This window comes from Apis mellifera, linkage group LG11 (assembly GCF_003254395.2).
Source record: "Apis mellifera strain DH4 linkage group LG11, Amel_HAv3.1, whole genome shotgun sequence".
Lineage (NCBI taxonomy): Eukaryota > Metazoa > Arthropoda > Insecta > Hymenoptera > Apidae > Apis > Apis mellifera.
This window is the reverse complement of record NC_037648.1, coordinates 16230198-16352600: the sequence shown is the minus strand read 5'-3', so window position 1 is coordinate 16352600 and position 122403 is coordinate 16230198. Positions and strand designations below refer to the sequence as shown.

General features: G+C 35.1%; 12 protein-coding genes and 2 long non-coding RNA genes across 46 annotated transcripts in view; 8 read left to right on the top strand and 6 right to left on the bottom strand.

Moving 5' to 3' along the window:
• Window positions 1-5871: 5871 nt before the first annotated feature.
• LOC551454 (voltage-dependent calcium channel subunit alpha-2/delta-3) lies at window positions 5872-12957 on the bottom strand (the record flags this gene model as incomplete). The annotated part of the gene is given in 19 exon segments (NM_001327957.1): window positions 5872-5955; window positions 6097-6204; window positions 7403-7496; window positions 7597-7818; window positions 7908-8049; window positions 8166-8237; window positions 8674-8781; window positions 8852-8866; window positions 8974-9048; window positions 9129-9209; window positions 9299-9379; window positions 9461-9597; window positions 9802-10398; window positions 10478-10609; window positions 10683-10905; window positions 10990-11100; window positions 11549-11630; window positions 12578-12735; window positions 12797-12957. Coding segments are annotated over 18 exon segments (2462 nt in total), but the record flags the coding sequence as incomplete, so codon positions are not given.
• Window positions 12958-14132: 1175 nt separating this feature from the next.
• Window positions 14133-14439, top strand: LOC102655004. Its single transcript, XR_411833.3, has 2 exons — window positions 14133-14226; window positions 14289-14439. It is a non-coding gene; the product is annotated as an uncharacterized LOC102655004 (long non-coding RNA).
• Window positions 14440-15385: 946 nt separating this feature from the next.
• LOC408335 (nuclear pore complex protein Nup98-Nup96) lies at window positions 15386-25636 on the bottom strand. Of its 2 annotated transcripts, XM_016915103.2 has the most exons (27): window positions 25187-25636; window positions 24815-24889; window positions 24520-24729; window positions 23513-23755; window positions 23225-23428; window positions 23060-23143; window positions 22755-22931; window positions 22499-22623; window positions 22205-22406; window positions 22091-22144; window positions 21601-21784; window positions 21399-21510; window positions 20806-20925; window positions 19678-20730; window positions 19456-19599; window positions 19212-19353; window positions 18927-19109; window positions 18669-18845; window positions 18317-18546; window positions 17984-18230; window positions 17651-17788; window positions 17218-17494; window positions 16868-17131; window positions 16470-16790; window positions 16126-16223; window positions 15762-16008; window positions 15386-15679 (listed from the first exon to the last, which is right to left on the bottom strand). In XM_016915103.2, exons 2-27 carry the CDS (start codon window positions 24843-24845, stop codon window positions 15490-15492), a joined length of 5457 nt encoding a protein of 1818 aa, XP_016770592.1. In that variant the 5' UTR covers window positions 24846-24889; window positions 25187-25636; the 3' UTR covers window positions 15386-15489. The 2 variants fall into 2 exon arrangements, with proteins under 2 accessions (XP_016770592.1, XP_026299378.1); XM_026443593.1 differs by having other exon boundaries at window positions 22091-22406.
• Window positions 25637-26429: 793 nt separating this feature from the next.
• LOC551500 (phosphatidylinositol 4,5-bisphosphate 3-kinase catalytic subunit delta isoform) lies at window positions 26430-34706 on the top strand. Of its 2 annotated transcripts, none has more exons than XM_006570469.3 (10): window positions 26430-27097; window positions 27268-27726; window positions 30322-30753; window positions 30861-31291; window positions 31464-31754; window positions 31866-32144; window positions 32386-32592; window positions 32677-32991; window positions 33238-33700; window positions 33795-34706. In XM_006570469.3, the coding sequence occupies exons 1-10, from the start codon at window positions 26954-26956 to the stop codon at window positions 33924-33926; spliced, it is 3153 nt and encodes a 1050-aa protein (XP_006570532.1). In that variant the 5' UTR covers window positions 26430-26953; the 3' UTR covers window positions 33927-34706. The 2 variants fall into 2 exon arrangements, with proteins under 2 accessions (XP_006570532.1, XP_623897.1); XM_623894.5 differs by having other exon boundaries at window positions 26433-27097; window positions 32323-32592.
• Window positions 27728-35161, bottom strand: LOC100576761 (protein Spindly). The gene is made up of 7 exons (XM_006570470.3): window positions 35145-35161; window positions 29682-30176; window positions 29298-29598; window positions 29071-29191; window positions 28701-29007; window positions 28418-28574; window positions 27728-28326 (listed from the first exon to the last, which is right to left on the bottom strand). Exons 2-7 carry the CDS (start codon window positions 29930-29932, stop codon window positions 27853-27855), a joined length of 1611 nt encoding a protein of 536 aa, XP_006570533.1. The 5' UTR covers window positions 29933-30176; window positions 35145-35161; the 3' UTR covers window positions 27728-27852.
• Window positions 35162-35529: 368 nt separating this feature from the next.
• LOC726508 (ABC transporter G family member 3) lies at window positions 35530-44071 on the top strand. Its single transcript, XM_026443715.1, has 24 exons — window positions 35530-35809; window positions 36240-36492; window positions 36645-36955; window positions 37033-37231; window positions 37296-37434; window positions 37586-37916; window positions 38017-38148; window positions 38261-38489; window positions 38577-38682; window positions 38781-38952; window positions 39158-39264; window positions 40890-41059; window positions 41160-41208; window positions 41299-41348; window positions 41436-41575; window positions 41654-41824; window positions 42017-42255; window positions 42323-42509; window positions 42674-42805; window positions 42893-43120; window positions 43220-43355; window positions 43451-43556; window positions 43637-43737; window positions 43867-44071. The coding sequence occupies exons 1-24, from the start codon at window positions 35711-35713 to the stop codon at window positions 44040-44042; spliced, it is 3963 nt and encodes a 1320-aa protein (XP_026299500.1). The 5' UTR covers window positions 35530-35710; the 3' UTR covers window positions 44043-44071.
• Window positions 44072-44848: 777 nt separating this feature from the next.
• On the top strand, window positions 44849-61673 carry LOC408333. Of its 12 annotated transcripts, none has more exons than XM_006570461.3 (24): window positions 44852-45303; window positions 45390-45864; window positions 47473-47534; window positions 48185-48403; window positions 48479-50792; window positions 51039-51125; window positions 51550-51843; window positions 51987-52058; window positions 52147-52261; window positions 52459-52560; window positions 53026-53128; window positions 53241-53324; window positions 53421-53633; window positions 53716-54117; window positions 54224-54388; window positions 54497-54877; window positions 54964-55108; window positions 55184-55308; window positions 55417-56328; window positions 56593-56734; window positions 57061-57121; window positions 58284-58684; window positions 59940-60253; window positions 60363-61673. In XM_006570461.3, the coding sequence occupies exons 3-24, from the start codon at window positions 47484-47486 to the stop codon at window positions 61302-61304; spliced, it is 7644 nt and encodes a 2547-aa protein (XP_006570524.1). In that variant the 5' UTR covers window positions 44852-45303; window positions 45390-45864; window positions 47473-47483; the 3' UTR covers window positions 61305-61673. The 12 variants fall into 12 exon arrangements, with proteins under 12 accessions (XP_016770190.1, XP_006570524.1, XP_006570523.1 ...); XM_006570460.3 differs by having other exon boundaries at window positions 44853-45180; window positions 52144-52261; XM_006570458.3 differs by having other exon boundaries at window positions 44853-45303; window positions 52144-52261.
• Window positions 61595-62943, bottom strand: LOC107965146. Its single transcript, XR_001704701.2, has 2 exons — window positions 62460-62943; window positions 61595-62386 (listed from the first exon to the last, which is right to left on the bottom strand). It is a non-coding gene; the product is annotated as an uncharacterized LOC107965146 (long non-coding RNA).
• A 182-nt stretch (window positions 62944-63125) lies between these two features.
• On the top strand, window positions 63126-68431 carry LOC726455 (mutS protein homolog 4). The gene is made up of 15 exons (XM_026443714.1): window positions 63126-63262; window positions 63350-63432; window positions 63526-63680; window positions 63865-64058; window positions 64175-64296; window positions 64371-64588; window positions 64681-64878; window positions 64978-65164; window positions 65243-65382; window positions 65450-65553; window positions 65630-65849; window positions 65929-66144; window positions 66219-66427; window positions 66513-66693; window positions 66826-68431. Exons 1-15 carry the CDS (start codon window positions 63126-63128, stop codon window positions 67585-67587), a joined length of 3126 nt encoding a protein of 1041 aa, XP_026299499.1. The 3' UTR covers window positions 67588-68431.
• Window positions 68099-76573, top strand: LOC408332 (zinc finger protein 236-like). 3 transcript variants are annotated; one of them, XR_003305623.1, is made up of 24 exons: window positions 68099-68431; window positions 68496-68614; window positions 68689-68970; window positions 69132-69266; window positions 69383-69547; window positions 69777-69908; window positions 69989-70132; window positions 70210-70327; window positions 70460-70602; window positions 70732-70978; window positions 71047-71125; window positions 71219-71354; window positions 71492-71631; window positions 71719-72081; window positions 72225-72459; window positions 72537-72906; window positions 73035-73147; window positions 73225-73488; window positions 73575-73861; window positions 73979-74147; window positions 74264-74376; window positions 74458-74710; window positions 74781-75088; window positions 75230-75337. XR_003305623.1 is itself a non-coding variant. In XM_026443733.1 (24 exons), exons 1-24 carry the CDS (start codon window positions 68317-68319, stop codon window positions 76336-76338), a joined length of 5457 nt encoding a protein of 1818 aa, XP_026299518.1. In that variant the 5' UTR covers window positions 68101-68316; the 3' UTR covers window positions 76339-76573. The 3 variants fall into 3 exon arrangements, 2 of the variants coding, with proteins under 2 accessions (XP_026299518.1, XP_026299517.1); XM_026443733.1 differs by having other exon boundaries at window positions 68101-68431; window positions 68743-68970; window positions 74809-75088; window positions 75230-76573; XM_026443732.1 differs by having other exon boundaries at window positions 68101-68431; window positions 74809-75088; window positions 75230-76573.
• LOC410286 (probable tRNA (uracil-O(2)-)-methyltransferase) lies at window positions 76571-79663 on the bottom strand. 2 transcript variants are annotated; one of them, XM_026443734.1, is made up of 5 exons: window positions 79524-79663; window positions 79141-79291; window positions 78906-78998; window positions 77653-78711; window positions 76571-77521 (listed from the first exon to the last, which is right to left on the bottom strand). In XM_026443734.1, the coding sequence occupies exons 4-5, from the start codon at window positions 78592-78594 to the stop codon at window positions 76631-76633; spliced, it is 1833 nt and encodes a 610-aa protein (XP_026299519.1). In that variant the 5' UTR covers window positions 78595-78711; window positions 78906-78998; window positions 79141-79291; window positions 79524-79663; the 3' UTR covers window positions 76571-76630. The 2 variants fall into 2 exon arrangements, with proteins under 2 accessions (XP_026299519.1, XP_026299520.1); XM_026443735.1 differs by lacking the exons at window positions 78906-78998; window positions 79141-79291; window positions 79524-79663 and having other exon boundaries at window positions 77653-78395; window positions 78521-78661.
• Window positions 79664-79688: 25 nt separating this feature from the next.
• LOC100576660 (FAD synthase) lies at window positions 79689-82763 on the top strand. Of its 2 annotated transcripts, none has more exons than XR_411830.3 (11): window positions 79689-79906; window positions 80020-80114; window positions 80193-80316; window positions 80389-80513; window positions 80586-80729; window positions 80825-80964; window positions 81044-81247; window positions 81347-81541; window positions 81644-81930; window positions 82028-82067; window positions 82519-82763. XR_411830.3 is itself a non-coding variant. In XM_003251498.4 (11 exons), exons 1-9 carry the CDS (start codon window positions 79786-79788, stop codon window positions 81909-81911), a joined length of 1416 nt encoding a protein of 471 aa, XP_003251546.2. In that variant the 5' UTR covers window positions 79689-79785; the 3' UTR covers window positions 81912-81919; window positions 82028-82067; window positions 82519-82763. The 2 variants fall into 2 exon arrangements, 1 of the variants encoding a protein (XP_003251546.2); XM_003251498.4 differs by having other exon boundaries at window positions 81644-81919.
• A 6483-nt stretch (window positions 82764-89246) lies between these two features.
• On the top strand, window positions 89247-106339 carry LOC551624 (TOX high mobility group box family member 3). Of its 5 annotated transcripts, none has more exons than XM_624015.6 (11): window positions 89247-90015; window positions 90100-90197; window positions 101527-101619; window positions 102796-102963; window positions 103055-103173; window positions 103432-103759; window positions 103852-103964; window positions 104155-104290; window positions 104379-104759; window positions 104848-104928; window positions 105084-106339. In XM_624015.6, exons 1-11 carry the CDS (start codon window positions 89973-89975, stop codon window positions 105441-105443), a joined length of 1920 nt encoding a protein of 639 aa, XP_624018.4. In that variant the 5' UTR covers window positions 89247-89972; the 3' UTR covers window positions 105444-106339. The 5 variants fall into 5 exon arrangements, with proteins under 5 accessions (XP_624018.4, XP_006570519.2, XP_016770195.2 ...); XM_006570456.3 differs by having other exon boundaries at window positions 89248-90015; window positions 90104-90197; XM_016914706.2 differs by lacking the exon at window positions 89247-90015 and adding an exon at window positions 99135-99262.
• A 2843-nt stretch (window positions 106340-109182) lies between these two features.
• Window positions 109183-122403, bottom strand: part of LOC408331 (histone deacetylase 5) — a 23756-nt gene continuing 10535 nt past the window's right edge. The window contains exons 1-17 of one of the 12 annotated variants that reach the window (XM_006570449.3): window positions 119767-122403; window positions 118307-118366; window positions 117521-117681; window positions 117314-117418; window positions 117075-117200; window positions 116751-116833; window positions 116445-116557; window positions 115641-115778; window positions 114924-115024; window positions 114653-114793; window positions 114254-114575; window positions 113448-113924; window positions 112978-113256; window positions 112398-112744; window positions 111594-112148; window positions 111288-111427; window positions 109183-111171 (exon numbers count right to left, since the gene is read on the bottom strand). The exon at window positions 119767-122403 is cut by the window's right edge and continues 976 nt beyond it. In XM_006570449.3, the coding sequence (XP_006570512.1) occupies window positions 111108-111171; window positions 111288-111427; window positions 111594-112148; window positions 112398-112744; window positions 112978-113256; window positions 113448-113924; window positions 114254-114575; window positions 114653-114793; window positions 114924-115024; window positions 115641-115778; window positions 116445-116557; window positions 116751-116833; window positions 117075-117200; window positions 117314-117418; window positions 117521-117679 (3150 nt within the window). In that variant the 5' untranslated portion in view covers window positions 117680-117681; window positions 118307-118366; window positions 119767-122403 and the 3' untranslated portion in view covers window positions 109183-111107. Of the gene's footprint in view, window positions 111172-111287; window positions 111428-111593; window positions 112149-112397; window positions 112745-112977; window positions 113257-113447; window positions 113925-114253; window positions 114576-114652; window positions 114794-114923; window positions 115025-115640; window positions 115779-116444; window positions 116558-116750; window positions 116834-117074; window positions 117201-117313; window positions 117419-117520; window positions 117682-118042; window positions 118067-118306 lie in introns of those variants that run through there. The other 11 variants (XM_006570450.3, XM_006570446.3, XM_006570447.3 and 8 more) reach the window with 11 other exon arrangements.

The window sequence follows — 122403 nt, the reverse complement described above, 5'->3', positions numbered from 1 at the left end:
TACGCATCGTGTATAAGTGTACACGTGCCAAAAATATTCTTAGGTACGTGTATATTTATACAAGGGTTGATCGAACAGGATTAAAATTATGTAACTGAAAAATACGGCATAATATTATATAATAAAAGTTAAATGCAAGATAATTTTCTTTCTCGCTTCATTATTCCGTCCATTACCAATCCTTTCTATTCTGCATTTCTTTTTATCAATCTCTTTTTAACTATTTCTTTTTTTTTTCTTTTTACAAGCATCACTAATTAAGCGAGCAAATACACATACAGATCGAATATTTTTCTTTATTTTATTACATCGTTGAGCATCGTTGTATCGAGAAACGCTCAATTCGTCGTTTTATTCATTCGTGTATTTATAATTGTACTTTTATAAATATTATATTATTTCCAATACTTTATTCATCGAATAAATTATTAAATTATAATTATTTATTCACGGCGATAAAATTTTTCGAAGAGCAGAGAGAAACACGTCCGTTTCGTTCCGCGTTCGGAAATCGACTACGAATATATACAATAATGATATATACAATAACCGATGCGTTATTATTTCTCGCGATTCACGTTCGCTATAATATTCGTAATAATATTCCAATAATATTCGTAACGTTATTAATTTTACTATTTTATCAATCGGTGTTATATCATTACGATACGTTTGTTTTATTATTTTCGTTTCTTTAAAATTTAACAATTTAATTTTTTTAATATCGATAATATTTTTGATAGTTAGTCTTTTCTAATTTTCTCTTCATTACTATTAATTTATAAGATTTATAAGTAAAGAAGATTTAAAGATTATTTTTGTTTATTTTTATTTTTCTTAATCTCTTGGTTATTTTCGTTGGAATTATCAGTATCGTTTAAATCGATCTACATTTGATTAAATTTTTTATTTTTTCTTTTCCACATTATAAAGAGCAATGTTTCCCGCTCGCAATCAATCGTAAAAAAAAATCAAAAAATCGTACTATACTACTATATCTTCGGAGATACAGCAGTCGAAAGTTTGCACAAGTTTTAATTCTAAAGATTCTTCTCATATTTAGACGATAGCGTCCAAAGTTCTCGACGTAGAATAACGAATAAAAAATAAATCGAAAGAGGAACATTTTCCGATCGTAACCATATGAGAAAATCGTAGGTATCGCTATTATCTTCGGAGATACAGCGATTCAAAGTTTACAAAATTTTAAAGATTAAAAAATTTCCTCTCCTTGGAACTGGAATTTATTATATAACTTATAAAATTCATTAATAATCTTTACGCTACAATATTTTTATTTTATTTAATAAATTTGTACACTATAATATTTTATTCACAGCGATAAGGTCTTTACTCGGAGAGCAGAGAGAAACACGTCCGTTTCGTTCCACGTTCGAAAACCGACTACAAATATATACAATAATGATACGTACAATAACCGATAGCGTTATTATTTCTGGCGATTCACGTTCTATAATATTCTAATAATATTTTAATAATATTCGTAACGTATTATAAAATTTTCATTTTACTATTTTATCAATCGGTTTTATAGGTTATTCATTACGTTACGTTCATTTTATTACTTTTCGTTTCTTTAAAATTTAACGGTTTAATTTTTTTTAATTTTCCTTTTATCAGAATTAATTTATAAGATGCACAAAAAACGTTTAATGATTTTTTTTGTTTACTTTGTTAATTTTTGATCATTTCTCGTTGGTATTATTATAGTATAATATAAATATAATAGAATAGTTAAAATATAGATACGCTTTTTATTTTTTTTTATTTTTTTCGCAAAAGTATCTTTTAATACATTTTTGACAAATTTATCGTTGTTTCTCTTTCTAATTTTTTTCTACGCTTTAATACTTTTAACATAATGAATAATTTTAATTACTATATCTTTTCTCTCGATCTTTTCGTATTTACGATTTTTGTTTTTTAATTCGGTAATTTTGTTTTAATTTTGAACGGTTGTTTCTTCTTTCGGAATAGAGGAATTTTTACCGGAACACGGACGAAGTAAAAGAAAAAAAAAAAATGCGATGAAAGTTAAATTTTTTAGAAGAGACACTGAAAAATAGATAGAATTGGAAATTCGAAGGAAGTTACGGATGGATAAGTCGTCAGGTCGAACATTGCCAAACGACGCATCAACGATAGACGGTTCGATTCTTTATAATACGGAGTTTAATTTTTTTTTTTAAATAAATATTTTTTGCCAGATCGAAGAGCGAAACGCGATTCGGAAAAAGGAAAGAAAATGGAAATTAACAAAAAAAATTAGCCTATATACAATATACCATATACAGAATACATCGACCTTAAATAGGCAAGGATCGTAAGTTTCGGTCAGAGGGGCTGTGGCTAAGTCGGAACGCTGCTTCTTCCGCACGCGAAAGGACTCGCGTTCGAGACTCGCTTTCTCGACTCGAGTTTTTTTCGCGAGCGACGGACAACTTCTCAACTTGCCACGAGGGAATGACCCTCGGTGTCTTTCTCCCGCTACGGACTTGGGAAGTCACTCTCCGGTCTAGGGGGTTTTTCACCCAGGAGACCACTCTCTCCGGTCCGGGGGGTGTCCCCCGGGCCGGACTCAAATTTTGGAGGAGGCACTGGCGGAGGTTAGACGGGGAGGGCTATATCGCGCGATCTCTCTTGCCGGCTTTTGCTCCCGCGAAACGGGAGCGGACTTCGCGGGTACTCACGAAGCGAGATTATCGGCTTAATGGCGCGGAAAAGTATCGGATGTCTAGCGGTAATACGAGAAAACTGTCGGCAGAAATAACAGAAAATTAAAGAAGCAGAAAGAAGAAAAGAGAAAAGGACTATAAGAAACAAATTAATATATACAAAATTAATAAAAAGATATATCTTTTTTTTCTTACATGAAGGGAAATATAAGAAATATAAATTGGAAACGAAATTATGGTTTAGACGAGATTAACAAAAATTTAAAATTTAATATCGAAGGAAAAAAAGATTAGACTTAAGAAAGCGGAAGAATCGGAATTAAACGAATAAGAATGAAAGGATGAATAATATTTGGAGAGTTTAAAGAAAGAAAAAGATTAAACGTTTATCATTTATCGTTGGATGGATTACTTTAAGTTTAGAAAGAATAGAGAAAAAAGAAGTTTCTTTTTAAAAACTTGGGAGTTTGGATTACATCGACGGTCTAAATCGAGGAAAGGAAATCAATTAGAATATTGAGAATAAAACAAAGAAAAAAAAGAAGAGGAAAAAAATGAAATGGTTATTTTACGAACAGATGCGTACGAACGAAGCGATGAAAAAAATTGTTAAAAACTTACGATCGGAAGCTTAAATTATTTAAAAAGAAAATTGGAAGGATAGTTTATAAAGATTAATTTATAAAAGATGTTTAAAAAAGAAAAAATTGATGATCGAAATACTTAATCAAGAAAAGAAAGAAATAATAGTTTTTTTTTTTTTTTCGTTAGGAAATGGAACACTAGCGCGATCTATCTACACGCAAAGAATTAGCAGGAAGATAGTAAGAAGAGAGATGGCACTGACCGATTCTTCCTTTATAGGAAATTTTACGCTCCATCGATTGGTGCTTTAAAAAATGCATGTTATCGGTAAAAAAAATAAAGTTTGTTCGAAATGCTCTTTATTGGTCAATCTGTTAAAAAAGTGAGAGCGTCAGAATATAGCCCTTTTTAAACCGTTCAACTTTTATTTGAAACATTTTTTAATATTCTGAATAATAAGAGATATATATAAGAAAAAAGATTTCGAAATTCCTTGAGCGATAGAAAAATTTTTGTCCAAAAATTCCACTTTGTATTAGGAGAACATGATGTGACAGGAGGTCGACCTCCTAAAAATTTCTAATTTTTGCTATATCTTTAAAACTAATGGTTTTTCGGTATAAGTGGGTTAATACTTTTTTATAGGAAATTTTACGCTCCATCGATTGGTGCTTTAAAATCATGTTATCGGTAAAAAAAAATAAAGTTGTGCTCGAAATGCTCTTTATTGGTCAATCTGTTAAAAAAGTGGGAGCGTCAGAATATAGCCCTTTTTAAACCGTTCAACTTTTATTTGAAACATTTTTTAATATTCTGAATAATAAACGATATATATAAGAAAAAAGATTTCAAAATTCCTTGAGCGATAGAAAAATTTTTGTCCAAAAATTCCACTTTGTATTAGGAGAACATGATGTGACAGGAGGTCGACCTCCTAAAAATTTCTAATTTTTCTAATATCTTTTAAACTAATGGTTTCGGTATAAGTGGTTAATACTTTTTATAGGAAATTTTACGCATCCATCGATTGGGCTTTAAAAAATGCATGTTATCGGTAAAAAAAATAAAGTTGTGCTCGAAATGCTCTTTATGGTCAATCTGTTAAAAAAGTGAGAGCGTCAGAATATAGCCCTTTTAAACCGTTCAACTTTTATTTGAAACATTTTTTAATATTCTGAATAATAAACGATATATATAAGAATAAAGATTTCAAAATTCCTTGAGCGATAGAAAAATTTTTGTCCAAAAATTCCACTTTGTATTAGGAGAACATGATGTGACAGGAGGTCGACCTCCTAAAAATTTCTAATTTTTGCTATATCTTTTAAACTAATGGTTTTTCGGTATAAGTGGGTTAATACTTTTTTATAGGAAATTTTACGCTCCATCGATTGGTGCTTTAAAAATGCATGTTATCGGTAAAAAAATAAAGTTGTGCTCGAAATGCTCTTTATTGGTCAATCTGTTAAAAAAGTGAGAGCGTCAGAATATAGCCCTTTTTAAACCGTTCAACTTTTATTTGAAACATTTTTTAATATTCTGAATAATAAACGATATATATAAGAATAAAGATTTCAAAATTCCTTGAGCGATAGAAAAATTTTTGTCCAAAAATTCCACTTTGTATTAGGAGAACATGATGTGACAGGAGGTCGACCTCCTAAAAATTTCTAATTTTTGCTATATCTTTAAAACTAATGGTTTTTCGGTATAAGTGGGTTAATACTTTTTTATAGGAAATTTTACGCTCCATCGATTGGTGCTTTGAAAAATGCATGTTATCGGTAAAAAAAATAAAGTTGTGCTCGAATGCTCTTTATGGTCAATCTGTTAAAAAGTGGGAGCGTCAGAATATAGCCCTTTTTAAACCGTTCAACTTTTATTTGAAACATTTTTTAATATTCTGAATAATAAACGAGATATATAAGAAAAAAGATTTCGAAATTCCTTGAGCGATAGAAAAATTTTGTCCAAAAATTCCACTTTGTATTAGGAGAACATGATGTGACAGGAGGTCGACCTCCTAAAAATTTCTAATTTTTGCTATATCTTTAAAACTAATGGTTTTTCGGTATAAGTGGCTTAATACTTTTTTATAGGAAATTTTACGCTCCATCGATTGGTGCTTTAAAAAATGCATGTTATCGGTAAAAAAAATAAAGTTGTGCTCGAAATGCTCTTTATTGGTCAATCTGTTAAAAAAGTGAGAGCGTCAGATATAGCCCTTTTTAAACCGTTCAACTTTTATTTGAAACATTTTTTAATATTCTGAATAATAAACGATATATATAAAAAAAAGATTTCGAAAATTCCTTGAGCGATAGAAAAATTTTTGTCCAAAAATTCCACTTTGTATTAGGAGAACATGATGTGACAGGAGGTCGACCTCCTAAAAATTTCTAATTTTTGCTATATCTTTAAAACTTAATGGTTTTTCGGTATAAGTGGGTAATACTTTTTTATAGGAATTTTACGCTCCATCGATTGGTGCTTTAAAAAATGCATTTTATCGGTAAAAAAAATAAAGTTGTGCTCGAAATGCTCTTTATTGGTCAATCTGTAAAAAAGTGAGGCGTCAGAATATAGCCCTCTATCCGGTTCTATCGAGTGTTGATCCACGGCGCGTTTATACCACGAGGAATCCATAGCTCTTGCATATTTCTCGGCGAATGGTCTAAATAAACGAAATGTTTCTTTTTCAATATTCAAATTTCGGGTCAAATAACGATGTTAAAAAAAACAACGGAGTAAAAACACGGAGTAATTAATATAAATTAATGATAAAAAGATTCAACGACGAGCACTTAATATTTACGATTCATCGGTGTTATCTTCGGTGTTTTGTTGATGCTCGTGCCAACGAAATAAGCCACTTCTAGTTGCGATGAAACTCCGTGTTACGCCAAATGTACTCGTTCCTTGGCTGTAAACATGAAACTAATTGTATGGAATGTAATGAAACAAATAATAAAATATGATACGACGTAAGAAAATTTTATATATATATACACATATTAATTATTTATATATATATATAAAAGAGCACAAGATATTGTTGTTTTCATCTATTGGACGATGAATATGAAGAAATCGCGTAATAACGATATTTTATTTTAATATTTTCATAATTTTTCTCAAAGTTAAAAAGAAAAAAAAGAAAGAAAAAGAAAGAAAAAGAAGAAGAAGAAATGATAGATCGATGTAATATCTTTTTTTACGATAATTGAATTATTCGTCGATTTTATTGCTCGTTTATTAAAAAAGAAAGTTGGAAAGAAAAATACTAAATAATAATAAGAACAAGGATATCGGACGTTTAGGAAAGTTTTCATAGGTGTGTATATGTATTGTAACGATCAACGATTAAAACGACATTTAGGAAAAGATCACCGTGCAATATCGACGAGTGCGCTTATACAAATAATTGTGCATAATGGATTACCTGTGCAGTAGAGCCATCAGTATGGCAATAGGGCTAGCGGTGGAGACACACAATATAAAATGTAATAAAAATATGCGATAAAAGACAGCATTTTAAATGAAAGAGATTGGCCGTTGCGCATAGTACGTGTCGCGTTTAAACGAAAAACATATTTGGAGATTAATATTAATTAGAGAGAGAGAGAGAGAGAGAGAGAGAGAAAGAGAGATGTAACGAAAATTAGAAAATTAGATGTAAAAAAATTTATTTCGTCTCTTCTACTCTCTTCTTCCATTCTTCGTATTATCTTTCCTCGATTCTTTCACTCCTCGTGATCGTGATCGAACCTATTCTCCTTTCTCTTCGTTTCACGGATGACAATCTCACTCGTTCCTTCTCTCTCCTTTCTTTCGCTTCGCAATCTTTCGATTTCGATTCTATCGATTCGAAAGCATCGAATTTCGTTCGCCACACGATTATGCGAATCAACGGCAGGGGGAAAAGTAGAGGCAGCGGTTTTATCATATCCAATAAATATACATATGTTATTCGACAATCAGTGCGTGAAAAAAAAACCGCGTGCTTGCTTGTGCATTGCGGTGCGTTGTCAATATGTATTTCCACTATATATATATATATATATAAGTATCCGCGCATGGAGGACATGCATTCGCGATTTCCACTTACGCAAACCACTTACTTTTGATTTTCTTCTTTGTGCATCGCACCTCTTTTGTTGAAGCCATCGGTGACCAACGCGTCCAACACTAGGGATTGCACTAATTTCTTATCACCTGCGAAATCATCGATGATCCATAACGGATATCGTTATTTTGAATCGTAAATATACGCGATATTGCGCAATCATAGTATTGCTACGTGGCAAGTACATACAGTAATAAGCATCTTTGTCGGGTTTGCTCGCTTGCTTGTGATGCGAGCTTGGACTCCTTGGCCTCAAGGACATCCATTTCCATCCCGGACTTCGCGTTCGCGTCAAGAAATGTAGAACGCGTTCCTCCGGGGATGGAAACCATTTTTCGGAAGCCGAACTATATTCGCAATACACCCAGTCAGGATGTACCTTCCAATTGTTCCCCTTAAAATACTCGGTTACTGAAAATATCAAACAAATCCGTTCAATTAGATTTTCCGTGATCGATGGATACCGGTGATCGTTTTTTAAAAACGATCGTTTGACTTACCATTTATTATCGCATGTTTGATTTCTTGTTCGGCCAACAATTCAAACATACCGTAACCTTCGGGCAACGCTAATCCCAATGAAAACGGCGTTCCTTCTATCGATTTATAAAAATAATTGTGACGTCTAATGGTGACACGTTTCTGCGTCCATGTACCGGAAAGAAAATGTGTCTACGTTAAATAATTGACTCTATCTACGTGTTGATAAACGAATGTAAAAAGAAGCAGATGATAGTAAAAATATTATTCTCACTCACCATGTTATCGTAGTGAATTTTGATCGCAAAATTAGTCTCTCCTTCTTTTTGATCGATCATATCGCGCCTCAACTGTACAATGCGTGCAATAGGAAAAAAAAATAGGACGAATACATAAATGTATACATTATATATGTATATAAGAAAAAAGAACATTGCTCGAACATTGGCTCGAGATAAGGCTATTTCTCGATTCTTTTTTTCAAACTTGCAAAATGAAATTCTGCAAAGAAACGCTATAAATCCTCTATGTTTGTTCGAAATAGTTTAGAGACAAAGCGAGATCACGTATCGTTCTATTCTTTTCTAAAGAACCAATTTACGATTTGTTATCTCGTTTATGTGTCGTTCGTCTTCTTTTCTCTCTTTGTTCTTGAAGATTTGAGAACAAAGATAAATCGAACGGTAATAATAAATAATAAGAATCGTATCGATCCCATGCCAAGCAAATATACGAGCGATATTTACGAAACGATGAGAGAATAAGATGAATTGAGAAGACACTTACGTCGAGAAGAAGAGAATTGTTTAATGGATGTAATGGGCCGTCGTATTCGGCGAGTTCGACTTCCGATAAGTCAACGCTGATATATGTAGGTTTTAACGTTTCCTCGTACTACAACGGAGACAAGTTTTCATATATGCGTTTATAAATAAGCATATATTTTATATATATTTATACTCACGTCTATGTTTCCCGGCTGCGTCGATAGAAAGAAACGAAACGATGAGTCAAATCACGAAAGTCATTTCGAAATGAATTTCTTCTAAAGTGGCGAATCTTTTGTTCAAATTTACTGCTACTCACCAATGGTCGCAAATCCGGATGATATAAAACACGGCCGTTATTGTCGACAATAAAAGAATATCCGTTGACACCTAACTGCACAAATCGATGTTGTGGAAATTAATTGTAAATATATCGTTAATTTGAAAGGAATGATATCGCACGATTTAGCTTACCTTGTAAGGGGGAACCAATTTCTGTATCTCTTCTACGGGTACATCGGTGCCGACGATACCCAATAAATTAGCTGTCTTCACCTACGATATCGTGATTATGAGATATTTGAAATTGAAAATGTAAGAAGATGTACAAAAAAATATAATTGCAAACGATATCCTTTGATTACCGTATAATTTCGTCGATCTAAAATAGGCGCTGTAACCGATGTCATTAACTGTCCGATATTCTCTTTGCCATATCTGCTGCTCTAAAACCGAAGGAAAAGTTACTTTTAAATAATAGGAAATGCACGATTAAAGGGAAAAATGAGAATCTTTGATTTGCACACCTTTCCACCGACGTAAACCGGACTCCAGTGAATAGGGTGTTCGTGTTGATACAACACCATAGGCCGAGCAAGCACCTTTACGTATTCGAAAACTTTGCTTCTAATGTCTTCCAATTCGGTGATCCTTGCATAGAATCCTAATTACGTGTATAAATACCATTCGAATGATACCGAACGAATTTTGAAAGAAAAATTGTACATGTTTGTCGATAGAAGAAGAAGAAAAAGAAGAAGAAAGAGAGAGGAAAGGAAAAGAAAGAAAATAGTTAAGTAATTTTTAATTAAATAATTAGTAGTCTAACTTTAAATAGTTTAAAAAGTCAAAAAAAAAATAGGATTACCTTTGTTGGCGCATGCCGTGTTGCGTAATTCCGGACTTTTGTCACCACCAATTAGATATGTGAAGATACGAACAGGCATATGAGGCCAGTTGTATCGTTTTATCACCTCTGTAGGTAAGCCGGCATTGTCGGCAGTAATTAACATGATCGCCTGGTTGCACTGACTTCCTTGTCCTGTTCTGTTATATCTGTGCAAAATTTCAAAAGCGGTCGCGAGAGCGGCGGATATATTTGTCGGTATTTCTTCGTGTTTCATAGAGCTCATCGCTATTTTCAAATCATGCACGTTTTCCGGCGATGCTTGCACCAAACTATCTTTGAAGCATTGTACGATCTCCTCCGCGGTGTCTCCGTAACGATAAACGTTCACGTAATCGTTCGGGCCTAACGTGTCGAGGATAGTTTTCACCGTGGTTACGGCTAGTCGTTTGTTCCTTTCCGACGCGTAGCACTCGATATCGATCAATATAGCCAAATCCTTGGGACTATTTGCTGCGCCGACGAACCAATCGGAAATTCGAAATTCGTATACATCTCGAATAGCTCGATTTTTATCCGCACCGTAAGCACGATCGTTGACGGGTGGCCAGGAAATTGCTAGGGGAAGAAGAGAAACGGTGACGAAACGACAGAGTTGAAATTAACGAAAGCGAAAGAGAAAAGAAATCTTGGTTACCGGGAAAACGTCTTAAAAATCCTGAAGTTGCGCCGTAATATTGCCAAGAAAGGGAAGAATCGCTTTCGTAATTATTAACGAACAATAAATCCAAATATTCGCTCCATTGAATTCCAGCGGCTACTTCGCGATCTGAAAGAAAGGAGATATTAAACTTGCGTGTCTTTTTCATTAATTATGCAATTGTTTTTTTTTTTTTAATTACCAATTTGTTTCACTCCATCCGGTAACAAAACCGTGGAGAGTGTAACGTTTACGGCCAAATGATCGAAATGTCGATTCGATGAAAGGAAAGTTTCTTGTACGGTTATCGATGCTTTTCCTTCACCCGAAGAAGAGTCGAAACGTTGAGAAGCGTAATATTTCGGTGATACGTTTCCGTCTCTGGGTGCCGATACAGCCGCTTGTTCGGCGCTCTCCACCAATCTCTACAATTGCGCCATGTTAATTAATACCATGATACATGATGGATGTATTTCGTTTCTCGCGATACGATAGTTTCACTTTCTTACCATAACAGCGTTCATTTTAAAATCTAACATGTTTTTCACTTCCGCAGCCATTTCTCGTACTAACAGGACACCATCTTTTTTCACAACTTCGGCCTCCATATCGTGATATTTCTACGATCAAAGTACGATCGAATAAAATAACGTGAGTTTTTCATATACCGTATTATGTTTGTCAATTTTATTTTTCCTTCCAATGTGTATATATATATATAGTTACATAACTATGCTATAGTTACATATATAATATATAGGATACATAACTATATGTATATATAGAATAATTTTTGGAGAATCGATTCTAGAGGTAAAAACAAAAGTTGTAATACGAAAATGTTATAAGCGATTGAAGTTTACGTTGCGACAAAGTTTTGCAACCAACTCGCTAATTTTCTGTCAAAATAATAATTGATAAATATCGAAGAATTTTCAATCAATGGATATACGTAATAAATATCAAAAATCGTTTAATCTACTGTTAATTTCAAATTGATAACGACTATTTAACATAAAATAATACAAAAGATAAATCGTGTTATCTATTCACGAGTAATTTCCTTACCCTTTGTATTTCGCTCATTTTCGTAACTTGTCTGCCAAATTCCCATAAATCCACTCCAAATTTCAATGCCCAGTTTTTCACTCTGCAATATAATAAGAACAATCATTTATCCCGTGATACGATTCTTTTGAAATCCTTAATTTATCTTTTCTTCGATTCTTCGAAAGAATGTCTCGATCAATGGATGATATTTTTCCATCATTTTCTTCGTTTCAAAAAAGATAAAGATAAATATCGATAAACAATTGTAGATATATATATCGTTAAATGCATGAGGGAGAAAGTGAATTGCATGTTATTGTTAATTGGATCGTTAATTGGATTTGAATTTGGCAAGAATATCGCGTAAAGACAATTGATCCGATAGATGGATCCGTTTCAACGAAAATCAACGATTATTCCACCTATCACCTTTTACACGTTATATATCTTAACGCGTAAATTAGTACCATTGATGCAATCCTATGTACGTAGTTACGTGCATGCTCACGTGCGCACGCACGTAGGTCGTACGCATACACGCCGATTCTGATCCTCGTTAATCGACTGTGTACGCATAACTCTAACGCGCGCCTGCGTTCTTTCCAATTCTCGTTTCTTTCTATCCATGATTATTGAAAATGTTGGTATAAATCAAATTAGAAACACGCCAACAAATATATACGATATATTTTCGTATCACACGCTGCGATATCGCATCTCTTCTCAACTTTTTTTCATTCCCTAACCACGTTCCATGCTTTTTAATTTTAATTTTTTTCATTGATAATTGCGTTCGATCCAATCACTATGCTGCTCGGTATGTAAATAAGCGGGATGCTTGATCGACTTTATTATACGAAACGAAGATACTTTTTTCTTAAGATATTCTATTCACCCTTTCGATATTCTCTACTCTTTTTACTCTATTTTACCGGCTTAATCGAATTAATCGTTTTGCACAATTCTATCAGTTTCGATTATCGTAAATTATCGCATAAACCTAAGAATTATGCCTAAGGATATATATGTAAAAAAAATGATTCTTACTCGTTATGAGGTATATCCTCTTCTTGCTGATAACTTGATTTGATCCATAACAGTAACAACACTCCGTAGTGTACAAATTTCTTGACGGATAGAAACATTATTTCGATGCTATCGACCAACACCCGAGTACGAGTAAACGATGAAACGAACGAACCAATCTTTTTAAAAGAAACGTATACGTTAATTTAAAGTAACTTCTCGAAAAAAAATTAGTCTTACCGCTCCCTCGTAGTAGCGATCGATCGGCCGAACACGCGAGTCAGCGTTACGTGCGTAAATTTACCGTTTCGATGGAATCTTGTTTATCCGTTATTTGATACACAACTTTGTAACGCTTGTATACGCTAGTACGTAGAAGTTTGTACATATGCGTCTTCACCTTCTTTCATCTTCTTCTTTTAACATTTTTTTCTTTACACCTGACGATCGAAACTACGTTTAATGGAATGGTTGTTGAACGTCATAAATTCCTTTCATTTCATTGCGCACGTTTTCAACGTTTTCTTCTCATAAATAAACGTCGTTCTTACGCCAAGCATTGTCCAATCGAATTTTAAATCTCTATCTTTCGATTCCAAATCGAATCATTGTTCAAACGTGTCGTCGACAGCGAGGCGACATAACGACGATGACGATGACAACGACGAGGACGACGACGACGACGACGGCGACGACGACGATAATCACGACGATCACAGCGAGAACGATGACGGAAACGATGACAATAATCAAGACTTAAGCAAGAAAAAAAAAATAATCGATTAATTCAAGTTTAATGGCACGTAATAATTCACCTCCAACATGCAGTTCTCTTGATCGTAAACATTTTTACGGAACAGTTTCTCTAATGATTGAATTAATTGAAAAATAAAACAACGTCTTCGACGTACGCGCGTATGAATACCCGATCGACCGATCGCCCGAAGGACCGAACGACTAACCAAGAGATAAAAACGAAAAAAAAACGATCCTACGTCAAACCACCTCCTGGACCGTAAGTCGATGTTCCTCTTTATTATCGTATCCTTCCCGAATCAACGTATATTTCCCTTTTCACGAATAAATTAGACATGGTTCAATGCGATGTCGACACAATTCATTTGTGCGATTCACGATTGCACAACCGATTACCGCCTTGTCGCGCGATCTCTCAAGTATGTTCACACCGTAACGCGCAGAGAACCCGAAAGAATGAAGGACGAGGGTGGGACAAGAGAGTAATTGTAAAGAGAGAGAGAAAGAGAGAGAGAGAGAGAGAGAGAGCACGGAGGGGGTGGATACGATGCAAAGAAGGGGAATACGGAGAGTTGAAAGAAAGAAAAAATGATAGAAAAATCGAGTATTTGCACGCGTTATGATACGTGTTACACGATACGATACACGAAAATATCATACGGTGAAAATATACGTTGTTTACGGATAAAGATTAATTATTACACGCGAGATAACTCCGTTTCGATGGCACTTTCTCATGAAAATCGGGCAAAGATGGTGTACAAGTCGCTTTATGCTCGAACCAAAGGTGGCTGGTTAGTTGTCTAGCGCGCGCGCATTACTCTTACTACGCTACTACGTTGACTCGAACGTTTTGGGAGTAACGCTATTCTGCGAGCGCGTGCTCGCAAACACCCCTGAAAACGGGAATGTAGGTAGGTAGCAGACGAATATCAGCTAATGGTAATGGTAGTAGTATCGTTGGTGACATCGACAGCAACGGAGATGGTGTGCTGGTGGTATGTAGTAGGGATGATGGCGATATAGGGAGGCTGCAACGATAAAAGCGGCGACAACAGAGGCGCAACGACTGTATCAGGGGTAAAACGGAATTAGGGGAAGAGAAGCTTGGATTGACGATATCAAAATGAGGAAGATAGAAAGTGAAAGTTACTAGATATGAAAATGAACGGAGATTATAGAAGAGAACGGAGATGGATCGAACAGTCGGACATCAATCGCGAAGGAACTGTGCGAAAGACTTGAAACGAACGTATCGACAACATCGACGCTGAGAAGAAAATCTGTGTATCAGAGATGATTGAAACCGAGTCGGATGCGCAAACTCGGTATCATTGATTTAACGCGTATTTATATTTTCAACGCGATGCCAACTTTCTAAATCTTGAGCATACCAAAATTTTTCTTTTCTCTCTTTTCTTTTTTTTTCTTTTTTTTTAATTTCAAATATCATTAAAAAATATGATCAACTTTCTCTTATCTTTAAAAATGTACAACGGAAATAAAGATGTAAAAGATGTATACTATGATATATTCGTTTCAAAACAAAAGTATTAAAATATTGTATGAACGTATTTCGCTGTTTACATTTTAAAAATACATATAACATGATAATACGGATTATTTATTTTCAATAAAATATTTTTCGAATAAAACGATCGAATCCTAACGATCATTTATCAAAACTTTTTATCGCATTTTGAACTGTTTATGATAACTGCTTAATCTTACGATACTAATCGCGTATACCTATCTTGTCTATTTTCAATTCCCATTCGTTTATTTAAATATCTATAAATACAGAATATCTTAAGTAACAAATTGTAGAACATAATCATCTTTAATAATAGAAATTTAATAATAAATTTATCCTATTCGATATTGTATTATCCTATTATTATTATTACTATTATTATTATTATTATTATTATTATTATTATTATTATTATTATTATTACTATTATTAACACTATCATTCTCATAATTACATGCTCCACTCATTACGTTTACTGTACGGTCATAATCATCATCATTACCTTTATATAAATCATTATTATAATTATTACTACAAAATCATAGAAAATAAAAATATGTAATTGTTTATTTTGGTTAAAAGAGTAAGAAAATGGTTATTACTTGTTAATACAATCGCCTATAAATTTCTGTAGAAAACAAATTTATGCTGCTTGATATATGATTTCATTTACGCGCATATTAACAATAGGACGAAGTTCTTGTTGTGCATAATCTTCGGGTAATGGTAATTGAGATACCAGTTGAAATATCGATGTAGATCTGTTCTCGTTCGATTGTAACAAACTTCTAGCCAAATGTAATGTTCTCTTTGCAATTTCCGCTTGACAAAGCCTGTCGTAAATAATAATTATCTTAGCATTTAGATATAAAAATGATATAAAAAAATACAAGAAACAGAAAAATAATAATTCACCTGTGTTTGGCAGTTGGACATGGAAATTGATTGATTTTGGATGGAAGGCTTGATAATCGCTGTTTCAACGATTCTAATTTAGAACTTATTCCGCGTGGATCAGCACCGCGTAATAAAGATTCGACATCCATAGTTATTTCCATGTATTCCCAAAGTAATTGTCCTTGATAAGTCCAACCGCTTATAGTGCTACTGTACTCCGAAGGAATCAGCGGGCGTAATAAATCGCGCAAATAATCGTAATTTTCTAAATACAAATAACATATAAATAGAATGAGAAATAAAACGAACAAAGATTTTGAAGATAAAATGAAGAATGAAAATTGCACAAGAATTGTCACAAGTATCTATTTCAAAAACGCACCATTTATAATAATATCCGCTGCTAAATGTTCAATGATAATCTCGTGAGCTCTGTTCCATTGTTCCGCTTGAATAAAATAAAATGCTGCTTTTCCGTACCTGCGAAAAAATAAAAAAGCCTAAATAAAACCTGATAAAAAAAGAAACAAAATTCATTTGTAAAAACAAGATAAGGACCAATAATGATCAACGATCATCGGTACCGGAGCAATTTCTAAAAAATTTTTCATTTATATATATTAATTCATAAATGAAATGCATGAAATAGTGAAAATATAGAATAGAAAACTATTCTTTGTATTTAATAATGTTACCAATAATATATTATATATTAATTTTACCAACCTCTTAGCTACGTAACTTTTCACGGCTTTAGCCTGATGAATCCAAATTGAAGGTATACCTAGTTCTTCTCGTAAAAATTTTTCTCGCTCGATAGGATCGACGGAATCGGCGATTTCGTCTATTTCAACGTGACGTTGCAATAAATTCATTACCGCAGTTTTCCTCTTTCCGGCATCTTTCAAATGCAACATCACAAATATGGCCCAATGCCAGAGACCGTGTGCTTCTAATTGCGTTGCGAAATTAACATGTGTTAAAGTAGCAACATGTTCCGAAAGATGTGAATAACCCAAAGCTAAAAGTACTTGCTGCATCAGCCAACTGCGATCAAATTGAACCATTTTAGATTATTATCCAAAATTGAAAAATTGAAAAAAAAAAAAATCGATCGATTTTACCTGAGTCTGTAATCTAATGGATCGGCAGTATGCGTTGCTGGATTTAATAGTTCTCCTAATGTATGATTGCCAGTGCAAAATAATTTTAATAGATGAAAACATAGATCGTATATTGGTTTTCCACTATTTATTTCAAGTTCGTAATCATCTCCTTTGTATTCAGGTTTCGGTATAGTTGTATAAGCGCAAGAATCACTTGTATCGAAAGACATTTCGTAATGATCTAATATATCTCTTATCGAACCAGTTGGAGATGAAAAATACCTGCAATATATATGCGTAATGTATATTTTGATAATTTAATAAAGCTATAAGATAAATTGCATCATTTTAGAAAACGTGATATTTACGACAAATGAACAGCTAATGCTCTCTTCCAGTCGAAACCTTCGCAGACATTGATAATACCATGTTTACTGGGCACAAGTGGTTCACCCGCTATCAATGCGTAAAGTTTTAATCGATCTAACGAGATTTTTTCATCAACATGGTCACGTCGCCATAATGCAATTTGTTGCTTTATTAATGCCTTTATAGGCATTCCACTGCATAATTGTGCCATTAATAAAGCCAAACAATGATCGCCTACTTCTCGCGCAGTTTTACATGCCTCTTCTAATTCAAAAGCTTCGTTTCCACCGATAAAAAAATAAATAAATAAATAAAAAAAGAAAAATTCGAAAAAGAACATAATTATATTATATGTAACTTCATATTTAACTTAAACGAATTAAAGAATTGTGTGAAACATAACAGGAGATTTTTGTTATAAACGATACGTACCAGATAGTAAAAGCAATATCTTTGTTTCGTTACTAATATTCATATCCTCCCATACAAGCGTTTTTCGTATAACATTTCTTAACCATTCCCCAAAAGCCTCTCGCCGTGCTATTACGACACTATGATCTTTCGGATTTTCTAAAACAATGAAACGAGTAATTTATATTAATTCCATTATATAATTTTCATTTTTATATGTATGTTGGAAACAAAAATAGATGATATAAGCTTAAAAAAAAATCTAAAAATAACAAAAGGAACGGAGACGGAATGATAAATCATAATTCGTAATCATGCGACTAAATTGTAAATTAATGTATCTATAAATCATACCTGAAGCAACATTTATATCAGGTAAAGTCCCCCAAAGAGCTACGCATAGTTTCCAAACATTAGCAACGTACGAAGCAAAACAATCTGTGCTAAACTGTTCCGCGAATTCTTCGGCTAAACTACAATGCGCGTGTAAAGCCATACTTGCTTTATTAACATCTGTATCTACGTCAAAAATTGGGCAATCTCCTTCTTGATTCATTACACGATGGGACAATTGAATTTTTAGATGACCTTCTATGCTTTCCTTAAATAATATTCATAAAAAATAAAAACAAAAATGCAAATATTATTATTTTTAATTCTACGCAACATGCTAAAAGTGAAATTTACCTTGAATATTTTAACGCGATCATCATCGGTTCTGTTACCACCCAAGATTTGAATACGTTGCACTATCGCAACAGATGATGTATCTTCTGGGGAACGACCACATACGTAAGATCCAATTTCTTCGAATGGACTATTTAATGGTACCTCGTCAGCTTGTTTTCTAGTGTTCAATGTAAGTAACGTTAAACCGCGTCCCCAGCTCGGCTTGAACATTCTTCCCATTTGTATGCCTAAATAAATACGTAAAAAAGTGAGCACACGTTTATATTTTGTTTATATTCACGTTATCCACGTGAATTCGTAATTAAAAAAATTCGTAACATACGAAAATATTATAATAAAAATATTTTACCCATATCAGCAACGGAACGAGATTCTAGTTTATGTATAATAGACTTTGATAATGGAACGGCTTCAGAAATCCATTTAAAAATTATAATCACAGGAGAAATCGAAGGATCCGGTAAAACTTTTTCGTATATCGATGATTTTTTAGCAATAATATCCATCGAGCGTTTCATCTTAGAATCTATAATATAAATCGATTTTTTTTTAATTTTCGAAATGCATAAAATATCTATTTTACATGTATTATTAATATTTAAATTACCTAACTTTGAAAGTGTTGGTTCTTCGTAACTAATCGTTGGTGTATGATGAATCGTCAAATTTGATCGTAACATCGAATTGTAATTTGATTCGTACTTTTGATCCTCATCGATTTTTTGAACCGAATTGATGAAACTTCGCAAAGTTTTATGACCAGAAGAAAGAAATAATCTACGATTTGATTCTGAAATAATATTTCAATTTCGAATAAAGATCATTATAAGATTTGTTGTAAAAATCAAAAAATGAATAATATAATTTGTATGTATATATTATAAAATTTTACCTTGATCATAAATCTCTTCGTCACTACCGTCGAAGAAGCTAGCTTTCATTAATTGTAATTTATGACTGTCGGTACCCAAAATACGAGCACTATCACCAGTTGGACTTATTGGTAATCGTTTTTCCTGATTATGATCTACGTCCTACAAAAAATTTATTCGACATTAATGCATATAATAAATAATAAGATTTCTATTTCATTATAATTTCTATAAATAATTAAATGATTTTAATTAAAATCTCACTAAAGCTTTTGACTGCTCCAGTTTAGTCGCGCATTTCTGTTGAGTTGTGGTGCACAGTTTTAATCTTTTTGTATCATTCACTGTAGGGACATTATTATCATCTTCATCCGAATCGCTTAGACCATATTTAGAAAAATGATCTACCTAAACGATAAATAAAAATACTGATTACAATAAAAAAGCAAATATGAGATTATGAAATCATGTAAAATTGATTATTACCTTAAAAACCCAAGAACCAGTTTCGGGGCGATATTCTAAAAATTTGGTATCGTGTTTCGCTGATACTCTTCGTAATTTTTCCTCATAACCCATTGCCAATAGTCGACAGGGATCCGTAATATCTTTGTGTAAAGATTTATCATGTGGCCAGACTTGATCTAAAGTAACTTGCGCTTTACGGTTTAATCCTTGTCCTATAGCTGGTTTTTTCTCGTCGTCTGGATAAATGATAACTTCTTTGCGTCGAAAATGTACGATATCATCTAAATTGAGACCGTATATATCAAATGATTCGGGGAAATATACATTTCCGTAACCTTCGCGACCAACAGTGAAATTTGGTACAATACACTTTTCACCATCAACATATTCGTGTAATTCGTCAAGTGATGGAATTGTGTAATAACCAACACGTGTCAACGTCACTTTTGCTGCATTTGTTTTCCCATTAGAATTTTGTAACGTTGAAAAAGAATTTTCGTCTAATTCTTGACTCGAATCAGAATTTCGAATCACAATATCCGTTTTATCGACGAGAGATGAATTCTTTATAGACGTATCCACAGAGGTATTAATTTCAGAGCATATTTGATTTGATGGGCTGGCATTAGCATAAGGTCGCAATTCGCTAATTGTATTATTTATCATTTCTTCGGATAATACGTTCGGACTAGAGAGCAATGAACGTTGTCCGTCGAATGATTCTTCGTTTAAATTTTTTGCATTCGCATTTCGTGGAAGACTTGTTTTTAACCATGATGAAGATGATCTTCGATCATTTGTTAATTGCCGATTATTATCCTGACTATGATTCTCTTTATCTATATTTTCGATACTTGTATCTTCGATATATGAATTCGTCATGGATGATCTCTCTTCTCCCTTATCAGAAGATTGTATGTTTTTCGTTGCATTATGAGAATTTTCAGTAGGTGACGAAACTATTGAATTCAATATCGATTTTGGACGTAATACTAAACGCTTTGCATTTGGACGAGGTTGGAACGCTTCCGAAAGTGGATCTTCCTCTTCAAGACCTTCGAATATTGATTTCTACAAAAATTCGTTATAAATATTCAATATATCTTAATTATCTAAAAAAAAATTTGCGTGATATAAAGATTTTACCTTAAAGGTCACTTTAATTTTCGGAGATTTATTATCAGCAGTAACTTTATATTGTGGACCGTTTAACAATTTAGAAGGTGCGTTCGCTGGTTTTAATAATTCTTCTGTTTTACCAGAAGCCTAAAATTATATCATATTTATATCATGTTATATTCAACATTCAAACGCGAAACATTTAAAATTTAGAAACATGCAAAAATATCGAATTGAGTTGGGTTTCTAAAATGAAAATACTTCGTGATTCAAGATTGTTGGGATTTCTGAAAATTTTGACATTGTTTTTTTTAATTTTATGAACAAATATAATTCCAAAATGTTATTCTCGAAATTTTTAAGAATCTTGATATTTTCACGAATCCCAAAATTTTCATGAATTATGAAATATTTTTCTAGACTAAAAATTATTTCCGATCCAATCTGATCTGATCTCTTCCAGTATTGTCTCGAGCGAATATTTTTTTTAGGTTCTCTATTTCTCTTAAAAATAAAAGTTATTTCTGACGCTCTCTTATTTCTGCATTTCTCTATTTTAATTATTTTCAAAGTTAAATACAGGAATAGAGAAATAGTGTGAAAATGAGAAAATAATTTACCGGTAAAAGATTTTTTAATAACGGTGAATCACCAAATGGCGCGGATACCAAAGCCAAAATTTGTTGATGCACTGGTACCGTTCCCGAACTCTTTGTTTGATTAATATTACTCCTAAAAATGAAAATATATTTTTTAATCGATTTCGATATATGTATATATATATATGAATAAAAATCAAAAATAAAAAATTTGATATAATACCCAGCACCAAGTAATCCTGTTCCAATACCCGTTCCTATGTTTGTATTAGTTCCAAATGTTGAAGATCCGAATGTCCCCGCGGTATTAAATGTTGCATTGTTACCAGTGTTTCCGAATAAACCACCTGGTTTTTGTTGAGCGAATAAAGTAGAACCACTACCCAACATCAAACTTGTATTTGTACCTAAATTAAATAAATAATATAAAATAAATTCATATAATTGAAAAATAATTTTATTATACTTTATTTGTTATATATGCTTTATTATGTTATATTCTCTCATCAGTTTTAACTTATGACAGACAGAAAAAGAATGAGATCATTTTATGAGATATATTTTATTAAATAAAATGTTAATTAAAAGTTTATAAGAAAAATTTTTAAATAATAAATAAAAAAAGAATTATAATAAAAATATAAACTATTAAAGGCTTAATATAATTGATTTAATTCTAATAATAAAATAAATATACATATATGTAAATTTACCAAGTCCGGATGATGGTGTAGAAGTCGAACCAAAAGAGAATCCAGGTGTTTGTCCTGTAGGTTTAAAAGGTGTATTAAACAATGAAGCACCGGAATTTTGACCTGCAGTGAAACCTGTTGTAGTTCCAAAAGTTGATGGTGTAGTCGAACCGAAAGACGAAGTCGTTCCAAAACCAATTGTTCCAGTTGATTTGGCACCAAATAAACTAGTACCAGTATTGCTCGACGGTGTTTGACCAAAATTAGAGAATGCAGCGCTAGACGAAGTGGAAGGTGCATTGAAAGCTGACTTATTTTGATTAAATAAACCAATACTCTATAAAAAGACAATAAGAATAAATAAAAATATTAATATGCAATCATCGACGAAATAATAGGATTTTTATTAAATATTTCTTGTTTCATTACCTGATTCGATTGCGTTGAACCAAATGTAGGACCGAAAGTAGTGTTTTGTCCCGTATTGATACCGAAACCTGTACCAGCATTTTGATTAGTATTGCTAGCTGCAAAAAGTGGCGTTGGAGCTGCTGCTATAAATAAAAATAAACTGTTATATTTTTACAAAATGGTATAATTTTTACGTATATCAATATATCGAAATAATAATGCTAAGTATATTGAAATCGATGATTTATTAAAGATAAATGAATTTGATACTTACTACCAAAAGGTTTTTGAGTATTACTACCAAATAAATTTGTACTTGGAGTAGAATTGAAAGCAAAATTATTTGTTGTTGTTGTTGCTGGTGTACCGAAACTTGTTATAGGTTTTCCAAATAAGCCACTTGAGCCAGATTGTGTGGTAGCTCCAAAACCTCCGCTCATTCCACCAAAACCTAATTTAAGATACAAAAAAAAAAATATTAGAAGGAAAAAATAAATAAAAATAATTCAATTTTAAAACCATTAAATCTTAAAATACAACATCTAATAGATATACAATAACTAATTTGCATTAGATTACCCGTTGTCGCAGTACTAGTACCTGCCCCTGCATTGCCAAAAGGTGAAGGTTGTGCTGGTGTACCAAAAATTCCTGTACCAGGTCCTAATCATCAAATGAAAAAAAGATAAATTGTACGATACAAAATACGAATCTTTATTGAGAAATTTTGATATATAAGATTACCTTTTCGTCCCACGGAATAATCTTCGAAACGTAACTCCTCGTAAGATTTTGATTCATATTCTTTCATTGATGCGATACACCAATGCCTCGCCGATATAGTATGAGATATACCATTCTTGGACATAGAATCGGTAGTAATCACAGGAGTAAATTTAACAACAGTACCAGTCATACTTGTGGTTGTAGTGTTTGTATTACCAAAACCTATATAGATTGAATAAAGCAGAAATAATAAAAGAATAGATTCTTCTTATCATGAATGATATGATTAAATATTATTAGACATACCAGGTGTTGTACCAAATAAATTAGTATTTCCAGTGGTACTGCTTTGTCCAAAAGGAGTAGTTTGTTGAGTTGACTGTTGAGGTTGTCCAAATAAATTTGTTCCAGATGTAGCGCCGAAACCAAATCCAGCTGGTTTGTTTGATTGACCGAATGCTGAAGTTGCGGTACTTGTACCAAAAAGATTTGTACTTGCATTTTGCTGAGTACCGAATAAGTTGGTATTGGTATTTGTTGTGCCAAATCCTATAAAAAGACAAAAAAAAAAAAAAACAATTATATTTTTATTATTCAATTTATAAGGAATTAATATTAGGAATATAAAAAGAAACTAAAATAATAATTTCATTAATAACATTAAAAATATAATAATCATTTATTCTCATTTTTAAAAATTTAAAAGACTAATTTTAAACAAAACTTTATTTTTTATAGAATTTTTTTATATATTGTATTAAAAATATTTCAGTTTATACATATATAAATAATGATAGAATAATATAATAATATTTTATTAATAATAATAAAATAATATAATATATTTTAAAATTGAAATTAAGTTAAATATTTCTAATAAAATATATACAAATATCTCAAAAAATTAGTTTTGATTAAAAAATAAAGATTGCTCCTTTAATTAATCTAATCTAATATAATCAACTTTTGAAAAACTATGAACAATTTAAAAATTATAAATATAATTAAAACTATATAATATGCAATTGATTGATTTCATAAATCAAATTCTATTAATAAATAGAAAAATAAGCAAAATAAAATTAAAAAATATCAAAATTCAAACTTTTGCTATTCCCGTTGTATTAATCATTCTATTGAAGAACATTATTAATTTTAAAATATTAATTAATAATAAAAATAAAATTAATTAACGAATTTTGTTAAAAAACTTGACAAAAGATTGCATTAATAAATCTAATTTGGATACCTATGTTATTAAGCATTTTATAAAATATTTTATCAAATACACCAAATAATCTATAAATTGTTACCTCCAAAAGATGGTTGAGTAAATGCAGGTGGAGTTGTAGTATTACCAAATAAGCCACCAGTAGTAGAACTCGCAGGTTTTGAACTAAAGAGAGAAGTATTACTACTACCAAAGACTGGTGCAGCACCAGTGCCAAAACTTGTTGTAGTGATTGGTTTACCAAATGCCGATTGTCCAAATGGACTGGATTGTGTAGCTGTATTGAAACCACCTTTAATAATAAATTAATTATAATAATATGTAATTAATTTATATAAAAAAATGGAAGACAAAAAATTATTATTTGTTTTACTTACTGAACGATGTACTTCCAGACTGCCCAAACATACTTAATATAATGATCCTGATTTTCTTTTAACAATTATCGACACCTGCAATAAATTATTAAGTAAAAATATTCCAAATAAATATTTCAAATTTTATAAAATTTATAAAAAAATTACATTTAAATTTATTAAAATTACTTTTACATTTTGTAAATTATTTATTAAAGCAACTTGTTGTATAATATAATATATATATATATATATATATATATATATATATATATATACATATAATATCAATTGTACAGGTATAATATAGGTATATTATATCTCATATGTGTTTTCTGAGATCTATTAAATACGATCGAATCAAAATAATATGTGAAAATGCAAAATACTTACGCGTGATAATATTACGATTAATATTTTTTTTTTTTTTTTTTTTTTTCTTTTAAAACGTTAGGAAAGTTACCGTTATTACAGTAGTAGGCACAAGTTGTCATTCACTGTAATTGTAAATCATTTGTCAGAATTGTTATGAATACATTAAAATCGTTCGTTAAAACTTTATATAAAGTCAATTCTTCGCAAACTTTACATCTTATTATATTTGTTTTGGTACAATAATTATATGAAAAAGAGGTTACACAAATCAAATTTTAAACGTTGATACCTAAAAATTCAACAAACGAAATAATATGAAAAGCGATAATGTATAGCTTCGCGAGATTTGTACCTTCTATTCAACTACTGATTACTGATTATATACATACAATTACTGACAATTCTACCGCATATAAATCACATACGCGTAATATACGTCGTAAAATTGCAAATCTCGAAAATCAATCGATAATACAGTAACAATATTATAATTTTCATACCAATAAATCGGTAACAATCAGGTTAGACAAACTAAAAAATACAAAAGTTCTGCAACTTGTAATTACTTTTCATTGATTGATTTATATTTAGAGATTTTTATCTCAAATTGAATTACAACAAATAATTACATCTAGAATTTTTCTAATTTAATGACAACTAGGGACTTTACTATTATTATTATTATTATTACTATTACTATTGCTATTACTATTATTATTATTATTATTATTTTATTTTTATTTTTATTATTATTATATTATTATATTATATTGTTATTATTTTATTATTATTATTTTTATGATTATTATTGTTCCTGTTGTTATTATTGTCGTTGTTGTTTTTGTTATTATTAATATTGTTATTATTATTATTTTTTATTTTTATTTTTATTATTATTATTATTATTATTACTAATATTATTATTATTACTATTACTATTACTATTACTATTATTATTATTATTATTATAATTATATTTATATTTTTATTTTGCATAATGAAATTAAACGATGATCAATATTTTGGATTACAAATATTACATCATTATTCAAGCTTATTAAATTAAATATATATTAAAAAATAAATTATAAGATATGAGAAGAATTAAAAAATTACTTACATATTTTTTGTAAATATGTACATTAGGTACATATATGCATATGCATATATATATATAATTTTATATATATAAAATTCGATTGAAATAAGATCCAATAGAAAAACAGACTAATTTTGCTTTGATATACACATATGTACATAAATGTACGTGTAAGTAGGTGGGTAGAATGCATTTATAAAAATAATGGCTGACGAGTAGTGTTATCACATATAAAAAGAAGCGATTATATGGATTTCACTTGTGTGATTCAAATCGAACAAAGTAACATTTTTTTATATATTAAAGTACATAATAGATATGATACAAAATGTTACGAATTCAACCGATAATAATTAAATAATCGAGCAAGTTCATCAATTAATCTGAATTTAAAATCTTGCAAAATTCAGATCTGAAAAAAATTTACAATTATATGTATGGATATAAGGATGAAGAAAAAAGTTCATAGAAGAAAGATAATGTGTTGATTGTATGATCGTTTTATTTATCATACAACTTCTTATCAAATGATTCAATGAAGTCATATTGTTTAAAAGAGAAAGGATACTTTCGGTCACGATGCGACCTATACGATACATTTCGTGTGTTTTTCTTCGATTAATTTAAACTATTACCCTTTGTATTTTATTAAATTTTTCTATATATTATCGAAAACATTTAACACAATGGTTCATATACCAAGTGCGTATACTTATAATTTTTGGGCGAAATCACCCACAGAAGTTATTGAACTTACTTGTTTAATGCCAAATGGGGTCGTTATACCCTTGGAAACTAATCGCAATATTACTTTGGCCGAAATTAAAGAGGTAGGTTAAAAAAGTATATAAAGATGTAATTTTTATATGTATATATGTATATATATGTATATATATATATACATAGAAAAAAATATTAAATAAAAATAAATAAAGATAAAAATATATTAATACATAAACATAAAAATATATTAATAATTAAGATATAAATTATTCTAAAGGATCTCTGGGATGAAGCCAGCAAATATCCTCTTCATGGTACATTAAAAGATGCTCCGTCCTATGTATTTTCATGTATTAACTCGAATGCAGAAGCGGAAGAATTACGAGATGAAACTAGACGTTTGTGCGATATTAAACCATTTTGTTCTGTGCTTAAAGTTATAGAGCGTGAAGGTGTTAAAAGTGATAGAAATTTAGATTCTCGAATCGGTGTTCTTATTGGCAAAGGATTACACGAGTTTACAGCGTTAAGAAATTCTGAAGTGAATGACTTTAGGTGGAAAATGAGAGTTTTGGGAGATGAAGTTGCAATGGCAAGACAAAAAAAATCTTGGATGGAAAAAGTACGTTATCAATTTCCTACTCGATTAGCACCAACTGCCACAATACCAAAAAATATCGAATGTCGATTAAAAGATGGAAATATCGTTCTTGTTACTAAATTTGAAAATACAGAGGTAAGAGAAGAATTGTTTTATTATTATTTTTTTTCATTATCATATTATATATAAAAATTAAAAAACATTTGTTTACATGTTGAATTACTACAATATCGTATAGCAAATGTTTATTAATCATTGTATTTAGTTAGATATGTGAACTATAGGATATTTTTCATTGTCGATGTTTGATAAGTTCTTACTTTCCTCAATTGTTATATTCTCCATGGAGTGTAAAAGTTTATTAAAAATTTTATTTGCATTATTATTAGCATTTTGATTATCTTCAAATTTGCATGATTTTTTAGGCTTAAGATTTTTAAATTTTACGCAATTATTTTGATTAGAATTTTCTTTATCAGTTTGTTCATTATGATTTTCATAATCTTCTAAATTTTTAATCGAACAGGAAGTATGTTTAATTTTAACAGAATTATTTAATGGAAATGATTGAGCAGAGTTTTGTAATCCTTGTCTATCAGTGGATTGTTTTTCATTAATCTCTGTATTATCATTATTACATTTTTGCGTGACATCATTTAATTCTTCCAAGATTTTGTGCTCTACATGATTCGCAAGATCCATTTTTAATTCTGCTTGTGCAGCGCATATTTGAGCCTTTTAAAATATAAAAAAAAAAAATTATATATCATTTTTTTTTTAGAAATAAAGGTGAAGAAATAAAATTATCACAAATAGGAATAATTACCTCCAGAGACAAAGCTTTGCAACGCCAATAATTTAATTGTTTGGTAATAGTCAATTTTGTTTCTTCTTGTATCAAAAATTTTGTATGAAAATCTTCTATTTTTGTACGTAGTTCATCTGTCTCTTTTCTTTTGGTATCCAAAAGTGATTGAAAGTAGCTTTAATTTTTGAAGAAAAAAAAAAAGTGTAAGGAAAAATATAAAATAGAGAAACAGATAGAGACAAAAGGATATTATTTAATGCTAGAATTTTATTAATATATATTTATATAATTCATTTTATACCCAAAAGATGTGTCGCTACGATCTAATTGTCTTGAATCATTTTTCTTAATTTCACATTTCAATTTACTTTCGAGATCCGATATTCTATTTTTATATTTTTGAATTAACTCCTCATTCTCTGTTGATATATGATTTGTATCATTTTCCCATTTTCTAAACGTTGCAACACGTTCTGCTTTTAACATTTTAAGTTCTGCAGTTTGCGATTTATATACGCGTTTTAATTCCATATATTTCTCACGTAATACGTTCATTTTACTCATTATGTTCTGCCGACGATCTTCCACTTCAGCAAAGAGTGAATTACCTGTATAAAAAAAAAAAATTTTAAAATCTTAAATGAAAATAATTAAATTTTATTAATACTCGCCTTTACGTGATTCACATGTAGCATCCATTTGTAGCGATGCCATTTCTGCACGTTTTAGAATAAGCTCTGCGCGAACTTCTTCTAAAGTTTGATCTTTTTCGTGCAATTCTTCTTTGATACTCTATTCAATAGAAATAATATTTTATACTTATTTATATTATATTTTTAATATAATTCTATATAAATTAATATTTTTTTAACAATATATCAATATCTTTTATACTCACTTGAGTATAGTATTCATAATTATCGCATCGAGTTTTTAATTCCTCGATCATTTTTTCTGCATGTTCATTTTTTCCTTTCTCTTCTCGCAGTATAGATAAAAGTTCGTCAACATGATTTCTTAAGGAAATATTATCTGTTTCAAGAGAAAGATTTGTAGATTGATCTTTGATGGTATTGCATTCAGTTTTTATACATTGATTAGCGTTTTGTCGTAATTCTTCAATTTGTTGCGTCTGTTGTGCTAATTTTTTTTCTAAATTTGAAATTATATTTTCATAATCTTTTGTAAGGATATGATATCTAAAAGGAAAAAATAAAAAGCAAAATAAAAATAGGAGAAAGGTTAACGAGCAATATTATTTATAGAAATTTCGTAAATTTACTTTTCTTTGTCTTTGAAAATAACTTGCTCTTTTTCCAAGATTCGTCCCTCAAGGGAACGTTCAAGTAATTCATTTGCTTCTTGAGCTTCCCGTAACATAACTTCGTTTAATTCGAGTCTTCGTTTTAAATTATGAATTTCTTGTTTACATTTTTCGTATTCAACTTGTAATAGTTTATAACAACGATCATTACGTATGTCTGTGTATTCTTCGATATATTCTTCCACATTCGTCGAATCTTGTGTAGACATATTTTAAGGTTAACTTTTATTACGTGCGTTCAAGTTTAAAGGCGAATCGTTATGAACTTTGTTTAAAAATCAACAGCATATATCGCGTATACTTATCTTCTACTTGTTTCTTTGAATTTCAGTTACAATACAATGAAAAGTGTAGACATCTATATTTATGGCTTCCCTTTCTATTTTATCTTTTTCCCCTTCTCCCGGTATTTCCACTCGTCGCCATCCCCTCTCCCTTCACGTATTTCCTGTTCTGTTAGCGAATTCCCGCCAAAAAGTAAAAAATCGAAGAAAATCGTTAAAAAATCGAAAAAAATTTTCCAAAAAGAAACAAAAGTTATTACTATCTTCTTAAATAGACATATTCATAATTTGCGCATGATTATAATTTATTTCAGACAGCCTTCACATTTCAAATATCGCATAGTACGACGCCATATCAATTATTGGTATCTATATTAAATAAACGAGCAAACACTTTAATGTCCAAAGGACATCCAAATGACTTTACTCTGAAGGTTTGCGGCCAGGAGGAATATTTAATAGGAGATTATCCTTTAATACAGTTTAGTTATATTCAAGATTGTGTAGCAAAAGATATTACTCCTACATTGGTCACTCTAAGCAGAGATAGCGTCTCTGTTGATCAAGAAAATACTTCAGAAAATATAGAGGCAGATACTTTGCAACGTACAAGACCATCCTTTTCCACGCTAACTTTACGTAAAAAGGGTAAACATGTATCTGCTTGGAAAATAGAGGAACCGTTTGTTTTCACTGTCAATGCGATATCACGATTAAACTGCGATGCGGCTCATCGCACCGTTGAGGTATAAACTTCTCTGTTTTATAAAGCAATCGTTACCTTACTACTTTACCATATCTTTTAATTAAATTGAATTAATCTTGATTTCTCCGTTGAATCTTATATCTACAGATTGGTCTCCAAGCCGGTCTTTTTCATGGTGGGAAATCTTTGTGCGAAAGTCAGAAGACTAAAGAAACTGTCGTCAATTCTGACGGTAGTTGCGAATGGGAAGAAACCTTAAAGTTTGATATAAAAGTACGAGATATACCGCGAATGGCTAGGCTGTGTTTTGTTTTGTATGAAATTAGTAAGACTGCGAAAGGATTGAAGAGTCGTAGATTAGTTAAAGATACTAAACAAGAGTTTTTTATAAATCCGTTGTGTTGGGCTAACACGACTATATATGACTTTAAATCACAATTAAAAACGGGAGCGATGACGTTATATACGTGGACGTATGCCGAGGATATGCAAAATGATGATCTTTTGCATCCTTTGGGAACGGTGGTGTCAAATCCTCATATAGATAGAGCGGCTGCTTTAATGTTAACATTTCCAAAGTAAGTCTAGTTTTTTCTTTTTTTCTCTCTCTCTCTCTCTCCCTTCTTTCTAAAATATTAAAAAATTATTTCCCTTTTATCCTCTTCTCTTCCATTTCATTTTTTTGATATTACAATACGTATATTTTTTTTAGTAATTAATTTCATATCGTTGTTTACACATTCTTGTTAGTTATGGGAAAGAGAAGTCGGTTCTTTATCCTACTCCGGAGAAAATGGTGGAATACGCGAGAAAGTTGCGAGAATCATCTACCGAACGTTCGATTCAAGAAGAACCTAATCAAGAATCTGATGTTGGTAAGCAGCAACTTGAACAACTTCGATTATTAGCGGACAGAGATCCATTACACGAGCTTCACGAACAAGAACGAAAGATAATGTGGACGTTAAGGCATCATTGTCTTCTTGAAATTCCCACGCTCTTGGCCAAGTTGTTGCACTGCGTGGAATGGAATGATCATAGGTGAAAATCTAAATATTCGAAATACCAAACGATAGGAGTTATTTTAACATCGTCCATTTTCATAGAAAAAGAGAACGTTTAAATCTACTTTCCGATTCTCGACGTATACAGGGAAGTAGCTGAAGCTACGGCGCTGGTGCAACAGTGGCCCAAATTATCCGTCGAAAAGGCGCTTGAATTATTGGATTATGCTTATGCTGATCAAAATGTTCGAAGTTTTGCTGTACGTTGTTTAATGGATGTCAGTGACGAGGATTTGAGCCTTTATCTATTGCAATTGGTACAAGCGTTAAAACATGAAAATTATTTATCCTGCGATTTGACGGAGTTTCTACTGAGACGCGCGCTTAACAATCGGAGAATCGGTCATTTTTTATTTTGGCATCTTAGGTTGGTGTAATTTCGTCTATTATTGCATTTCACATATATATTTTTCTTTCCTTTCGTATATCTTTTTATTGAGTTCTGAATGAAAGAAAGAAAAAAAGCTATTTTAAGCCTTTTTCTATTTTCTATATTATCTTTTATGAATGTTCTATTTTTTTTTTTTTTTTTTTTTTTTTGTTAGATCAGAGATGCAAGTGGGTGCTGTATCTGTTCGCTTCGGTTTAATATTAGAAGCGTATTGTAGGGGAAGTCAGCAGCATATGCGGTCACTATTTAAACAAATGGAATGTTTGGGTAAATTGAAAAGTGCTTCCGAACAAATAAAACAGAGAAAAGACCGGAAAGCTGCGTTACAAGGATTTCAAGAATTTATTCAAGAACCCCATTGTCAAGATGCGCTGTCGAACGTTTTAAATCCATTGGATCCGAGTTTCCGATGGAAACGCATTAAGTAAGATTCTAAGATTAAACATATAACACTTGTTATGAGAGATTTTGTGAATTTGTGTCAAAAACGAAAATTAATGATTTACAGAATTGAAAAATGTAGAGTAATGGATAGTAAAATGCGACCACTTTGGCTAGTTTTTGAAAATACCGATCCATTCGGCGACGATATTTACTTGATACTAAAACATGGAGATGATTTGAGACAAGATATGCTTACGCTACAGATGCTACGAATCATGGATAAACTTTGGAAGAGAGAGGGTTTGGATTTACGTATGAATCCTTACGGTTGCATATCAACGGAAAATAGAGTCGGTATGATCGAAGTGGTTTTAAATGCGGAAACAATTGCAAATATTCAAAAGGAAAAGGGAACTTTTTCGGCAACAGCTGCTTTTAGGTATATTCAAATAGAAAATTCCATCTTTGCCACACAATTTGAAAATGTTCTCTACATTATATTATTATTGTTGTTCTTGTTATCATCATCATCATTATCATCGTTATGATCATCATTACTATTACTATTATTATTGTTGTTGTTGTTGTTGTTCTTCTTCTTCTTATTATCATCATCATTATTATTATTATTATCATTATTATTATTATTATTATTATTATCATCATCATCATTATATTTCTATAGACGAGGATCTTTGCTTGCTTGGCTAAAAGATCATAATCATACCGAAGCAGCATTGAATAGAGCTATCGAGGAATTTACTTTGAGTTGCGCGGGTTATTGTGTGGCTACGTATGTTCTTGGAATTGCCGATAGACATTCGGATAATATAATGGTGAAGAAAACCGGGCAATTATTTCATGTTGATTTTGGTCATATACTTGGACATTTTAAAGAGAAATTTGGATTCAGACGTGAACGTGTACCTTTTGTGTTAACCAATGATTTCGTGCATGTAATAAACAAGGGTCAAACAAAGAAAGGTCAAGCAGTTGAATTTCAACGATTTCAGAGTCATTGTGAACAAGCTTTTCTCGTTCTACGGCAACATGGAGGACTAATATTGTCCTTGTTTGCCATGATGATATCAACGGGATTACCTGAATTATCATCGGAAAAAGATCTTAATTATTTGAGAGATACTTTGGTATGATATCATTTTTCCCTTCTTTTGAATGACAAGAAAAAAAAAAAAAGAAATTATTCGATTTAAAAAATTAATTCAATTTTTTTGGAATTAGGTACTCGAGATGTCGGAAAGTGAGGCACAAAAGCATTTTAGGAGTAAATTTGACGAAGCTCTTTGCAATTCGTGGAAAACTTCATTAAATTGGGCCTCTCATAATATGTCCAAAAACAATAAAACAACATGAATAAACGAATAAACAATTGGATAAAATATAAATGGAACGAATAAGTGAATCCGATTGTTCTGCTTATAGACGAACGAGAGTATTATCGCATCAATAATTTACGTTTAAATTACGTGGAAAATTGAAAGCCGATGATAGATATTTTCTTCGAAAAAGAATACGTTCGATATAAAGAAAGATAAAATGATCTAACGTTTTTGATCACCAGTAATTATCTTTCTCGTTGCTGTGCGACAGTAACGCGTGTACGCGTGCGCACCCCCTTATCGTGACTATCGTCCCTCACTCCTTCCTCTCTCTCTCTCTCTCTCTCTCTCTCTCTCTCTCTCTCTCTCTCTCTCTCTCTCTCTCTCTCTCTACCTTGAACATTTTTACCACGCGCACGCGCATATGCAAACATTCGATTCTTTATTGTACATTCATACGCTATATCTTTACTCTCCTCCCTCTTTGCCACATTTTTAATAGGTGGGTGGAAAATAGAAGCAGAATACGTATATAGTACATATCATTGGTTCATATTGCGAGCGCGAAATTCTCATAAACAGAACAGAGACGAGTATTTCTTTGAAAGGAATGTTTCACTCATAAGACATTTCACTCGTCGTATTAGATTATCGCAGTATCGTGGCTGTGCCGTTCTACCAGCACTCTTTATAATCTTTACCAGATTGTAATAAGGAATGTTCGAAGGATTGATGGAACATTCTCGATAATCCTCGAAATTTTCGAATCTTAAAATATTATTATATCGATTGTAATAAACGAAGTTATTCTTCATGTTGCTTTTTCATTATTTGAAAAACCTATATGTAGATATATTACGAAATCCCAATAATACTTTTGTTAAATGTATAATTATTGAAGACAAAAAAAAAAGATAAAAGAAACAAGGAAAGAGGAAAAAAAATAAATGAGAAAAAAATGAAATAAAAAAGACAATAAAATGTGATATAAGTTACAGTAAAAATTCTTTTTTAATTTTTTTTTTTCCTTTTTTTTTAATACTATATAGAGTTTAATTTTTTGAAATATGTTGTTTGTATAACTTGTAACTTAACAGTTCTTATTATTATTTAAATAAATATACAAGAAGAAAAATAGGATGGAAAAGATTTATAAAAGAAAATGAGTATATAACTTATAATAACATCGAACATAATTACGTGTGCAAGACTGTCGTGCCGGATTTTTTTACTTTGTTATTGACTGCGTTACCCGTAAGCTCCTGGATCACTGGAGTCGCATTACATAAGTTGACACGAAGAGACGGAACAACGAATGGAGGTGGAAGACGACTGCAATCCGAGAACGTTGTGCACACTGTGGCTACTTCGAACCTCGAGCTCTATCTGATCATAAACCGGGTTGATCACATCGAACACTTTTTTCGAATTGTATTGTTTTCAATTTTCATCAAGTTGCACGCAATAGCAGGAACGTTTACGTGTGCGCGGTCTATTTGAATAATATTTCTTCTTTCATTTTTTGAAGTTTTTATATCGGATTTATCAACATTCGTATAAATAAATTGCACATCTGTTGAGAGAGCTTGATTTCAAAGGAAAGGATTATATGGAATTATTATCGTATTTTACGATGTGTTAAATAACAATTTTTGTTTATCGTTGTTCGAAAACCGGTTCGGTGCCTCTTAAATAAGATTGATCGCAGTTTTATTTGTATATCTATGTTCGGTGATACTTACTTAGTTTCGCAGAATAATTTGAACGAAAATTATAGATGAAATTGATAAGAAATTAAATCTGGGAAATAAACTAAATATGACTGCAACAGAAGAAACTGAACCTTTGATATCATCGAAAAGTTCAACTACTTGCCGGAATAAATCACAAACGATCTTATATGATGCGATTTCATTGGTAAGCAATTAAACGATTTAATTAAATTCTTATATGAATTTATTTTAAATTTCACAAAATTGTGAATTAGTATTACTTGATAGAAATATTTTGAATGTATATTGTATACATTCTCGAGTGTATTATACTTTTGGCCTCATTCGATGCTTGAACGAAGATTATGATTATATGGCTTCCTCGATGTTTACGGTTTTCCCAAGATTATTTTCATTATTATTTCGAAATGATATTTTTATAAAATGTTGTTTCTGAAAATAAAAACGAAAGCATAAAAATCATAAGATAAAATATATGTCTAATAGAACGAAATAAGTTAATTATTTTTTATAATTTTTTTTCTTCTTTCTACAAAAAGAATTTTATTTTTTTTTTTTTTTTTTTACAATTTACATTTACTTCTCTTATATATTTCTGTTTGATGTTTTTATAGGAAGAAAATGAAAGAATCGCAGTATCGAATTCCAAGATATCGTCGTTCAAATTAAAGCCGATCTTACATTCGAGAATAGGGATAACGTCGAAGGATACATTGGCACAGCATTCCACAGGAAATACCGAAAACGAATCAATTACGTATACATGGAGCGATTTAAACGTATATGTTGCTAAAGTGAACGAAAAACCATGGGAAGTTTTTTTCAAAAAAAGAAAACCTATCGGACGAAGACATTTATTGAAAGATGGTAAGAACGAAGATCGGAATCGGAAAGAATTAAGATTAGGAGAAAATATTTCAATAATGATTTATCGCGTGCAATTAATTGAGAATTGAACAATTAGAAAGAAAACGAGTGTTTAAACTTTATCTCTATGTTGATATAAAATTTTATTACAGTATGCGGGGTTGCGTATCCAGGTGAATTGTTGGTAATTATGGGATCATCAGGGGCTGGTAAAACAACATTATTAAACGCTTTAACATTTCGATCGGGTTGTGGAGTAATTGCATCTGGAGTGATGGCTGCAAATGGGCGAAGAGTATCTTCCACGATACTGACATCGAGAACCGCGTATGTGCAACAAGATGATTTATTCGTTGGCACTTTAACCGTTAAGGAACATCTTTTGTTTCAAGCTATGGTTCGTATGGATCGAAAAATACCCATGGAGCAAAGATTCGATCGAGTGCATCAAGTAATTAACGAGGTATATATCGAATAAATATCTAGATTTATAATTGTATCGTTTATAATTAATTTCAAGAAACGTTGCGTGTTTCGTAGCTTGCATTAACCAAATGTAAAAATACGGTAATTGGTCAACCGGGAAGAATTAAAGGTCTTTCCGGAGGTGAAATGAAAAGGTTGTCATTCGCATCAGAAGTTCTTACCGATCCACCGTTGATGTTTTGCGACGAACCTACGTCAGGCCTCGATTCTTTTATGGCGCATCAAGTAGTTTCAGTATTGAAGACTTTAGCCGGTAAGTAACGATCGAATTTGATCGAGTAAATTGGATGGATGTATACGCAGTCATGATTTTCCAGCACGTGGTAAAACGATCGTTGCTACATTGCATCAACCTTCCTCGGAATTATTCGCTCTATTCGATAGAATTTTATTAATGGCTGAGGGAAGAGTAGCCTTCATGGGTACAACTTCGCAGGCTTGCACTTTTTTCGAAACGTAAGTACTTATCTAGTAACACAATAAATAATACTTCTAGAAATATGTTGTTGACACATGCTTTGTACATATCTTGCTTTCATATTTTTTCCCATACTTTTTCTTCTAGTTATGCAATTTATTAAGTAATAAAAATATTTGATGTTTACAGACTTGGCGCTGCTTGTCCTAGTAATTATAATCCGGCGGATTATTTTGTTCAAATGTTGGCGATTGTACCTGGACAAGAAACGTCTTGTCGTCATGCGATAAACACTGTATGCGACGCCTTTCAAAAAAGTGAACACGGTATTAAAATTGCATTAGAAGCGGAGGCAATAAATAATGAATTCGATGATTCGATACGAGATTCGAAATATTCGAAAAATCGATCGTTGTATAAAGCAAGTTGGTGTGAACAATTTCGTGCAGTTTTATGGCGTTCCTGGTTGTCGGTTATCAAAGAACCTATCCTCATTAAAGTTCGTCTGTTACAGACTATTGTAGGTATTACTGTTTAAAAAAAAAAAAATACGGTAGAAAATATATATTATCTATATAAATTCTAAATATATATGTATATATATTTATCGTTTGTTTTAGATGGTGTCTTTATTGGTGGGAATTGTTTATTTCAATCAACGATTAGATCAAGACGGAGTGATGAATATCAATGGTGCTTTATTTATATTTCTCACCAATATGACTTTCCAGAACGTTTTTGCCGTAATCAATGTAAAATTTATTTGCTTATATAAAAATTATATAAAAATAAAGCGCAAAGTTATGCTATTTTTGTATATGTATGTGTACATATATATGTGTATATTTCATTTATATTGTGTAGGTTTTTTGCGCAGAACTACCGATATTTTTACGAGAACATCGAAACGGCATGTATCGTACAGATGTATATTTTCTGTGTAAAACGCTCGCAGAAGCGCCTATTTTTATAGCAGTACCGCTTCTCTTCACTATTATTGCTTATCCCATGATTGGATTGTATCCGGGAATCGATCATTTCTTCATTACCGCTGGTATTGTTGCTCTCGTTGCTAATGTTTCGACATCTTTTGGTATGTTATTTATAATATATATCATGAACAATACTTCAATCAAATCATACTTATATTTATTCGATAGAAAAATATTTTTTTTTATAGGCTATCTAATATCCTGCATTAGCAACAATTTATCCATGGCGTTATCCATCGGGCCACCAGTGATAATACCGTTTTTGCTTTTTGGTGGATTTTTCTTAAATACGGCGTAAATATAATTACAATTGGAATATATTTAATATTAATTATTTATACAGATGCGGAACATTATTTATATATGTATAATTTATACGTAATAATTTACAGATCCGTTCCATTCTATTTTGAATGGTTCTCCTATTTATCTTGGTTTCGGTATGGAAACGAAGCTCTTCTTATCAATCAATGGTCGGAAGTGGAATCTATAGCATGTACGAGAAGCAATGCAACTTGTCCTAAATCTGGTCGAATGATTTTACAAACGTTCAATTTTAAACAGGTTCGCGATATAATACATGTATATATATTTATGATATTATATCCGTTTCAACGCGGCAAGAGAGATTATATTTCGCTTCGAATACATGTTCGATTTATTTAATTTTTTTTTTTTTTTTTTTTGCGTGCACGCAAGTATATATATTTTTTCTATTTATTTTATATAATTTTTATTTATCCTCTTATTTATCATTTTCGATTTTTAGGAACATTTTTGGATGGATATCGTATGCCTTTTTTCCTTAATTATCGCATTTCGTTTTTTGGCATTTCTGGCTTTACTATTAAAAACTAGGGGCAATTACAAACAAAGGTAGAAAAAGAAAGGTAGATTAAAAATTATATTAAAAATTCAATAACCGCTGTCATTTTTGTCTTATCAAAATCCGCGCACAAATTTTTTGCCGGATAACGTTACTTTTCTCCATAATTTATTGTTATTTTATTTTTATTTTGCTCTTTCATTTTACAACACATGAATAAATATTTTCGTAATTTTTATTATCTTATTAGAATCCACATTGAATTTATTTTACACAATTTTTGAACAACTTATATTGTCCATATACAACATTTTTTATTTCTTCACTCATTTCTCTAAAACAGATATACATTACAAAAGAATTATTAACATTGTATTAACATTTTTTACAATTATTTTATATCATTTAAATGAATAAAAGATTGTAAAGAAAATATATTTGAACTTTTTCGTATATTTATAAATGTATCATAATCATTGATATTATTTGTAATATTTTTATTGGTGATAAGCGGACAACGATAAAGAACAAGTACACCGTTGCTCTGTTGACCACCCTTCTATGCATAGGTTCAAATATCGTTATAAAACCGGTTGTTATTCATACTATGCGAGTATATGTATGTGTGTATGTGTGTGTAAGAAATAGTAACGAAACTTAATAATATGTATAATAACATAGGAATATAATAAAATGTATATATTTGTTCGATAATAAAATTAAAGAACGATATTCTGCATCTTTCTTCAAATATAAATTCAAATTCTCAAGTTTTGAAACACAAACTATTATTATTATTTTGAATTAAATCAATTTGAAATAAAAATTTAAATTAACAGTTTATTTTTTGAAACGTTTCAACTTTTTATCTTTTATTATTAAACAAATATTGCAATAAATTATAGTGCCATAGTGAATAGAACGTAATTCTAATTCTTGCAAAGATTATGAAATCTTTTTAAGTAGTTTTTTAAAAATACATGAAGAAATATAGCATATGTATGCATATAAGGAATTCTTACGTGTACAAAACAGGTATAAGGTTTCCATCTTCGATTACTATAATACTTCAAGTTTTCTTTCATCTCCTATTTATTTAACGGTACAATATTAAACGATATACAATCTAATTTTCATTTATCGTTAGACAAAATTTGAATTTTGAATTATGTTGTTTTATATTTATTTTGCAATGCACATTTATTACATTATATTATTAATATTATATATCAAATTAATAATACCCAATTAAAATATATAAATATATTTATATCTCGATTTTTTAATTGAAATTAAATCTCTTTTGAAATTATTTGCATTGCATATTTTAAATTTATTTAGAATCCTTTTCAGTCGTATTTTTTAAAATAAATTATAATAATAGAATTGTGAAAATTTTAAAAGTATACGTTTATTATCGAATAATTAGATTAATATATTGAAATATATAAATTATACAAATAATATATATATATACATTCCAAGATTTTATTCAACCAAAGAAATAGGGAGAAACGGTATATACTTCCTAGGTATAGATCGAGTGGGAACGTAAGAGGTATCGCGTATCACGGCGGGTTCAGCGACAATCTCATTTGCGGTATAACTTGCTTCAATCGGGTACTCGGTTGTTCGTTTGCGATCGCTTCGGAATAGAAATAGATTAAAACGAAATCTTCTTAATTACGATGTACGTTTTAAAAGAAGGTAAATGGTTTCGTAAAAAACATAATTATCTTGTGGAAGATAATGATACGGAAAGTGTGACGCTTACATGGAAAGATCTTTCTGTATATGCGATGGATCGTGGTCGAAAAAATGTGCGCAAACGATTAATCGATAACGGTGTGCAATATTTCGTTAATTTTCGTTCGATAATCGAACTCGTTCGCTGTAAAGTAGATATTCATTTGATCGAAGCTCGTTAAATTTTGTTCGATTTCAGTACGGGGTGCAGCAGAAGCGGGAAATCTAACAGCAATAATTGGCGCAAGGTAAGATTATTTATCGAAAAGGTATTTTATACAGATAATTGAAATTTTTATTTCTTTCTTTTTTTTTTAACTTCTTTCTCTTTAATTCAGTGGATCTGGTAAAAGTTCGTTGATAGCGGCTCTGGCTTTTCGCACGGGATGTGAGTATTTTCTTATTTTTTTTTTTTCTTCTTTCGATCCAATATTAAGCTAATTTTTTAATAATTATTTTTCGATTTCATACGTAGCCGAACATTTAATTCATGGTGATATACGAGCAAATGGAAGGACGATAGATTCCTCTTATATGATGCAGAACAGTGGTTACATGCATCAAGAAGATATATTTGTCGCGACAATGACAGTGATCGAACATCTTTGGTTTATGGTAAGAGATTGAAATCATTCACATTTACGTTTTTGATGATTTTTATCTCACTTTTTCTACTTCTGCGTTTTAATACAGGCTCGAATGAAACTTGACGGAAATTTACGAGTATTGGATATTGAAAGAAAAATTGACAATTTATTAAAAGATGTTGGCTTGACGAGTAGACGCGATGTACGAATTGGTAACAGCATCGACGACAAAGTATTATCCGGCGGTGAAAAAAAGAGATTGTCTTTTGCCACGGAAGTACGATTTAAATATATTCTTTCTTACAATACTTTATCTTTTTCTTTCTTTTAAACGTATAACAATTTCTTTCTAGTTTATTACTTATCTTTTTCTTATTCTCCTTCTTTCCGTACGGTAAATTCTTCTTCTTATTATCGATATATATATCCATTTTTGACGATATTTTTTTTAATGACAGATTTTTCTCAGTTATTGACAGATCCAAAGATATTATTCTTGGATGAACCGACAACCGGGCAAGATTCTCATTCGGCAAATTGTGTAATCTCCCAATTGAAATCATTCGCAGCAAAAGGACGAACAGTGTTGTGCACCATACATCAACCAAGTTCTGACATATTCAGTTCCTTCGATCGAATAATATTGATTGCCGAAGGTCGAGTTGCATTTTCAGGTCGAATCGATCAAGCGGTAGAATTTTTTGCAAGGTAAGATTCCCGATAAGAGAAATTATTCGTCTTCTTTTTTTCCATCCAACTCTGATTTATTCTCTAGTCAGGGCTACGAATGTCCGCGAAAATATAATCCTGCTGATTTCCTGATAGCGATTGTAGCCACGGGATCGAAAAATAAAGATGGCGAACAAGTGGCTCACAAGATATGCGATATTTTTTCAAACAGTAAAGCTTCGAACGAAATCGATCGTATCTTAGAGAGACAGAGTTCGATATCTTCTTTAACCGTAAGTATCTAATTTATTTTTTTCGGGTTCTAATAAATGAAAAAAAATAAATAAATATTCATCGTTTGCTTTTTCTTTATTATTCCATTCGAACGAATTATTTTTTAATTTTGAATTTATTACCCGAATAATTCGATATTGTTTTAATATATGTGCGTGTGTAGATTAAAACTAGCTCATACAGGAAGAAAAAGAGACGACATTGTTGTTCACGACTCTTCTGGTTGATTTATCGTCATTTCTTACAAGTTTTGAGAGACCCATCGGTACAAATAATTAGAATATTTCAAAAAGTGGTGAGTGAATACGATGATTCATATATGAAAATATTTTTGCGAAAATTAAGCAAGTATAGTATAAAAAAAAAAAAAAAAATGTGGTAGAGTGTCGCAACGATCGGTGGTTTGTGTTTTATGGGTGCTGTAAATTTTGATCAACTCGGGATTCAAGCTGCACAAGGTGTTATTTTTATACTGGTATCTGAAAATGCATTTTTTCCAATGTATGCTACATTAGCCTTGATACCGCAGGAATTACCTCTCCTTCGAAGAGAATATCGAGCTGGAATGTATCCGATTTATCTGTATTACATTGCGCGTATATTTTCTTTGGTAAGTAAAAGAAAATGTTCATAGTTTCGATTATTAAATATATGATTCTCAATTTTTTTTTTATACCAAGAAGTAATTTAAAAAACGAATGTATTACAGATACCTGGCTTGATAATAGAGCCGCTATTGTTTACGGCGATTCTATATTGGTTAGCTGGATTGCGAGACAATATCGAAACTTTTGGATTTACGTTACTTGTTCTTCTGCTTACCATAAATGTATCGACTGCGTGTGGTAAAATTTTATTATTACAATTTTTATACAATTAAAAGATGAGTAGAATAAAAATATAATATAAATAAAATTAATTATTAACGTATATATTTTAGGATGTTTTTTTTCAACAGCATTTGAAAGTGTACCATTGGCAATGGCTTACTTGATACCATTCGATTATATTCTCATGATTACTATGGGTCCATTTCTCAAACTTGGGTAAGATATTTAATTATAAGTTATATAAACGTATCATCGAATAGCTAGAAAAAAAATAAATAATAGTTAATATATTTTAGATCATTACCAGTATACATCCAATGGGTAAAATATATTTCTTGGTTATTACATTCTACCGAAGCGCTTACAATTTTACAATGGAACAATGTGCATAATATATGTAAATATTAATCTATTCATTTGTAATAAAAGTTAAATATTTTCTTCGTATTAAATCGTTAAAATAAATATGTAAAAAATAATAGTAACGAATAATAATAATAATCATTCGATATTTTAATATTTTTAGCTTGTGAAGAGACTGATCCTGAATTACCTTGCATTACCGATGGAATTCAAGTTCTACAGCGCTACGATTTTGATGAAACTAATTTTTGGATCGACATTATATTAATGGTTACTATTTATTTCGTCTTCCATATTTTTGCTTATATATGTCTGTGGAATCGTTGTAGATGGAAATGAGATAAAAATATATCATCGTTTGTCAATGATTTATTATGTATCATATAATTGTAATAATAGAAAGATGTTTCAAAATTGATAGTACAAAATTTAATATATTACAACAAGAATTAAAAGCAATTATTTAACGATATTATATTTGAGTTAATTTTAATAAAAAAAAATTCTATAATATTTATAATATTCTTTATATTATATTATTATAATTTACTCTATATACGTGTATTTTTAAATTTCTTGTTAACGAAATAGATAATTTTACATACAAAATTAATTATTATAGTTAAAAATAATAACTCGATATAATGCTCGCAAATAAACTCGTAATACAAAACAAGTACGAATAATATAATCTAATTTGTATTAAAATAAAACATTTGACCGTTTCGAATTATTTAGGAATAATACTGCATATAGATTGTAACACGCTAGATGGCGTAAAAAATATTTCGATCTTTTTCAAATCGATATTTCAAAAGATAAAATGTTACGTGTATTCTGTTTCTCGTCGTTGTGCTTTTATATGACGGGTTTTCAAAAATTTCGTCATTTTGTTACAAATAATTGTAATCTTATGCTATGCTCAATCGGTAATGTTAAAAATAATAATAATATGAAAGCAAAAGCTCCTTTGATACATAAGACGAAAAAATGCACTGAATGTAGATCTAATATGCGCGTCGTCTGTGCCTATACCTCGTCTCTGACCATATCAACTATTCGACGTGTACCTAGATGTCGCGAATGTATACTTTAGCAAAATAAGACTTGACGAGAATTGCACGATAGAGAAGGGTAGAGTAAAAGAGTGCGAGTGCAGTAATATAGTATGGTGGGGAAGTGAGGATGGCCCGCGGTGGAAAGAAGAGGGAGTACAAAAGAAAGAAAATGTTAAATGTTGAGGAAGACAGTTAAGATTAATGGCGGGCATGAAAATAGTGTTTCGTGATATTTTTTTTCACGAATTCAAAATTTCAAAATTAAATTATCACAAATAGTGTTAAAATATCTCAATAAAAATATTCAATAAAAGTTATATTTTCCCTCAATTTCTAATGACGACTATCTTCATGGACTTTCGACACTGTCGACAGTGTGCTGGGTTCCCTTAGGTCGCCATATTTCTGTGTCGTGCCGTGTAAGTAGTATCATATTGTATTAAGTACGTAACACTCTCGTGTGAAGATTCTTTAAATATGTTAAAAGTGTTGTGGTATATCATTCTATTTGACAAGAGTTAAAAATGAAATTAAGAGATATGGTTTGTACAAAGTTTTTTAATTAACCTATAGTATATTCATGAATCAAAGCGTCGATTCGATTGACATGAGATGCGTTTGTTGAAAGGTTCTGCTGTTTATTTTCATCATGCTAGAGGGAAAAGATCGTCACTGGTGTTTCAAAATGATAGAAAACCGGAGTGCTGATGTCCATTTATAACTATGGCTTTGCTATATAAATGTATCGTTTTTTGTTAATTTACAAGTCATGTGTCCGTTTGGTAATGCATCAGTGTTTATCAAAGTTTAATTAAAAAGACGTTTATCAGAAGAATAATTATGTCTACAAAAACGGAGTTTGTCGGTTGTCGACATATCTTTTATGGCGAGCATCCTAATAAGTATACACTGCCTGGCGTTTCTTTTTTTGATTCGTCTGCATATAATTGGTGTGGAAAAACTTTATAAGAGCGAAGGAAAAAATTAAAAGGACAACAAACGAAATTTCATAGCACAAATTAATTTATTCCCGTATCGGGAAAAACGAGGGAGCAACGACAGGGGCGCTGCGAGCACTGGAAGCGCGACACTTCCTACTTAAGGTGTGTATTTGTAGGTTTAGTAACTACATTTCTCTCTCTTTCTATCTCATTCCTCCGCCTTTCCTTCCTACGCACACATACACAGAGTATATGTTCATCTTTTCTACTTCCCTCCAATTTGATTTTTCAAATACATGTGTACATATGTATAATACAGGCGTGTACTGAATTTCGTGGATTATTATTAAAATATATTCTGTTTATTGAGTTATTGTTTATTGAATTTATCGCAATTGTGTTTTTGTTCACCATTTAAACGAATATTTTAAAACGTTTTATTTTAAAAATACTCGATATAATTATAATTATAAATCATAATTTAAAGAAAAACGTCAAAAAAATTATCATGTCAAAAATTTAGAAAAGAATGAGAATAGATATATGATATATATATATTTATTTATTTATTTATTTCTCTACAAAAAATATTTCTATAACGAAACAACTTATTTGAGAAAAAACAGCAAGCTATATTCTCAATTTCCTATCGTGCGCTTATCATAATAATCGCGCGCTTATCATAATAATCGTCAATGTTTAGTAACGACGATTCAGTTTATCAGTTATGAATTGGTTAATATATTTTTGGAAATGAGTAGAGTGATTTGTATGTTGAATTAATTTTGATCAGAAATGAATTCGAGAATAAAAACAAAAATATGAATTATTGTCCACAAATTGTATATAATTAAATTGTACATAGTTCTATAGTTAATTGTTATATAACCAATGAGAAAACATGAATGAAATAAAAAACATAAGTTAATTTAATAATTGAGAAGTAAAATGAAAAAAAAAAAAAAACAGAAAAAGAATTTCATATATATTTCGATCACGATGTATAGTACGAATAATTTTTTAATATATATTTAAATATTTTAATTATCTAATTTCTTCGATATATAAAATTATCACTTCCAACGATTAAAGAAACTATAAACTATTTATAACATTTTTATAATACGAAAAATACTTATACGTAAGATAGAAGAGAGAAATTCTATCTTCATGAAATGGATATTCTATTCCTTAGAATAGAATAACCAAAAGGCATTGGTTATATTCAATTGTAATTCTAAAATAGGTAATACATATAATACGATTTATTGTTTTACCTTCTATTTAGGTCGAAAAATATTTTATTTATAGAATAATCAAGATCACGAGATAAACAATTTTTTCCCCCGTTTAATATAAATTGCTTATTTTGTAAATTAACGTATATTTTATTCTCGCATTTTAAAAAATGTTAAAACGACAAATTAAAACAAAAGTAGAGTAAATTATATCATGAAAGTATGTCGCGTTACAGAGAAAGTAGAATGGCTCGCTGTTCAACCGTTCGATGTCTATGCATGTATGTATATACATGTACGTATAATAATTTTAGTGTATATTACACGTAAGATTGAGAAACATATTCGATATTAACTTCTTAAATCTTTTAAATATGAAAAGAAATTTTGTAAAATAAAATTTTTCGATACATTTATTCTTCTACACGAAATTAAATGTGAAATATTAAACGAAAAAGATTTAACATTACTCATGGCCGTTATTCTTATATTTCTTAAGATACTCTCGTAATATTAATTTCCAATCTTTCAGGAAACAGCACAATGGCTGAGGACCGAAATAATTCTCAAGGGTTGGTTGGGCAGGCGCACACGGTACGTAAAACCAAACGATCGTGCCAAACTTTGATTCGGTTTATTTTAGTGAACGAATCTGGGAAACGCATTTTCGAGACGTAGAAAGGGAAGAAACTGAAAAGATTGAATCGTTGAGTGCTTTTCGAAAGCTAAATACGAAGATTTTTAATTCCATGCATTTTGCTTACTGATTCATAGCATTTTCAATAATACATATGCATATACGTTCTAACTTTTTTCATTGTTATTTTTGAACGTATTATTTTTTTAAATTTTTATTTTCTATTTTTTTCTCACATCTCTCTCTCTCTCTCTAATTTTTTTTTAATTTTGTTGCAATTGTTATTTTATAAATTCATGTTCTGTTTTTCCCGCTATTTCTTGTTACAAATTATTATAAAAAATTTAACATTAATGATATTATATTCATTTTTTCTTGATATTATATTCCATTCTTTTTTTTTTTCTGATATAAAAAAAAAAACAGAATAATAAGGATTGGAAAAGAATAATTTCACAATTATGAAAAAATTATACATATTATCGTTCAAAATGGAATAAGAAATTTTTTGTGCCATATATTTTTTGTATAAACTAATTATATAAAATTATTATTTGCGCGCATATTTATAAAGTATGTGTTTAAAAATGAAAAAAATTTCTTTTAGATAGAACATGGTTCGTCTCCACCTGCAGTATCGACACTTTCAACAGGACCAAATGTCGGAATCGTCGCCGGTGTCACAACAGCGACAACGAAAGATAACCCATCGATTCAAGATAATTCGCCTCCTCGAAGCCCAAGAACGTTATTGTTGCAGCGTGGAGAAAATGGTTTTGGCTTTACTCTTCGTCATTTTATTGTTTATCCGCCAGAATCTTGTTTCGTAAGTGAAATTGAAATTCCTTTCGAGTTTTAATTTGATATAATTTATTTATAAAAAAAAATTGATCTCCATTAGATGCTACCGGATCATGAACGAACGAAAATAGACGAGCCAATGGATACGATATTTGTGAAACAAGTACGCGAGAATTCTCCAGCGGCCGAAGCAGGCTTACGAACGGGAGATCGGGTCGTTTCTGTTGACGGGAAACCAACACGCGGTGAACAATATGCGAAAGTAGTTCAACGTATTCAACAGGCAGGACCTTGGTTGAGACTTCTCGTCGTTTCCAAGGAGGACGATATTTTGCAACGATATTTCGGCGAGACGGCTCATAATCCTGAAACGAATCAGCGACCGCGGTTACGTTCTCCGGAAAGAAGCGGGCATAGGCAACGCAGATCGGTCAGTATGATTCCTGGTTTATCGCCAAGGACTAGACAATCTTGGGTTTGCTCGGCGCCAAGTTCGATGCCTACGCCGTTGTGTCAGGATCAAGAACTAACTCGACCATTGATCGACGATGGCGTTTCCAGCCGGGATCAAGATTTTTCCGAGGAAGTTCAACAATCGTCGGAAAGTAACGATAAGAGTACGCAATCGGCTAAAAGTACGATTTATCGTAGTAAACCTTCTCAAGAGATAATTAGTCGTTACGAGTCGATGGAAGAAAACAAAGTAAAATTACGTAATCAGCCGCAACAATTAGGAAAAGATACATCGAATTTAATGCAATCGTATGATAGATCTGATACGAAATATAATGACAAATACGATCATTTTGACAGAACGCGTTCCGAATCTATCTATTCGAGAACCAATAGTGATCAGATTTACGATCGGATCAAAGATCCGATATACGAACCTGTTCGATTCGGGGAATCGTTGAGAACGAATATCGATCATCATTCTTCTTCTCATCATCATCATCATCATCATCACTATCATCATCCTCCGCCTCCTCATTATCATCATTATCAACAAGAATCATCACAACAACAACAACAACAACAACAGAAACAACAGCAGTCTCATCAACATTCGAATTTGACGCGAGTTCCTTTATCCCGAGCGGAACCGCAAGTACCTATTTATCGGCCTGCTTCGAAAAGAATCAGTTCACGTCGAGCAAGTGAAGGAAGTACCAGTGGTTCGATGATTAATAATTTTGAAACGGCAAGCTATCTTAGCACAGATGCACTTAGATCCTGCGAGCCGCGTTCTAGATTCGGTATCGATTCCAGAAGGGATTCTTCTTCGATCCATGTCAACGATCCATCTTCGTACGAATCCAGTTCTACTCTAGTCGGGAACGAAGCGAGTGAAGGTAGGAACGAAAATGGAAGAAATGGAAATTTAAGTGGTCACAGAACGAATAGTGGAACGAGTTCAACTAGCGGAATAAATATCGGAAATACAAATATCGACGATTCGATCATTATGACGAGGCTTCGCAAAAGTTTCGAGCAAAAGGAAGAATTTTTACGACGGCCGAGTCAACCGATCGGTTGGTTTCTGCCCGAAGAGAGATCGGAATCTCCTGTTCGAAACAATAACAACGGAACTGTTATTCCAAGAGAATTCTACGCAAGACCGCAGAAATTTCAGAAACAAGTTTGGCCACCGACCGATTCGAAACAAGATCAACAATTGTCAATATTGAAAAGTGCTCAAAATAGTAATAACAGAACTTTTCCTGGAAAACTTGTGCCCGATAAAACCTCGTCTAATCAGAACGTTCAAAGAACGAAGAGCAGTAACGATGGGACAGAAGATATCGATTATTTTACTTCCCGAAACGAACAAATCGAAGAAACTTCTAACGCAACTCATCCTCTCGAGTATATACATCAGCAAATTGTAACACCTAACCTATGTGATCGTTTAAGTACTCCGTCCAGTTGTGACGATAATCGAGATTCGAAAGAATCTGATAAACAACATCAGCAACAACAATTACAACGAAATATAGGCAAATCGAGCAATTTTGTTGGAACATTGTCTAGAATACACGAAAATATAGCGAGCGTGGGTGCTTTACTTTCCGGTGAACGACAATCTATAGATGGGAGAAATGGTGCCTCTTCTTTACCTTCGTCTCCCGGACCTGAGAAAAAGATGAACGATAAATTCCCTATACTTCCGCAAGGACTTCAAATCGTATCGAAACGAGCCAAACAATTCGAATCAGGACGACTTTTGAGCGACGACGACGAACCGACCGGTGATCGTACTAATCTTTATCGAAGTGAACTTTCGAGATTGTCGAACAAACGTAGCGTACCAAATGTTGCTGTTCGGAAAAGAGAATTCGAATCGAAAGCCGAAGCTCAAGAACCAAGGAGATTACCACCTGTGTCAACTAGGGAAACTAAATCTTTGGACAGTGGTGAGTTTTCTTACGTAGTTATTTATTTTTATTTTTTTTCTTTTTTCTTTTTATCGTTATAATGTTTTATCAATTCGTAGTTTTACTTTCAATATAAAAAAAAATTACGATAAATAAATATATAATAAACGAAATGAAAAACAACAAAACACAGAGAAAAATTTTACGCATGGATAATTATATATTTCTCTTATACGCACCTTTCCAATTATTATCCATTCTTAATATGCTACTATGAATATTTAGGTAGCGGATTAAAAGGAAACAGAGTAATTCCCATAGGCAGCAAACAGATCCATTGTGAACCGCCGATCAACTATAATACCTTAGAAGGTAGAAGAGAGAGATGAAATTAGTTAAATGTTGTGTTGCAGTCTCTCTCTTTCGCTCGCTCGCTTTCATTCACTCTCATTCTTGCTCTTTCTTTTTCTCTTCCTTCTTTCCTTTTTCCTTTTTTAACTTAAATTCATTCGCCCACTTTTGTCTCAAATTTTGTTTTTACACTACTTACATTGTATTTATCTTTTATTTTTTTATGTTTTATTTATATATCGCAGAGATTTTAATGTTGTGTCGTTACCTTGCACGAGATTTATTTATTTATTTACTTTTATATAGATCTACGATATAATTCTTTTAAATTCAAAATGTTACAGCGTTGAAACGTACTAACATTACAAATGTCATTTCGATTTCAAAAAAAAAAATATTCTAATATTATAATATTCTAATGTCAATTTTCATGTACCATTTTCAGAAACATCGAATTCAAGAATCATAGATGGGGAACATGTACAGTCAAGAATTCGTAGCAACAGCGCAGAATCATGGGAGTCGACGAGTGCGAATAACATGTTAGAAACTGCTAGGCATCATTGGTCACGAAGACAGGACGACGCTGAACGAAAGCGTAATATAAATGGAAATGACGATGGCATTTATGTGGATACAACTAGAACTAGCGACGAAAATGCGATAATTGTCGAATCGAAAGGATCTAGAAGTCAACAACAACAAGATGATTACACGCAAATCATTAAAACTGAACATGGTTAGTTTTTCTATATTACTATCTACCTAATTAATTCTCTATTTTATTCTTTTTATAATCTCGATTAAAGGATTAAATCATTACATATTTTACATCGTGAATATCCTTAATTAATTGATTAAAAGATTCTTTATATGTCAAAGGTATGCTACCATCGGATAATGATACGCACAATAACCAAGTTGTATTCAGACGACAAAAGAATACGCAAATCGGTAAGTATATATAAAATATCGAAATAATATTCATCGAATGAATTTTTTATTAAAATAATTATTATCTTTATATTTCATTTTGTAGCAGACGAAGATCGTGCCACGAGAAGAGTGTCTTACATAAAAGCAACTTGGGGTGAACGACTTCACGTTGACAGTGATTTGGAAAGCGATTACGAGCCTGTTATTCATACTTCTAGAAGGTAAGTCCTCGAGATCACTGTCGCGATAATACGAAGCTTTTAGGTCTATCCACGGTATATTGCGCATTTTCTGTCACGTATGAATATATAACTTTCCTATGCTGTTTGGAGTGTGGACTACTTGCCTGCCATATAGTATTATCGTAGTAGATCAGTCGCGAGTATACATCAAGTTCTGCCTCCGTCCATATTTTCAGCATTCATAAGAGATGGCGGCTACTTCCAAACGATATAGCATCGCTTCGTCGCATCTTCGAGGAAGTGACTCAATCTGCAAGTTTAAACAAAAATATTAATCGGTGAGGATAGTACATGTTGAGAAAAGCATAAAGATGCTGCATTCTGTTTTCCCAATAATCTTGCCTTTCATCGCGTTTTTATTATATGCTCGTCACATTTCAAAATTGTTGTTTCTGAATTGATCGCAACATATTAATAACCCCATCGCTCGATTTGTCTGCTTTTAATCAGTAATATAAACTAATAACTAATAAACGTTCGTGTTTGTAGAGCCGCGCGTTAATTCTTCCTTATAATTAATTTTTCGTTTAAAGATTTTTGTTTATATAGATAGGTGTATTGTTGCTTCGAAGTAGAACTCGTGATAAAGTGGTAATGAAAAAAAAAAGGAAATTCGTTGATTTGTCGAAACGCGTCGTTGTTCGTTCCTTTCGATTAGATTAGAGAAAGAGTTAGAGATGCGTTTTCATTAAAAATAAGTATCGATAAAGAATTTTTCTAAAAAGTAAATTTGACCTTTTCAGCGGCAACACTCGGGAACCAGCTGTCACGGATATCGTAAAAGATGTTGGTCAAATGGAACGAGAAGGACCTCTGCATGTAAAATTTACCGTACTAGATGGAAAGGTAAATTTATATTTCATATTGCACGATTGTACGTGATAATGACATTTCTCTCAATTATTTACTTTTAAAATTATTATATAATTTATGTATTATTGAATTTATTGAATTTCAGCGATCTTCCGATCGTTCATGGAAACAGTTGTGGGGTATTCTTCGTGGACCTATTCTCTTCTTTTACAAGGATCGTCAAAATCAGGTATTTTAAAATATATTGCATACATTGTTATACCGATCAATTTTACAAAAATGATATACCGTTACGTTTTTACACGTTTGTAATTTCTTTCTTTAGAGTCCTTCGTTGGCCTGCGACGGTGAAAATGTAGCTCAAAGCGTGGATGTAAGATGTTCCCTTGTAGATATCGCAGAGGATTATACGAAACGTAAACACGTGTTACGATTGGCCAATCCAAACGCAGAAGTTTTACTGCAGACGGAGGATGCGGCATCCATGGCACTTTGGTTACGAGCATTGCATGAACATGCTGCCGCTGAAAAACCATCCGTAAGAGTTTAAGCTTTTTAAAAATTAATTTGTGAAAAAAACATCCGTAACATTAACTGTTATAATTTAATTGTATTTGCAGGAAATTGCTCAAAATAGCACTTTGAAGCAACAGGCTGTCCCACAAACACCAGGACCTACGAATAGTTCTTCACCATGTCAAATGAACTCTGTAACAATGGCAGTGTCGACTAGTAGCGGTAGCGGTAGTCAACGATTAAGTCCTCTTCCGGGACACAAAGGTATCAAGAAATTAACTTCCTTTAGGAACAGATCTCCGACCGGACAATCGCCGATAAATAAGACTCGAAAACCGAGTCAAACGATGGATAATTTAGTTTCTCCGAAAACCAAGACATGGAAGGGTAGAGTCGCAAAACAGTTACGAAAAATGCACGGTCAAACGGCATCTCCTTCATCCCCAACCACGCAATTACCACCAGAGGGTGCTACTTTTAAAGTACCACTCGAGCTCTGTCCACCGGTAATTGTATATATATTTATATATACATACTTTTTCAATTTTATTTCAAGACAAACTGTCGTATGTTCTAAACGATTAAAGAATTATTTTTTATTCGTGGTCACAGTCGTCTTTCTCAGAATATGTACCATTGATCGTGGAAATGTGTACCAGTATTGTCGAAGCGAGGGGTCTTGAAGTGGTTGGCATTTATAGAGTACCTGGTAATACCGCTGCTATTTCACATTTAACAGATAGCGTGAACAAAGGTTTCGAAAATATTAATCTCCAGGTAAAATAACGTATTATATGTCATTACGTATGTATGTATTGTGCATTTATCGTTTAATTAATATAATTTATTCGATTATTTATCTTTTTCGTTGCTTTTTTTTTTTAGGATCCTAGATGGAGCGACGTAAACGTAATATCTTCTCTTCTTAAGTCCTTTTTTCGGCAACTTCCGGATTCGTTGCTCACTGCAGAATTATATCCCATGTTTATCGATGCTGACAAAGTCGAAGATCCCCAGAGGAGAATGACAACTATAAGAAAGTTGCTCAGAGATCTTCCAGAACATCATTTCGCAACTCTTAAGTATTTAATGTTTCATCTGAAAAGAATAGTGGAGCATAGCGAGGTTAATAAAATGGAAGCAAAGAATTTAGCCATTGTATTCGGCCCCACTTTGGTTAGAGCAAGTGGTTCTCGGGACAATATGGTTACTATGGTTACCGATATGTCGCACCAATGTCGGATCGTCGAGAGCTTATTAAACAATGTACGTAGATGCAATTTAATCATCTTATTTGCGCAAATAAAAATGATTGTTCGCGAAAACAGAAATGTTGAATTATTTTATTTCAGGTTGACTGGTTCTTTTCGGACGATGATTTGGATGATTTGAGTAGATTGAGCGTTAATCTTAGTCTTCCAGCAGATACTAGCGAGATTGAGACAACTTCCAGTAATAATCATAATCTCTTGTTGAACAATATTCAAAAAGTCGAAGGTATATGCATGTGTTTTTTATTATATTATCCATTATTATCGTTTCAAATTAAAATAATTGATTTAAATAAAACAGGAGTACGCGAAATGGCATCCGCCAAAGACATCGTGTCATCCATCATATCCGCTGCTAATCGAAAAATACAAAGAAGAAGGAAGTGTCAAGATGAGACGGATAATGAAACTCACGAAGTCGATAAGGTAAGAGATATGTGAAATATATTTATTGATATAGATAATTTATATTTTAATTGATCTCGTTTAAACGTTGGCTAAATTGTTACAATTGGTTTCATTTCATATATAAAGCCGAGGATGAAACAGGATACGGAAAATCTACAAAATCGACGAAGCATGGCATTGAACGAGAGGCAATGTTCGGTCAGTGAAATCGTTTTAATGCACGAAAATCAAAATCAATCGAATCGTTCCATCGATCGTTCCATCGATCGATCCGATGATCGTTCACCGACGCTCGATGGTATCGCGCATGCGAGCACCGACGATATAATAGCTGATTGCGCCATTACCACCAACCGTGATATGTTAAATAATCACGATAATGTCGTTCCTTCCGAAAAGTCAAACAAATATTTAAATCGTACAATAGAGTCGGTTCCATCGATGCAATCACCGATTCACCGCTCGACCGTCTCGTCGACTTCGGAGTCGTCCCGACTCTCTAGCGAGACTGGCCTGAGCTGCTTCGACGCAAGCTCGACACTTTCGAGTGCCTCGAATGACACCAAGCAAAGCAACGACGAGATCACGATAAGAACATACGCCGGTTTGAGCGCGACTACTCAAGAACGTATACGAAGATTCGAACAGGAGACAAAGGCAATGTTGCAGAGAGATCAAAATCGACAGAGACGAGAAGCTGAGAGGAGAGAAGAGGAGCGCCGGAGAATCGAGACGGAATGGCAATTGGCTAAAAACGAAATGGAGAACGATGATTTGCTCGATAGCATAGTTGACACTACTGTGATGACACCTACCACTTATCTTTCATCCGCGACGAGACTTTCCAACTTTAACGATAAATCTTACCTCGACATCGGCTCTCGATCGACCGGTCGAGTGCCGCATCTTTCGATAGCCGTACAACAGCAACCCACGTCCGTTAGACGAGTATCGCTACTCTCGAACGAATCTGCCACGATTTTACCTCAAGAGAACATTTCTGATAGTACTATAAAAAAATTGAAAACAGACACCGAAGTAAGTTTACACGTCTTAATCTTATCGTGACTTACTGCAAGCAAAAAAGAAAAAACATGATTCGTAAAGGCGTGCGAGAAGCAAATTGAAATCGTCTCGTGATTGGAGATCAATGCTTTTGAGGTTATGTGATTCGAGATTATTGAAATTCCAAAGAAATTTGTTGCTTTAATTTTATCGAATTCTCGCATACCTGGAATCATTCGTAAATACTTTTTGCTTTCGATTCGTAACCTATTTTCTAATTTTTTAAATATTTTGTAGCAAATATTGGAAGGTTCAACGCTATCGTCTATACGTTACGGTAGTTTAGACTCTCTGCACGAAACGCATGAAATTTCTCAATCGTCACTTTCGCCGACCAATCAGCAACGGAAACCGCTTTCGAGCGATGTCTCGGACGATGGTTAGTATTGGACATACAAGAATTTATTTTTCTTTAATATCTCGGTCGAATCAATATCCTTTTTTTTTTTTCCATTCTTTCGAAACTGATTCGAAACTACACTTGAACCGAAACTTGTTTTTTTTTTTGATATTGGTGAATATATTGTTATGATTATCGAAAAATGTGGAATATATATGCGATACATGCAATTTCAATCAATTCAACGACTCAATGTTTCGACACAGAAATTATCATGAAATTTATAGTCCCATCCTATGTACGTATTTATTCTCTTTATATTTTTCTCTACGTAATGTTGCTTCTGACGCTCTCGGTGAGTGTAGCTGGATCTTGTTTTCTACAATGGACTCAGAAGATTCTGACCATTAACAAAAAGCTTTCTAGGTATTCTTTATTTGTCTTTTACTATTTTTTGGATAATCTTAAAAACAAGCAACTGTCCAATAGACATTGCACGATAGACGCATATGGTTATTTTCTTTAAATTGATCTTATTGGTTTCTCTTCTTTTTATTTCTTTCTCTCTTCCTTCCTTGTTTCTTTGTATCATCATCATCATCATCGTTCTTCTTCCGTTTTGAGATATTTTTCGCGAGAAATCAATCGTCAAAAATCATTTTTGAAGCGTGCAAATAGTATTTGCGCTACATTTTACGTTACACATTTGTATTATAAGCACGTTATTATGAGAGTGATTCTCTTCTGTCTATTTCCGTTTATTTATAATATTTTAAATCATACCATATCCAAAGTTTTCTTCTTATCTTCTTTTTATATTTCGTGCATGCGTTTAATCTTATCTATCCTGATGAATATCGAGCTTTAAATCGAGCTTGAAATTGGTCAATCATATCGTTCAAAACAATTTCAATGTGCATACTTGATGTACGTATTTCCTTTTTTCTCTCTCTCTTTTTTTCTCTTCTTTATTGTCGATATAGGTTCGATTATTTTGAAATAATTTATTCGATAATTATTTTTCGTTAGAAAATTTTCTTTCCTCGCACCTGCATGTTACCATAAAGGCGACGAATATAGTAAAAAAGAAAAACGAAGCTATTCATTGGATAGCCACGAAAATTTTCGTTGCAAGCAGTATATGCTTGCGTGCTTAAAATCGCTCGCTTTTAGTTTTTTGACGTTTTTTGAAACTGCCTCCTGCTCGTTCTTCATACGAATCTCACCTAAAATCTCGGTGTTATTGTTATCCACCATGCGGTATTTGCAACCGAGTACGATCTACATGCGTAAGATATCTATTTTTCCTTTCTACCTTTCTCTCTCTTCGCATTCTTCGAAAGGACGTGTCCCATTTAAACAAAAAAGGATGGGGGGGGAGAAAAAATCGAGAAGAAATAAAGGTGTGGTAGCATCATCGATGAACGAAAGCCGAGAAGGTGTAAAGAATCGAAGATGGGCAGAGGCAGATCAGGCTTGTACTTGTTGGATCGTTTGCTCGTTTGTCACTGCCAGAAGTCACTGTTTAATACATGTTTCTCGATGGGGTGTCGATTAGTGACGATGCGAATGCGTTGACCACTCTTAGGCAAACGGCAAATCCCGGTTTCTGGTGGTACATATCATCTCACCTACACGGTACCGCAAGCCCCCCTGGCCCCGCCTCGAAGACAGCGGGCCCATCGCCAATGCCGATGTCGATGCCGATGTCAATACCACTGTCAATGCCAATATCAATGCCGATGTCGATACCAATGCCAATGTCGATGCCAGGGCGAATGCAAGTACCAGGGTCAGTGTCAGACGCAGACGACATCGACGTCGTGCAACGATCATCGACACCCATCGCATCCTCCCCGAGAGTACCGGCCTCGGAGCCCTCCGAATTCTCGGAGCCTATCGAGCCCGTCGAGCAGTCACCACCGCGAGGGGTGTGTTCGGGCTCAGGGGCCGGATTGTCTTCCAAGACTTTAAACAGATTTCTTCGAGGTAAATTACTTCGTTTGCCAACGAGAATAAAGCCAAAAGTCGCAAATCCGCTCCGACTATGACTTGGCTATACGAATGGCTTTTTGAACCACTCTTCATTTCCGCTCAACGCACTCTCTCTTTTAACAACGACACAACCTTTTCCAACCTTTACATTCTTCTTTTATCCGCTGTTTCTCTCACTTTTATCAATTTTTTTTTTTTCGTTCGACGTTTATTCGACTCGTCATTTAATCGGTCGATTATTAAACGGCAAACGCCTGCCTGCTTAATCATTATATCCATTCACTTGTCCATTTATTTATATATATATCTGTCTACCTATATCTTGCCTGTTTATCTGCTTACTTGCGTGCCTGCTTGTTTGCTATTTGCCTATCTGTCTTACCTGTCCGTTTTATCTTTCTCTCTTTCTTTCTTTCGCTGCTGAATTATTTCATATCGATTAAAATCACTTTTGTCTTATTTTTTTTCACTTGTTTTTTCCTTTTTTTAATATTTTAAATCTCAGATATTTCATTTATTATTATACGCGGTGGAAAAAAAATTGTATCAATTATTATATATATATATTTTTTTTTCAAAGATTTGAAATCTTCTCCTTCTCGTCTCCTCGAATACGTGAAGCAGGAAAAATGGCTGTGAATTAAAATTAATTTTCATATTTCGTATTTGTTTATAATTTTCATATTTTTTTTTTTTACATTTGTCTTCGTTTTTCGTTCGTCGTCCTTTCTTTTTCCCCTGCGTTTTTTCTCTACGTATCTTTTCTTTTTGTGTCTGCTCTTCGCTTCGATCGAGATTTGCCAATCGATTAAAAATTATGTGATTTCGTTGAATTTGAATGTATCATAAAAAATAGGTATGGAAGAGGAATCGATTAAATGAATATAAAAGTAAAAGGTTTAAAAATGAATATGCAACGGCTGTTTGCAAAATAAGCAATTCAACGATACAATAGCAGTGTTTTATATATATATATGGAAATATTATCAGACTTTTGCAGTCACCGTTTGTTTTTTCATCCATCTAACGAAGCCTTTCTAATGAACGATTCAAGCTCGTTACACGATGCTCGTTTTTCCGTTGCGCGTACGCAACCATAACCTTATTTTGTAGTCGAGAACGATCGATCACTATTCGATGCTTTGTGTGTGTTTCTCGTTGAGTCATTCGCTTTCGATTAATACTCAGGCACCATAATAAGTTAAGGATGAACCGTCGTTTCTATTAAAACGAATTGATTTAATTATAGGTAGTGATCTCTTGACCAGTTTGACGACTACGTTCGATCGTAAATGGAGATCCCTGGTAAACTCGTCGAATCAAACGATTCGCGGAACCACGATGGAAAATTTATCCTTGAGCGACGAGGATGCTGTGATAACACAGCGAGATTCACAAAACTTGCGAAATCAACGAGGAGGAGGAGGAGGAGGAGGACTACGAGAAGAGAAGGATCAGGAAAAAACGACCATTCCTCAATCTTCTTTCTCGATTGAAAGTTATCGAGATCCGAGTCTCCATAAAATGTGTATTGAAAAGCATCAATACGATCGGCAAAAAAATGCAAGTATTCGACAAAATCGAAGCGAATTATTGAAATTAGTGAAATACAGCGTAATCCTTTTTTTTTTTTCCATCGATTTAGCTTACTCATCCATATTATTGTTTGCAGGATGCTCCGGAAAAGGATACGGATTCGTCGGTAACGGAGAATAGTAGCGTCGATCGATTGGACGACGATGCCATACCGGACAACGATCGAAGCGCCATCGCGCGAAAAAAGATTGAATCGAGCAAGGAAACGGTTTACGAATCATCTCCGGATACGAATCAAGCGCAGGAATACTGTAGAATCGAAAAAGAAGCATCGGTAAATTTATCACAAAGTGACAAAGTGGCCGATGATGCGAAAGATTTGAATCGACGCGATGCCGATTCGAATTATTCGAACAAGCTTGAAAAATTTGAAAGTCTAACAAAATTTGAAGTCAGATCACGATTAAAAAGATCGGAATCTTTGAATAAGAGATCGGAAAATACTTCGTCCAAATTAAAAAGATCCGAAAGTTTGAACAAACATTCTGTCGAGAGGCTCTCGTCTCCGACCAATGGCAAGTTGAAACGGTCCGAAAGTTTGAACAAACATTCGGAGAGATCCGATTCTCCGAATAGTAAATTGAAACGGTCAGAATCGTTGACGAAAACTGAAAAAACTGAATGTAATATTAGCAAGAGGCGACAATCGGTTAGAAAAGATAGCGCGACGAAATTGAAACGAAAAAATGGTATGCCTGAACGATCGATCAAACGTAGGCATACTGTAGGCGGTACCAAGGATTTTGATAAAGTACATTGGTTGGACAACAAATTACAAGTCGAGGCTGAGAGAGTGGTTAAAAATGAGTATAGACCGAAGAAGAGTCAACTCAGAACAAGTTCACCGGATCTAAGTACCGGTCGTATTGGCCTTACCGATGCTAGTTTTCTTATAGAAGTTAGCTTCCGCGGCCCAAGTAACGTCGTTTTTAACGTGACTAATGCTCGTCCACAATCCTTACCGGATACTAGTTTAGCTTCCAAAGTGTTTAAAGTACCTCTCGAGAGTCACGTGTAATATTATGTAAAGTATTGCATTGAAAAGGAAACGAGAAAGCAAAACTGCGAAGATAGAGAAAGAAGAAAAAGAAAAATATTAATTAATGAATTAAAATTCGTTAAAGCACCAACACGTGTTTCTTTTTCATCAAGCATTTATATCGCAGCGTGTCAATTATTTACGTATCGTACTTGTAAAAACGTGATCGTGTGCAATTTTTTGTATATATAACGTATATAAATTATACAAATTATCGAATGCTCTGCAAATGCGCGGGTGTGCATGGGTGTGCGTGTATGTGTGGTGTGTACATGCGTGTAGCGTATATTTATATACGCACGTACACGCAGGTACACTCTTTATATCGCTACAACAAAAAAAAAAAAAGCGTTATAACCCGTAGATTTTGTATTTCTTAATAACGCAAAAATGTTTTCACGTAGTTTTATATTCAATTAAACATATCGGCTGTGTGATGTGTCGATCAAATTGATTGACATTTATCATTTGTTTATGCATTTTAAACATATTTGTAGAGTAGCAACGATATCCACGATCTACGTTGCTTTTTTCCCCCATTACGAATATTATTCGTTCCTTCAATTATATACACGAATATAAAATAGACTGGATTTATCGATACGTTTAATCGACGAACGAAATATGATGTTTCTTTTACTTGAACAATTGTGATTTCATTCTTGAACACGATTGAAACCATAAGAAATCATGGAATCACGTAAGGCAGCTTACGAGCCTGACAATCTTAGACTTGTAAGATTTTCTTAAACTTGTAAATACATATTAGGTATGTACGCAAATGAATGAAACTTTAAGCCAATGGCAAAGCGATATTTATTTTAAATCCGTAACAATCGTGATACTATTATTTATTGAATATTCGAAAGAGATACCTGAAATTTGAAGAACTAAATATGAATATACATGGTATCGAATTTGTAAATAAATCTTATATATTGCTTATTTAGAAAGCAATCAAACATTTTAATTGAATGTTGTACTGTAAACCCTTTATTTCCTTAAATCCTTTTCTTTTTCATTTAGAGAAATATTTGCCTTAAATGATAAAATATTTACTTCTAAAAAAATATATATATATATATTTTCATTTTATTCTGTCACTAAATAATTTCGAAACGAGTAAAAACTTACGGCTTCTTGGCTTTCAAAGATTTCTCGATTATTTTCTCTGTTTTCAGATCTTTCACTAGAAATGATTTCAAACAAAGAAGTGGAGACTAGCAGTGTCTATTTTGGATCAACTATTGAGAAATGTTACTTATTTTGGAATATTGTATTAAATTGATTAAATTGGCAAAAGAAATTCAAATCCAATCGTTTCTAAGTCTAATGTACGCGTGTAGCATTACATATTGATGCGAGATGAAATTCGAATGAAATTTTTGTTTTTACGAACAGATTGCTGTATACACTTACGGTTATGAGCATCATTCTAGATGGCGCTATGAAACATCCGATAGTATTGTAAAGAAGTATTTGGCTTCCATTTTTAAAAGTGTTCGAGAATTTAACTCTTGAATTAATCAGAAATATAATATGAATGTAATAAGAACGGAAACAAGTTTAAAGCCATTGAGAAAACGATTGTGCCAAGAATCAAATGCTCGGTTAATGAAACTTCGTACGTTAAGTAATCAGTTATAAATTTAACCAATTCTATTTTCTTTGAATTTTTTATTAATAGATTCAACGATAAATCTGTTATTTTCTTAAATTCCTTCCATTTAATTTATATTTTTTATCTTTCTTTCCTTTTCTCTCTTTTATTTTATATTTTGGATAGAGTTTGAATTTGATATGGAAAAAAAGCTGGGGAAAAATTGGAAATCGGCTGTCACTTCGAAAAATAAAAAATTTGAAAATGCAGTACGTAAAAAACGGATCCCTACATCGTCGTCTTTGTTAACCAGTGTATCACGAAATTATTTTTCCAAGTAAGCATGAATGATGAAAAAAATTCGTGATCAAGTAATGCATTTCAATGACAATAATATAAGCATACGATGCTCGGTAATTTCTAGATCGGGAACAAGAACCACTACAGGTGTTAGAACTACTACAGGCTCGAGTTTGTTTGAATCTGTTACCGGTAGCACTGTTCTCGGTAAATTTTTTTTTTATTCTCTTTATTTTTTTCTCTATGCTTGTAAAAAATTTTTAGAAGATATAATACAGACTAATTAATATAATACGAAATGAACAGCGTTAACAACCGGCCGAGGTGATGCGAGATTCGAAGTTGGCATGGCAGCGTTGAATATTCGTTGTTCCCATTTGATTCTTTGTCAAATCAGCGATTCACAGACTTATATTAATACGTTAAGCAAATTGTATTTGTTCGATCCGATAGAAGTAAGTCTGTGAATATAAGACGAACAAATCTGATGAAATCTAATGAATCTAAAATTGGTTGAATGCTTTTTCAACGATATATTTACATCTTTATTTTTATGCGATATATTATATCTCTTCTACATTATTTTTAGTCGATTCTTCGAGGGTAATACACGCTCGTTTCATGTTTTAAATATTTTAGGTTTTGATGCCAGATACGATGTGCGAACGTAACACGAGTAGAAATATCCTGTATAGCTTAATAATAGACAAATTTTCCGAGATAGAAGTAACACCAATATCTCGTGTACACTTCAACGACACAATCGGATTTGAACGAATAAAATCTCTTTGTAATCCCGTATATTCGTCGGTTGAACTATTCATTAAACAAAAGTATATGTTATATCGCTAACAATTTGATCATGCGTGATGTATCATTGATTACAATGATTATGAAATGATTATGAAAATATTAATTATATAACAACATGTTTAAACATGGGTTACAGATATTACGCGTTAGCTGCAGCCGCATCGCTATTAAAATACGTCGAATATGCTCAGCGTATCGTTTACACGCCAAAATCTATGAAAATTGAGTTTCAAGGATCACCGAACGCTACCAATATAGGTAATAATTATGAATGAGAAGAGATTACGATAGAAATATGATAGAAAATATAAATGGCAAATGGAAATTGATAGATTTGGAAAGCGCACGGAGCTTGGAATTGGTACAGTCGCAATGTGGTCAACGAAACATTAGTTTGTTGGGTAGCTTGGATCGTTGTTCAACACCAATGGGTAGAAAACTTTTACGCGCGAACATACTTCAACCTCCGTGCGAAGAACGCGTAATTCTCGAGCGGCAAGCCGCCGTTGGCGAGCTTGTGTCCAATCGTTCATTACGTGCACTTATTCAGGTTAAAATATTGATCTTATCGATTATATATATTTTTTCAAAAATATCTTTTCAATATCTCTTAACGTTTTTAATTTCAAAATATTATTCCAGCCTCTCGTACGACGGCTTTACGGCGCTGATAGACTTTTACTTTTATCGATAACTCCTGTTTTACATGAAAATAATGTGCAAAACGCAGAGCAAAATTTAAATTACGTTTTATTATTGAAAAATTTATTAGATGTTATACCTGAACTAGGAAAGATATTATTAACCGGCGAAAGTGATTTTTTTTGCAAAATTCAAAAGGTTTGTTATAAATTAATTCCATTAAATTTTTTACATATCCATATTTACGAATATTAATTCATTTATTAATTTTTATCATTTGTTGTATTTCTCTCTTAGAAATTGGAAATTGACGAATACCGATTAATGCAAGAAAGAATTCTTGAAACGGTACATCCAGATGCAAGATCTGTAACTGGATACACGTCCTCGAATATGCAACGTTGCTTCGCTATCAGAGCAGGAATTAATGATCTGTTAGATATAGCTCGACAAACGTATTGCGAATTAATCGACGATATGAAAAGTCGGTATCGAATTAATGATATTTTTTTTTTTTTTTTTAGAGAAAAATAACTCATCTTTGTTTCCTTTCTGTCGATAGCTATGGTGGAAAATTTAGCATCCAAGTACAAATTTAATTTATCTTTAAGCTGCAATGCTAATCTTGGTTATCATATTCAAATGATGTTACCTCGAAATTCAAATGCTGAAATTTTTGATCCACCATCTGAATTCATAGAGGTAATTATGAATAACATGTTAATATTATTAGCGAATAATTTCTCTCAACAATACATGTAATGCATAGGTACGAAAGAGTAAACGAGTATATACTATGACTACAAATGCGCTTGCAACGTTGAGTCAACAATGTAAGATTGCATGCGAGGAATTGCATTTAATGAGTAACGTGTAAGTACAATGATGGATCTTTGTTTTTAACTAAAAATAATATTTTATTAATTATATATTAATTATGTATTAACAGACTCCTTTGTGATTTGCTGCAAAACATTAGAGAATATATTGGCTGTTTATTTCAATTGAATGCGGATATCGCAGAACTGGATTTAATAACGTCCCTAGCTCAAATCAGCTCTCTTCAAACATACGTGAGGCCATCGTTTGGCTCAAAATTAGAATTAATTGATTCAAGACATCCAATAATGGATGTTTTCGGTCTCGATAGTCCCATACCCAATAATATTGTAATTTATCTTTCTTCGATATTTAACATTACAAATTATTTTCACATTGTAATTTTTCATCTACTCTTATTTATTACAGCATGCTTCGATACCTAAAAATCTATGCATAATTTCTGGACCTAACATGAGTGGCAAATCGACTTATCTTAAACAAATTGTTCTATTACAAATAATGGCACAACTCGGTTGCTTTGTACCGGCCAAGCAAGCAACGTTTCGTATAACAAATCTTATATTCTGCAAGATAGTTACTCGCGATGATATTGAATGCAATGCATCTACATTTTCTCTTGAAGTAATTTTCTTTTTTTATTTAAATACATTTTTTTTTGTCATTGCACTAAAAAAAGTAAATTTTTTGTCTTTTAGATGAAAGAAGCGCAGTATATTTTGCGATCTATCACGCCAACTTCACTGATTATTTTAGATGAATTATGCAAAGGTACTGCCATCGAAGAAGGTGCTTCAATCGCCTGGGCTATATGTGAAAAACTTTTGAATACAACCGCTTTTATTTTTGCCGCGACTCATTTTTTTAATCTAACTAAATTAGGAGATTTATACTTCAATGTGATGAAGTATCTATATTCTTCTATATATTATTTATAAATATTTCTCCAATTTTCACAATTGGATACTTTCTTTTCAAATTATCTTTTCTAGTCAATATTTTGAAACAATAAATGTTCAAGGATCAAAAACCGATCATTATCGATTAACTTATACTCATCGATTGAAATCTGGCGTAGCACCTACTGACGATTACGGTATCGTTTTAGCTGAATTATCTGGTTTACCGAAAACAGTTACAGAGAAAGCACGAAAATATGCTTCTGAACGAATAGTAAGTATAGTATGTATATATATATATATTTTATTTATCTTTTATTTATCTATAATTCGTGTTATATTATTAATACATTATTATTTATATTTTACATATTATTATTAATATTATTATGTAAATTTTTGATAGATTATCGATCGAATTACAACCAAATCGGATATATGGGAAAAGACATGTTATGACACTTTGATTAGTTTGTACGAACTTTTAGAAAATGATGAGCTTAATTGGGAACAAGTGACTTTGCTCATTCAAAATTTCGTAAAACTTTGGAAACAAAAAGGTGGCAAAGATAATGTACAAGAAAATGAAAAAATGACAAACGAAAATGAAATTGATATACAGGAAAACAATATGAGTAAACATTCGATGGATACTGTATCTGACGTAACGATGTATTCTAGAACAAATTTCAATGAAATGGAACAATATGAAAGTACAATAAATATCGAGTCGAAAGAAATTTCTGCCTCAACTCATATTGCGTGTAACAGCGAATCGATGAAAACTCTTGAGATTCAAAATGAAACTATCAATCGTCATAATAATTTGTCTAACGAATATTATATATCACCAAATCGAACATTTAATTCATCTCGTTCTTTGTCATTTCATTCCATAACAACTGAAAATATTTCGAATAAATTTGAAAAATGTTCTACGTCGGATAATTTAAAATGTAGTTTTTGTGCAGAATCTCAGAATGATTCTATCGAAAGAATTTGTTCCATTACGAATAATTCATCTTCATCGTTTATTCCATCACATGATGAATTATTGCCAGTACAAATGTCAATGTCAAGTACAATATCGAAATCATCTAAATTGTACGAGTATTGTCTTTCGAATGATGATTTTGAAGCGTTCGCTATTTCTCCAAATACAAATTAAAATAATACGATTGAATTAATAAGATTGAAAATACTTATATTATTTTTTTTTATTCTTTTTTACAATTTTTCATGTATTTACACGTATATTTATTTTTATTTTCCTCGATACATGTTTAAATAAAATATCGAAACACCGCATAAATAATATTTGGTTCATTTACCTTTACGCTTTTTATGTATATATATTCTATTCTTTGTATTAATTGCGTTAAATGTATTATCTGAATTAGTGAAATATCACTAGTGAAATATCGCAGATTAAAAATATTTTAATTTACATGCTTTCATTATCTATTTATTTTGATTTTTCTCATTTTTAACTTCTTTCGTTTCCTAATGTCTATATTTGAAAAATTGTTTTTATATTTAAACATATACCTATCGTTATTTTCTTTTTTTCTTCCTTTTTAGCGTACTCCCTCTTTCTTTCACACTCTTTCATGTTTCTTTATTGACGTTAGTGAATGTTAATGACACCTATCGCTGAAATTAACCTCTTACGTCATAAAAGTATAGGTTAACTTCATTTTTGGCAACAAACTGAATTATGCTTCTTTGAAAAGAAATTCAAATATTTGAATTATGTCAAAACTTTTACAAAATATTTAATATAATGAGAGATCTTTGTAAATGTGTTTAGTGCTTTTGAATATTATTATCGTTTTTTTCGTTGTTGTGCGATTATATGCAAAGAATTATTTTCTTTGTGAATCATATCTCATTTTAAATGATACAAAAAATGTTAACGCGACACAATATAGTTACAGAAACTCCACATATGGAAACAATACCTATAAATCTTGTTGCTACTGAAGATGGTAGAACACTTTTGGCAGTAACTGGTAAGTGTGAATAATAAAATATGCAATTATGTTTGTAACTTACCATTTATTGTAACCTTTACAGAACATAAAGACGGTATGTTAGAAATTGTTGCAACTCCAGTTATGCTTGTTGGACAAAATGAAACAACTTCATCATTGGTCGATATAAAAAATCTAAATGGGAATTTAATATTGCATTCGGTATATTCTTGTTTTATATTTTATTATTCTTTTTATAGACGAAATTTTTATTTTTGAATCGTATACCATTTCAGCCTGTTTTTCAAATAAATGTTGAAAATATTGTCAATGACTCAGAATTTCAGCAGGTATCGCAAAATTTTGAGGGCAATTCTGATAATATTGATCGAATGAAATTACAATTATATAAAGAAGTAAAAGACAAAAAAGTAATTTCTCAGGAATATCAGTCTCTTTCTGTGGATGATTCATTAACTGATAAAAAAGAGGAAAAGATTTGTAAACAAAATACAACAAATGTAACTGTAAAAAAACATAATCTTGGAAGGCCCAAGAAAAATAAAATAAATTTAGAAGTAATTAATTCAATATTTAAATTATATATGTTCTATTTTTCTTTATGTGATTAAAAATTGTGTATAGCAGTAGATTTTTCATCGCATAAAGATATCTCTTTATAAGCTGTTTTGGTTTATTTTATTTCAAATAAATAAAAAATTTCTTTTTTATATCATAGGATTCGGAAAGTTTAACATGCGAAATTTGTCATCAAAAATTTGTTAAACAAACATTATATCGAAAACATATGGAAAATCATGCAGAAGAAAAACCACATCGATGTCCAAAATGTTCTGCATCATTCAATGTACCGGTAATAATAATTTTATTTATTATTCGATGTTTTATGCAACAATTTTACAATGTTGAAAAATTATTTACGAGATATAACGAGAATATAACGTGTATAAATCTTATTTTTTGTTGCAGTCAAATTTTACTTTACACATGGCAACGCATAATACAGGTGAACCAAAATGTCCAGAATGTGGAAAAAAATTTGCAAGAATGGCTAGCTTGAAATCTCATATGTTGTTACATGAAAAAGAAGAAAATTTATTTTGTACAGAATGTGAAGATGCCTTCTCGACAAAAGTCAGTATTAATTAATAATAATTAATACTAATAATAATTAATGACTTTATTATTATTAATTGATTTATTCACGACATATATTTTTATTTTAATTTGTTAAAAACAAAGGATATAACAAATGATTTGATTATGATTTTTTTGAATCATAAAAATTAAAATATTTAATTGTTTATTTATTGATATGATAATGAATATGTAAAAATATATAATGAATATATAAATATTATAGACTCAATTGGATGCACATTTAAAACTTCATGGAGAAAAATGGGCAATGGAGGAAATGCGAAAATGTAAATTATGTAATAAACAATTTAGTCAACCAGCTTTGTACAGGCTTCATATTCGTGAACATTATAGGGTAAGATTATTATCAATGATAACCATGTCGTGTAATTATGATTATCGTGACGATGTTTGCATAGTTTATATTTTAATTAGTTGCAGACAAAAGTAGTAAAACAGACAAAAAAGGGAACAAAACACAAAACGATGTACAAGTGTACCATATGTTTGAAATCTTTTCAAAAACCAAGTCAATTAATGCGGCATATTAGAGTGCATACTGGTGAAAAACCCTTTAAAGTAATTAAAATAATTTTAATTTAATTTAGTTATATTTTTAAGTACATAAATAATTTAATTTTTGCTCGATTTCAAAGTGTACAGTATGTGGTCGTGCATTCACGCAAAAAAGTTCATTGCAAATTCATACATGGCAACATAACGGTATTCGACCTCATGCTTGCGAATTTTGTAATGCCAAATTTAGTCAAAAAGGTAAATTTTTTCACAAAAATTATTTATAATATTTATTATTTGCATTATATAGCACTGATATAGCACTTAAATTATGTGTATTCTCTGATGTTTTATCTAATTATTTATAGATCAATATATATCTATTTGCAGGTAATTTAAATGCTCATATAATGAGAGTTCATAATATCCCAGAAGGAGAACCTATATATAAATGTAATTATTGTTCATGTGTATTTAAAAAGGTCGGTAGTTTAAATAGTCATATGAAACGTATGCATACCGACATAAATGAGGTAAATTATTATTAAGTTGTCTGACACTTCGTATTATAGCTTTTTATTTTTATAAAATGTATTATTAAAATGTATTTTATAAAATGTAATTTTTATTAAAATGTATTATAAAATATATGAAATTTTTAGGGAAATGTGAATGATGTTGCTGTTAACGATGATACTTTTCCAACTGATACTATGGAGTCCGATATACGTGCGACCGTGGATAACGTTATCACACAATTAGCATCTTTGGAATCTGATGCGCATCAAACTACGGAATCATCAAATTTTCAATCTTGTTTATTACCAGAAAATGCGTCCAAGAAAGATATACTACAACAAGCATTAAAAAACAGTGGTCTATCCAGTAAAAATAAAATTATTTCCGAAGGTATGAATTATTTTTAATAATAAATGATAAAATTATTTTTCGCTATTTATAAATTTTTTTTATCAAAGGTGTATCAGAAGCAAAAAAATTTGGAGCTCGTATTAATTTTGTCACATTATTGGATCGAGCACCTGACGGTGATACGAGGTAATCCATTATATACCAAATACATTTATACAAAAATAATTCATTGATTACAAAAAGTTGATATCATTTTTTTTTTTCAAATCATTCTTCTAGAAAATATTTGACGATAAAACAACGATGCGTAGGAAATGTAAGATGGTACGCGTGTACTTTTTGTCACAAAGAATTCAAGAAACCATCAGATCTGATTCGTCATTTGCGTGTACATACACAAGAAAAACCTTTTAAGGTATATATAATTAATATATATTTTATTATGAAATAATAATAATTAATGTATTTTTTTATCATAAAAAAATCATATCTTAAACATATTTCTATATGAAATATTATAGTATATTATACTATACTTGACTGTATCTTTAGTGTACCTATTGTTATCGTTCGTTCGCTTTGAAATCTACTATGATAGCACACGAACGCACACATTCAAGTGTCAAAAGATACGTTTGTAATTCTTGCGACAAAACATTCGTCTCTCATGGTAGTTTAATTGCTCATACTAGGTGAGTAAACAGTTTACAGACGTTTTCTTTTTTTTTATTACAATAGAATTGATAAATTTTAAATATTTACACATTTTACAATTACAGATTACACGCAAAATCTGATAATAATAAGGATTCCAATATGCACATCACAGTTGACACTGATATCCAGTCTACTAATCAATCGAAAACTCAAATAAAAAATAAATCAAAATTATCACAAGAAGCGGAAACTCTAGTACCTCAAGTAATTTTACAAGAACCGTTGTTAATTAACGATGTGGGAAACAAAATTTGTGTAGCACAAATATCTTCGAAAGAAAAACGTGCTTACGACGGAACTATCGATCAAACCAGACCGCACAAGTGTTGGATTTGTCAGGCAGCGTTCAGAAAGATTAGTCATTTGAAGCAGCATCATCGTCGTCATACGGGAGAACGTCCGTACAAATGCACAAAATGCGATAGGTATGTATATGTATACATATATTACATACAAATACTATTTTTCATTTTCAAAGATGCATCCAATGAATTTCTTATTTTTGTGATGCGTACATCAGTATTAAAGTATCCAATTCGATAAACAAGTGATTAATGAATCATTTCAGGAGATTTACATCGAATAGCGTTTTAAAATCGCATTTGCATACTCATGAGGATTCGAGACCATATGGCTGTTCACTTTGTAATGCAAAATTTTCAACGCAAAGCAGCATGAAAAGACACATGGTTACTCACAGTAATAAAAGACCGTTCATGTGTCCGTATTGTCACAAAACTTTTAAAACTTACGTCAATTGTCGGAAACACATGAAAATACATAAACATGAATTGGTACAACGGGTATGGTATCTTGCGGAAAAAGAAGAAAATAAAAATTGGATTCGTCGTTAATAATTATATTTTTTTTAAATTTGTAGCAACTAGAACAACAGAAAATCAGGATTCAAGAACAGTCTTCAGATAAATTGAATTTGAAGGAAAATTCTAAACAGGAAGCGGCTCTCGAATCGTCTTCCTCTTCTGTCTCTATCACAACTATTAATTCCACCATTACCACCAATATTGCTACCACCACTACTACTACTCCCGCCATCGTCACAACATCCTCTTCTACATTTTCAGATAATCTTGTACTTTCTCGACTTGGATCAGTTGAATTATCATTTCAATCACAACTTGGGTCAGAGTTTTCACAAACTTTCCCCGAGTTTCAAAACATAACCGAAGAAAAAGAAAAAATAAGAGCCGTTTTACCGACGAATTGCGATGCCACGACATTTATTAATCGTACGTCTCAAATTTCTATATATTTTAAGTATCAAGAAATTATTTTTTAAATTGTAAATATGTACACTTATACACGCATTTCTCTCTCCCCCCCTCCCCCTTTTCTTGTCCCTTTTTTTTGTTTTTAGAGAACATATCGGGAATAGCTGTAACGAGTCTTGAAAATTCACAGATATTACACGCCGATGAAGCTGGTTCAGTTACATTGCCGATTTATTCCGGCGACCAAACACTTACACCAGTATGTATATTGTGTTGTTAATTTGCCAATAAAAAAATAAAAGAATTCATTGCGATTAAATTTGTATTTGATTACAGGAAAGCATACGAGAAATAGAAGAAACATTGAATCAACAATTTTTTAATATAGGGATGAATCTTAACCTAGGGAGTAATCAGTCGAGAAATTCGAATAATACAAACACGAATGATTTCGATCATATGAAAGAACAACAGCCTGTAATGAATGTAATATATGAAAATAATAATAGCGATAATAGTAATAGTAATGTAGAAACATCTAGAGAACACGTTTTTTCGTCACAATTAGATTCATTTGAGATGGATCATATTGCTTTGCAAGTAAGACAAAAAAAAAAATATTGCCTTCTATATGAATATCCTTACTAGAAAAAGAATTGAAAGAATAATAATTTTATTTATATCAGTCGGACGCTGAAATCGACATCGGTTTAGATACAAGAAATTCAACTAATATGGCGAGTATATTGCCTAAAATAAATGCGAAAAATGAACATGAACTTTCTGTTTGTGTTACGACATCAGATAATACGAACGTTGAACAAACAGAGAGATCTGGTATGCAAGCGGTAGTATTTGTTTCTCAGCAAAATTTTCCTAGAAAAGAGGGGATAGAGGATAAATTTGCAATAGAAGAAACTCACAAGAGTAATATCATCCATAAGCAATGTACAATCAATCCGATATTTTTTACGTAAGTTAATTGTTTAATTTCTGATATTTGTTATATATATTATGTGAAAACAATAATTTTCTATAATATGATTTTTTATGGACAAATTTAAAATAAACAAATATTTAATATGCATAGAGAAGAATTTCGAGAAACATCGCAAAATTTCAAGGCTCAATCAAATACGCGCAGTTTACCATCCGATGTTACAGAAATTAAAGTCGCTACGAGTAAAATATCTCGTGGGCAATCTTTATTACAATGTCACATGTGTAACCAACAAGGATTCACAACAATTGCATTGAAAGTAAATATTTTTAAATAAACAATAAATATTTTCTTTTTTTAAAAGAATTTTTTTTATATTTATCATAATTATAAATATGGTAATTATAAAAAATCAAATAAAAATATATTTTTTAGGAACATTTGACAAGCCATCGTGGAACAAAAGAATATCAATGTACGGAATGTTCTTCAAAATTTTACACAAATGCTGGATTAAATAGACATTCGAAGATTCATTTTATTAAACAGTGAGCTATGTGAAAAATTATTTTAGCGTAGATTACGATTAATCATTTTTATTTTTTTACTTTTCGTTTATATATTTATAGATTATATAAATGTTCGTCGTGTGACAAATATTTCAACGATAAGATCGAACTGCAATCGCACTCTAAAATTCATGAGATTCCGATATGGAATGCATCAGAAATAAATAGCACGGCAGAAAATTCAACGCTTTCATCCGAGATGCAACCAGTTGTAAATTCGTCTTTAAATATCATAATAGATGCAGATTCTGCAGTTTCGGAAAAAGTTCTGTTAGATACGGTAGCAGAGAAAGAAGTAATGGATCGAGTGGAAGTAAGTTGTTAGAACAATATGAAAAAAAGAAAAAAAAAAAAAAACGAAGAAATAACAAAGGATTGTTCAGCGAAAATTATTATATACATGTCATATAGAATATCTTGGTCGAGGAAAAGGAACGGAAGGAATATACGAATAAGTGTAAATATTGCCCGAAAACATTTCGCAAACCAAGTGATCTCATAAGACATACACGTACGCACACAGGAGAACGACCGTACAAGTGCAATTACTGTAACAAAAGTTTCGCTGTAAAATGTACTTTGGATTCACATACGAAAGTTCATACCGGAAAGAAAACATTTCGTTGTCACGTATGCAACAGCTTGTTTGCGACCAAAGGTAGTTTGAAAGTTCATATGCGTTTACATACAGGTAAGTAGAATGATTAATTGTGAATTTATTTCGAGAAAGAATATTCACATGTACTTTTAACTATTTTTCATATATTTTCGTAAATCGTTTGATTTCGCATTTTTTTTTCCTTTTTTTTTTTTCTCTCTTTTTTTTTTAAAGGTTCAAAACCGTTTAAATGCCCTATTTGTGATTCGAGATTTCGAACTTCCGGTCATAGAAAAGTGCATTTATTGAAACATGCACGTGAATACAAAGATAATCCAAAAAGAAAACAAAAACATTTAAAAGTTACGGCTATAGCCGAAGTGGCAGCTAATCTTGAAAAATGTGACAGAAAGGAGAAGGAAGTAAACAATTTTGATGCAAAGCAACAATTATCGCAGGAACAGCTTTCGCAAACAGGATTAATTTCCCATTTAGATGCATATAGTATCGAAACGGCTGCTTCCTGTTTATCGGATCAAATTAACTTCGACGCGGAAGGTGTCGCATCAAACAACAATCAAACAATCGTGTCGATAAACGAAAACAATCATTTAGTTACCAATTTACATTTTCTTTTAACAAATGGTCTCGTTACCATTCAAACCGAAGAATCGTTACTTCCACAATCGTCAAATGACAATTTGCATCATCATCGACCGACTATAATTTCCGATGCTGAGTGTACGTTAACAACATCTAGTCTGGCGTCCGATACTAATAATGAAAATACTAATAAGAACGAAAATCATATAGAATTGATGTTAAAGACACCATCGAGTAGTAATTGTCTTTTAACGGTACCAACGCTGACACCGCAATTAGAATCATTTTCAAAGATCCCTGCGCAAAAAGTGTTGCCAACAGTATCGGATAAAGTGACAATTAAAGGGAATTCATCCAAGAAGGAATGTGATATTTGTGGGAAAACATTTACAAAACCTTATCAAGTCGAAAGACATAAACGAATTCATACCGGTGAAAGGCCATACAAGTGTGATTTATGTACAAAATCATTTGCTCAAAAATCGACTTTACAGATGCATCAAAAACATCATACTGGTGATCGTCCGTATGCTTGTTCGTATTGTGAATATTCCTTTACGCAAAAAGGCAATCTTCGAACGCACGTGAAACGTGTTCATCAATTGGATACTGTCGACACGAAGAAATGGAATCGCGTGCGTCAATCTTTCTTACCCAAAACATATAATCAAGAAAACACGATCGAAACTAAGAATCTAAATTTAGATAATATATCGTTTGTTGAACTTCTTAAAGAATGAATATGCAACCGGTATAAATTATTATTGATTTAATTTTTCATTAACTTTACGACGACTTTGATAATTTCAGAATATCGATGAAATGATAGAGACAATAATAAATATTCGATGTTCTTCCAATATATAAGTTAAATAATTGGTTCGTAATATTTTACGAATAAATATAATCTGATCGCGTCCAATGTATAAAATTCGTCGATTTGTATGAAAGTGAAAATAAATTTTTAACGTGTAATATTAATATTACATTTTAATATTGAAACAATTGTTTTTTGTTAAAATAAAATTATTATTAATGTTTGTAATTACATTTTGTTTCAGTTGCAGGGCAACCATTCGGATGATTTTCGTAAAACCAACAAGATTTGGTTTTTTTTTGTGGCAACGATAATCTTTTTTTTTTCGATTTTTCATTAATTCTTTCTATTCCAGGTATATTAAATTCCACTTTTCCTTGAGCAACACGAAATATATGGCTGTGATTTTTTAATAACGTTTGAAGACCTCCATATTCTTTTCGCAACTGCATCATAACTTCTTTTGGAATCGATTCAACGACTTCACGTAGTTCAAGACATCTACCAGCATTCCAAAACTTTTTAGGCGTTTCCTCGATGTATATAGTACAACCTTCGTGAAGTAACTGACTTGATACGATATTAACAATATTCGTAATTAACGTTTTATCCAACTGCGTACAATTTCGTACTTTTTCTACTTTGTCCCTTGGCTTAAAATCACAAGTCCATTCTTCCGTCGTATCACCGATTTTTTTATTCGATTCATATTTTTGTTTAGTTAAAGTTGTTTTTGCACTTAATATTTGTTTAATACGATCCTCTAAATTTTTAACGTTTTCATACGTTCTTTCCCATCCAATCAGACATATTCGTTTAGTGGAAGGGATTCTTAATTTATCGAGATGCGTCGTGAATCCACATTGAACGCATATACTTCTCACGTAATCAATGTATTCGGAATATTGACTTTTAGAGGCACAATATCTTTGATATTTTGTTCCATTAAGTTCGTACGAACAACAAGGTAACAAGAAAAAACGACAATTGCTGGAACTACGTGCAGCAATTATAGGAATCCACGGTGTTAATTCATCCGAATGATTCCCTATAATCCAATCTACTTCCGGATATATCGTTTCAGAAGATGGAACAATGGTACAAACCTATATAAAATGAGTTAGTGAATTTCATTTCAATTATATTTTCATTCTATATATACATCATACATATATATATAAACAAAATAACAAATTTTGAAACGATAAATTTGATTAGTTATTAAATTTATACATACTTGTAATGGAGTTTCAGGTGGGTACAAATCCCATATTTTTCTTTTTCGTAAATCGATTCCTAATCCATGATGACCTTCACTGAATAAAATATGTACGAGTAAACCATTACCACATCCCAAATCAAGAAATGATTGTAAATTATTAATTCCCTTTTCGAATCTCTCTTTTTCCCATAACAATAATAAATAAGTAGCAATTGCAATATCTTCATAAACAAATTTTATTGGATCTGTATTCTCAGGCCAATTCTTTATCAATTTTATACCATATTTTTCTTTCAATTTGCAATATAATTTTGCATATTTTTCAGTTGATACGAAATTCAATGAAGATAACGAAATCGGTGTCCGGGTTCCGGATTCGCTTTTCGCCCATTTCAGGATACACGGAAGAAGTTTTTTCTTTAACCATTCAATGCTGAAATCGGACATAATATTATTCACTTGATGGACACTAATGGATATATAACCATCTGTTCCTTGTTGTAACATAAATGGCATTCTGGTACCGAGAGATTGTTTATGTACGAGAAAGGGTTTGTGAATATTTATTACACAACCTCTTTCCTTGCTCACTAAAAAAAATTCAATACCAGTAGAAAATATATGTGGCGTACGTGGCAATTGTTTTGTCACATATAAATGGATTTTTTCCATATTTGTTGTAATAGCCACTTGATCAAAAATGCGCAAAGCATCCAATAACGTTCTATTATCAATATCATCTTTTTGGTGATTTATACCTAAGATTGAAACATCCAAAGTATTAATATAATTGGAAATTTTAAAAATATCATAATTAATTTCGATATTCAATATTTCAATAGATGCTAGAATTCTACGGTTTATAATTTGAGGATTACGACACCATATATCAATAGCTTTCAAAAATTGCGATGCACTAATTTCATTTTGATCATTTATTATGGTTTTGAAATCCATGTCTTGAATAGAATAATTACAAATTCTTCCTTTACTAAAGAATAAATTACACAATGTATCTACAATGGTGATAATATCTTTGCATGTTTATTACTTTGTCCCTTTTGGTTTAGTGTACTAAAAATCATATTGAAAAATTTATATTATTAAAATATCCATATATATATATACATATATATATATATATATATATATATATATATATATATATATATATATATATACATACATATATATAAAAAATCAAATTATTAAAAATATTAAAAATTATTAAAAATTAATATTTGATAATATTGATGAAAATTTATTACCTTATTAACTATCCATTCTGCATCTTGCATTGCTTTTTCCATAATTTGCTGAACACGTTCTTTATCGGGTTCTATTAAATGTTGTTTAAAATTCTACAAACAATGAAAAAAATACGATGAAGAAATAAAATAGGTTATACGCGAAATATATTCCACAAGTATTATAGGACACCGATGTGATTAATATGTGATCTTTAAATATATTTAACGATATGAAAATTGATATAGAATTTACTTGTTTAACCGAATGTCTGTAAAATCCTTGCGCTTCCTTTGGTAATCTTTCGCATTCTCGCAATAAAAATTTATACAACTGTCTCGGCGATTTTAAAGCAGATTCTCGTAATCTTGCACTAGCCATCTTAATGTAGAAACGATGAAAGACACTAGTAAATATTACAAATAATATATTGTTATTTTATATAAATATGTTAATGAGAATAACAAGATATAAAATCTTTTAAGATTCATTTTCTTTTATTTCAGTTTTAATTAAGATTATTTTTGTAGAATACTATATAATAATAATAAAAAAAAAGAAACTATTTTTAAAAAACGATGAATAGAGATATTCGATTTAATTAAGTAAAAAATAATAATAACATTGAAAATACGTACATATATATATATGCAACGATTAGAATAATCAAATGACTTTGCAACAATATTTAAGTTCTTTCGATATATAATAATTGAAGGATACATTCGTAAATTTAGTATATATGTATATAGGAGAATAGATATGTATTGTATCATAGTATACACAAATCAAATTGTATTGTTGAAGGATGTTCAAGTTGGAGGCGCTGTATAGGATATCATCTTTTAGCATTATCCGTTGTATTGTGTATATACTTGTTAATGGTAAGGTTAAAACATTATGATGAATTTACATCGATACATAGTAAAAACTTTATTGAAACGTTATTGGCGAACAACCATGAATTGGACATTAATTCGGATGAAAAGTAGCGAAGGACATCCAACTGCTGGAATAATCGGTAACATTAATATATATACACGTGTACATATATATATGTATATATCTTTATAAATATCATGCATATTCTATTTTTATTGAGATTAAATTGTGATTTTGATTGATTTTATACAGTAATTGGAGATGAAATTTTAAAAGCGCAAGTAAAAGATACCAATTATTTCTATGCATGTAAGCTGCTTTATAAATATGGAGTCAAAGTTCAAAAAGTGAGTATAATTTTGCTGTTAATAATTTCTATTTCGATTATTTATTTATTTATTTATTTATTTATTTATTTTTTTCAGATTGCAATCGTACGAGATAATCTTCAAGATATCGCGAAAGAAATAAAATACTTTTCTAAAATGTTCAACTATGTTTTTACATCAGGTGGTATAGGACCAACTCACGATGATCTTACATATGAAGGTTAAATTGAATTTTCAAAATTTTAAGAATAGATAATAAATGTTTTTCTTCTAATGAAATCATATTTTACAGCTATAGCATTGGCTTTTAACGATACGTTGCATTATCATCCAACGTTGGTGGATATTATAAAAAATTATTTCGACTTGCAAGACTTGTTTGGAACATTTCCTTTGCCTGCTTATAAAATGGCATATGTAATTAATAATGAGAGTAGAAAATATAAGCGATATAATCAAGGCAATAATCAAAATAAATCATAATTTCAGATACCAACAAAAGCTGTACTTAAATTTGGAAAAGACGAAGTTACAGGTCGAATGCTCACTTATCCGTACGTGATAATAGAAAATGTTTATATATTTCCTGGATCACCTATATTTTTTGAGAAATCTTTTCAAACATTGTGCAAGGTATACAATATTTGTTTAATATACAATATTTGTTGTTTAAGTGAATTACAATATAATTAAAGAAACAATAGAAAGTAACAATATCATTTTTGTAGGAATTTTTTACTTATTGTAAAAAATTCGCGACAACCGAAATTTATATAAATGCGAAAGAAGAATCGTTTGCAGATATTTTACGCAAAGTTGCATTAGAATTTTCAAATGTTACCTTTGGCTCGTATCCGGAACGTAACAGGTAAATGATATAACCTATGTATCATATATATTATATCTTTCAAGAAATTGATAAAAAATTAAAAACGTTTTAAAAATAGGTATTACAAAGTGCGTATAATTATTGAAAGTGAGAATGAAAACGACCTTCAAAAGGCAAAAAAAATATTTTGCGATCGTATACCGTCAAATATTTTGATAGATTATGATCGGACACCGCACATGGATTGCTTATCGAAGTACGAAATGTTGATTCAAAAGTCCCAACATCGATCAATTTATGAATATTCCTTCAAGAAATTCGTGTAATGCCTCTACAAGTGGAAAAAGTATCGATTATTCGTAATTGATTATAAAACGTCATCGAATTTTTCTTTGTTTTCTTTCTCTTTTTCTCCTTGTAGAAATTATTATGAGAAACCTGAAGAAATTTGGATATATTTGGACGGTAGCGAAGAATCGATCATCATGATACACCTTGCTCGTGTCGTTAGCAACAAATTGCGACATTGTTCGAAGATGAAGCTGCGTGCAATTTGTTTTAAATCCGATATTTTAAAATCGGAAATTAATGAATTTTTTAATGAAATTAAGAATATGTAAGTATTAAGAGATCGCATTAAAATGATTCTTTTTCAAATCTATCAACACGATTTCGATATTTGATCAATACTAAATTATTGTATTTATTGTATCGACAGGTACAATGTCGAATTATGTAAATTGGAATACGAGGAAAATGATGCTGTTCGTGCAATAAAAAATTTTGCCTTATCGAAGCCGGAATTACGAAAATTATTGGTTGGAAAACGGTTGAAGAATAACGAAAAGGAAATTTATAATGATCTCGAACGATTGAATGACAGTTCCACGCAGTTTGTACATTTTCCTCTTATCGATTGGACAAACAAAGATGTTGAAAATTTCTTTAATTCTCTCTTTTTACCTTACTATACGATAAAAAGTTAAACGATAAGGTAAATAATAGGTAAGAAAATTGAAAAATTTCTTTTTCTATTTTCTTGTTCTTAATTCTTATATCACATATATGTATTGTTTTCTATATAATGAATTTTTTGTTGTAGATATGAAGTAAAAAAAGAAACAAGAAAATAATGGAAGAAAGTAAGTGTATTATTAATAGAAATGATAATAGAAAATTTTTTAGTATTTTATAATGGATAAATTTTATATTTAATTGAATATAAATTGAACTGAAAATTGAGATAAATAATTAGAATTATTATAGAATAATGAGATTTGTAAAATTAATTCCTAGAATGTACAAAAAGATTATCATAATTCTTTTTTCTCTTTTTCGCTTTCACTCTCGCTTTCTCTCTTTCTCCCCTCTTTCCTTTCATTTTTCCTTTTTTTATACATGGTATGGGAAGAAAAAAAGCACGATTAAAATTAGTTATCCATTAAAAAGAGAACGCATCGAGTTATTCCTCATCCTGGGAAAGAGAAATCATTCGAATAATCGAATATTTTAATTTCTTCTTTTTTTAATATTAATTATCTCGAGTCAATATTGTTATTTATTAATTAATAATATTTAATTATTTTCCTTTAGAATAGATGAGAATGTGCCTGTTCTGAAATTGAGAGACGAATCAAGAAGATCGATGGAGAAGAAAATGAATTTTTACCAAAAGAATATACCCTATAATTATACAGTTTGGTATTAAATGGTATTTAATTTTTAGTTATTTATGATATTTAATTTTTAGTAATATATCAGTACATATAATTTTTTTTCGAGTAATGATCGATCATTAGCTTAAGGCATTGTACAATACTAATAAAATATATACTATATCTTTTTTTTCTCTTCTCTTCCTTCTTGTCGACGATTTAGTTGTTATTGATGTAAAAAAAAAAAAAGAAAGAAAGGAAATACGAAATAAGCGATGGTAGTTGAAATTGCGGCAAAAAACGAAAAAATTGAACGAAGAGTAATTCAGGAGTGACGCGAAACAAAAAAAGAAATTGAGGAGATGGAAAAAGTTGAGCGAGAAAAAAAAAGATGGAGGTGGGGAGACGGAAATGAGCCTCATATTTCACCAGAGTATTTCATTTAAGTTTGAAATTGATTACGCCAGAGTAGAATAGAATAGAATAGTAGGAAGAAGTCGATGGTACAAGATTGGGAAAAGACAAAGCGCGTAACCTGTTTAAGTGGTTGACTAATTGATTATTTAATTGATCGATTTGTTACTATGGCTCGTTCTTTGACCAATAAAAATGACCGATCGAAAAAAGATCGAGGTGATTAGTAAGAAAAAGATAAATATAAAGAATAAAAAGAATGAATGAAAAAAAAAAATTCGTATCTCTATATAAATTAGATATTCCGTAAGATCGAATCATTTTAATTTCGTATTGGATCATACAAAATCGTTTGACATTAAAATTGAAAAATTTGATACGATAAATTTTTACAATTTAATTTAAAAGAATAAATTTTGCAAAATTAATTATACAAGAAACATTGACAGCGTTTGTATAAAGATTGCACGATTATAAGAAGAAGAAGAAAAAAAGTCATTGAAATGAAAAGTGAAAAAAAAAGAATGGAAACGTTCGAGATCGAGTCGAAAATGATGCGAATCGTGGGTTGGTCTTTGCGTAATCGTAGGTGAAGCTGGAGATGAGGAGAAGAACCTGTGATAACTGTAACGGCAAAGTAGCAGTGGTGGCGGCGGCGGCGGTGGTGGTGATGGTAGTGGTGGTGGTGGTGGTGGCGGTGGTGGTGGTGGTGGTGGTAGTGGTGGTGGTGGCGGCGGCGGTGACGGTGGCGGTGGCCTAGACCAAAGGCGCGGCGTGGTCGATGGCAGTGGTCGCGTGCTGGTCGCGTGCCGGAGGCGGAGCCAAGCTTCGACTCTCTCGCGTGCCACCTCCACCCTAAAGTTCGCGGTCCCTGTTGCACCCTCCGACACCCTCCCGGAACATCGGGGAGCTCTTCTCTACTCGACGCGACGCCCCTCGGTACTCTTTGGTTCCTCGCGTCTCCCCTTCTCTCCGCCAATTCCCGAATCTACAGTCGCTTCCTCGTCGGTTATTGATTCCCTCGGGTAGCTAGTCCCGAAAAGGGTGCTAAAATGAGGATGAGGACGAATTGAAAGAACGAAAGCGAGAAGGTGTGGAGAAAAGAAATTCGATGACGAGTGTATCTCGAACGTTTCCTTTATTTTTCTCTTCCTGCTATAACGTACTTTCCTTTTTCTTCTCGAATAAGCTTTAAAACATGATGATCGGTAAGCACGTGTCTGCTTACGCGCCAAGAGGATCTATCGGAAATTGATGAAAAAAGAAAAAAGATCAAAAGCATCGTGTCGAGTAATCGCAGCGACGGATAAATATTATTACAGAGACGCGATATCGACAAAGGAATACATAAGTGGACGGGGAGGATGAAACGAAGAAGGATGTACGTAAATGTCGAGATCGGGTATAGAGAGTAATATATATACGATTAGAAAGGATAGGGCGAAAAAGTAAGAGAGCGAGAAAAAGATTGAAAATGAAATTAGAAACGTCGATTTATTAAATTTCGTTGATTTATCTGCGACATTATCCATCCTTCAAAGTAAGTTCTTGTTTGCACAAACTTGTCGTATTGAGAGCACCGCTCTTGAATCTCGAAACTTTGCAAACTCCCCATCTCTTCCTCCGCCACCGTTAGTTGGCCTCCCACCCGTTCTCCTCGGGACTCGCGCTGTAACCAAGGTTTCTTCTTCTTCTTCTTCTTCCTCGTCTAAACTTGCACGTTGGTACATGGCGATGTATGTAGACGGATGGATAGATTGACGGATAGACAGGTGCAGTTTACGCGACGTCTAACGCGCATATTTCCATCCATCCACAGATTGCTCTTTTCGTTCCGATTTTGATCGTTTTTATTCCGTACCGGCACGCTTCGTCTCGTTCGTTGCTGTCCGGGGTTGTAGTTTCCGTGCAATTCAACGGCATAACCTATTTTACTTTCGAAAACTCAACGGATCAATACCAACGGGAATGCGACGAAGACGAGCGAACGGACGAAGAGGAGAATCGTGCGAGAGAAGGAGGAACGAATGCGAACGACATCGTTCTCGTCCGTGAAAATTTCTTCCACGTTACACGAATAATTTTTTCGATTGGCCGAGAGGCAAGAGAAACGAGTTTCGGAAAGGATGGTCAAAGATCCCATTATTCGATCGATTATTTCACGTGAAAGCATACACGATCGAAAGTTAGCGTATAGTCGAATCGATCGAGCGGAATCGATAAAGATCGAGTAACAAGTGTCGCGAGGGGCAGCGACGATACACAGGTAGCGCAAAACCAGCCAAGTTGCGCGGCTACCATACGTGATATACAAATACCGGGAACCGAATCTTCGAAAAGAGTTTCGGGTTGCGGCACGAGACCGTCAGCTGGCGAGCAGGACCGGTTCCTTTCTTTTTCTTTTTCTTTCTCTCGTTCGTGCTCCATCTCTCTTCGCGTGTGCTTTCCACTCCCTCTGCATTGAATCGTTTGATCGTCACTCACGTCGCTTCGTTCTTTCTTCTTTCGTACCGATCTTCGATATTCGAGATCTTTTCCTTACGTTTTCTTTCATTTTTTCGTTTATTATTATTACCTCTCTTCGGAAGATGGACAGTTTGAAACGGAAGCGAAATAAGTTTGAATCGTTGTTTTATAGGTTAGGTGTGAACGTGCGTAGAATTGTATCGACGATTGTTATTGGATATATCATTACTTATTAATACGTAAAACACGTTTACGTTTAAATTTTTTAGGAATAAACGTATGATCTTTGTGGTCGACGGTTTGTTTTTACAAGACAGAGAACAAATCTCGTGGAGGAGAGATTTTTAAAAAGCTTGCGGGAGGTAGGTAGCATTAATGTTTTTGCCGCGGATCGCTCGACCGAAAAAAGAAAAAGGCTTTGTAGAGCATCGATGCTGCTCGGTAACGATGCAAAATTTCTTTTACGCGATTAGACAACGCTCGATTTAACAGTACAGTTCGTTTCAACGAGCGCTTCGATGAAGCGTGCCAAGCGTGCTTCGTATCGCGACAAGCTTATGCAAGTAAGTAAGTAAGTATACATACACGTATACATGCTGTCCTGTTCTATCGCGCGATCGAAACGAGAATATGACGAGACTCTTGTTCGCATTACTTTCCAAAATATGTACGTATTTTCATACGCGTTTCGACATGCGCGGAATCCGTATCAACCCATCATGCCATCGATTCTCATACGGCGTATAATATACTTGTTTCTTTATCTTTTCTATTTTCTCGAATGTTTCTTTTCTCTATTCTCGCATACATACATACATATATATAGATATATTCGATATAAATCGATCTTTTAAAAATAGAAGATTCGAGTTGAATTTTTCATCGATAACGTTATTTTATTTTATTTTATTTCGTCGGTAATCGAAAAGCTTGCCTTTTTTTTTCATTCTCTTAGCTTTACATCGATCGTTATCTAGGTTATTGGTTAGACAGATCATACGTACGGTTGAGTTTCTTGCGTGTATCGTTTAACATTGACGAGTTTGGTCGATCGCTTCTATCTCGGATCGAGAGGAATTTCATATACGCGAAAATATTGGAAATTTAATCTTGATTTATTTATCCTCTCCTCCCTCCCTCCCTACATATTTCACGCCAATCATTATCCATCGTGTCCGGGACGAAAAGAAATTCATTTTAACCTAACCTTGAATTTTTTCCCCAAAAAAGGATATTCACGAAAAAAAACTTATATAGATTTAAAATCAATTCGATTTTAACGTTCAATAAAACAACAATGACGTTAAAACGATTATCTTTCCATTTCCTTGCTGGAATCAATCGAAAAAGATCGAACTAAACTGTTCGTTTGTTCGACGAGACAAGTGGGTGTCGGAAATAAGACGCGAGAAAGAGATGGTCACGGGACGCGGAGTGGGGAGAAGTAGGAGGAGGGGGAAGAGGAAGAAAGAAGATTACGGAGACTATGTAGACAAGGAGGCGAGTAAACGGGGAATTCGTATTACAGAGTAAGAAGGTATGAAAGATGCAGGTATAAGGTACACCTTATAGACGGTAGGTAGAAACATACACGGTAGAATACCGAATAGCGGGACAAACGAGGCCCGATCTATATATATAGGTGGGAGAGGAGATTGAATAGTCGTATATACTCACCACCCTTTTCTCTAAATCACGTTTATCAGAGACGGATGGCGAGTACTACTAGCGCGATGCAGTAGTGGTATCGAAGTAGAGGAAGGTGCGGCCGAAATGGAAAGAGGAAGAGGATTCCGGCCAGGTGAAGAGGGATAGCCTCCTCTCGTTGGAAGGAAGGGAGGAGGACAAAGAGGCGAAGGGCCAGGACGAACGAGCGGGGCGGAGGGGAGGGGGAAGGGCGGCGGTTGGGGAGGAAGGGAGGGAGGGAGAGAAAATTGAAGAGAGCGCGAGAGGAGGTGGGGGAACGGGGGTGGGGGGGGGGCAGTGGGCGAGCGAGTTGATAAGTTGTCGAGTAGCGGAGCGCGGAGGCGCGAGTCGCGAGGTGCGATGCGCGAGGCAAGAGGCAAGAGGCACGGAGAAGGACGAGTATGAGATGGTGGAAGAAGGGAAAGAAGGGTGAGAGGGAGCGGAGAAACACGCGGATATTGATTCCCGAGGGATATGCGCGCGCTCGACGAGACTCGGAAATCTAAACGTATGTACGATGCTTTGGCGGACATACAGAAAAGTATACGCGCGTCGCGCGGCATGCGCATCTATATCTCGATTCATCCGATGGAGGAGCGGCGGAGGCAGGGCAGAGGAGGCCTGGGCGGCTCGAGCGTGGCGACGGGCGAGTGGGTGGGAGGGAGGAGGAGGGATAGGGGGATCTAAAACAAATCGTTTTTCAAGAAAATGAAACGAGAAAATATGCATGGTATGTATTTACGTACGTACGTATGTACGTACGAAACGAGTCGATAGGCTGAAAACGGAAAAACGTTGTATTATATTAAGAAAAACTTTTAACGTTATATTATTATTATTATTATTATTGCTACGTATTTTTTTGTCGTTCTCCCTACTTCTTTTTTTTTTTCTACAAAAGATGTAAAGAGGTGAATAAGGATATACGATTGGGATGTATAAAGAGAAATGAATAGAGACAGGTTAAGGAAGAAGGTATTCGTGACACGACGTTAGGCTCGTTATGCTCGAACAAAAGGATAGCTCGAGGAGCAGGGATAAGAAGATAATCTCGATACGGTATATTGAAGGAAAGTTCGAATATTGAAAAGAGAAGAAGATATATTTATTACAGCGTACATATATATATATATAAATTTCACGATAAGAAAATAAAGGACGCGTTTCACGATATTGTGACGTTGGTCCCCGTATCGTTACGGGGATACATGTAACAACATCCGTGAAAGAAGCATGGAGGTGGATAGATTCGCACCTATATCGATGTTACTGCCGCAAACTACGTACCACACGTACGTATACCAACTCGGTCATCACCATTCCGAAATCACTACCACTATCTGCCATCGCTTGCCATTACCTACCACTACCTTCCTCCACTACCTACCACCACCGACCGCTACTTACCACTACCGTTACCACAGCTGACGCCACCTCCGAGACCTACGGGCGACTTTCATGAATGAAACCCACGTGCGATCCACGTGACCGTCCCTGTCAAAATCGTAATTTCTAATTTTCCACCCCCCTCCCTACTTTTCTAATTTCTCGTAATATCGATCGTGCGTCTCCATGATCGAACATCTATATATCTATATACATATATAAAATTCCATTTTCTCCTTTTCGTCCCTTTTTTAATAAAATTGTTTAAAAAAATCGATTTAAAACGAATGGAATATATCTCATATATTTTTTCGAAATTTCCCTTTTATTTTAAAATCCCATTATACGAGTATTCATATTCATATTTCTTGGGGATGAAAACGATGAGATATGAAGCGAGGAAGAATTTTCGAATGATAGAAAATTATCCGATAAATGGATAAACAAACGAGGAGATGACAGAGAGAGATCATCGTTACTACCAGTGTCACCATTGCCTCGGCTATCGTTTCAAAATCCATCCCCCTACCGCTACGCGATATTATATCTACCGCCACCACCACCACCATTGACAGTACGCTCAACATTGGCAGCGATGGTGGTGGTGGAGGTGGCGGTGGAGGTGGCGACGGCGGCGGCGATAGCGACGGTGGCGGTGGTGACGGCGGCGGTGGCACCGCCGCGCCAACATTACGATCGTGCTGCTTGCTTTCGCTCTCGAGCGTCGACGTTGCTGTTCCCCAGTGCCGGTGCGCAGTCGGTGGTCGCGGTCGGTGTCAGATGGTTAAAAGGAAACGGATTCGAGAGCGGAGCGACACCCATAAAGGATAAACACGTTGTTAGTTGATCCACGTGCTCCGGCCTCGCAGCCGGCAGCCGGTTTCCAAATCTCCTCGATTCGATCCTGTGATATAATAATGGTGTGATACAAAACGGGAAGGAACGTCGAAGAAATCGAACGAGGATATATTCGTATGCAATTCCTCCACGCGTGTGTAAACATCGACGTGTGTAACCATTTATATATCGTGGAAAAGAAAAGGAGGAAAAAGGTCAAGAAGAAGAAAAAAGATCGAATTCGAGTTAATTGTGTTTCGTAAAAAGGTGATTTTTATCCGAAATCGAGAGAAAGTTGTTCGTTCCTTTGATTAAAAATCGGAATTGGAAACGCGCTCCTACTATTTACGTAGTATTGTATACGTAGAGTTTGATCGATCGATCGATATTATCGATTCGATTTACGATCGTAACGACCGGGTACAAAATATCCGGGTATAAAGTCTCGTGGACGAGAAGGAAGAGAAAGATCGATATAGAAAAGAAAGGAGGAGAGGCGTAACGAGAAAGAAGAAGGAGAAGAAGAAGAAGAAGAAGAAAGGAGAAGAAGCGCAAGGTGGCTGGGGGCGAGGAGGTGACCACCACGGCAGAAGCCGCGGGACGATGAGCGACGGCATAGTCGGTGCAATTGCGATCAGTTTGTTTGGTATCGGTCCTACACACGAATATTTTATTTCGTAACATTCGTTCGGGGGAAAAGATTTTTCACTCATCGAAGCCCTCGTTCCAGGCAGCGAGAAGAAACGTCGAGACAGCATGGATGCTGGTTACACGATACTCGGCAACGATATCGATGTTTGCAGAATGTTCGACCAATTTTCTTACAAGGTTAGTTTTTTCTTCTCCTCTCTCAACGGGGCGCACACATCTTCTTTCCGTCACACGAGAGACGAAATTTATTCCGCACGAACAGTGTGTTAAGCATGCACTCTATCATCTCGTCTCGTTTTTTTTTCCATCTTTGTCTCGATCGCTCTTGCACTCGATATCGATTTCCATATTTCGTTCGAACGTTTTCTTCTTTCCTTCTCCCTCTTCAATTAATCACACATTTAATTCTCGTGAATATCTTTGACTTTTTTTTTTTTTACATACAGAAATATTTTGAAACGAATCAAAAAGTTGAAAAAAGTTGAAAGATATCGCATCTCTCGTCACTCGTCAATTGACCGATTAACACGTTTTTGCTACTCGAAATTTTCTTCGAAAATCGAATCGATCGAATCTTCTTATCCTCTAGGAAAAAAAGGCACGGATCGGAAAGGAGCATCAGGATATATAGATTCGCAGCTTGGATATCGCGCTACCTTTATTTCCGTATTCCGGGTATATATGTATATACATATATACCTTCTTTGACCGTTTCAGCTTTTCATTTGGTCCTCTTGGTGGTTGAAACAAAATGAAAGGCAAACCTATACTACTGGAGGGAACTGGTATCCATAAAAGAATGAATAAACGTAGATTGGAACGGCATAAAAAAGCGTGTAGGTCTGTGTACCCTTGAGCCAGAGAGAGAGAGAGAGAGAGAGAGAGAGAGTGTACGTGGTGGTGGTGCATTTCCACCACATTTATGTACACGTATCGGGGAGGGGGGAGGAGAGAGTTGTAGCAAAAATTGAAATCCCGCTGACCGCGAGCGCGCAAAGTAAATTCGTTCTAACGAACGTTGCTAATCGAATTTCCATACTTATCGCAACACAACGTTTGATCAAGGGTTCGACGAAACAGGATCCCTCTTTTCTTTCTTCCTATTCCACCTTCCCTCTCCTGTCGAAATTTAATCGATCTCGTCTTCGAAATCGATTATTTGCATACTTTTCGACCGATAAAAGAGAGATCTACGATCTTTTCGAATTTTCTCGGAGAAAACGCAATGATAAGTTAAATCCGAATCTAAATCGAACACGGTGGAAAAATAATCGCACACCACTTACTAAACTTGCTTTCTCTTTCATATTCTCGTAGACGAGAATTCACTTTGTGGAGAAAGTGTGCCACATACGCACGCGATAACGTCCACGGTACGCTAACCATAACCGCTACAATGCTATAACCTCAATATAACACGTTACGTCGATCTAGGCACAATCTAGCGGGATACGCCTAAAATACGAGATATTCCTTGTAGGGAAAAATTCATAATAAACACTCGTATAAAAAGCAAATAGGAGATTTGCGTGCGCGCAAAACGAGGAATGGAAACGAAGAAAATTTCGATCGATCGAGATTAACGGTTAAATACTCGGCCGGCGGACTCGGCCTGTCCGTGTGTATATACAATGGAAGACGAAGATAGCCGGGTCGGAGAATGCCGCGAGTGTTTTAGCGGTAGACCGCATCGGGTAACCGGACGCAGACAGTCGGACAACAGGCTGGCCAACGGGCCACTACGGTCGCAGAGCCACTGACAAAATCATGAGCCACTTGTTGATCGGCCAATGACCATTCGAACACCTCGTTCGACCAAACGTTTCCCGTTACGATATTCCGATTACCGAATCCTGTCTAACGATTGTGCGCCAATTTAACCGTCCCGATCCTTCGAATTTTAATTACTTTTCTTCGTTTTATCTTTATTATCCTCTCCTATAAATATACGTTCACGTGTATATTTATACGTGTATATTTATACGTAAAGAAGAAACACGTTTGCAAATTTTGACGAGTAGAGATGAAACGTAAGCGTTTCAATTCGAAATCGAAACGATACGACGAGGGATGAGAGAAATATTGTTATTGCTATTTCTCATCGAGTCGCGCGATTTTTTCGCGATATCCTTCGCCGTCCCTTTAGGCCTTCGACCCTGTCTTACCTTATCGCATACCTGCTACATCCTCTCCCTCCTCACCCTACTCTTTTTCCCGTTCCCGAGCTCGCGAGCCAGCGAACCCGCGAGTCTTCCTCCTCCCCCACCTTCGCCTAGCCTATTCCGCGTTACCCATCTCCTCTACCCATACCCCTCTCCCTCTCTAGGTCTCAGCCTAGCCACCCACAAACCTCTACCCCCAGACTGCCGCCGCTCGCGACTCCCTCGCCCACCGCCCCGTGTTCTCCCTCCCCCCCCGCCCCTTCCCCCCTCCCCCTCCCCCCCCCCCGCACCCGTTCCCCCCTTCCACCCGTACCCTCCTCCCCGCGCGCTTTCCTCCTGTTTCTCTTTCGCCTCTTTCTCTCTCTCGTTAAATCAATAAGCCATTCGGCCTGCTCGCTACACTGGCAACGGGGCACTTTGCCCGATTTTCTTTGCCCGATCGGATTCTTCTTTTTCTTTTTTTCTTCTTCTTTTTTTTTTCCTTCTTTTCTTTCTCTCCCCTCCCCTCTCCTTCCCGCGAATGTAATCTCTCCGCGAAAAGGGAAGGGAATGGACAAAGAGAGGAAGGCTTTCTTCGTGGACGATATTGATAATTATTCGGTTTCTAACGTTAAACGTAGAATGTGTTTTTCACGTTTTATTCCCCTTTTGAGGGAAGTAATAAAATGTGGAGGAGGATCGAAAAGAAAAAAAAAAAGGAAAGAACGGAGAGCACAACGTGGAATTGGAAGACGAGGAGAGATGGAGAGAGAGAAAAGAGGGAAAGAGTAACTAAGCGTAGGTAGTAGCAGAGTTGGTAAAGCAAGCGAATAAAGCGTAACGGAGAAGCGAGTTCGTTCGTATTCGAAAGTTTCGGTGCAAACTCGGGAGCGAGGCAGTCGAATACAATGGCCAGGCAGAAGTTTCCTCGAAACTAAACAAGTTTATTTAACTTACCTCGGCACACCGGTTCCCATCCCTCCCCCTTCTCTCCCGTTCCTCCCCCGACTCTCCTTCCCCCTCGGCAGCCTCATCTCCGCGTAGAATCTGCCCTGCGAACTTCTTCCTTTCCACTTCCCATCAAATACGATTCTTCTTCCTCTTCTTCTTCTTCTTCTTCTTCGCCTATCTCTCTCTCTCTCTTTCTCTTTCGATTTTATCTCGTTTCATCTCATCTCAACTCGTCGTCTCATCTTACCCCAATTCCTCCTCCGTTTCTCCTTCGTCTTATCCCACTTGCATGGACTGAGTCGCTACTCGCCCCTGTACTCGCAATAACGTCAAGTTTTCCAAAAGTTTCCGACAGATTAACGACTATTGGAATTGTTCGAGTTTATGGATGAGCGTGGTATGTTGTAATAGCCAAAAAGGGATTACGAAACCTCCTTGCAAGGAGAATTGACGTATTTTATTCTATTAATAATATTCGTACCAAGAAAGAACGAAAAGGGATAGAGAGGGGGGGAGGAAAAAAGGAGATTCCATTTGAAAAAGGAGGGAAATGAAAGAGGACGAAAAGTCGCGGGAATATAGTAGTAATAGTAATAGTAGTAGTAGTAGTAGTAGCAGCAGCAGTAGTAGTTTCTACGTCCATCCACGAATGCATGCTGCGAAATGGGATACGTACGTATGCTGTATATCTTCTTTATGGCAACCATTAACATATTTTTTGCCGCGTGTATTACCATACAATAGTGGCGCAAATATTACAACTTATGGCCGTAAATCAGAGGACGGGAAAGGGTGGCCTGGAAGACGAAAAGGGAGGGAAAGAGGACGGAAATAGGAATGGGGAATAGGAACGGGAACGGTAACGAAAACGCGAGAGTAAGAGATGGAAAACAGCGGTGGAAGGGAAGGGAGAGAGAGAGAGAGAGACGGTGAACATTACGCGAGGAAGCAGGTTGCCCGCCGTGTAAAATCCACGATTCGAACGTAAAAGACGAGTCGATTCTTTCGTTTTCATCGTAAACGAGATATCGAGTGTGATGGATACAACGCAAGGTCGTTGACGCGGGCCACATGTCCGATAAAACGAGGATAGAAAGTAAGCAAGCAAGCACGGTTACCGAAAGAAGCGAAGAACTAGTGATATTCAATGGAACACATTTGACAATGTGTTTTGTTCGGATATACAGATTCGAATGTTCAACGAAGAAAAAGAGAGACGTATGGACGCGTGTATTTATTTTCATTATTTTTGTTTTTATGTCCTCTCTTTGCCCTTCGCCCGAGGAAAGGAAAAGGAAAAAAAACAAACGACGACGTTGGACGACGTTAATATCTTCTCCTGTGCAGCAAAGTTATATAAGCTACTACGCGCACTATTCCCCGCGTTGGTGTTCTCGAACGCATTAAAACGGAAACGCTGGAGAAATTTCAGATAATGTTCAATAGTAAATTAAGATATAATAACTTTCGTGAAAGTTGTACGCCGGCAAGGAGATGGAAGAGAAGAGGAAAAAGGCGGCGGAGAGACGTGGAGGGGGGGAGAGGAGAGGGAGGGAGGAAGGTAGGTAGGTAGGTAGGTAGGGAGAACTCCATTAACTTTTATTTCTCCGGGAAAGTAACTTTGCCCCTTCCTCTACCTCCCCTCCGTTCCCGCGTAAGACAACTACCCATCGCCTCGTCTCTCCTCCGCCCTTCCCTTCCCTTCCCTTCCCTTCGCCGCTGCACCTCCTTCCTTCGCGTCCCGTCGTCGTCGCCGTTTCGCGTTCGCCGCTGCCTCCTCTCCTCCACCTTCTTCGCCACCTCCACCACCTTCTACCGCCCTCGCTGCCTCCACCACCGCCACCATCACCACCACCACCGTCCATTTCAACCGCTCCTCCCTCCTCCTCTCGAACCTCCGCCTTCCTCTCTTTCGGCAATTCGTCCCGCTTCTTCGAGAGGATTCCCCTCCGTTCCATCGTCGTCGTCATCTTCGTCGTCGTCGTCGGCTCGGGTTGGCCGATCTCTCCTCTCTTCCTACCTTAAGGTACATCTCTTGGGTACCTCGACGGTGCACCTCGATGAAACTTTGCAAAGCGACTTAGTCAAACTTTAATAAATTCCTTCGTAGAGTTTGAAAGCGGTTCTACGCGGGATTGCAAATGATTGCGTTTCCTTGCGCATCGACCGACCTTCTCCTTCAGGATTTCTCCACTGTTCCTCTTTCTTTCTTCTCTCTTTCGCTCGTTCCGATCGGAAGAAACGAGATCGGTACGAGATGGATTAAAATCCGTTGTATCACAACGTGATACAACGAAACGAGAAGAATCGGGAAGAATCAAGAGAGAAAGATCGGATATGATACGAGAGACACTGTGTATACGCATTCCCATGGCAACGATCTCGATCTGAGATAGAAACTGGGAGAACAGGGGAACGGAGAACGATCTAGATAATGTATTCGATACAGGTAATATATAGCGTTCCAGATACAATATTTATGTCTCCACCAGTATTTTGCCACCAGTCCATTATTCATTCCGTAGCGGTGAATAAGCATTTCAGACTGCCTATCGTATCGTTTGCGAGCTTCTTATTCAAGCGAATCGCTGTATTCTCAATCTTCCCGAATTTCAGCAACAAATTTTTGCTCTCATCGTCAACTTCGTACTCGTAACACGCTCGTTACGGCGTGTCGTCGCGATCGAATTCGAATTCGAATTCAAAGTTCAACGAGAGAAAAAAAAAAGCGCGATTGTATGGATAAAATTTAGACGAATAAACGGAAAGGATAAAGGAGAGAGAGAGAGAGAAAAAGGAAAGCTAGAGAGGGAGAGAGAGAGAGAGAGAGAAAAGCTAAGAACGATCAGATCCAGAGGGTAGACAAGATTCACACTTGTTGCTCCCTTCTTGGCTGTACGGGCTGAAAAGCCCGTTTATCCGAAGAATTTCCTGCGGTCAAAAGGTCACGTGCACGATCTTCCATATCCTCGCCTTTCTCTCTCTCTCTCTCTCTCTCCTCTCGTTTTCCCTTTCTTTTCTACTTACTTTCGATCGATCGATCAAACCGTCTCCGGTGTCCGAGTGGAATATCAAACGGAAAAACAGTCCTTCTCGGCTCGGCCGTCAGATGGAATAAAGATCGAAGTGTGGTGGGGATAGAGGGCGGTGGGGAGAAAAAGGGAAAAAGGAGAAAAAGTGGAACGTAGGAACGCGAGAATAGAGAAACGTTCGCTTAGCGTGACTGGTAATAAAAGATCTAAGCGCGAGATAAGCGGACGCTCGCGTAATAAGTAAAACCGGTTTAAGAGACCGTCGACGATAATACGAATCGATGTACACACGGGATAAGGACGAAAACGCAATTTGAGCCGAGTTGCGCGATTCACCTCCTTCTTACGCCTTGTGGCGTAACATCGAAAAGGGTTGGAGATGGGTGATAGATGGATGCCTCCGTTCGTCGAAAGGACGAAGGTGGTGGGCAACGAACGAAACGAGAAAGTGCAAACATAGTTGGAGAAAGAAATAAAAAAAAAAAAAAAAAGAAGAAAAGAGAAAATCGCGATGAGCCTTGGGCGATTATCGCTTGTGCAAACGTTGCCTCGAAGGAATTTATAAAATCAACGTTTCTTCCGAGAAACCGTTGAAAAACACGATGAATTTAACGAATTTTTTTTTCCAAGTACGAAGCAAGAGAATGATACGATAATAAAAATGTAAAATTTCGAGTTTTTTTGCGGTTGATTAGATCGACGGTTAAATTTGATCGGCACTCGATGCGTCCACTTTCTCTCTCTCTCTCACACACACACACACACTATCACTGTTTTCGCCGTTTTTTGGAGCAAAGTAGCGGGACAGAGAGTGTCCCGTGAGAGAATATCGATTCGGTTGCCCGCTCCATGATCAAATCCACGACGGTTCCTTCGTTCGATTCTCTTAACCGAAGAGATCCCGATTATCTATTTTTCACGACACGATTTAAAATTGACATCTTTTTTTTTTTCTCCCGTTTTTTACGATTACTCGAAAGATTTTGCATCACGTTTCAAATAACAAAAAGTGAATAAGATGAACGAATACTTTCGAGTATATGTACTTATTCATAAATACGTTTGGATAGGATAATTAATTAAAATGTTTTTCGAACGGATCAGTTGACAAATTTACGTTAAAATAATCGACCGTGTTCGCGTATCGTGTATAACAATTTTGCTCGAGTAAATATTTCGAATAGAGATTGTCGCTTCTCGTGACTGAATACGGGATATGCACGGGAATATAGTACGTTAATGCGATTGGAATGCCACTGAAATTAAAGCCACCTTTCACGGGAATGTAATGACTCTTTATAAACTGCGACGTAACCCCTGTTTCCTCGGGCCACGCGGCACACTCGATTGCCATCACAGCCGTGTCCTACTTTCTTGGAATATTCGAGTAACCAAGCATCGGTAGATAACGCGTGTTTAACACGCGTTCAGCGCATAATACCGATTTAATTATTTATATAAGTTGCGCATGCTTATTTTACGACGAAATAAATTTTTAAACCGAAATCGATTTTTCCCGATCATTTCTGCCTATAAACGATAAATCTTGAATCTTAAAATCGAACGGAAACTCAAAATTCTATGTTTACATCGTAAAAAAAACGTATAAATTCTAATCGCTGTAAACGAATATCGAATGCAAGGATTATATTATTTCTCGTTTCGGGAGGTAATATTTTTTCATTTAAAAAAAAGAAAGATAAGAAATTGATTTTTCCCCGTTCGTGCCAATGTTGCGAATAATTTCCTTTCGTCATCGTTTGACCGCGCGCGCGTCATACGTCGCGAGTCCTCTTTCCACTGTTCGTTGCGCCACCGGCCTCTTTCAATCCTGTACGCCACACCGTCCCTCCGCTCCCGTCTCTCTAAACAGGAACCCCACTCCTATTCCTTCTTGGCCCCTCTCCCGTGTTTCAAACCGACCCCTTTCTTCCACGATGTAGCGATCGCAGCTTGTTAACTGGGCCACGAACCACCGACTACGAATATTATTCGCGTGATTCGATATGATTCAAAAGTAAACTATTATTATTACGCGTATCGTATGTCGAGAAACGGTATTTAACATTTACCGCTTCGGGATTTTCTTAGCGCGCGTGATCGAAACATATTTCGATCACGGTATATATCGTGAAAAGATTCGATTCCCTCCCGTTGTCGAGAATTAGATCGAGTTTCAATCTATATGTATACGCATAGATATATAATCGTACGATGAGTTGTATTTCGATGTACAAATTAATCTTTTCATAAATCGTATCGAGAAGAGAAAGATCGAATGGAAAAATAAAAAAAAATCGGATCTTTAGATTCAAATATACAAATCACTATATTTGTTCGTACATTATCGTTAAATTCATTCCTCGTTCATTCCTTTTAATTATTTCTCTCTGTGTCTCGAATAACAATTGCCCGTTATTGTTTAACTGTGGTAAAACCGGTCGTATATTTGTACAATTTTTCGTAAATGAGTGGTAGTGCGTCCAATGTACGTCGTTTTCGCGTTGTATCGTATCGTTTCGTTGCACACATTGTATCCTTTATCGATATACGTTGTTAGACAGGGGGCGCACGAATCTACTCCCCTGTCGAGAGATCTATCCCCACTATCGAAGCGTGCCACAAACTGAACCTCCCTTCAATCATTCCCGCGCCGGCCGCCGCGAGGAGCGCGCGTCGTTTTGCCACGCTGTCACAAGTTACGCCACGAGTCGGATACATTGTGTATGTGCATAGCGATTTGTATTTTGGTTTCGTGTTATGTTTCGATAAAATCATTGTGTACGTGTTTATACATGTCGATGTAACGTAACGAGAACGCGTGGTGATGTGAAAACGTGTTGCTTGATTAGTGTCGACGTGTGCATAGACGGTCGAATGACAAAAAGTCGTCGAATCGAATCGTTTCGTTCGTTTCGTTTCTATCTTAGCGAACGTATGTAACGTTTCCTTTCGACTTGTTTTTCTTTCGAATCGAATCATTTTTACAGAAAGAAGCTGCGTTTTAAAAGAGAAGGATTCACCCGTGGTACGCTAACGGTATCGCGGCACGCTGCACGTTACACGTGCATTCGATAACCTGGATCCCGTCCCGACGAGTCGTCGGTTCGTCTCATCGGTAAGTCATCGATCTTGGGATTCTTTTAACCGATATCAATCAACGTTACTTTTTACCGGGAATTTTCTCCGATAGCGATAATCGTGATTGAGTTTTTTTCAAAGCTTCGAAATTAAGATTCGTTATTCCATCGAGAAATGTTGGTGTTTGCTTTCGAAATGTATTCGAGATAATCTTGAGCCGCCATCTGTTGGCGGAAGATTCAACTTTACGAACGACGCCGATTCTAATATTCGTAAATACTTTTCGAATCGTTGGATTCTCAGAGTTGTTTCTCAAATTTGGATCGATCGATGATCGTTGTATCGTTTTATCGTTTATCGCGTGAACTGGAAACTATCGTATCGAAATATCGAATCGTATTATAAAGTATAAAATTCGTTTACGCGTTTTTCCATCGTTTTTTTCCTAACGTTTTATTAGATTTTTAGAAATCGAAACGATATTTAAAAACGCGTTTCGTTCGTCCAACGAAGAAGTAGTGGGCACGAGTTCGACGAGATTATTTTTAGGAAGAAGATGTATAATCTTTTGGGAAAAATTGGGGGAAAAACGACGAGAAAAAGGAACGAGCTACGGATTACAAATGGTGATGATGTTGAATATGAGGTGGGAGGGTAGCGGGGCGGGAGGGATTGGGACGAGAAACAGGTTTAACATCGGTTATTATACGCCGAGTAAGAGTATACTCTTTGGTATACATCTATTGAGTCTCTAGCTTTTGCTTCTCTCTTGTTTCTTACTTACTGTTCAAATAGCTCTCCTTTCTTTTCCTCGATGTTTTTCTCATCCGCGTTTTAACCACACTTTTCACACTCTTGTTACTATGCGCTTGCTTGTTTAAATCTTTCGAACACTCTGTCAAAATGGATAATCGACGGATTTAGACGAAAAAAATTATTCGAATATCGATGTCAATATATACGACGAATGATGATTTATCTTTTTCTCGCTCGTTAACCGAAAGCATAATTATATAAACGAACAAACGAACGCGTGATTATCGGTCGAATGAAAAGATCCATTGTCAAAATTGACAGGTTAATGAAATATTCTTCGCACGAACTCACTACTCGTTTCGATTTGGATTTTCTCATTGATCTTTTCTTACATCTTTAGTCTATCTACCAATCGACTATCCAACCTACCTACCTATATACCTATCTACCTGCTTGTCTGCCTTGCTTACCTACCTACCTACCTACCTATCTACCTACCTACCTGCTCGCTTTCTTGCTTGTCTGCTTACCTACCTACCTGCCTGCCTGCTTGCCTGCTTGCTTGTCTGCCTGCCTGCCTGCCTGCCTGCCTGCCTGCTGTTGCCTCTATTGGGAAAAGTAACGTATCGTGCACCTTACCTTCTTCTTTTTCTTTCCATCCCGGTTATTCTTCCTTCTTCTTATTATTATTATCGCCTTTCATCATTAATTATTATCCTTTTTCTGAAACTGTTGTGACACGATTAGTCGTTTTTTAATTTAAATAAGTTCGATTTGAATTTTTTTTTTTTTTCATTTTCCCAATAATTTCCAAATATTTTTGAAATATTTACTTTTCATCGATTTTCCCATCGAATCTTATTTCTCGTTTCGTTCAATTTTACGATTCATCGATTTCGAATCGAATGGATAAATAATCGTAACCGTGTTTCAAGCATGAGAACATTCGTCGTAAAAATTGAAAGATTCGAAATGACGAGGAAAGATCTAGGTAAGAATTTATAGATTGCTCCCCCGACAATTTCAAAATCCTTGCTAACATCTTTGTAAATTAAAAAATCGAATTTTCGAGTTTCAAAAGTTGAATCGATGTAATAAAAATGAATAAGAAAAAAGAGAGAGAGAGAGAGAAATGAACAAATTGGAAAAAAATACCCAAACATTGGAATTTGCGTAATAAGAGGAAAAAAAAAAAAAAACGTTGCTTTCAAAATGAATTCGATACGTGTAATGGAAATACGATCCGATTGATCCTATCACGAGCACCTAAAGACGAGATTAAGCGATTCTCGTTTCGAGAACGCGGAAGCGCGGATTTCTCGTGTTCTTACCATGCAAAACATCGAACGAATAGAATCGACGAACTCACGCTTGTCGAGGCCATTGACCGTAAAAAGGGTGGAAGGAAGGAAGGAAGGAAGGAAGGAAGGACGCGCTTGTCCCGTCGCGGAAAGGAACCGAGATCGACAAATTGCGCGACAATATTTTTTTTTTTGGAAAGGATGATGGAAAAATACACACATATATTTTTTTTATTTGTTTCAGAGAAACGAGAGTTTGGATTTTTCGTTGAACGTTCCGCAACATCATCATCATTCGACGCAGTATCATCAGAGTAGCTACGCCATGGCCGATCAAGTAAGTTCTCGAATATACGTACATTCATATATATATATTTGTGAAAATGGTTAATTCGTAGGAAGGAAGAAGGTTGGTTATCGGTTGGATATGGGAAGGCAGGGGCGGAGACGGTCGGGTACGGGACACGGGGACCGGGCACACCGGGCGAAAGCGCGAGCGTGAACGGGTTGGCTGTTGCGGGGGGGGCTGGGCGCGGGGCGAGCGAAAAGGGGGTGTAGGAAAGATACGACTATCTTACTCCTCGGCCGAGTAGGCAGAGGGCGAGAGAAACGGCGGTGGGATTGGGGGCTTGGGTTAGGGTACGGGGGCAGGAGCGCGGAACGGCGGAGGGGGCCGTGGGTGGGGGAGGGCGCGGAGAGAAAGAAAAGTTTGGAAGCTGTGCGGTGAAGGAAGAAGATGGATAGACGCGCGTAGTCGATTCGGAGATGGAAAGGGAGCAGAGGTGGAAGGAGAAGGAGGTGCACGAGAGGAGGAGTAGGAGGTGTAGGAGTAGTTGAAATAGGACGAGTACGCGTATACGCGAGCATCGACGGGACGGTTATGGGACGTTACGGGACGGAGCGCGGTGAAAAGGGGGGGAGAGAGAGAGAGAGAGAGGCGAGAGCGAAACGATAGAGTAAGAGAAACATCGCGAGGTAAGGGGTAACGCGCGATGGGCACAGTAAGGGGTAGAGGGGCAGAGGTATACTCGATCAATAGGCAAGTACGTTCCTTCAAAGGAAAATTCCTGATGCTATTAAATCCAATTTAAAAACTTTTATTCCCCATGGCCCGACACGCTCTACACGGCAAATGTATTTTCCTTCCTTCGTGTTCCCTGCCTCGAAACGTTGATAAATCGCTAAAAGGATTTCAAACGATTCTCCGTGATGATCTCTCTCTCTCTCTCTCATATATATATATATATATTGATCGAAAAACGATCGAAAGCGCGAACGATCGAATGCTCGTCCTTGCATAAAATTAATCCAAATGTCGAACGAAAAAAAAAAAAAAGATTCTTTCGATTCGAGCGAACGAATTGATCGATGATCGTTTACTGTAAACGAGTTCCATGTTGTACGTTATTGCTCGTATTGTTCGCATAATGCGAGTCGAAGAACGTGTTTCCATTCTTGGACCGTGTTCCGTTCAAAGAGAATTTGTAGCACGACTCATTCCTTTTCTTCGCAGACGTTTCACACCCCTAGCTTCGGCGACGAGGATTTCGATATACCGGCTATCCATTCCCATTCTCACCAGCAACATCAGCAACAGCAACAGCAGCCTCAACAGCAGCAGCAGCATCAAACGCAACAAACTCAGCCTCAACATGATCCGATGCACGGCTACCAAACGCAGGTAAATTCGCCGCGAGATGGCGATGACAGCGATAACGACGACGACAGTTTGAAAAAGGAGACAATTATCCTTGTTCGAATGCTTTTCGCAGATGATGCAAACCGGCAACGTTCAACAATCTTCGGACGGATTGAATTTGGATCCTGGTGGATATCAACAATCCCTTTACCTGCAACAGGATCACTCGATGCAACAACCGATCAGCGTAAGGTAAGATTTTTATCTTATTTTATCCGATTCTATCTTACCGATCGGTGATAAATGGCGTTTATCCGATTCTATCTTACCGATCGGTAGTAAATGACGTTTGTGACGGATTTGATGGTAATTGTCGATTAATAATCCATCAATTTGGAGGTCTGATTCCGTTATAAAAAATCGATCGATCGTTTGATATCGCCGATCTTGATACTTTTTACTTTTTTTTTCTGTTCGTTTTTCATATCTTCTTTTTCGATATCTTCCCAGCTCGACGTATAGCACGTCGCAGGGTTCGTACGTGAGTATGAGCTCACCGCGACAACAACATGGAAACCAGCAAATAATGTTGCTGCAACAACAGCAGCAACAGCAACAGCAACACCAGCAGCAACAAGTTCAGTTGCAACAGCATATACAGTACATGCACACTCAGCAGCAGCAGCAGCAACAGCAACAACAATTGCAGCAACAAATGCAGTATAGAAGTCCGACGGGTGGTAGTCCATCCGCGATACAATCGAATACCGTGCCCGAGCCGAATAACAATACCACTACTAGTGAAGATAGCGATGATAGTACGCCTCATTCCGGAATGGTGAGTTTCGGGATGAAATTGATCGAATCGTCTCTGATCGGGCCGAAATAAAGAGCCAGTAAATCTTGCGCGATTCGTATTCGTTTGTACAGATTACCGGGATTAAGCGACCCTCGCCGGAACCGACTGACGTTGGAGCGAAAAATCAAAGAAAACCGAAATCGCAGAAAAAGAAGAAAAAGAGGGATCCCAACGAACCGCAAAAGTGAGCGACATTTTTTCATTTTTCCTCTCCGTTTATTGGTTTGAACTCGTCTCTTTCGGATTTGAAACTTAAAACCGATCGAGTCGAATTAAGAATAGTGAAAAATGAGAAACGAGATTTTACTCGAATCGGTTAATTTTTACTATGAAACTACTTTTTTTCTCGTAACACGTTGTTACTTATATTGCAGGCCTGTTTCGGCGTACGCCCTATTTTTTAGAGATACCCAAGCCGCGATAAAAGGGCAGAATCCGAACGCGAGCTTTGGCGAAGTTTCGAAGATCGTAGCTTCGATGTGGGATGCGTTGGATACGGAGCACAAGAACGTGAGCTCTTATATTTTTTTTCGACAATAAAATCATCGATCAACGACGGGAATTATAATATCGGTGAAAATTGTGTAAATCTTCTTAGGTGTACAAAAAGAAAACGGAGGCGGCCAAAAAGGAATATCTGCAGGCTCTCGCGGCATATAGGGCGTCCCTGGTTAGCAAGGGGGCAGCTGAGAATGACAATCAACAACATCAGCAACAACCGCAACAACAGCCAACGCCGCAGCAACAAGTTCAGTACGCAGCATACGGTAATTATACCGGGAATGGAACACCCGGAAGTGTCTCGTATCAAGTTTACAGCCCGCAACCACAACCTTCCTCGCCTCAACAACAACATCCGCATTCTCACCCACATCAACAACTTCAACATCATCAACAATCGACGCAACAAATGCAAATAAAGAAATCCCCTCATCATTTAACGATGCCGGGAAATCCACAGCAACAACAAACGCAACAAGTAATGATTCTTTATTCGTCACTTTTTTCTTTTTGTTCTTCGAAACGTACGTTTCCATTTTTATTTATTTTATCCGTTTTTTTTCAAGACTTTGATGGCAACGTCGATGGCACCAACGCATATGTCGCAACAGCAACAACAACAGCACATGCAGCAACAATACATGCAGGTAAGTGATATTAATTTGTATTCTTACTTTTGATTCTTTCCCTTCAATCTAGTTTTTATCGTTCTTTCCTCTTCTTTCTTTTAAAATGTATATATGAAAATTATTATAAATTGGAATGATATCTCAATTATGAGGATATTTGCACGTTTTTATAGATACCACAACAACAAGTGCAACAAGTACAACAGTCGCAACAGGTACAGCACCATCAACAACAACAACAGCAGCAACAATCGCAACAACAATTGATGCACACGAATCCGGCAAAGAGTGACGCGTTATCGAGTTCTCCACCAGCAGTGAATTCTGTGACTCAGGCTGCGAGCATGGTTGGCCAAAGGCCAACGTCGAACGCTTGTATACGCCATGGATGCCCGAACACGGCCGTTGCGAATAGCGAATGGGAAGACGAGTATTGCAGCAACGAGTGCGTGGTTAGTCATTGCAGGGATGTCTTTACCACGTGGGTATCTTCGAATCAAAATCCGCAGCAAAACTTTTCCACCGTTAAATAAGGATAGGTCGTGCTAGTTTGAAAAATAGCAATTCTGTTTGAAATCTGTTTCCTACCGTTTCTTACAATCGTGGAAATACGAGTATACATTTACCTTATATATTTGAAACGTGATCTGATTCGCTATCTTTTGTACATACGTCGACCACGCACGAAGGTTTTTTCGCTTTAAATCAAAAAAAAAAAAAAGAAAAGAAAAAAAAAAATGAACGACTGAGAGCGCGAGTCGCTACATACGATCTATAGTGAATATTCATTTGAAAGACTGCCTCCACGCGGCATGCGATGCTCGTCGACTCGGAGATATATATATATATATACATATATTGCCGTCTCACCGTTTTCACCGATTAATTTCCATAGGACGAGCAACATAGCTGCGTAATCGCGAAAGAGTATTAGAATCGCCAAAGTAGCCGATAAAATCGGGCTGTAGTTTTCGAAGGAATTCATTTCGATGTGTTTGTCGTGCGCGCCCAGAATGCGTTTCAATGCGCACACGAATTGTTCGGGATATATGATATAACGCGGACCGAGTTATGTATTCCTTCATTCAATTCTAGTTAGGAATCGTTTAACGATAGATAACAGTAAATTCGTAGAAATATATTCAAAAAAAAACTTTAGAATACGTCTATATAAAATTTATGGATACCCCGTTGTATCGAGAGAGAAAGATCAAGAGTTAAATAATAACGAATTTGGAAACAAGTTTCCTCGATTAGTAAAAAGAAATAAAAAAAAAGAAAAAAAAAATATCAATTGCCAATTATAAACGTATATATAGTAACTTGTCTATAATATCGATGGGAATTAATGATAAACGAATCGAAAATTCCGTCGACTCCTGTAAGAAAGAAAGATTGCTGATGGCGTTATAAAGATAATGGTGGAGGATGAGAGAAGAGAGAAAAAGGAAATACCACGGTAGCCATCAAAAATCTGTAACACAACTTATTTTTGTATAATTTTACAAAGGAATAAAAAGTTCGTGCAAATACGAAATAATAATAATAAAAAAAAAAAAAAAAAAAAAAAAGAGAAAAGAGACAGAATGGGGACAGAACCGGACGAATTGTGGCCAACTGTTTGCTAGAACTAATCTTTATGGTCGATTCAATGATTTTGTTCGAATTCCTTGTTCCAGTTTGCTCCTCTTATTCAATTTTTGACAAATGTACGACGATCGATTTTACAATCAAATCGAAAAGGAAGCAAACGAATCAACGTTATTTATTTCGAAACGATAATAGGCTGTATTGACGCGAGTCTTCAACCGTTCAAGATCGTCGAACGAGAACGAAAGATTCTAAAAAAAGAATAGTAAAGGAAGAGCTTAAAATCTTTAATATTTTGTTAAAAATATGATTGCGAAAATAATAATAAATCTCTTCCTAAATTTTTCTCATCTGTTCTCGACGGTGATTTTGCTCGATCTCCGACTCCAGAAGTACATGGAATTAGTGAGTGAATGTTTATATTACGAAAGATTGCGTAACGCTTTCGTGACAGATAGGACACATGCGTGTACACGCATATGAATGCGTGATTTTGGTAAGTTTTTAAATAATTTTTTTCCCCCTCCCCTTTCCTAAAAAAATCCTTGTATATATATATAAAAAAAAAAAAAAGAATATTCCATAGATTTGTAAGATGTATGATGTAAACATAATCGATAGTGTAAAAAAAATATTGATGATACAGACACACACACACACACACACACAGCACACACATATATATATACATACATACATACATACATATATAGATATATATATAACGCATACATATGTTTGAGCGATATTGTGATATGTATATACATATATATACATATATATGATATATATATATCATAGAAACGTATAAACAATATATAATATAAATGTAAAGAAATAATCGGTAACGTCGTGCATATATGTATACATAAACATACGTGCATATGCCTGTATACGTATACCTGATTCACGCCTGTATGTACGTATGTATAAATGTACATGCACATGTAACCAACAAAATATGATAACTGTAGAGTTGTCATAATTGTATGTGAAACTACATCATTGCATATAGATGACTATGAATTGATCCAAAATTGTTTCAAAGATGATCGAATTTTGCGAATCGATTCTTAATAGAGGACTGAACGAGGTTAGAATTTTTTCAGGGTTAGTCATAATCGCATAAATCTGTATACCGAAGAACAAAAACACAAAAAACAAAAGAAAAGATGAAAAGAGAAAAAAGAAAATAAATTTAGAAGATATCAACTAACGTATTAATTCTATTCTTCGTTCTCAACGTTTTTAATATAACAAGCAATACTGTTGGATGGATTGCGAGATTGTATGAGTAAGTATTTACTTACATGTGTAAGAAGTTAAGAGAGTTACGTGCCATTAAATATGCAGATGATATTGTCTTCATTAAAGATTCCCCTATTATCACGTACATGTACCATTTATATAAAAATATACGTGTACGAGATATTATTACTACGAACAAAAAATATGAAATAAATCCAACATTAAATGTATTTTTTTTTCCATACCTCTAGGGGCACTAAAATCATTTATCGTTTTAATAAAATCGTTCGCAATGTTATTTCGACTCAAAATAAGATTGCAACATTAATTGAAATTAAATTTCAATATTATAAATAAAAAATGGAACGAATGTTGTATTACATTTTAAAAATTGGATATAGAATGAATATTATTAAGATTTTTAATTAATTAAAAGAAAAGGGGAAATATATGTTCTTTGTTACGTGTAATTTTGTAAATCAATTATAAACAAGGAGAGGAGATAATACAAGAAAGACAGAGACAGAATAAAAATATTGAAATCAACGCCATCTTCAGAGTGCCGCGAATGTAACGTTAAAAAAGGATGGAAAATAGGGAGGAGAAAGATAGAAATAGAAAAAGAATTGACCATCAACATCATCTATCAAACACCTAAAATTATTTATTTATTCATACATAAAATTTATGATGACAACTTGAATGACGCGAGAGTATTGTCACCAAAAATATTCTATCCTATGAAGATGCAAAGACTCGCATTACAAAAATATCGTATCTCGTGGTGGATAACGTGATATAAATTTATTCCCGAATTAAAATTTTAGGATTAATACATATTTTTGGTGTTGAATAGATGGCGCTGATGTATAATTTTTATTCTATCTTTGTCCTTCTCTCCATATTTTCTATCCTTTGCTTTAAACGTTTCATTAGAGGCATTCTGAAGATGGCGTTGATTTCAATATTTTTACTCTATCTATATATATATATATTTTGTTCCATCAATTCCTCTTCTTGTTTTTGGCGCATGATGACAGACAAGATATGAAAAGTCAATTTAATACATTTTTTTTCTTTCTCTTTCAAAATTACAATACGTTTAAATCTTTGATTCTTGTTTTCAACGTGTCTTATCTTTTTCATGTTAAAGAAAATTATGCGTCGGGAAATTAAATTAAAAGAATAAGAATTTTTTCAAATACAGATATCTTCGTGTAATTTTTCTATTTTTATTTATCTATATATATATACTTATCTGTGAAATTACTTATCTTCCAAACTATTTATATCGTTATTTTTATGATTTTCTTAAAATTTTCAAGTTACACAAAGTGTAGATTATCTAATCGTAACTTTTTCTATCAAGTTAGATAATCGTAAAGAAGGATATGAAACTGTCTCGATCTATTACGAAAGTAAAAGACACGTATGTATTGTCGGTATGTATGCGTAACACAATGACTATAGTTTTTATTTAAAATTACTTTACGAGGTACATTTATATATACATAAAAAATGTATGACTAATACATTTAAGCTTACGCAATATGGACATATTCGGACACGTGCAATAACGTATTTGTAACACTTTTTTTCATTTTCATTCTTATATTCTTCGATTTTAATTTTTTTTTTATTTTGTTTACTTATTAGAATCGATTTTCGATGCAAATTATCAACGAGTTACATCTAACTTGTATCGATTTTTTATGAACGATACCGGAATGTTGCAAGTTTCTGCTCGAAACAAATAAAATTCTCATAAAACATCAACAACTTCCGAACGATCGTCGACGCGCGATCTCGAAAAAACCAGTAACGAATCGAATTCGGTCGAGTCGAGTCGAGTCCGAGCGTCAAAATTGACGAAGCGCGTAAAACGACGAGATTGGCGGCGGCGATGAAAATGATGGATCACGCATCAAGTACGAAGTAGAAATAGGCGATTAAAATAATAAAATGCGATTCGCGAAATGAACAAGGGAAACGGAATAGATACGAATCCGGGCTGTGTGTATGTGTATCTCTGTCTATATAATTAGAATAAACGGAGAAAGGGATAACATATCGAATGAAGGCAAATTTACGACACCGAATCGACCGAAATGAACGTTCTGCGCACAATATCTTCGAAACTTTTAGTAAAAATATGGGACGTACACAACGAACACTTGAGATTCTTGCTGACACGTAACATTCAATATACATATGAATTTCTTGTACTCGACGCGCGCACACACACACACACACATTCTTCCTCTCTGCTAGACAAAAGTGCTTGAATCTTTGATCCGCGTGTTTGCCATATTACGATGTACGCGTTATGTTACATACCACCATACATATATCCGCGGAAATTGTCGATCGATAGATTTGCTCGCATTTTCTCGTATCCTCGTAAAATGCACGGCATAAAAATAAATGCTCCTATTTCTCGATTACATATATTCTCTTTCTTAATTTTTTTCGCGCGCGCACGCGCACACACACACGCACGCACACATATATATATATCCAGAGACAGGCACACGAGGCGCGAGCGCACGTTGTCACGCTTCAGATTGAACTAAGTTGCATACTCGTACGTACATTTGCACATCATTAACTAACTACAGTTTGTAAAATTTTTGCTTTTTTTTACAAAATATCACAAAAATCACACCAGCCTTTGTTCGCGACAAAAAGACAACCGAACATCGTGCTATGCCGCTCGAAGAGAAATGACGAAGAATGAAACATCGAAACGCTTCATTTCTTTTTCTTTTTTCCATCGCGCACCTTATCCCTAACTTCCGCCGCCGTTTTCACCCCCGACTCCCCCCCACCCTCGGTCACGATGATCACACACCATCGTTTCGTTTCGCGATTCTCCGTACCGAATTTTTATCGAATTTTTTTTTCATCGAGAATTTCCTTCCAGAAAGGCTGGCTCGTAACACGATAATTATATTAAAAAAAAAAAAGAAGAGAATAGGCGTCGAGTCTGGATGGAAAAGGCGAGGCCGAACGAACGCGTTCCTAGGAGAGAACGTTAGCAAAAGCGTAGAAAACACTTAAATCTACTGTCTTTTAGATTTTTTTTTTTTTCTTTTTTTAGTCGAGATTAATTTCGCGATTTCCACCATGATTTGCGCTCGATCGGATCTATACATCGGATGAACAAGGTGCGAAAGCGAAGCGCGCGGAAAAGGTGCATAAAGGCTCTCGTTTTCGTTTCCAACGAAACTGCGGTGTTTTCGAAACTGATGATCGCTGCTGAGCAGGTTCCGGATCGATCGGTCACATTCTACAAAGAGGCGGTTCGAATAGCCTCGCGATTACACGATCGACGACCAGCATTCTCCTCGCGTCCTTCTTCATTTGGCGTCGTCCTGTTCCATCGGCTCCTCGGAAACTTCTCGGGAATGTTCTGGGGTAGTTCTGAAAAATCGGTAAATCGCTGCGTGAGTGAATCTTTCGGGCGAATCTCGAAGAGGAAGGAGGACGTATATAAATAATCGAATCGAGCTTCATGCATCGCTTATGTGCAAACGTACGTTAAATTGGTAGGTTGCTGCATCGATAAAGAGGCCATCGCGGACACTGTCTCGGTCTCGTCTCGTTCCTTTTGTCCGGCTTCGATCGCGCTCATCGAAGCCGTGTGCGCGTTCAACTTGACGCAAGGCCAATGAGACATCTACGGAATGAATGAAGAAAGAAAGAAAAAAGATTCGATACGATATTGTCTTTTGAAAATTAAAATTATATATTATATATAAAATATATATATAATTATATATAAAATAAAATTAAAATTATAATTATAAAAATTATAATTATAAAATAAAATTAAAATTATATACCTGCACGGCGATAGTCTTTTGCAGCGTGTCGACCGCGTTTTGACAAGGCGCCCTGGTCAATTCCTCCTCTCGAAGTTGGGTAGGTTCGTCCCCGAGCAGGGCTCGAACGCATTCCTGGGCGGAATCGCAGATCGCGGCCAAATCGTAACCGCCCTCCAGGGCAAGAACAACCTTACCGTTCGCCAATCCGAGCAGTTGTTGGGTCATCTTTCCGAAACAAGCGGGGCTCACCTTGTAACCACCAAGGGGAGCGGGATGCCCGATGGCCGCGTCGAAACCCGCCGAGACGAGCACGATGCTCGGGTCGAACGCTTTCGCGATTGGCATCACGATGCTACGGAACGCGGCCAAGTATTCCGCGTCCCCCATTGGTGGATTCAGCCCGCCGGACCATGCCACGTTCACGTTGTAACCCAATCCTTCGCCAGCCCCGCACTCTGTCGGCCCGCCAGTCCCTGGAAAGAAGTTACCTTCGTCGTGCCTGTGTATCGACAGGTAGAGCACTCGTGGATCGTCGTAGAACATTTGCTGCGTCCCGTTCCCATGATGAACGTCCTGAACAGAAAACGAACTCGGCATTAATCCTTCCTCCGATCTCGGCTGCGCGCACATATATACACACACACACGCGTACGCACGCACACGCGTCAAGGGACGTGAGAGCACAGACGATCGCAACAACAACCACCACGAACGCGAAAACGAACGTAATATGAAGTAAGGTGGGTATACGGTACAGTATATGCTACTGTGTATAGATACGTAATGTACGGGTGGGGGGGGATGGGAAAAGTGGGCTCTTACCCAATCCAAGATCAAGATTTTCCGAATATCGAGCTTCTGTTGAAGCAATCGTGCAGCGATCGCGATCGAGTTGAAGAAGCAGAAGCCCATGGCTTGGTTGGTTTCGGCGTGATGTCCCGGCGGTCGTACAACGGCGAAACCGTTCTTAATGTCGCCCATTGCGGTCTTAAAAGCCAGATCGACGACGCAGCCGACGGCCATTCTGGCAGCTGGCGCGGTATTCAGTTCATTCCACGTGGTGTCGGAATCGACGCCTACTCCACCGCACGGCAGCCTTACGAAACTCTTGATGGGCAGTTGAGAGAGCTTCGATACGTCCAACTTTTGCCGATTCATCGGATTCGTTCCTGCGCGAAGCACATTTTACACTTTGGCCGCGGTGGTGTCGCGCGAAATAATCGGGGAGAAGGGGAGCAAGGGATCGAGGGATCGTGGATGATTCTTTTGAATAATTTTCCTTTCGATGGGAAAGAAATGATGGATAGATGGGAAGAAGGTAAAGAGAGAAAAGGAGAGAAATATATATATATATATATATATATGTGAAAACGCCTAACTATATTTGTACAATAAAACTCACCAAAGAGTAAAGCATGAGCCTCGCTGTGACACGTTTGAATCTCTTCGAGGGTAGCTTTCCGTGAACGTATTCGATCGCAACGTTGCAACAACCCGGTTTCCGAGAGACGTGCCCACACGCTTTGCAACCTTCCTCCATGCTCGGGATGACCTCGAACCGTTTCGCCGCAAACGCAAGCATGCTTCAACATTAACGGGTCGTAGGCCAAACCGGTGGTAGGTCGATGAGACGAAGCACGAGCGAATAGATCGCCGGTGGATTGGTTTCCTCCCTGAGGACCTGCGTCCCGCACCAGGCAAAGAGAGAAAGAAAGAGAGAAAGAGAAAGAGAGAGAGAGAGAGAGAGAGAGAGAGAAGAGAGAAAGAAAGAAAAAAAAAGAGGAGCAGTGTTATTGTCGTTGTTCGAAGAATTGCGAGAGGGGGAGGGAACGAATGGGTGAGCGAGAAACAGAATAGAATCGAACCACTTACCCAAATGAACCAATGGGCTGGAAAGAGCTCTGGATAACGGTCTTGCGCTAGGTTGATTGTTTCTGCTTCCGCTCCCACTACCGCCCCCGCTGCCGCCATAGGCCGTCGAAGATTCGTTCGAGATCTGCAACGTGTGTCTCATCATCAGATCTCTCTGCTGTTGGAGGAATTGTTCACGATCCCGTTGCTGTTTCGAGATTTCGCTCTCTTCCGACATGTCTTTCTTCCCTCCTGTAAGATCTATCACCTCGGCAGATTCCTCGGTTTCAGGCGCTTCGTCCAATTGATTCGCCTGCCCCCTAGATCCGACTCGCGTCAACACCGTTTGACGTATCTGCTGTTTCAGGTAATTGTGCGCCTGTTGCTGGTCGTGCAATTGTTTCTCTGCCAGGTACTCTTCGTAATGGGTCTGGGGCGCCATCATGCCACCTTGCAACATCGGATGGCCCAACGGCAACGGCGCGGATTGAGTCCTACCTGTGGGAATGCGTAGAAACGAGAAATGATCGTGGGAACTACGAGTCACGTGTTGATCTGTTACGCAAAGGCGCGTCGCGATTCGTCAGCGAGGAATCGCTCGCTGCCAATGAAACGCTGTTCGCGCGTGCCAATTTCGCTATTCCAATTTCGCGCATGCGCGAAACGATCGCGTCCAATTCGTCGCGGAAAAAAGAGAGAGAGAGAGAGAGAAGGAAGGAAGGAAGGAAGGAAGGGAAAAAGAAAGGAAAGAAGGAAGGAAGGAAGGATGATGGCACGCACGCGCGTTGAAACAATGATCGGCTGGCAGGAAAGAAGAGAGAACATACTACCTAAAGGCCGGTGACCAGCCTTTTGCAGCCTCGCATGCGCTACTTGCGTGTCCGTAATGGGATTTGCCGTCGTGCTACCGTGATAGACCGCGGACGGTGGATGTTGCCGATTCGTTACCGATGGATGTTCCAAATTTTGCTGCATCTGCTTGTGAACGTAGCCACCGGTCGACGTCGCCTCTCCTCCCTCGATTACCGTCAACGATGGATAAAAAGGCAAGGTGCCGGGCAACATTTGTCCCGTGAGCGGCATTCCTAGTCGTGCGGTGAACGCCGCGCGTACCTCTGCCTCCGAGACCGTGGCCAATTTCGTACCGGTCTGCGGTGTACACAGGTGTACTTTAGAGACGGAATTATCGATCGGTCGAGTTTATAGTTATCGATCAAGCGACTCACCGTGTTGGAACCGGATGGAACGTGAGGTCGTCCCAACGAGATATTGGGCATGGACGGTGAACTGAACAACGAAAGATCCGATAGGCTACCTTGTTGACTGCTGCTGGTCAACGGACCCCCGTAACCGGTGTTCTCCGTCTCCTACGAACGAAAGATAAAAGAGAGAAAGAAAGAAAGAGAAAAAGAAGAGGAAAGGGGGATCTCGACAAGGATGGATTAATCATCGATTCAGAGATTCTTTTTAGCATCTCGGTCGGAGTGGAACACTCACTTCTTGGATCGCCGCTGCGTTTCCACCCGCTGTGGGGCTCGCTTGAGAATTGTTCACGGTCGGTGGTGAATTAGGCCCGGACTCTGGATTACTACTAGAATCTGAAAAACGTTCGATCAGAACGAGCGGCGGATTGAGCGTCAACGATTTGCCTGCGACTCGTCGCGCGAGACGAGACTGGAATTTGGGAAAGCGTTGACGAGTTACCCACCTCTCCCCCTCCCTCCTTTTCACGAGGAGGGCGCTGTGTGCTTGTCCCGAATTCCATTGCCGTGCGAAAGAAACGCATCGCGTGCATCGTTTCGCCTTTCGACTATATATATATCGTATCGCAACCGAATCATCGATAATTTTTTCGTACAATTATCGTCGTGACGTAATAAAATAATTGGAATAAGAAAAGAAAGGAAAAAAAGCAAACGAGACGAAACGAAAAGGCGATTTTCTCTCGCTTCTCGGAAATGAAAAGAAAAATATATATATATATATATTTTTTTTTTTTTTTTGTTAATCGGTAAAACAATCGTTTGTTGTCGAACATGCTGTTACTGGACACTGGCAAAAAAAGGCAAAAAAATCAATATAGATAGATTAATCGAAAAAAAACACGGGTGCAACGAATTCTTTTCCGCTAATGCTCACGCAGGAAGAGTCGATTAATTTCGATTCGTAGTATGACGAGTGAATTTTCGATTAAAGCTCGATCGAAGGACGTACTTGCTAGCAATGATTTCCGCTTGAGGTGCGACAGCAGCCGATCCTTCCGTCGTGCCATCAGGGGTGAATTTCTCGACGCGGCCATGTTCCTCTCCACGCGTTGCTTTAGTCGCACCTTGAGCAGGTTCGGCTCCGAGGCTGGCCAATTTTAGCCAGGGTTAGTTGTTGGTCGTCGTTGTATCAGGCCGGGGGTAGTGTAAAAACAGTGTGTGTGGGTTAAGTGAGTTAGGTGGATTTGGGATATGGAACACCATATATATATATATATACATATACGTATATATGTGTACGTGTATGCGTATGTAAGGAAGAAAGAGGGGAACTGGAAAAATCGAATAGTAGGGAAAAGGACGAGGCGTATAATGATGATACGAGCGTGTCGATAAAAATTAAATCTCCATAATCTAAATTTCACATATACAATGATACGATCGACAAGCTCGCAATCGCTCGTAGGAGAGGGGGGGAGGAAAGAAAACGACGAGTGTGTTGCTGTACGTATCTCTATTGGAAACATTGTTGTTCTCTGTGTGTATGTCTGCAGTATGTGTCCGTGTGTGTCGTCGACAGGCAAAATGGTCGGGGATCGCAAAAAACCATGCTTTAGTTTAGGCATTCTACCATCGTACATAGGCACACATATAAAGAGACTACCTTCCACCAAATATGCTCATCACTCGACATCACGGGAATTTATAGTAGAAACGAATATGCGCGCGGGCACGCATATACATATATATACATATACATGTACATGTACATATACATATATATATATATACACATATATATATACACACACACCTGTTTTCCGTAGAGGGAAATCATCGGCGAATTTTTCCTGCAACATCTGCGGCATCCTGTACGGATGCGAGGCGTTCGCTGCGCCCGCCGATTCCGCCGATTGCGGCTGCAACCTGATCGACAAATTTTTATTTCTTCCTCGTCCTCGTTAATCCTCGTTATTATATCCGCTCTGCTCAATCGAGTACATCCACTTTTTTTTCCATCTATCTCGTATCTCTCAAATTCGTGTTCAATGGAAATAGAGATGCAGAAGAAAAAAGGAATGTACTCGAGGAAAAGGGATCTCTAAGAGTAAAATCTTACCAGCTTCTGTATCCGGGTGTGCCAGGTACGGCCCCGTTAGCAGCCGCGGCGGCCTCCCTTTGCTTCTTGTTCACGAGGAAGCTCTGAAAATCGCAAGGTTTCATCTCTCATTTCACCCTCTTTGTCGCCGTAATACAAAAAAATATGGACGACGAGACAAATTTAAAACTAGATTTATATATATATTTTTATATTTTTTTTTATTATATTATCATTTGACATTTCGCGAATCTCTCCCCTTCGGCGATGAAAGTTATCTACACACGCGAATGGGATTATTCGAGATACGAAGTACGGGGTCTTCGACCCCCCACTCGAATATACCTGAAGTCGTTGCTTCACCTCCGTCGAAGCGATCGCGCTGTGATCGTGTTTGTCCTTCTTCCTCAACGCTTCGAGCCTCTCCTTCTCTCTCCTTTGCTCCTCCAGTTGTTTCTGCTGCTCCCAAAGCTGTGGCAAAAAGAGAGGGAAACAAAGAAACGTAAACGTTAACGTGGAAAATGGGGGATAATACGGCGCGATCTTATATATGTGTGTATATATATAAGATATATTTCATTTACCTTCAACTGATGCATCTGTTGCTCGTGCAGTTCGGCCAATTGTCGTTCTTGCGCCTGATATTGTTGCCGGAGAATTTGTTGTTGAAGTTGATGATGCTGTTGTAGCTGGAAAAAGAAAAGAGGGAAAAAAAAAAAAAAAAACAAAAACAAAAATCGAACGATTCGAAAAAAAAGATTACAGGATTTCGATCGATCGATTTATATTACCTCGAGTATCTTCTGCTGCAACACGTGGCCGTGAAGGGTGGATGGATCCGCGGAGCCGGTGTGATAACCGCTCGATGTCAAGGTGGTCGTAGTAGCGCCAACTCCGCCGACCAAGTCTCTCGGTCTGGACATCGGGGAGCCTGGTGTGTCCCTGGCCATCTCTGTGTACCGACATACACGCATCGATCGATATATGTGTGTGTGTGTGTGCGCCCGCGTGTGTTGTGTACACAACACCCGTAGAAGAAAAATCGATACGCGATTATCGCTCTCTACGACTCTGTGTAAGAAAGAGATGGTCGAAAGGAGAAATGGTCGACGCGAGTATAATAACGAGTCGTAATAATAACAATGTTATACGTGGAAAGAACGGAGAGAGGTGTATTCCGCGGTATCGCGAAAAAACGAGCAACGTGTTGGGGGGGAGGCAGCTCGAGTTTAATGGTTAAACAGAGACGGATGGACGGTCAGCCGAGTCTCGATACCGTGGTTATTTTTAGAAGCGTCATGCGCGGCAAGTACCTTATCTTCTCTTTTTCTCGCGTTTAATCGAGTTTTAATCCACCGCCGTGATGGTCTGGTCGTCGAGCATCGTTCGGAACGAGCCGAAATATTCTTCTTCCGACACCGACGGCGACCGAAGAGTCGCAAGAGGGAAACGATTCCGACGTTTTAAATCGAAGCCGAGTGACTGACTCTCGTTGTTTCGCGCGACTCTCGCTTGATTTTCGATCCCGATTCGAACGCCTCCCAGCGTACGACTCGTGATCCATTCCCGTTCCTTACCTTTCTGCGGTAGATGCGTAAACGCGGACGCGATCTCGACACTTCTGTAACCCACGTCTTCTGAAACAGAGAGAGAAAGAAAGAGAGAGAGAGAGAGAGAGAGAAGAGTTTGGTATATGAAAAGAGATAAACACCAAAGTTTTTTTATCGGGAAAGCTTGCTCGCTCGCTCGATTCGTACCGACCGAGGAGGGAAGGAAGGGTCGTTACAGCGCAGGCGCAGAGCGGTGCGCGGCCAGCACTCGATTCTCTCGATTTGAATGGGATCGATCGGTTGGAATCGGTTGGAATCGGTTGGAATCGGTTGGGAACGGATGGGGCGAACGAGAGAGAGAGAGGAACGGGCCGAAGATGAGCGCGAGCGCGAACGGATCGAGGCTCGACGAGCGTCGAGAGTTAGCGGGCGAGCAGAGGTCACTGTACGCTGCGAGAATTCCTTCGAGTCAAGTCCAAGGTTAATCGTGGAGGAGGGCCGTTCCTCGACGGGTTTGCTTTGCCGCTCTTGTTCACCTCTCTTTCCTCCGTGCTCCTGTTACCCCAACCGAAAGGTAGGGATCGCAATTACAATCGTTCGCTCGTTCCAACCGGAAATACGTGCCTCGATTTATCGATATTTATCGATATTTATTAATCGGTAATAATTATTTACGGCGAAACTCGTTCTCTATCCGCCACGCTTTTTTTGAACGCGTTCGAAAAATTCCATTCTCTTTGCGAGAGGCTAGCTCTCTCGAAATTCGATTCTAATCGAGTCGAAATCGTGAGAGAAAAAAAAAAAAACGTTTTCGATTTCAATTCGAGCGATTAGCCGAAACACGATTACGATTCGCATCGATTGATCGATCGATCGATACGCGAATAGGTCGTTTTTCATATCGAGGCAAAACGAGATATGAATGGAATCGAGCCGAGTCGAATCGAATCGGATTAAAAGAGAATCGTGATATCGACGCCTCGCCACAGCGTACCGTTATTATTAGCGACCGAATGTCGGTGTGTAGGTCAGCCGAGTAGTTGATGTAGAAAGAGAAAAAGGTGACCACGGTCGGTTCAGCGAAACCAGTGGTTCGTATTCTACCGGTGGTCTTCGTGTCTTGAAATACGAATTCGTCGTATCTCCACTAACGTGTATATTTATATATATATATATATATACACACTTTTCGATGGAAAAATGACGACAACGCGCGACAACGATCGACCGTCATCCAATCCCGAATCCGCGAGATAGCGTATCGCGAGAGAGAATCTAAGGATCCGAGAGAGAACGCGTGGGAGAAAAGTCGAGAGCGGAAACTCGATTGCGTCGCGTCGGTTCACCGAAGGATAGTTGGTGCGAGCGAGACAGGAGGACGAGCAAACAGAGGCAAAGTAAGTTTTTACTCGTGTTCCTGGCCGGTGGCCGAGTAGCTAAGATTAGACGAACGTTCGCTATATATAGGATGACATTTATATACGCACCTACTAAACGCGACTGTACACGCGTCTCCTTCTAGTCCTCTTCCTCTCTACCCCGTCACACCTATACGCGCACACGTTACTTTCTCCGTTTGTCCCTTCGTTCTTTTTTCAATCATCGTTTTTCTTCGCGGAAAACGTATCGGAGATTCGGCAATTAGATCGAGTTTCATATATTTTGTCGCGTCGATTTGCGACGCTCTACGTGTGATAGGAAAAAAAAAATTGTGCGAACGAACGACAAAACGAACGAAAAAATCGTGACGAAGAATGATTTAATTCGAAAAACAACCGAGGTGAAGTAACGAGATCGCGCTGGTCTGACGTGTAGGCGTGTATACGTATACACGGCTACGTACGTATGTATTTCCACGAGTTCAGAGTAAGCAAGAGGAAGGAAGACCAATGACCTCATAATGGTGGTGATATCGGTATAACTCGAATCGACTCGGTCGCATTTGGGTCTAGACTAGACTCTTTCTCTCTCTGTTTTCCCCCTTTCCACGCTATATTCATACCATTGACTTTTCAAAGTCCACGATGATTCCAAGTGAATATTTTTTTTCGTACATGTACGAACAGATTATTCTCCCAACATGAAACGATTCCAACATTTTACAGGTTACGGAACGAAACGGCCGATCGAACCACGGTACTTGACCGTTCGCATTTTAAATTGAACTCGTGACTTGGTCTAAGTGGCGCGAATGATTCCAGTGACGTCAAGCTTGTTCACTTTCTGCCTCTTTGTTGCGATGTATTCGCGAATCCGTTTCGAGAATATCGTATATCGCGACGAGAAAAATTTGTATCGAACTTTTTCTCGTATCGAGAAGAATCGCGAATTCAACAGTCGAATTTGTACGGGCAATGTGCGCATGCGCTGACGTGTGTCGTCATCCGCGATATCCCGGCAAATGTCAGTCTACCGTGGTAAAACGATGAATCGTGGCGCGCGCACGTGCGTGCGTGCGAACGCGTGACCCGGTGTTGGCATCTCGAATGTGAATTTTTCCTTGCCCATCCATATGACAAAGTTCGTCCCTCTTATTGCTTCCCCTCTTTCGTAAATGGTATTTAAAACCATTTGCGAAAACTAGTCCGACTGGTCTTTCTCCGTACAGACGTGATTATATTGCGTACGCGTCAATATCTTTGTTTTCTCTTCTTTTCTCGTCGTTTATGCCATTTACCGGTTGACAGGAAAACAAGCATCGAGAAGAATGCAAAGCTTGCATGAAAGAAACGATAGCGTTATTATTTATGAAATTGAGAAACTGTTGAGAGTCCATGTAAAAACTTGGATGCGCATCGTAAATTAAAAAAAATGAATAAGAGAACGAAGAAGAAATATTAACGCGTCGATATATACTCTCGAAGTTACACAAACGACGCCAAGTACAACAGGTGTCCGGTTGATCCAAAATTGGCTTTTGAATCACGACACGAAATCGAGACGATTCGAATAGAAAAACGTGGATTATCGATTGAGAAAAATTGTCGAATATGGATTAAAAAAGGTATATAAAAATGGTAAAAATAATTGGAATTTTGAGACTCGAGTATACATTGAATTATGATGAGATAAAAATAAGAATGTTAGAGAACGTTGGTCGTTTCGATAATTTACGATATATTACGACGTTCGTAGCCAATGATCGATGAAGAGTGAATTCGATCGTCGAATATTACATAGAAAACCGGAGAATAAAAGATTTCGATGAACAAAGAAGAATCAATGGTGAAATGAAGAGGAAGAGAAAGATGCGAGGCAAATGTCGAATCGCGATAACAAAGAAAGAGAAAAAATACGCGTGTGATTAAATGCGCAACGACGCGTTACTAGAATACACTCGCTCGTTTAAAGCGAATTCCGTTCGTTTGTTCGTTCGTTCGTTCGTCATTCTCGAAGAACATACATCACGTCGGTATATTTGTAGGTCTAATTAAATGCTGACACCAACTGATAAGATTTAGAACGTGATTTAGTCACCAATGTGCATCACTGCGCACTTATATCACTTACTGTGCACCAACAAACACCATTCGATTCCAATGGTAGCCGATGAATTTAATCGCGAATCAGTTGGAAAACATTATAAGCGAGAAAAATAACGTCTTGCGTTTTATCGAAGACAAGCAGCCATCGATTCGAAGGAATCGGCACGTCAACGATAAACGAATTATAACAGTAGAGTCGTCCGAACAACTCGCAAAATATAAAGGTATAAATTGCGAATTCGTTGGAACATGGGCACGCGCGCGCGAAAACGTAACGGATAACGAAAGAGAACTGCGCGCGCGATGCGCGCTACTGTTTCTTTCGCGATTCTCTCGCATTCTCTGGGGGGGTGTCGCGCGCGCACGATGACAGCGCCCTGCCTCGTGAGACTCGCGAATCTCGGTTATTTATAGAGACCCGGTATTGTTGCGTTCGAAGCACATTTGTACTTTTCGCCTGAGCGCGAGCCGGCTACGTAATTGTAAAACTGCTTCGCTACGTTCGTCTCCTCACCGCCACCCACCAGTTTCTCTACCGCTCTAGCAACAGCCGTCGCTTCTTCACCGCATCCTCCTATTCGCAATCGTTGCCCTTCTGCCCGTCTTCCTGCTGCCTTTGCGCGCTCCTCCCCTCTCCGC

Bases quoted from the DNA above. Each gene is read 5' to 3' on its own strand.
- LOC726455 (XM_026443714.1), top strand. From the start codon at position 63,126: ATGGAAAAAAAGCTGGGGAAAAATTGGAAATCGGCTGTCACTTCGAAA. The intron at 64,589-64,680 runs GTTAAAATATTG...ATATTATTCCAG, and splicing joins CATTACGTGCACTTATTCAG to CCTCTCGTACGACGGCTTTA. The intron at 65,383-65,449 runs GTAATTATGAAT...TGTAATGCATAG, and splicing joins CACCATCTGAATTCATAGAG to GTACGAAAGAGTAAACGAGT.
- LOC408335 (XM_026443593.1), bottom strand. From the start codon at position 24,845: ATGTTTGGGCAGTCTGGAAGTACATCGTTCA. The intron at 23,756-24,519 runs GTAACAATTTAT...GTCTTTTTATAG, and splicing joins TACTCAACCATCTTTTGGAG to GATTTGGCACAACAAATACC. The intron at 17,132-17,217 runs GTAAATATCACG...TATATATTGCAG, and splicing joins GCATTAGCTGTTCATTTGTC to GTATTTTTCATCTCCAACTG.
- LOC100576761 (XM_006570470.3), bottom strand. From the start codon at position 29,932: ATGTCTACACAAGATTCGACGAATGTGGAAGAATATATCGAAGAATAC. The intron at 29,008-29,070 runs GCGAGTATTAAT...TTTTTTATACAG, and splicing joins TACATGTGAATCACGTAAAG to GTAATTCACTCTTTGCTGAA. The intron at 28,327-28,417 runs GTAATTATTCCT...ATATTTTAAAAG, and splicing joins GCAAAGCTTTGTCTCTGGAG to GCTCAAATATGCGCTGCACA.
- LOC410286 (XM_026443734.1), bottom strand. From the start codon at position 78,594: ATGGATTTCAAAACCATAATAAATGATCAAAATGAAATTAGTGCATCG. The intron at 77,522-77,652 runs GTATGTATAAAT...CATTTTATATAG, and splicing joins CACCTGAAACTCCATTACAA to GTTTGTACCATTGTTCCATC.
- LOC100576660 (XM_003251498.4), top strand. From the start codon at position 79,786: ATGATGAATTTACATCGATACATAGTAAAAACTTTATTGAAACGTTAT. The intron at 80,317-80,388 runs GTTAAATTGAAT...CATATTTTACAG, and splicing joins CGATGATCTTACATATGAAG to CTATAGCATTGGCTTTTAAC. The intron at 80,730-80,824 runs GTATACAATATT...TCATTTTTGTAG, and splicing joins CTTTTCAAACATTGTGCAAG to GAATTTTTTACTTATTGTAA.
- LOC551624 (XM_624015.6), top strand. From the start codon at position 89,973: ATGAGCGACGGCATAGTCGGTGCAATTGCGATCAGTTTGTTTG. The intron at 102,964-103,054 runs GTAAATTCGCCG...TGCTTTTCGCAG, and splicing joins TGCACGGCTACCAAACGCAG to ATGATGCAAACCGGCAACGT. The intron at 103,174-103,431 runs GTAAGATTTTTA...ATATCTTCCCAG, and splicing joins CAACAACCGATCAGCGTAAG to CTCGACGTATAGCACGTCGC.
- LOC408333 (XM_006570460.3), top strand. From the start codon at position 47,484: ATGGCTGAGGACCGAAATAATTCTCAAGGGTTGGTTGGGCAGGCGCAC. The intron at 54,389-54,496 runs GTAAAATAACGT...TTTTTTTTTTAG, and splicing joins TCGAAAATATTAATCTCCAG to GATCCTAGATGGAGCGACGT. The intron at 54,878-54,963 runs GTACGTAGATGC...ATTTTATTTCAG, and splicing joins TCGAGAGCTTATTAAACAAT to GTTGACTGGTTCTTTTCGGA.
- LOC726508 (XM_026443715.1), top strand. From the start codon at position 35,711: ATGACTGCAACAGAAGAAACTGAACCTTTGATATCATCGAAAAGTTCA. The intron at 37,917-38,016 runs GTAGGTATTACT...CGTTTGTTTTAG, and splicing joins TTCGTCTGTTACAGACTATT to ATGGTGTCTTTATTGGTGGG. The intron at 38,683-38,780 runs GTAAATATAATT...AATAATTTACAG, and splicing joins GGATTTTTCTTAAATACGGC to ATCCGTTCCATTCTATTTTG.
- LOC551500 (XM_623894.5), top strand. From the start codon at position 26,954: ATGGTTCATATACCAAGTGCGTATACTTATAATTTTTGGGCGAAATCA. The intron at 27,098-27,267 runs GTAGGTTAAAAA...ATTATTCTAAAG, and splicing joins CTTTGGCCGAAATTAAAGAG to GATCTCTGGGATGAAGCCAG. The intron at 33,701-33,794 runs GTATGATATCAT...TTTTGGAATTAG, and splicing joins ATTATTTGAGAGATACTTTG to GTACTCGAGATGTCGGAAAG.
- LOC408332 (XM_026443732.1), top strand. From the start codon at position 68,317: ATGATACAAAAAATGTTAACGCGACACAATATAGTTACAGAAACTCCA. The intron at 71,126-71,218 runs GTAATCCATTAT...TCATTCTTCTAG, and splicing joins GCACCTGACGGTGATACGAG to AAAATATTTGACGATAAAAC. The intron at 74,148-74,263 runs GTAAATATTTTT...TATATTTTTTAG, and splicing joins TCACAACAATTGCATTGAAA to GAACATTTGACAAGCCATCG.